We start from the raw sequence: 144,179 nt of genomic DNA, 5'->3' as shown, positions 1-144,179 counted from the left end.
CCACTAAGACTAGCCAGCTACCAGCCAGCTCCAGACTCAGAGAGAGACCCTTTCTAAAGATGTGTTGGAGAGAGCGATGGAGCAGAATACCCAGCATCCTCCTCTGGCCTCTGAGTGTGTGAGCAAGCACAGGCAGGTGGATCTGAGCACACACAAGCACATACATACTCTCATACACACCATCAACCCATCAGTCAAAATTGGAATTAAAGCTGACTGAATTTTAGCAACTAAAAGGAACCATACAGCTCTGAAATCTAACCTAGATGTTGTGGAATATTAGTTAAAGATGTGTAACATTCTTTTATGTTGCATTTGTTTAACTCTGTGACGCTTTGCCTGTCTAAAACTCCTGATTGGTCTAATAAAGAGCTGAATGGCCAACAGCAAGGCTGTCAAGGGAAAGGCAGGGCTACCAAGCAGAGAGAATAGAGACAAGAAGGGAGGAACAAAAAAAGGAGGAGAGGAAGTGCTGGGGCAGCCACACAGTCAGGCACAGAATAGGAAGGGAAGAGGGATATATAGAATAGGGAAAAGTACAAGCCCAGAGGCAAAAGGTAGATGGGATAATTTAAGTTAACAAAAGCTGGCTAGAAACAAGTCAAGCTAAGGCCAACATTCATAAGTAAAAAATAAGTCTCTGTATGTTTATCTGGGAGCTGGGTGACCAGCCCCCAAAGAGAAAAAAAAATAATTAATTACACCAAGGTATTGATGGTGGACAGAAACTCACGATTCAAGACCACCATCTTCATTCTCCACCACCAACACAAGATGATTCAGAAAAAATAAAAGTATAAAATAAAAACATGGTAGCACATCCCTGTAATCCCAGACCTTGGGAGGTAGGGGCAGTTCCAGGTCATCTATGACTACATAAAATGTTTCAGGGATTGCCGGGTAATGGTGGTGCTCGCCTTTAATACCAGTACTTGGGAGGCAGAGACAGGTGGATCTCTGTGAGTTCGAGGCCAGCCTGGTTTACTGAGCAAGTTCCAGGACAGGTTCCAAAGCTACAGAGAAACCCTGTCTCATAAAACAAAACAAAACAAACAAAAAATTTGGGGGGAGTCGGGAAAACAGAAAGTTTATGAATCCAGTCAAAGGGGCACCGTTGGGCAAGCACTCAAGAGCTCTGCGGCTTCTCCAGGATGTCCAAGGCTCATTCCAGGCTGGGTCGCTCAGAACACCATTAGCTCAGCTCTAAGGAATCTGTCACCCTCTTCTGGCCTCTGTGGGTACCCACATATGACTTATATTCACACAAACACATAAAAAAAAAAAGTTAGTTGGGCAGTGGTGGTGCACACCTTTAATCCCAGCAATTGGGAAGTAGAGGCAGATAGATCTCTGAGTTCAAGGCCAACCTGGTCTACAGAGTGAGTTCCAGGACAGCCAGGGCTACACAGAGAAACCCTGTCTTGGAAAAAAAAAAAAAAACCAAGCTGGGCGGTGGTGGCGCACGCCTTTAATCCCAATACTCGGGAGGTAGAGGCAGGCAGATCTTTGTGAGTTCGAGGCCAGCCTGGTCTACAAGAGCTAGTTCCAGGACAGGTTCCAAAGCTACAGAGAAACCCTGACTCAAAACCAAAAAGAAAAAGAAAAGGAAAAGAAAAAGAAAAAAATTACAAAAAAAAAGAAGAAAAGAAAAAGAAAAAAACTTGGTAGTCAGCTTCCCTGCTGTGTCTCTACCACCTTCTCTTCAAGGCCCGAAGCACCTTCCTTCTCACTGTTAGCCTGGCCCCCACCTTCTCCTTAGACCCTCTCCTTGGGGTGTCGCTTTCTGCTTTCTGTTAAAAGCAAACTGAAGAGAAAGTATCCTTCCGGACGTGGGCTGTCTGCTTGCTGGGCACGGAGGTCTCACCCCATTATCTCCTTATCTCCCTCAGACACATTTAGAAATGAAGCTGCCGAAAGGGAGGTTGCTCTGCCCCTCTCACAGGAGGCATTAGATCTGGCACCCCTTGAGAGCCAGCCCAAGCCCATGGTCGTGACTGGAGGGAGGGGCCGGGGCGTAATTCAGTGATGGAGCGTGGACTCGGCCTGTGTGAGGTTCCCTGTTCAATGATTGCACCAAGCAAACGAACAAAATAATAAAAGTGTGTAACAAACACAAGTCCAGTTTGCAAACCTTCCCCGATACCATGCTAATTTACTGAAATCCTCACAATGTACCAAGTTATTTATTGTAACCAAAATAGAATGAACTCAATTTTAAATCCATAGTACTAATTAATATTTCTTCACAATTCAGTAATTACTACCTAATTACCCACCCCATACAACCATGTGCCCCCCATTCTTTCACTGAATTTATATTACAACATAAACATAATTAATGTGATTTTGACACATTTCTTCTTTTGTTTGTATGAACAGCTAGCCAGAAACGTAGAAGAAAATGGTAGTTAATTGATATAAAACCCTTTCCAGGCTGCGTTTTCCAAGTATAACTCCCCCTCCCCTGAGAAGTTAGCACCTGGGGCTTTATTAGCAAGTGCTCTTGGGACTGACACCTGAGGGAGACAGAGCTGAGAAACAGGAGACTAGGAGCTGCCATACAGACCCAGCCAGGGCCTCAGCTGACACCAAGAGCTGTCCTTCAGGTACATGGGCTTCAGAGTTGTCCACAGCTGAGGACAAGGATCCTGGACTTTATCTTTCAACATTTGTCGGTCACTGGCTGCAGGACAGCCCCCAAAGGACAGGGACTTAGGAGAGGCAGTTTTTTCCAGTACCAAGAGGTCACAGAGATCTGGCCTCAGAGTTCCGGGCAGTCGGGGCGGGGGGGATTGAAGAGGCTCCTAAGATCTTCATTCCTGACCCAGGATCTAAGCAGAACATGACTGTCCCCCATAGTAGTCCCAGGCAGAATGTGACTGTCCCTGATAGTGACTACTTAAATGTAACTCATTTTGTTTTCAGAGTCTAAGAAAGGTCCCATCACTGCTTCTCCTAAGCTACACCACATTTCACTCTTCAAGTCAAGAGACACCCCTCAAAATTCCTATTAAATTATCCTGAGGCTCTGGCCGAGAGAAATGCTAAGGCACAGCCCATCCCGGAAGCAGAAGAAAATGTATTTGACTCCTAGGTTTAGCACAAGGCCGCTGCAAGAAGAGCCATGGAAGAGTGGACAAAGCAGAGAGGGGCAGAGGTCCGACGGGGCTGGACACACACCGCCTTAGTTAGCGCAGGCTACCACAGCACAGGTGAGCTGGAATTCTGGGAAGAAGCTCCATCCACGCTGCAGACCCTGCAGACAGGTTGGGACCTGGGAACCTGAGCAGAATACCAGGGCTGTAGAGTACGTTTCTCAAGCTTCCCAATGCTGCGACCCTTAGTACAGTTCCTCAGACTGTGTTGACCCCAACCATGAAAGGATCCCGTTGCTGCTTCATAACTGTAATCTTGCCACTGTTAGGAATCATCATGTAAATAATTGATAACACAGGATGGAGAACCAGAAATGGAGCATCATAGGTTGAGAACCAGTTATCTCAGGATATCATAGACCCTTTAAAGTAACCATTTCCCGTAACTTCTGTATACACTCTAATGGTCTCCTGACCGTTACATAGACTTCTCAGGTTTCCCTTAGGTTAGCATCTGAAGTCCCCACCCACCTAAAAGTCAACATGCTATAAAGGGGGGCAATGGGGGGGGCTTCAGCCCTTTAGAGCACTGGCCGCTCTTGCAGATGAGCCAGGTGTGGTGGCCAGCAGCTCCATGACCGTTCACAACCATCTGGAACTCCAGTTCTAGGGCATCTGACCCCTTCATCTGACTTCCTGAAGGACTGCATGCACAGTACACAGATATACATGTGGGCTAGCACTCATATACCTCAAATTTAAAACTCTAAAAGAACCCTTCAGAAGTAGACACACAAAGTCCATGAAAAAGATGTCATTGTGTAACTATAGCCCACCTGCTCAAGTATACCCTAGGTTGACCTGGTAAGGATATTGATTTATGTCTTTTCTGTCATATGACAAAACATCTTCCCAGTGACGCTTGTCAATCAGGGTAACTGGGATCTATGCACTTGGGTCGTATTCACTTGTACTTGGCTCAGAATGAACCATTTTCTTCCTTTCCCCCCCTTTCTTTCTTTTCTCTTTTTCTTCTTTTTTCCTTTTTTTTTCTCTTTTTTCTTTTCTTTTTTTTTTTTTTTTGAGAAAGAGAGACAGACAAAGTCTCACTATGTAGCTTTGACTATTCGGGAACTCACTGTGTAGACCAGGCTGACCTTGAACTCACAGAGATCCACCTGCCCCTGCACCCTAAATGCTGCAATTAAAGGCATGCAATACTAGGCCCAGCCATTTTCTTCTGTTAAGGCACAATTACTTTACACATTGCTGTAAAATCCTACAGAACTGGGTCACTTTGGCACAGATGAGGGGAGAAGTCTCCTGTGTTCCCTCTGATTCCAACCTGGGCAGCAGCCTAGGTTCTCATACTCCAGGAGGAGAGGAATTCACATCAAGGCACAGGCAGAGTAAGCAAATGACAAAGGTTTATTCTTTGTGTAATGTGTGTGTGTGTGTGTGTGTGTGCGCGCGCGCGCGCGCGCGCGCAGATTGTAACGCACCATGTCTGGGTATGTTAACCCTTGGCCTCCTAAGAAAGACAAGCACCTTGCTCTCTCACCCCTCACCCTAGCCTCTTGAGACAGGTTCTTTCATTCAACCTGAAACTTCCTTTTCCGATAAGTTGACTGGCCACATAACCTGAGGACCTGCCTTTCTCCCTCCGCCCCATGCCTAGCACCAGGGTTCCGGCACTAGAGGCCATGCCTGGCTTTTTTGACAGGAGTGCTGGAGATTTCAACTCAGGTCCTCACGTTTGCCTAGCCAGTGCCATTTATCTACAGAGCCACTTCCCCAACCCTTCCAGGTTACTCCTCAGTAGGCCAGAGAAAGCAAAGAGAACAAGCAGCCTGGAGAAAGGTTAGACTGAACAGGGCCTACCCTGAGGCAGTCTGTGATCTTCCTCCACCAATAGCTGGGGGCTTTCTTAGCATCCGCTCTTAACCTTACTTCAGTCTGCTGTAATGAGCAACACCGGATGCAAGAATGCGTACAAAGTTGTGAGCACTCCCCTGAATGTTTAGACGCTGACTCGAAGCAAGGGCAAAGGTGCCTTCCGTGCTCTTCGGTGAGGGTCCATCTGTGAAAAACGATGTTGTTTTTCCAGGAGCCTCTTATCTGGGAGGCTCAGCTATCCATACCCAGCTCTAAGCCCTCTTGTTTATCTTCCCCCGTGTTCCTAGCCCTTTTAACTCAACCTTTAACACTAGCAATCTGGACAACAGAGCATGACTTTCCACAGTTCTGGACGCCAGAAGCCTGAGCTCAGCAAGGTGAGAGCTTCTCCTTCAGAGGTGCCTGTCCTTGGCTTGTGGACGGCCTCCTCTCTGTCTTCTCGTTACCTCTACATCTGTGTCCAAAGGTCCTCGACTAACAAGGACATCAACCATGTAGGATTAGAACCTGTCCTGATGACTTCATTTCCTCTTAATCACTGCTTTAAAGTTCCAGTCTCTGCAATCATGTGAGCGAGATATTAGCAGCTAGCGCTTCAACTTACAAGCTGTTTGTTTGTGTGTTTTATTTTGTTTTGTTGAGACAGGGTCTCAAACTGACTAGAAATGTCAATACATAGCTGAGGGCGGCCCATAATTTTTAATTATTATTATTCTTTTTGAGTGTGTGTTTTGGTTTTTCAAGACAGGGTTTCTTTGTCAGTTTTGGCTGTCCTGGAATTCGCTCTGTAGATCAGACTAGCCTTGAACTTGCAGAGATCCACCTGCCTCTGCCTCCTGAGCGCTGCAATTAAACCACATATGGTTTATCGGGTGCTAGAATGGAACCCAGGGCCTTGTGCATGTTTGGCAAACATTCTACCAACTGATCGACATTCCCAGCACCTTGTTTTGGGGTTTTGTTTTTGTTTTTTGAGACAAAGTTTTCAGTAGCCCAGGCTAACCTCAAACTTGGTATGTAGTTAGATTAGCCTTGAAGTCCTAATCCTAATCCTCCAGCCTCTACCTAAATTCTGGGATTACAGGCTAGTGCCACCATACCCAGAGAGGTAAGTTTTGTGGAAGTGAAATTCATTCTGTAACAATGGCTTTAACCTAGGCTTCTTCAAAATGTGAGTCTTTGGTGTGGTGAGGAAGAGAAGTTAGTTTTAGAACAAAGATCCAGTCAACCTCTTCTCTGCCCCATCTGCTTCCAATTGTTTTTTTTCCTATTTCACATATATGCAGAGAATATACACGCCAATAAGTGTATATGTTCAAATATAAAAGATACATCCTCACCTTCCTTTCTTTTTCTGTCTTCTTCTTCTTCTTCTTCTTCTTCTTCTTCTTCTTCTTCTTCTTCTTCTTCTTCTTCTTCTTCTTCTTCTTCTTCTTCTTAGACAGGGATTCTATGTGTGGCTTTGGCTGTACTGAAACTCTCTCTGTAGACCACGCTGACCTTGAACTCACAGAGATCCCCATGCCTCTTTCTCCCAAGTGCTGGGATTAAAGCCTCTGCCACCACCACCCGGCTCTGCCTTTCTTCAAAAGACAAGATCCTACACTGTAGCCAAGGCTAGCCTTGAGCTCATGGTGTTTCTCCTGCCTTGGCATTCTGGAGTGTTGGTGTTATAGGTGTGAGCCATCAGACTGACTTATTTTTTTTTTCTCTTTTACAACTAAAGACTGGATCTGCCAGAGAAAAGACAGTCTAAGATCTATCTCAGAAGACAGAAATGTCACCATGCCTGAGTGACCCTCCTGAGTCTCCAGTTCATCATAACATTTATAACATTATAAATGTACAATGGTAGTAATTATAACTACTGTCTGTCCTCTTGTGGTCCTTACCTTTATAACCACTGAAATCCCTTAAAACGACTGCCTACATGTGGGCTGTGATAACGATGGTTAACATCAAGTACTGCCCTTCAGAGGACCTGAGTTTGGCTACCAGCATTCACATTAATGGGCTCATAACTGCTTGGAACTCCTGGTCCAGGGGACCTGACACCCTCTTCTGGACTCCTCCAGCACCTGCATCTACACATGCACACATAGACAAACACACGCTTTAAAAATAAAAATAAAAATAAATCTTATTCTTAAAAGCCTGCCTGCATTCTGTCAACTCTGCCTCATAACGAACAGCACACGGTGAACACAAACTCATGAAGATACAGAGTGTGATTTTTCCTTACTAATTTGGTCTGTTGTCAGTTCATCACAGCGACTTTTCAGAAGGGAAAAGGGAAGTTGTCCCTTTGCCTTACAGGAGAATAAGTTCACCTAATATCAGGTGAGTGTTAGAACTCATACTAAAGGTAAGGCAAATTGACATTTAAAGGCTGGAAAAAGTCCAGGAGGATTTGGGTTCTCAACCTACAACATCTGTTTCTCCAGAATCCTGATGCTCTGGACAACCAAGGACAATAATCTGCAGGCTTCTTAACACAAACGTAGCTTCTCCAGAGAACCTTAGATCATAACAGAATCCCAAAACCTATTTTATTTTTTTAGATTTAATTTCATTATTTTTAATTATATGTCTGTATTTAAGTATGTGCACTTGAGTACAGGTGTCTGTGAAGTCAGATCTCCTGACGCTGGAGTTACGGACAGTTGTGTGTCATCTGGTGTGGGTACTGGGTCAGGTTCCTCTGGAAGAGCAGCGTGTGCTCGTGACTGCTCTCCAGCCTCTAAGTGCCTGTCTTCAGTGACAAATACAACTTCCAAATGGAGAAGGCATTAATACCATCTTGTCAGAGTATGCTGGGTCTTGAAAAAAAATACATTTGTATGAGTAAAGTCAGAAATTAACCACAGAGTGAATGTGGAATTAGAACAAGAAACATTAGTTGGCTTTAAAAGATACACCCATCAAAAAAAAAAAAAAGACATATATCTAGCAAAGGCACATGCATCTATCTGAATTTTACAAATTCCCTCAGTGGGGTGTGTCCTTTATGCTGTTTAGATATGATAGCACAGTGCCCATCTTAGTTCTGAAGAAGACAAAGATGTCTGCATCCCAGCCCAGAGCCTCGTGTGTTCCATGTCTGAGCAGGTTTTTCCACTAAGGCAACCAGCAGTTACTTGTCAAACATCTAAATCCATTCTAACATTAGCTACCTGGCTTTTTACTTGGGTTCTGGTGATCCGGACTCAGGTCCTCTGCCTGTGTCAGGCACTTTGCCCATGGAGCCATCTCCCCCACCTTTATTTATTTATTTTTACATGTATTTATTTTATGTGTATGAGCGTTCTGTCTGTGTGTGTGTATATGTACCACATGCATGTCTGGTGATTGCAGTGGTCAGGAGACATCAGTTCCCCTGGAACTAGAGTTATACATGATTTTGAGCCATCTTGTGGGTGCTGGGAACCAAACCTGGGTTCTCTGCAGGGGAAACAAGTGCTCTAAGCCCTAAGCCACCTCTCTAGGCCCTCTTTTTATTATAACAATCCCACTATTCAGAAAGGAGAAGGAATGTATGAAAAATCGGGTACAATCATCTAGCTTCTGTAGTTAGCAACATTTTGCTCATCTTTGTTTTATGTACTTACTTTTTAAAAAATCTGATTTTTAAAATTGATTGTGTGTCCCTGTCTTGGCTGTGTCTGTGTATGTCTGTGTGTGCGTATACATTCACACTGTGGCACTGGTTTGGAGGTCAGAGGGCAACTTCACGGACTCAGTTCTCTCCTTCCACCTTTGTGGGCCCAGGCTTGCACAGCAGCCCCCTTTTGGCTCTGAGTCATCTTACCAGTCCTGCACGTTTTCTTTTTAATATTTGAATTAATTACTCATGATTAAATGTCAGGAAATCTTAAAGAAATTTCATATGTCAGTAAACATACATAACTGGTCAAAGCGGTGAGAATAAGCGGCTGTTGAACACTCAGCCGTAAATGGGGCCTCTGGATCCTCACCTCCAGGGCTCAGGGAGCATCGCAGCAGGGGCAGAAGGAAAGGAAGAGGAAGAGTGTTGGGAAACCCTTTCGTCCGGTAATAACACAGAGCCATGGCACCCACACGTCTGTGATTACCCACACAAGACCTGCACAAGATGGCAGCCCATCGACATTTCATCGTGGAACGAAGGGGCTCAAGAGACCCAATCCATGCCCGCTGTAGTCAGTTAAGGGTTGGTGGTGGCGGGAGGGACATTTTCTTCAGTGGTGTAGCAACTGAAAGATACCCAGATGGCTGTAGATAACCCATCACCCAGGCTCAGGTGGACAACCCTAAGGAAGCCAACAAGTGATTTAAAAAAAAAAAAAAAAAAAGACAAGAAACTAGAAAGATGATTCTCAGGGGAAAATGGGTGAAGGGGACATAAGAGTAATGGGAAGAAAGTGCAATAAAAGTGCATGCCAGGCGGTGATGGCTCACGCCTTTTTGATCCCAGCACTTGGGGAACAGAGGCAGATGGATCTCTGAGTTCGAGGCCAGCCTAGTCTACAGAATGAGTTACAGGACAGCCAGGGCTGCACAGAGAAACCCTGTCTCAAGGAAAAACAAAACTTAACAACAGAAAAAATGTATACATGTGTGAAAATAATGAAACCCATTATGTAGAATTAATATACATAATGATAAAAAAAGAAACCACAGAACACTGAACAGCACTGACTCCATGTTCCCACTAGGAAACTTCTAGCAGCTCAGTTAATGCACAGCTGGCTACTCTCTCAGCTCCCCCTTTGCTCTCTTCCATGGGAGTCGAGGCGTGGGTCCTGTTATCGGGGATCCGGTCCACGTGTTCACAGAAGACTTAAAAGGAAGGGCTCACAGAGATTTTCCAAAGAGCAAGAAAGCCTGATTCAGAGCATAGTCACAGCGCAGATTATGGAAGGGTGTGCTGTCAGGAACGGCAGTAGACCGTCTTATTTACGGTTTCTATGCTGGGATAAAACACATGACCAAAAGGCAAGTTGGAGCGGAGAGGATTTGTGTGGCTCACACTTCCACATTGCTGTTCATCACTGAAGGAAGTCGGGACAGGAACTCAAACAGGGCAGGATCCCAGAGGCAGGGGCTGATGCGGAGGCCATGGAGGGGAGCTGCTGACTGGCTTGCTTCACATGACTTGTTCAGCCTTCTTTCTTATAGAACCCAGGACCATTAGACCAAGGATGGCACCACCCACGATGGCGTGGGCCCTCCTCCATCAAGCACTAATTAAGAAAAATCTCTACAGACTTATTTACAATATGATGTTATGGAGGTGTTCTCTCAACTGAGGTCTGTCCTTGAACTTGGGGTGACATTTTTTCAGCTAAACTGGAAGCTAGGAAGTCCCAGGGCTACTCCTGCCTCTGCCCCTCTTTGATATGGCTTTATAGTCACTTGTGGGATGCCCAGTTCTGGTATCTGAATTCAGGTCCTGTGGTTGGATAGCAATTGCAGGAGAAGTTAAATGCACAGTGGGAAACAGGCCATGAGCTAATAGAGCTGTTCTATGCTTTTGATGCTGCCTTTTCTCTTTAGAATAAAGTTGATAGGGTCATCTAGACTGTGAAAGCCACAGATAAGTGCATCCCATACAACACCGAGCCAGAGAACAATTTATTTAAAACACAACAGGGAGCCAAGAATCAGTTAAAATGACAATACAAGAAAGTAACCAAATGGCTCTCCTAAGACACACTGATGCTGTCTCATATTTTAACTGTGACAATAAAGGCATGAACATTTTGGGTCACTAAAAAAAAAAAAGTCAGTCTTAGCCAGATGGTGGTGGCGCACACCTTTAATCCCAGCACTCGGGAGGCAGAGACAGGTGGATCTCTGAGTTCGAGACCAACCTGGTCTACAAGAGCTAGTTCTAGGACAGGCTCCAAAGCTACAGAGAAACCCTGTCTCAAAAACCAACCAAACAAAAAAATGTCAGTTTTAAAAACTAAATTACAGATCTCAAACTTAAAGATCTCTTTTCTCTTGGGGGGGGGGGGGGGAAGCTCCCAGAAGCACCCTGAATACCATCACACTACTTGTATTTAAGGTTGAGTTCAAATGATGGTCGTAGGGACCCTAAGAGCCTCCTCCTTGGGTCTTCAGGAAAGCCGCTCAGCCTAAAGGTCAGGCCAGACTTTGAAATGTTCACTTTAGGCTGATCCTCTCCGTTAAGACACTAAGCTAACTCCTCATCAGCATGCTGTAGGGACCATATTTGGACCCCGGAGATGCTGAAGCTCTCCTTTGCATGTCAGGACCTGTCGACGCTTAAAATAGATAGATAGGTAGAAAATAGTCAGACAGACAGACAGACAGACTGACTGACTGACTGAATGATAAAGCCGAGAGAGGTGGCACACATCTTTTACCCCAGAACTCTGGAGGCAGAAACAAGTGGATTTTCTTGAGTTCCAGGCCAGTCAGGGCTACATACGGAGACACTGTCTCAAAAACAAAACAAACAGAAAGCCTGCATGTGAATTAAATACTCTTACACCTGAGTTAAAATAGTCCCCCACCTCAATGCACCTTCCCTTCCAGACTCTGTTAACCAATATAAAACCCACAGATTTAGTTAGGCTTCTGACATGTTTTCTGGAGACCTGAATCTCATAGAAGCATCATGGAACTCTTTTCTATCAACTAACGCATTCTGGATGGAAAATGGCTATGAGATGCCTTTTCAGGGCCAAATGGCTTCTTAAAGTTGAAGGCTAGTAGTCTAGAGTCAGACACGCCTGGCTTCAAATCCTGCTGAGTTACTGCCAGCCCCTGTGACTCTGGGCAGGTTACTTAGCTAGTGTGAAGCTAGGTGTCTTCTCTGTAAACCTGGAACAGAAAGGATTCCCGCCTCACCCAATCACGAGTGGAATTTTAATCACAGGTGACTATACGACAAATTTCCTGCAACCCTAGTGACTCAAAACAAGTTACGGACTCACAGTTCTGTGTTCGGAGCTGGTCTAGGTTGGGTGGTTCCACTCAATTTGGGGTTCCTAGGCAGCTGCAGTCATGAGCAGACTCAGCTGCTATGGCTGGATGATTCTGGCTTACTGGCAGCTGGACTAGCCAGGGAACACCTGGACACTGGCTGGGTCAGGCTCTCTTTCCAACTGGTTTTTCCAGTGGGGTAGCTAGATTGCTTACACAGCAGAATAGGGTTCCCTTGAGTGGAAGTTGCTGGGAGTTTGAGGTCTGAGCTCTGGAATCCACCTTTGCTAGAATTTGTTGGTTGAAGGGTCATAGCTTTCTTTGACTCCCTGCTTGTCAAAATGACTGAATGTGGCATCGGCCACAGTACTCACCATTGCAACGCGGCATTGCAATCAGCCCTAGTGTCACAGCCAAGGGACAGTTCTGCTTGGCACTGCACTATGACCTTTGGGCTTTCAGACTTCAAATTTTTGAGTTTTAAAAAAATTATACACACATACATATATTCCTTATAAAGTTGGCTTTTTGGTGATGGTATTTTACTTTTATTATCTATTTATCTATCTATCTATCTATCTATCTATTGGTTTTTTTGAGACAGGGTTTCTCTGACTGTCCTAGAACTTACTTTGTAGACCACGCTGTATTCGAACTCCCAAATGCTGGTATTAAAGGCGTGTGCCAGCATGCCTGGCAAGTTTTTGTTTAGTTTTGTTTTTGTTTTTGCTTTTTTTTTTTTGAACATCAGGCCAAGTCCAGAAGATAACCCATGTATTAATATTATGTATTTATTACTATTTTAAGAATTCATATTATTTTAAATTTCTATGTATGTATGTTTTGGTATGGGTATGTGCACATTAGTACCGGTGCCCTCAGAGGGCAGAGGAGTTAGATATTGTGGAATGTTTTTTTAATATTTATTTATTTATTTATTTATTATGTATACAATATTCTGTCTGTATGTCTGCAGGCCAGAAGAGGGCACCAGACATCATTACAGATGGTCGTGAGCCACCATGTGGTTGCCAGGAATTAAACTCAGGACCTTTGGAAAAGCAGGACCTTTGGAAAAGATGGCTCTTAACCACCGAGCCATCTCTCCAGCCCCTGGAATATTATTTTAAGATGTGTTGCATTTGTTTATGCTGTGGAACATTTGTTTTAATGATGCAAAGATGTACTGCATTCTTTCATGTTGCATTTGTTTAACTCTGTGAAGCTGTGTTATTGTGCCCGCCTCAAACACCTGATGGACTAATAAAGCGCTGAACGGCCAATAGCGAGACAGAAGAGAGGATAGGCAGGGCGGCAGGCAGAGAGAAGAAATAGAAGGAGAAAAGGAAGGAGGCACGAGATTGAACAAGGAGAGGAGGACAGCAGGAGCCAGCACCTAGCTACACAGCAAGTCACGGAGAAAGTAGTCAAGAAAGGTATACAGAAATAGAGAAAGAAAAGCTGAGAGGCAAAACAGAGATGGATAATTTAATATAAGAAAAGCTGGCTAAAAACAAGCCGAGCGAAGGCTGGCCATCTATAAGTAAGAATGAGTCTCTGTATCATGATTTGGGAGCTAGGTGGCGGGTGGCCCAAAGAATAAAGAGTTCAAAACAAACAACAACTTGGTGTTCCAGATACGGTTGATGTTACCAGTAGCTGTGAGCTGCCTGACCTCAGTGCTCAGACCTGAGCTCAAGTCCTCTGCAAGTGCTCTTAGCCTTTGAGCCAGCTCCCTGGCTCCTTAGCACGTTTTTTAGGTTGGGTTGTGGACCCAGGGCAGCTTAGCTCTACTGCTGCTATGACAGGCCCAATAGAAGCCAGTCAAAGAACAGGCCTAAATTTCAGTTTACTCTGAGATAATACCTGGTTCTGGAAAGACCACAAACTGAGACCACCCAGGCAGCACCCAGAAATGAACCAATCAGCAACCAAGGGAAAAATATCTACCATTCCAACCATTGTAGACAGGATCACCAGATGTCCCTTAGCCCAGCACATACCTACCCCTTTCACCAGGACACCCCTGGACACATGTCAGCCAATCAAGGATCCTAAACCTTGAAAAGTCCCCTCACCCTCAGCCTCTCCTATGATAAAATCCCCACCCCACCCAGGCTCAGTGCTCTTTGATTGGACTGCTGGTTGCGTTGGACACACAGAAGGTCCAAGCTCAAGCCTAAATAAAGACTTTTTCTTTTGCATTTGAGTTCGGACTTGGTGGTAGTCTTCGGCGAGGGGAGGAACCTGACGATCTGGGCAAAACAGGGTCTCATGTAGTCCAAGATGACCTCCTTCTTACTTTGTCTCTAAGAGTGAGCTTGAATTTCTGATCCTCCTGCCTCCACCTCCCAAGTGTTGGGACTGCCGGCTCGCATGCACCACCATGTCCAACTCCTTAGGTTTTCATTTGTTTTGTTTTGAGCCATTGTTGCCACAATTATCTGTTGCTTTTATTATCTTTTCAAAGTGGCTGATCCTGCAGGACAGCATATGCTTCTGTCGTTTACTCTGTTTTCTCTCCTTTCGCATTCAATCTCGGTTGCTGGAAACGCAGTTAGGGAGATCTCACAATCCATTGCTTACTGTTGGTTAGCTATAGAATCTTTTTTTTTTTTAATTTTAGTTTTTCTCAGACTAGATACCAGGAGAACTGCCGTGTTCAGTATAAAGAATAAAAGAATAGCCCTGTTCTAGTCCTGTTTTCTTCTTCTTACTCTGATGAGTTTGACAAGGGTCATAAATATTCCTACACGGGGCCTCAGCAAGTGAGGCTCTGACACCCAAATTCAACCCCTGGGACCCCTGTGTTGGAAGATGAGAACTGACTCCCTCAGATTATCTCCTGAGCACACATAAACTCAAGTAATATACATACACACAATAAATTAGTACGTGTAACTTCTTTAAAATCGTGGGTATACTGAATTGTAAAGCATACAGGGTTTTGGTTTTGTCGTTTGATAGTTTCATAGCTTATGTAACTCAAGCTGGCCCCAAACTTGCTGGCTGGTTGAGGCTAACCTTGAATTCCTCAGCCTCCTGTTTCCACCTCCTGAGTGCTGAGATTACACACAGTTTAGTACTCTGCTCTTAGATATTTTAAGTTAGACACGATATTTACTCTGTCCGTGATAGATATACAGCTCTCAGAATACATACCAGTGCTTTCTAGTTTCTTCCTTTTCCCTCAGACTTTCATGTTTTTATTCTCTCTGTCTGAGTGTCTGTCTGTCTGTCTGTCTCTCTCTCTCACTATCACTCCTATCACTCCGTGTGTGTATGTTTATTGGTTCTAGCTGCATAGCATGCCACGGTGCACGCATATGCGCACACACACACACACACGTTTTATATAGCCGTCCCTCCAATAAGGAACACCTGGTTCGCCTGTGACTCACCACTACTGTGAACTTGATGACCATCCTTCTGTGATTCTCTTTGGCATGTGTATACAGAGCTATGCACTGGTTCTCACTGACTGATCAGAACATCTCCAAGAACCACAAACCAGTCCCACCTCCTGTGTCCTTTCCAAGTTCATGACACCACTTTTCTAATTTTTGACAGTCTGGTAAGTGTCAAATGACACAACATTCATTTAATGTTTGTCTGCTTCCGAATGAGTCGAAGTGGCCTTTAATTATTTGTGTCGATCATTTTGGACTTTGCTTGTTTCTAATTTCCAATTCTTGCTTTAAATCTCAGCATTCAGAAGGCAGAGGCAGGCAGATCTCTGAGGTCAAGGTAAGGCTGGTCTATAGAGTGAGTTCCAGGACAGACAGGGCTACACAGAGAAACCCTGTCTCAAAAACCAACCAAACAAACAAACAAACAAGCAAAACAAACAAGAAAAATGAATAAAAAATAAATTTTCCAATTCTTATCTTTTTGCTAGCCTTTTTTCTAACAGATTTCCAATTCTATTCTTATTGATTTTCGAGAGTTCTTTGTGTGTTCTACATCTAATGTCCCAAGTTTTAGACATTACAAATATTCTCCAAGTCAATTTTCAGTTTCTTAAGTTTTTTTCTTATTGAACGGAACAAAATCATCATCTTTCATTTCATGTTGGTATTTTTTAGTTTTGTTTTTTTTTTTTTTAAAGAAGTTTGACTCCTGGTTCAGACAAATGACATTCTATACTATCATAGGCAGTGCGTTCATATTGAAACATCTGCCGATTAATAAAAATGACAAGATCCAGTTTACTTTTTCTCAATAAAACTATAAAGGGAGTGGTGGTACACGCCTCAAATCCCAGCACTTGGGAGGCAGAAGCAGGTGGATCTCTAAGTTCAAGGTCAACCTGGCCTACAGAGTGAGTTCTAGGGCTACCCAGTAAGACCCTGTCTCAAAACAGAAACAAAAAAAAAAATCTGCCAGCCAAATTTTTCATGCTAAGAAACCATGTACACCTGCCATGGTTCTGCGGTGCCACCTTTATGAAATGCCAAGTTCCTGTTCCCTTCTGAGTTCTCCTTTCTGTTGCACTGGTCTATCTGCCTCCCACTACAAACTGTAGGGGGAAACTGTTTTCTTTCCCTGACTGCTCAGACCTGAATAATCACATAGAAACTATATTAATTATAACACTGCATGACCTATTAGCTCAGGTTTCTTAGTGTCTAACTCTTATATCTTAAATTAACCCATTTCTATTAATCGGTGTGGCCTACTGGTAAGGTTCTGTCTGGCAGCTGGCGTCTTTCTCCTTCAGCAGCTACATGGCATCTCACTGACTCCACCTACCCTCTCTCTATATATATCTTTTCCAGCCTGGCTATATTCTGTCCTGCTATAAACCAAAGCAGCTTCCTTACTAACCAATGATTATAAAAGATTCATAGCAAACAGAGGAGAAATCCCACATCAACAAACTCATTGTTACCTTTCTTTTATTGATTTTTTTCAAAGTAGAGTTTCTCTGTGTAGCTAACCATCTTGGTACTTGCTCTGTAGACCGGGTAGGCCTGAAACTCTGAGATCCACCTGCTTCTGCCTCTGAGGACTGGAGCTAAGGGTGTACATCACCACGCCCAGCCTCTTTATTATTATTGCTACTGTGACTTTGATTATGATACGATTAGTTTTATATTTGTATTGTCTTTGGTCAATTCTTGAATATTTTCTGTAAAATTTCTTACAATTTATTTTTCATCTTTGCAATATGAACAGTTTACCTTATGCACGGGGCACATAATTATTAGCAAGACTTTCTTAAGGACGGTAGTGGCAGAGTTAACTATTTCTCAATTCTAAGTGGAAGCTGAAGCCACACTTCCCTCAAGTCCCATGAAGCCCCTTGAACCTCTGAAGTTAGAGGATAGAACACCCAGGCTTGAGCCCACAGTAACCCCAACTCTGTGGTTGGTTCACCTGTTGGTTGTAGTCTTCTAGCGGTCAGGGCTGATGGCCCAGCTGCAAGTGCTACAGCCATCACAGCCGTGACTCTGGGCTTTGCACTGGGGCACATACTGGGTCATGCCATGACTGCAGGTTTCAACGGAAGTAGTAAGGTTGAACCTATGAAGTCTGCTCTTGTTTACCAGGAGGCTGAGGAAGCCAGACTGGCGCAATAGTAGCAGTGTGGTGTCCCTTGTTTTAGAAATAAAATAGTGTTGAGTGTGCCAAAACCCAAGGTGACAAAGCTCTATCAGGGTTTTGGTAAGGGACTCAAACATGCAGACTTGCAGGTGGATTTGCCTAAATGAGAAATCCAAATCGAAGAACTGGAAAATTATAGCTGGCCGGATGACTCAGCAGGTAAAGTACCAATGAGTCAAGTTTGATTCCTGAGACCATGGTAAAAGGAGATGTATGTGCTGGTTTAAATGAGGATGGCCCCCCATAGGATCATATGTTTGAATGCTTGGTCCCCAGGTGGTAGAACTGTTGGGGGAAGAATTAGGAGGTGTGTCACTGGGGGTGGGTTTTGAGGTTTTCCAAAGCATTCCAGTTAACTCTCTGCACCTCCCACCTGTGGGCCAGGATCTGAGATTTCAGCTGTTGCAACCACCATGCATTTTCTCTGCCCTCATGGCATTTTCATGCCCTCTGAAACTGTGAACCAAGTAAACCCTTCTTTAAAAAAAAAATCTGGCATTTTTTTTTTTATTGCTGGGTGCACAGTATGCTGGTAGGTTATGCTGCTGACCCTCAAATGTTATTCAACAATTCCTTGGCCCTTACTGATAATTATATTCAGGGCTAGTTTGGGTCTTAGCTTAGCAGTGATCCCAACATCACAAATATTGAAGGACTTTGACTTAGTTTTAGTTGTCTTTCTCTTGATCACTCTGAATTCTTTTTTTTAATTTTTCCCTTTATTTACTTATTTTTTTATTTATTGAGCTCTACAATTTTCTCTGCTTCCCTCCCTGCTTCCCCCTTCCCCCATCAATCCTCCCCCAAAGTCCCCATGTTCCCAATTCACTCAGATCTTGTCTTTTTATACTTTCTATTTCCCATGTAGATTAGATCTATGTAAGTCTCTCTTAGTGTCTGCATTGTTGTCTAAGTTCTCTGGGATTGTGGTTTGTAGGCTGGCTTTCTTTACTTTATGTTTAAAAACCACCTATGAGTGAGTATATGTGATAACTGTCTTTCTGTGTCTGGGTTACCTCACTCAAAATAATGTTTTCTAGTTCCATTCATTTTCTTACAGAATTCAAGCTGTCATTATTTTTTTCTGCTGTGTAGTACTCCATTGTGTAAATGTACCACATTTTTTTTATCCATTCTTCAATCGAGGAGCATTTAGGTTGTTTCCAGGTTCTGGCTATGACAAACAAAGCTGCTATGAACATAGTTGAGCATATGTCCTTGTGGCACGAGTGAGCATCCTTTGGATATATACCTGAAAGTGGTATTACTGGGTCTTGAGGAAGGTTGTTTCCTAATTTTCTGAGAAATCGCCACACTGACATCCAATGTCATCCAATGGAGCTTGCATTCCCACCAGCAATGCAGAAGTTAAACCCCTTCTTTTATAAGTCGACTTGACCATGGTGTTTTGTCACAGCAGTAGAAAAGTAACTAAGACAGGAGAGAACCAACCCCAGAAAGTCATTCTTTGACCTCCACACACATACTGTAGCACATGCACACCCTCACTGACACGTATGTCATGAACACACACAATAGGAACACATTTTTTTCAAAATTATTTTCAAAGTACTTTCTTTAAAGGGTTTTTTTTTGTTTTTTGTTTTTGTTTTTGTTTTTTTAGTTTTTAGTTTTTCGAGACAGGGTTTCTCTGTAGCTTTGGAGCCTGTCCTGGAACTAGCTCTTGTAGACCAGGCTGATCTTGAACTCACAGAGATCCATCTGCCTCGTTTTTTTTGTTTTGTTTTGTTTTGTTTTTGTTTGTTTGTTTTTTTAGATTCTATTTCTAGTTATGTACATATGTGTGTGGGAGTGAGGTGTGTGCAGGTGTCAGTACTGGTGCCAGTGAAGCCCAGACAGCAGACCTCATATTGCCAAGTTACAGGTGGTTGTGAGCCTCCTGACATGGGTGCCAAACTCAGGTCCTCTGCAAGAGCAGTGTGTGGGTTTTTTTTGTTTTTGTTTTTGTTTTTTTTTTTGGTATTTCAAGACAGAGTTTTTCTGTATAACAGTCCTGGCTGTACTGGAACTTGCTCTGTAGACCATCCTGGCCTTGAACTCATTGAGATCTGCCTGCCTCTGCCTCCTAAGTGCTGGGATTAAAGGTGTGCACCATCACCACCTGGCTTAAAAAAAAATACTTTTTACCTATTGTGGTAACTCACTGACCCTGAACTCCCCTTTTGTCATTATTACTTTTTAAATTGTGGTTCTGGGAATCAAATCTAAAGCCTTGTATATGCTGGGCCATTGTTCTACCACTGAGTCAAGTCCTTCAAATGCAAATTCTTATATAAAACATAGTAGTTCTCTTTGGAGCCTATATCCAACCAAAAGTTCAGATTCATGTTTGCATATTCAAATCCCTGCAAGTGTTCAACAAGACGAAAAAGCTTTTATTTCTCAGTCTCTATATACACTCCTTCAAGAGACATTGTGATTGACAGCTTCAGGCTAGTGGGCTAGGGGTGGGGCTGAATAGTAAAGTATTTGTAAAAGCTTGGATTAGATTCCCAACACACACACACACACACACACACACACACACACACACACACACCCCACACACCTCCCTCTTCAATGTACAATATAGGTAAAGTGAGACTTATAGGAAGCTACCATAAAAACCCAAATTGGGCTGGGTGGTGCTGTACGCCTTTAAACCCAGCACTTGGGAGGCAGAGGCAGGCAGAGGCGGGCAGATCTCTGTGAGTTAGAGGCCAGCCTGGTCTACAAGGACAGGCTCCAAAGCTACAGAGAAACCCTGTCTTGAAAAAACAACCAAATTGAAGAGTAGGGCATCCCAGGGCAGGGGTTCACATTTCTAGATCAAGAGTCTAGAGTAATGTGATAGTTTCAGGCTGGGAGCTTCAAACTTAGACAAACCGAATTTGAAAGGGATGAGACCTATCTAAAACGAATGCTCACACGGAGAGTGTGTTGATGTTCCTGTTCCTGTGAGAGGTGTGAAGAGAAAGGGTTCGTTTTGGATCACTGTTTCAGAGGCTTCAGTCCATGGTCGCTTGGCCCCGTCTCTCTGGGCCTGTGGTGACACAGTACATCACAGCCGTGTTACAGTGAAGAATGCAATCTGCCTCTGGGTGGCATGCCATTGCTTCCTCTCTTAAGAATTCATCCAGGTGTCCCGCAGGACCGTTAGGAAGTCGGGACCACCTTAAGCTATGCTACAGAGATGGAAGCAGTAGCCTTTCAATGATATGATGTCCTTTTCTTTCCCAGAATTCCCACTCCCTAGTACAGCCTCTCCTAAGCCACTATGACCGTCTGCTCTGTCTGTCTTTCTAGGTTTCAGCTCAGAAAACAGCACCTTTCCCTGTTTCCTCTCTGTCTTTTTCTTCCAGATGCCGGCCAGAGCTTAAGCGTGCTTTCCCTAATACTGTGGGCATCTTTATTCCTTCTCTAAGGCTCCCTCCCAACCATATGGCTGCTTGTGCTCCCTGCGCCTGACCTCCATTCCTGCTTAACTCAAATAGCATGCCAATTTCTCTTTCTTATTTCCATCTTCCTCCTTCGAGCAGCTGCTGAGACTTACAGCTTATTGCCCCGGGGGTTTTCTTTTTAATTTAAATTTCATTTTATTTTATGTGCATGGGTGTTTTGCCTGCATGTGTGTCTGTGCAGCACTTGCATGCCTGGGTCCCTGGAAGCCCACGGAAGGCACTGGATCCCCTGAAACTGGAGTTCCAGGCATTGTTTTCTTTCTTTTTCCTTTTTAACTTTTTATTTTATTTGCATGAGTGTTTCGCCTGCACATATGTCTGTGGACCAGTTGCTTGCCGGGTGTCTCACAGGCCAGAAGAGCGCATGGGGTCCCCAGGTACTGGAGTTAGAGACGGTTGTGAGCCACTGTCCCACCTTAGTGGGAACTGGGGGTTGAATATGGGTCCTCTGGAACAGCAGCCTCCTGACTGATGAATCACCTTTCCTGTGTGCTGTGTTCTGACTTCTCTCTCTCGCTCTCTCGCCTCTCTCGTCTCTCTCTCTCTCTCTCTCTCTCTCTCTCTCTCACACACACACACACACACACACACACACACAGGCACATGTGCCCCTCCCACATACAATCAATAAATAAATGAAATAGGGGGGGCATTGTAGAGATGGATCTATAGTTAAGAGCTCGCTCTGTAGAAACAGAGGGGGCGGGATTAAGTTTTCTACAGTGGAGTGTCACTGGGTGTATCAGGCACACGTCAGGGCAGCCCCATGCCCAGCCATGGCTGGCCAACACAAAATGAACTCCATGGTTTTTTATTGTTGCTCTGAACTTTTTAATGTGTGTAGACTTTGGGTTTTTGTTTTGTTTTGTTTTGTTTTTTTAGTATTTCAATTTCTCTTATTGGTCTTTTGCTTATTTGTGCCAATTTTCAAGTGTGTGTGTGTGTGTGTGTGTGTGTGTGTGTGGTGTCTCGTTTGATTTTTTTTGTTTATTTTTGAAAGAGGGAGAGAGAATTAAGGTTAGATGGGTGAGAAGATGGGCAAGTTCTGGGAGGAACACACACACGCGCGCACACACACACGCACACTCACGTGCCCCCTCTCCTTGCTCTCACCAATGGTTTAAGAGATTAAGCTTCCCCCTAATCTCACAGGAGGCTGGCTGGGTTGCTCACTGGGTTGCTGCTGCCTCGCTTCCTCTGCCAACTTCATTCCTCCACCAGCCAAGTCTGAACTCTTCCATCCCAAAACCGCCTCTCTGCAGGACTGTCCTGGATGGGCCAGATTCCTTCATCATGATTGTCTGTGGCTTTTCTCAACAGTGCAGGCAGCTCTTGGTTGCCCTCTTCTGGGGTGAGGTTCCCAAGCCAGCCATCACTGTCAGCCAGCCACCCCTGAGTTCCAAGATCCCAGTGAGGAGGCTGCTGTCATGGGAACTGTCCTTCACTTTATTCTGCTGCTACAGGACCCAGGCAGGGCTATTTTACCCATGACTCTATTGTTTTGTATCTCTCTGGGTTTTTGTTTGTCTGTGTTTGGAGACAGGATCTTGGTTTGTACTCAAGACCAGACTTAAACTCTGGCTCATCCTGTCCCAAACTCTGAGGGGCTGGGATTGCAGGCATTCACCCTCGTGCCAGGTTTACTCATTTGTTTATTTTTTAATCTCATAAATGCTGCAGCTATTTTTACCCACAAGGAAGGTTTGAGGAGGGATGCAATGCTAAGGCCTTTCAGATAATAAAACTTGAGTGGATTCAATAAAAACTGCTAACAGCCAGGTGTGTACGTCAGTGGACCCAGGGTATTCAAGGCTGAGGTAGGAGGCTGAGGATTTGAGGCCAGACTTGGCTCAAAGTCAATTCAAAAACTGCCCAGGAAGAGACCTTATCTTATAAAAAGAAAAGAAAAGAAACAAAAAAAACCCGCAGAACAGCAGCAACAACAAAGGAACAGATAGATAGCATTTGGCACTGTTGGCGAAATTGCCTTTTCTAAAAATGTGAAGAAATTAAATGAGCTGGGTACAGTTGGGAGGTGGAGGCTGGAAGATGGGATTCCAAGGCCTTCCTGGGCTCCTTGAGACCTTGTCCCAATCTCCTCCACCACTACCCTCAAAAACTAAAATCGAATGAAAAGTGAAAAGCAAAAATAAATGAAAACGTCACATATGGAGGCAATGGGGGTAAAGAATATTATTATTAGTTTTGTTCTTTTGAGACAGGGTCCCTCTCCAGAGCCCTCGATCCACTGATGCACAGCCCTGGCTTTTTGTAAACGAGGCTGGCCTCAAACTCATGGAGGTCTACCTGCTTCTGCCTCCTTGTGCTGAGATTGAAGACGTGCACCACCATGCCTGACCTTGACATCATTCATAAAAGAACAGAAGACTAAAAAATGGAAGCTGAAGGGCAATATTATTAGCGCTTGAACAGAGAAAGCAAGCTTCGCATCCTAGCAGCTGCCTGGAGGAGGAAGGTGAGGAAGGTAAAGAGAAAAAGTCCTGGTGCTCCAGCTAAGCTGTCGCGAAGGTCAGACACCGGGCAGAGAAGTGGCCACGTGGGTGACAGCGTTAGAGACGTAGTTTAAAGCAAGCAAGCAAACAAAAAAGACACGAGAGAAGGGAAGGGAAAGGTGTCTAGTCAGGATCAGGCCCTAGAAAGGTGAGCAGAACCAACAGAACCTCCTGGCATCAAGCAGGTGTGCCTGATTGGACAGGAATCACAGGTTGAACAGCCTGTCATCTCATTACATGTCCAACTATGACTTCTGTCTTTTTGGCATAGCTGCAGGTGAACGGGCGTTCTAAGAGGTAGTCCCTTAGCCAGTGCGTTGACCTGTCCAACTAGACTATTAAGTCCCTAGCTTGAAGCCAAAGCTTGGTGAAATCACCAGACTGGACCACTCCAGGGGTAAAAGAAAGGTTTATTTTATTGGGGATCCAACTGCCGAGGCTATGGGAGGGAATCAGGGAGAAGATCAAAATGGCGGACAAGTAAATGAATTTTATACGACAGTCAGCAGGATGGAGGCCTTTGAGCTGACTCAGGCTTTTTGGATTGACCCGGAGCTGGATGCTCTTGCCCAAGGTAGCCGACCTTTGAGTCTGGATTAAGGAAGGCCCCTAGTAAACAGAAACCCACCTTAGGCCCCTGTTTATCCAATTACAGTCTTTCTGTTTACCCAGCCAAAGTCCTTCTTTTTGGGACTTTGTCACCAGCACCTCCATTTGGGTGGGGTCTCTTTGGACCTAGCACCAGCCCTGCCAGAGACCGTGTCTGCTTGACCAGAGGAGTTCTTCCTTAGTACGCCTTTACAGCTACCATAAACTTCATCTCAAAAAAGAAAGAGAAATTGAAATAAAAATACCCCATATAGGTTACATTCCCTAACCACTAGTAAATATCTCCAACAGTTTGTCTAGGTGTTGGAGAGCTGGCTCAACAGTTGAGAGCACATGCTGCCCTTGGAGAGGATTGGAGGTCAGTTCCCAGCACCCATTTCAGGTGGCTCTGACGTGCCCTTCTAGCCTCTATAGGTACCTGCATGCATCTGCACTCACACACACACACACACACGCACACACACACACACAATTAGAAACAAGATAGATTATTAAAACCACAAGTTACATATTTTCAAAAACAAATGAGAATTTTACATAGGAAGAAATCACCTTATGTTCACATGGTCGATGGTTTTTTTAGAAGCCCACAAGCAGTTAAATACTTTTTTCTTTGTATTGATTTTTCCACCATAACATCTTCACCCCAAAGCAAGGATTCCTTTTTAACTGATTAACAGTGTTTTAAGAGAGCCAAGCATATTCTAGCCAGTGCCTTTGTGCGGCAGGCAGCTGCTACAGTTTCAGTGTAGCGGATCCCTACAAAACTCTCGCAAGCGGCCTCACTCGCCATCTGTTTTTCTTTACACACAATAGGGTCATTTAATTTCCTTTCACAACTTTGTTTCCTCTGTGTGCATACCAAAATCTGTGATTAATTCTCTAAGCTACATGACCAAGGAACTCAGGCCTAACCTCGGGTGTGGAGACATAATTGCTTTCTTTGATCATCGGCCTGGTTTTCCACAGGCAGAATTCATGGGTCTATAAGGCATGGAACTTCCTTGTTCTTATTTTCCATCCTTGGCGCATCTCACATCTAACCAAGGGAAGGTGACTTCTAGCCATTTTTTGCCTTTTTTTTTGTATCTTTTGTTAGAGCAATCGGCAGAATAACCTAGACCATTTCCCTAATCATCTTTACTGTCTTAAACACCTTTATCTCAAAATAAATAATTGTTAAATGAAATAAGTTATCATTAAGCAGAATTTGGCTTAGGATTAGGACAAAAATTTCAAGTACTTCCAAAATGAGCCTCAATGTACATCTGCCATTTAATGCTCGTTTATGCAAGGTGGCACTCTTTAATATGTAATGGCATATTAAAAACCATAACATCGAGAAAAATTATAAAGTCAAAATATCAAGAGATTTGGAGGGGCTGGAGAGATGACTCAGTGGTTAAGAACATATACTTATTGTTATTGTTGTTGCTATTATTATATTTGAAGAGAGAAAGGGTTTCTCTGTGTATCTCTGACTATCCTAGAACTTACTCTGTAGCCAGGTGACCTTGAACTCAGAGATCTGCCTGCCTCAGCCTCTGGGTGCTGGGAGTAAAAGTGTGCACTACTACCAGTTTAAATTTCTTTCAAAATAAATTTTGGAAAACACTAAAGATTTATGTCCTATGTTATTATTCTACAGAAGAGTGTGGATGTCAGGTGGTGGTGGCACATGCCTTTAACCCCAGTACGCGGGAGGCAGAGGGAGGCAGAAACTCTGTGAGGTCAAAGCCAGTCTGGTCTACAGAGTGAGTTTCCAGGACAGCCAGGGCTACTCAGAGAAACCCTGTCTCAAAAAAAACCAAAAACCAATCAATCAAATCAATCAAGCTATCAATTAGTGTGGGGAGCCGTGAAGACTGCTCAGTGTGTAAAGATACCTATCACACCTACCACCAAACCTGAGTTCAGTCCCTGTGACCTAGATAGAGGAGGAACCTGTCCTGGAACTAGCTCTTGTAGATCAGGCTGGCCTCAAACTCATGGAGATCCGGCTGTCTCTACCTCCCGAGTGCTGGGATTAAAGGCGTGCGCCACCATTGCCTGGCTCAAGAGACCAATTCTTACAAACTGCCTCTGACCTCTGTACAGGTACCATGGTATATGCCCTCCTCATAAACAAATACTCAGACAAGGCAACTCACAACTGTCTGTAAGTCCAGCCTGGTGTTTGTGTTTCTCTGACTTCAGCTTCCAGCATTCCAGGATTACAGGCTTGCCCCACCACTCCTTCACTGTTAGAACAGGGAGCCTGCGAGGGATCTTAGAGCGTCAGAGCTTCTGAAATTCAAGCTTTCATGAGATGATCAGGTCCGGTGGCCTCAATTCACGAGCATTTTCTTTCTTTTTTAAATAATTTCTTTCAACTTTATTTTATGCGCATTGGTGCAAAAGTATTAGATCCTCAGGAACTGGGCTTACAGACAGTTGTGAGTTGCCTTATAGGTGCTGGGAATTGAACCCAGGTCCTCTGGAAGATCAGCCAGTGCTCTTAACTGCTGAGCCATCTCTCTAGCACCCTAGTGGTTTTAAAAGTATACTCCAGAGTTCCCTTCAGTGTGGGATCCCAGAAGTCTGTGAGGGAGAGATGGGTAGGAACGAGAGGTGTGAGGAAGTTAATGGGGCCCATGGGCCACAGCCCCACTCAGGGCTGGGCCTCAAACAATCCGCATGGTGATCTTGGGATTCGTGAGGGTGTTTCTGATTGCGTCTCAGACACCTACTAGTGAGCTGACATTTACCAGTATTACTTGCAGGTTTCCATACTAAGGAAGGACTGTGGATCTGTACTTCCTCTTTTATGAGAAACATTACCAAGACACTGCTAAGAAAAACCAAACAAAACCAGAAACCCCAGCAGTAATGCCAGGCAGTTATATTGTGGGTCAGCACAATACGTTCAGTTTTACATCTGCTTTTCAGTGGTTCCAAGATGTCCGACCTTCCCATGTGCTTTCTATGAAACTGGACAAGCACTTCCATGTTAGCTGAGTCTACCAGTCACCGCTAGTCTTCTACAGCAAAGGAGAAAACACAGACTAGGCATTAAAGGGAGCATTAGATCTGTAGACTTGAGACCCATTCATCTAGAGTAAGAATGTTTTGAGTCAGCCTAGTGAGTGGTATATACTTATAAATCCTCACACTCAGGAAGCTGAGGCAGGAGGATTGTGAGTTTGGAGACAGCCTTACTACACAGTGAGACCCTGTTTAACAAAGGTAACAAAGAAACAAAACAAAATGGTTTTTTTCTGCTTCTATTTGTTGTTTTTTGAGACAATCTCCCCTCGACACTTGCCTTGAACTTGATCCAGGGTTATCTTAAAGTTCTTTTCTTTTGATCTCCACCTGCTGAGTGCCACTTTGACCTATTTAGATCTTATAAGAACGGAACTCAAGGGCTCCACCAATGGTAGACAAGCAATTTACCAACTGATCTATATCCTGAGGTCCCCTCCTTTTACACAGAACCGTAAATATTTTCATAAGCAGCCCATGCTTAATTGGAACATGGACTCACTTAGGAAAACTATGTAGAAGATGAGATCAACTTTACCCTTCCTGGTCGTATTATTTAAACCCTCTGTGTTGAATGGCTCCTGTTTGCCCAGGACAAACCCCTGGGCATGATCCACAATCTTTGCTTCCATTTCAGAGTGTGGGAGGGTAAGATTGGTCAGGTAAGTGATCTGTACTCTGAGTGCTCCCCGTCTCCTGTTCTACCCGCTCTTGAGTCCAGAAATTCTGTGTCAGGCTGTTTTGTTTTTGTTTTTTGAGACAGGGTTTCTTTGTGTAGACCTGGGTATCCCGTAACTCACTCTGTAGACCAGGCTGGTCTTGAACTCAGAGATCTGCCTGCCTCTGCCTCTTGAATGACTGAATCAAAGGTCTACACCACCTATTTCAGGCCTGTAAGGCTTGCTAAGAGAAAGAGATGTTTTAGCTATTTTTCACCCCAAACCCACTCCTAATTTCAAGGTCATATTGCCTCCTAATGCTTCACTGGGGAGGAAGGTGCAGGGAGAGAGAGAGAGAGAGAGAACACGAGAATAATGAGAAGAGACACGAAGGCACACACACACAGTTGTAATCTGATTCTGGTGCCTGTCCAGATTGGACAGATTCCTAACGCTGATTCTCTTCTAGTGAGTGTTGTCTCTATACTTCCCCACGTGGAGACTCCCTAGTCCTCACGTCCCTTTGGAGCTAATTGTGTGGTTTGCTCATCTGGAATCCCAATATTTGGGAGTCAAGGCATATACTGGCTGGTTTTGTGTATCAACTTGACACAAGGTGCAGTCATGAGAGAGGAAGGAGCCTCAACTGAGGAAATGACTCCATGAGATCCAGCTGTAAGGCATTACAATTAGTGATCAACCACCCATGGTGGGTGGTGCCATCCCTGGGCTGGTGGTCCTGGGTTCTATAAGAAAGCAGGCTGAGCAAGTCAGGGGAAGCAAGCCACAAGCAGTACTCCTCCATGGCCTCTGCATCAGCTCCTGCCTCCAGGATCACCCTATTTGTGTTCCTGTCCTGACTTCCTCCAGTGATGAACAGCAATGTGGAAGTGTAAGTCAAATAAACCCTTTCTTCCCCAACTTACTTTTGGTCATGATGCTTCATTGCAGCAATAGAAACCCTAAGACAAAGCAGAAATTGTTCAAGGACAAGCTGACACTCCACACAAGGTTCTTTCTCCAAAATCCAAAACTCAGCAACAGAGACATTCGTGTACTGCAATAGCTTTGAGAACAGCATGCCTTATCTTTCACTGGCCCCTGGTCCTCAGGAGTTTCAATGTCTCACTTTATGCTGGAGTCACTACACCCTACTAGTGGTCATCTTGAAGTTAAAATAGAAACTCATTAAAAAAATATTAATTAAAAGGAAAAAATTCAGCACGTATTCCCTAAACCAACTTTTTGGTGTAGGCCGAGCTCAAACCAAGTCAACAGAACCTTGAGAACTCCAGCACTAGATTAGGTAGGTGTCTTGTATTCTCAAAGATCCAGAAACAAATGTGGAGCTCTCTGAGTTGTTCTGTTCATGCCCTTTGCACTGGTTTGAGGATGACTTAGTGCTAATTCTTCTTAAGAATTAATTGCCAAGGATCCGTGGGTAAAGGGGAGACGATTATTTTATTAGTTACTTTTCTATTGCTGTGATAAAAGTCTCGTAACCAGAAGCAACTGAAGGAAGAAAGTTTATTTTTGCTTATGGTTCTGGAGGGAGAGTCTGTAAGAGCAGAGAAGATATCGCAGCAGCAGGCTGGAACTGGAATCTGAGATCAGATCTCAACCCAGCTTAGGAGGCAGAGAGAAGTGGGACAAAGCCCACTCAAAGACTGATCCCAGCAACATGCTTCCTCCATGAAGGCTCCACACCTGGAAGGTTCCAGGACACCACCCCCTCAAGAGCATCACCAACAGGAGAGCAAGGATTTGAAGATGTGAGCCTTTGGGAGACATTTCTCAGTCAAACCGTCGTCAGAATACTATTGTTGATGTTTAATTGTTATCCCTCTTTCCCCCCCAGAATTAGACTTTTGTTTTCATAAATATTGATGGAGATGTAAATATCTTTAACTCGCTGTTGAATTCTCATCATTTAGGTCAGAGTAGGGCATCAGTCCATCTAATGGGTAGAGGAATGATGACATCATCACTAAATGAGCAGTCTGGATATTAAGTTTAAAAACAACACAGAGAGTCTGAATAAGATTCTAGGAAAACCCCAGCCCTCCCATTTTGTCGTCTCATTCCTGCTTCTCTCTCAGTCTTTAATCCGCCAACTTCTTTTGCCATCAAAGCGATTGTCCTTTTCACGGATTTCCACCTCTAGTTCACTACATTTTCCACCTCTAGTTCAGCTACATTTGTCCTGTGCAGCAGAGAAGAGTGTGGGGTGCAGGGAGATTTCCAGGGGTTTGGCTCGGATCCCCTCCACTCTGCTAAGGTAAAAGACCTTGTGCCCTGGAAGATGGGAAAATTGTGGAGGAGAGATTGTTTCCTTTTCAATTTACTTTCCACAAAAGGCATCGTGCTCTGAGGGGAAACTTCTTCACACACAGAATAAGTGATTGGCTTTCTCCTTTCAGGTAGCCGTGCAGCTGATACCAAATGGGAGAAAAACGCCAGTGGTGTTGCACACAGTTCCGTCGTCTCAGGTGACCAAACCCTTTACCAAAAGCTCAAGGTCTTCCTGGATTCCTCTGGAGGTCACAGATGAAGGAAAACATGGCATGGTGTCAGTCACCTTCACATGGAAGCTCTGTGTTCACAGGCACTCCCTGGAATGAGGGTGGCAGGAACTCAGCACAAACAGCAAAGCCCTGAGCAGATTCTATTTGCTTGGATTACTGTGAAGTCCAGAGGTCACTGCTTCCGGAGGGACTCCATCCAGTTGCTCAAAAGATGTTACGGCTCTGACTATGTCTGAGAATTGCACAATAGCAGAAAGAAAATTCCAGGGTTTTGGGTATTTTTTTTCTACTGGAATTTCCAGATTGTTTTTTCTGCTTTAGTGACCCCAGTAGCAAGAGAATGACTCCTCAATGGTCTATATGGCAAAGCAATAGAGAAGGTTTTGGCTGGTGTAGACTAAGTCATGCACCTCCAAACCAACATGGTGCTGTGGAGATGTCCTCTTTTGGTGAGGTGTTCTAATGTCCCTTTGCACACCTGGATCACGGTGGGTACGGGGGAAATTGTCAGTCAGATGCAGTAAGCCTCACCCACAACTCTCAAACGAGTTCCTCAAGACACTAGCATGCTAGGGCCTGGAGAGATGGCTCAGTCGTTAAACGAACCTTCTTTTGGGCCTTCCAGAGGACCTGGGGGTCTGTTCCGAGCACCCAGCCAGACAGCTCACAGCTGCCTGTATCTCCAGCACATCTATCCATGTGTACACACACACACACACACACACACACACACACACACACATACACTCATGCTCACAGTAGAAAAATTAAAACAAAACTTTAAAAAAGCATTCTAAAACCAAATAGGTGGTACACACATAATCACAAAACTCAAGAAGCAGAGGCTCCCTGCAAATTACCTGAGGGTACAGCCTAGTGGTAAAGAGCTTGCTTAACATATGTGAAAACCTGGGTTTGATACCATTGTGTGGGGGACAGGAGAAGAGAAGGAAAGAAGAGAGAGAAGAGAAGGAGAAGATGAGAATGGGGAGAGAGAGAGAAGAGAAGGAAGGAGAGAGAGAGGAGAAGAGGAGGAAGGGAGAGAGAGAGTTCGTATTTTTATTTCTATCGGAATCTCTTATGTACTTCCTTTAGCCGAAATCGTGATAGGGTTGTAGAGGCACCAGACTTTCTACCTGCTCTGTGACACAGATATTAGACTTTGCTTTAATAATGCTGTGGCTTGGAAAGAAAAAACAAGAGAGAAAATGGAATAAAAACAAGGAAGGAAAATAACCACAAACAATTAGATATGAAATAGTTGTACAAATGAAGTGTGGTTCTGAGACAACCTCAGTTACCCCTGGAGTGAACATTGACTTCCACAGTAACGTGGCATCCTGTTGGAGGCAGTGCCTAACTACTGACTGAAACAAGCAACCAGATCGTGGAATCCACAGATGATGCCAACATTTCAGTCCCCTCATGTTTCCTACTCCTTTCTAGAGTCTTTAATCAACATCGTTGTTAAGTAAAAACATTATTCTGTTTGAATTCAATTCGTGTTCTCTTACCTGTCAGTTCTGAAACGGAATCGCTAATAAAACTCAACATGTCTGAAAGCATTGGCGAACAAAGTCAGTAAAAGCCAAGACGTTTAAGTCTTCATCAAATGGATCATTGTTGAAAGGAAAAAAAAAATCAATAGAGTATAAATCTACAAGAGGAAGGTCAGGTGACTTCATGAGAAGCTTTGACTAAAGTGAAATCTAATCTAATCTATACATCATATATTATGTCTGACACATAGAGCACATATAAGGACATATGGCACAGTATTTAGGTTTTCTCTTTACATTCTACTTTGTGTGTTTGAGAGACAGAGTGGGAGTGTCTGAGGATGTATGTACCAGGTATGTGGATCAGACGACAACTTGTGAGGCTTGGTTCTCTCCTTCCACTGTTTGGGTCCTGAGGTTGAACTCAGGTCTTCGGGCTTGGTGGCAAGCACCTTGACCCACTCTGCCATTTCACTGGCCCCTAATTAGCGTTAATAAAGAGAATCCAGAAGACAATCTTGAAGTTAATGGATAGCATCAAGTATTTAAGTAAAACCAGAGCACAATTGAACGACCGAACAGGTGACTGTTGTATGTAAGGCCTGAAAAGGCAATCATAATTGCTAATTTAAATTAAAAAAAAAATAGGCAGTGGGGCATGGGCAGACGGCCTAAAATACGTGTAAAGATGTGAGTTTGGATCCCCAGAACCCGCACAAAAGCAGGGTGAGAATTGGTAGCATGAGCGACTGCACTCCCAGCTGGGACTCAAGGACAGGGGCAACCTCAGACGCCCAGGACCAGTTAGTCTGGAGTGCACAGAGGGAAATTACCAAGGAGACCCTGTCTCAAGCAGGGTGAAAAGTGAGGACCAACGCCCAAAGTTGTCATCTGACCTCCATACATGCTCATGCCTGCTAGCCACACCCAGGAATGCACACACACACACACACACACACACACACACACACACACACGTGCGCGCTTATTAGACTGTCATCTCAATTTTATAAGGTATTGGCACTTAGCAAAGGATTTTCTTTATCTTTAGCCAGGCCATTTTGCTTCTCAGATGAAGAAAAGTTTATTGTGTCCTGGCAAGACGCCGAAGGCACTTGTCGGCAAACCCACTGACCCGGTACCCACATGGTAGGAGGAGAGAACCAATTCCTAAAGGCTGTCCTTCGCCCTTCACACACGTGCTACATCGTGGGTGCTCATCCCAAGAGTGTGTGTTTTCTGTAGTGTCGTGGTTCCTTGCTTGTGTGGCACACTACATAAGTAGATGCAGGTAGTGATTTCTTGGTAAGATTAATAAAAGCGAGCTTGCTATGTGGCAGAGGGTGATCTGCAGGTTTTGATTTTCCTGCTCCGCCTGCCAAGTTCTGGGTTTTTACAGCTCTGGGACCAACCTCAGCGCTTCTCACAGACTAGGCAAGCGTTCTCTTGACTAAGCTACATCCCCAGACCCTGACAAGTCTCTGATCTCCTTAAAACCATTTCTCAACTTCCAGACTCAACTTTTTTCAGCTTACTCTCCTACCTACGTCCAGAATACTTTAATGAAATGTTTAAGTGTGATCATGGCTCTTTCCTATTTATCTACGGAAATACCTTACCCTCCCTATGTAAATGAACCGAAGGTTCTTTCCCTGAGACGGGAACAGATCAGAGCTGCTTAAGGTCAGAGTCTCGCCCATCTGTTCTTCTTTCCCTTTCAGGATCCCCATCCATGGAGAAGCATTCTCAGTGACTGTTTCCCTTCAGGTTTTTGTTCTTTCTTTGGAGACAGGGTCTATGTAGTCCTGGTGTCCTGGAACTTGCTCTGTAGACCAGGCTGACCTTGAACTCGAAGATCCACCTGCCTCTGCCTCCTGAATGCTGGGATTAAAGGCGTGGGCCACCAATGCCTGGCTTCTCTTAATTTCTTGCTTCATCAACCTCTCCCTGGGCGTTTCTTCTGAAATGGTGGTTTCTGGGACATGAGTCACTTAGGGATGACTCAACGGCATAACTTTCGTGGGCCAGTGATTGACATCAAAACAGAGGAAGACTCCAGCGATTTCCAAAATCAATAGGAGACTCAAACCCAGCCCTTTCCGGAATTGTGACGGCTCCTAAACTGGCAGAGCTTTCCTGGCACTGTGGGATTTCAGTGGAATCTTGGTTCTCGTCCCTTTGAATCTGTATGAAAGTCAAACGTCAAACTCACTGCATACTCAAAACCGGAGTCCTGATTTCCATATTTCATCTAACCTGTTTCAGACTCCTACCTCAGGGAATGCCACCAGCATCCACTCAGTGACTTAAACTAGAAAACAGTTGTTAGAGACTTTTTTTGTTTGTTTGTTTGTTTTTCGATACAATGTTTCTCTGTGACTTTGGAGCCTGTCCTGGAACTAGCTCTTGTAGACCAGGCTGGCCTCAAACTCACAGAGATTCCCCTGCCTCTGCCTCCCAAGTGCTGGGATTAAAGGCGTGCACCACCACCACCTGGCTGGGACATTTTTTTTTAAATGTGTTGTTTTATCTTCATGAACATTTGAAGACAACATTCAGGGAATTCTACACACTATTTTTTGTGTAGGGGGGTGTGGGGCTGGTAATCAAGGGCCTTGCAAATCTCCAGCAAGCATTCTAGCATTGATCCTCCCCCCTTTTTTTGGAGCGTGATAGGTTCTTTCACTATGTAGCCCAGGCTGTCCCTGAACTCACAGAGCTCTGCCTGACTCCCATGTGCCGGGATTGCAAAAGTGAGCGAATCTGCCTGGATTTTTTGCTTTAAATTTTATTTATTGATACTATGTTTGCATGTACATAGTGTGTGTGTGTGTGTGTGTGTGTGTCCTGTGTGTCTCTGTGTGTGCATCCATGTGCAGGTGACATGCACAGGTGTGGAGGACAGAGGACAACTTTGAGGACTCGGTGCTCTCTTTTCACCTTTACATGTGTTCTGGGGCTCAGACTCAGGCGGGCAGGCTGGCATGGCAAGTGCCTGTACCTGATAGTCTCTATAGTCCTCGCTTTTCTTTGATTTGCTTGTTTGCTTTGATACGGGGTCTCTCACTATGTAGTCCTGACAGTCTGGAACTCACTGTATTGACCAGGCTAGCCTTCAGCTCAGAGATCTATCTGCCTCTGACTCCAGAAATGTGGGAGTAATCGCTGGATCACCACACCCAGTCCTCCCCACCCCATTTTTTGTTGCCGATTTATGCTCTCTAGGCTTGTCCCTAATTTGATTTGTAGCTGAGAATGACCTTGAACTCCTGATCCCTTCTGCGTATGCCCCACCCCCGCGCCGTGCGCCCATACCCACCTCCTATATACTCCTTTTAATTAAGTCCATATCGCTCCACTTTCCCTTGTTTTTTATTCTTTCATTAATTCAATTCCTCATGAGACCCAGAGTCCAGTCAATGAGGCAAATATCAAGTAAATACGTTTACACATAGATGCTATTTTTAAGCTATAATCAATGTTATAAGAGAGGACAAGAGGAAGGGGGAGGCTTCAGATCCCCTACTCTCGGGACTGGCATTAGAGCTAAGACTTGGAGTTTATCAGCTGGTGGTAGAAAATGGGAGAGCACTATGTTCCAAGGAGAAGAAACGGTTTGGAACTAATGAGATGGCTCTGGGTGGGACGGTGCTTCAGAAGCCTGGTCACCTGAGTTCCACCTCTAGGACATACATAAAGGAGGAAGACACAACCACACAAAGTTGTCTACTGACATTCACACTTGTGCTGTGGTTCACGCACACCTGTATAACACCCACGTGCACACACACACTTTTAAAAGGCAAAGGCCATATTAATCCAGCCCCACATACACACAGACATCATGCCAAGCACACACACTACAGAATAGACTGATTAATTAGAAAAAAAAAGAAACAGTATGTATGGTGACATTCTTCAAGAAGAATTATGGTCTTTAGGAGGAATGGAGATATGGTCCCAGCTTGGATTGTTTTTCACCTTGTTTATTGAAATCTCTTACATTCTTTCTCTTCCTTATCTCTTTTCAGAGGAACACAAGAAAGCCCTCCCTAAAGTAGGAATCCAAAGCCCAAGGCTAAGCAACTAATCTCTCCAGCTTTGTCAGGATGTGATCTCTGTCCTCCAGTCTTGGTTCCGGGAGGCCAGAAGCCTCAGTGCGGACAATCACGGCTCTTTCCACCTGTGCAAAGCCTTTGCTCTAACTTGTTTTTATCTTTGCTTCCTTCGTTGTGCAACAGCCTCTAATGGGGAGGCCCTTCCTCCCGGAATTCTTTACAAACTGCCAGCCTCAACTTTAAAGGGTTCAGATCTTGAAAAAAAACTTTGACAACCTTTACCATAGCATTTTTGCAAAGCCTTCAAAGTCTTTTGCTTAGAAAATGTGGTATAACTGAATGGCCACTCCATGTGGGTACAGGAAGATACAGTAATGACAAAGTAGATATTATATGAATTCACTTCTTGGGCTCTAGTCATTTGGAGGGTAGACCTACATCTCCATCATTTCTGTGCCCTTGACAGCCAGCCCAACAGCAGCATTTAAATCTGAATGGATGTTAGCTAAAACTCCAGCTCAGCTTTGTCTGCGTTGAAAGCCGTGCTCTTTCTACAACTGTGTGCATCCAAATCAAGCCAAGTCCACTAAAGTAAAAAACGCTAACACACTAGTTGGGTGAAGGGGCACACACTCATAATCCATCATTAGAGAACCTTGGAGCAGGATTCAGGATTCTCGGCCAGCCTCAGCCACATAGTGAAGCCTTGTCCAGAACAACAAAGGGAACCCAATAGCTTGGCATGGTGGCCAACAACAGTATTCCAGAGGTAGAGGGAGGACCAGGAGCGCAATATATTCTGCTATGCAGGGAGTTGGAGCCCAGCCTGAGATATAAGACATAAGGTCTCTCAGCAAACAAACAGGCTAGGTGTGTGGCTCACAGCTGTAATCCCTGCACCAGGGAGGCAGAGAAAGGAGGCCACGAGTTGGAGGCTAATCTTGGCACGTTTTTGTTTTTTTTGTTTTTTTTTTTTTTGAGACAGGGTTTCTCTGTAGCTTTGGAGACTGTCCTGGAACTAGCTCTTGTAGACCATGTTGGCCTCGAACTCACAGAGATCTGTCTGCCTCTGCCGCCTGAGTGCTGGGATTAAAGGCGTGTGCGACCACTGCCCAGCTTGGCTACATATTGATTTCTAGATCTGTCTGGGCTACAGAGTGGGAATCTATCTCGAAAAATCAAATCAAAACAAAACAGGAAGATTGGCAGGGAGGAAAAGACTGTTAAAAAAATAACAGGCCAGGTGTTACAGCACACGCCTGAGGCCAGCCTGATCTACAAAAGCTAGTTCCAGGACAATCAGGACTGTTACACAGGGAAATCCTGTCTCAAAAAAAAAAAAAAAAAAAGACACCTTGGAAACAAGCTTATTCATAATTACTATAAAGCAAAACAAGACTGTATACTAAAGTGAGGTATGGTTTTTATTGTAGAAATGAGCGATAGTCCTTATGCTTATGTTTGGGCGTGGGGCACAGTTTATGGGAGTAAGCTTTCTGCTTTGACCATGTGGGTACAGCGATTGAGCTCAGGGTGTAGGCGAATGACAAGAGCCTCTCTACCTGCTGAGCCATCTCATTTATCTCCCCTTCAAAGCAGCTTCTATCAAATCGGCATTCTTCACACACACGCACACACACACACACTTGCACACACATGCATGCATGAACACACGCACGCGCACACACACCCTCCTAAAATTTATATATAATCACAAGGATTGACTAACAAGAGTAAAAAGAACAAAGCTTACTAAGGCAATGGTACACAGTTCAAGTCCAGCCAAGGCTGTATAGAGAGACTCGGGATCAGACAAAACAAAACAAAAAGTACTGCTCTGAATGTATTAAAATAGCTTACTTCAAAGACAAAACAATAATAATAATAAAATGTAACACTGGACTTCAAAACAAAACTACAAAACAAAACCTCGGCTGGAGCAGTTTAAATTTGTGGTTGAGTGTAGGTCTAACATCTGTGAGGGTCTAGGTTTAATCTCCAGCACTAAACACACACACACACACACACACACACAAAGGTACATACACACATGTACATGCATACATACATTTACACGCATACATACACACATACACAAAGACAACAAAAGGAAAGCTATAAAACTGAAATATTGGGACTAGGGTGATGGCACTAGGCACTCTCCTGAATAGGTGCTTGTCAGTCCAAACTGAGTTTAATGTCGGGGACCAACAAAGTAAAAGGAGAAAACTGACTCCGTAGGTTTTCCTCTGATTTCCATAAGCCATATGCGTGTCCCTCAATAAATAAACATAACAAAAAATTAATACCAGAAATAGCATGGCATTGGCATAAAAAAATGCAGAAACTGAGGGAACAGAATAGAAAATCCCAAAATAAATCCAATTGTTTATAACCAATTAAGATAGCAGCAAAACACTTCGGAGAAGAAAGACCTCTCTAATAAATGGTGTGGGGGTGGGCGGTATGTATGGCAGATGACTCAGCTGGCAAAGGGCTTGCTGCATGGACATGAGGACCTGAGTCCCCAACACCCACACAACAAAACAGAGGCGAGGGTGGTGGCCTTTGTCTGCAGTCAGGTACTGGGAGGCGAGGATGGGAGGGGCTTTGGGGCTCACTGCACAGCTGGCAAGCTCCAGCTTCAGTGGGAGACTCCGACTCAAAAGCCAACATGGAGGATGATGGAGGAAGACATGGGAAGACAGTCTCTGGCTTCCTCATACATGTGCACCTGTAAACATGTGCATATGTGTGCACATGCACACAAGTGTACAGATACATACACAAGATAAATAAAAATGGTAAATCATGCTGAGGAGACTGGGTACGAATATGTAGAAGAAGCCAGATCTGTCTCATCATGGTGGAGGAGGCCACTTGTTTCCCAGCTGCTCAGCCCCGAAATAATCACACAGAAACTATATTATATAAGTCACTGCTTGGCCCATTAGCTCTAGCCTCTTATTGACTAACTCTTACATATTAATTAACCCATCTCCATTAATCTGTGTATTGCCACATGGCTGTGGCTTACCGGCTAAAGTTCCAGCATCTGTCTCCAGTGGGGCTACACGGCTTCTCTCTGACTCTGCCTTCTTCCTCCCAATTCAGTTTAGTTTTCCCCACCTAGTTCTGTTATATCCTATCAGGCCAAGCCAGTTTTCTTTATTCATTAATGGTAATCAGAGTATACAGAGGGGAACCCCACATTATCATCATGTTAAAAAATCAACTCAAAATGTATGAAAGGTATAAACGGAAGACTACAAACCATGAAATTATAAAAAGAAACAAAGGAAATGCTTCTGGACATTGGTCTAGACAAAGGTTTTTCAGAGAAGAGTAGAAAGCACCAGTAATAAAAACAAACTCCGACAAATGGGATTATATCAGTTAAAAAGTACCCGAGCACTGGGGTGCATCAGCTTGTTGTCATGGTAACAAAATTCCTCACAGAACAACTAAAGGGAGGAGAGGTTTGTTGGATTCAGGGTTTCAGAGGTGCCAGTTCATCACTGCGGGGAGAACAGGGTTGAGCAAGGCAGTTCACATCCTGGCAACTAAAAAGCAGTTTTAAAGGGGGGCTGGAGAGATGGCTCAGTGGTTAAGAACATTGATTGCTCTTCCATAGGACCCTGGTTCGATTCCTAGTACCCACAAAACATCTCACAACTGTCTGTGACTCCAGTTCCAGCTGATCTGATGCCCTCTTCTGGATTCTGCAGGCACTGCATGTACATGCTGCACAGACGCACATGCAGGCAAGACATCCATGCACCTAAAATAAAATTAATTAAAATAAAATTAATCAATTAATTTTTTAAAAAGAGGCAGAAAGAAGGGAATATTGGAAAGGCCCAGGCACACTTCTGTGACTTACTTCCTCCAACCTGCCTCCTGGTTCTGCCTCCAGGTCTTGCCTCCTGGCTCTGCCTTTTGGTTCTGCCTCCAGGTCCTGCCTCCTGGTCCTGTCTCCTACCTTGTACCACCTCCCAAGAACGGTATCACATCATGAATTCATCAAGGCGCTAGTCCCTTGGGTAGTTCATAGCCTCCTGATCTAATAATGATCATCTCTGGAGGTGCTTTTATAGTCACCCCAGAATTGTGTAGCACTAATCTCCCAGGTGCTTTTTCATCTAATGAATGATGCTGACAATTAAGGTAAGTAATAAACAGGGCAAAGGCACAAGACTAGAGTGTGAGAAATGTGTCATGCGGAAAAGAATTCATATCTGGAATACACAAGGCATACAACCCCCCCCACACACACACACACAAACTAAAGAAAGAATGAATGAATACATAAAGTTTTTGTCCGCGGGCCTTTTGGGTTTTTTTTTCTTCCCAACAGAGTCTCATCCTGGCTGCCCTGGAACTCACTACGTAGACCAAACTGACCTTTGAACTCACACAGCTCCTCCTGGCTCTGTCTCCCAAATGCTGGGATTAAAGGCATGTACCACCAATACCCATCTTAATAACTATATGAAGAAAAAGAAAGATAGGGCTGGAGAGCAGGCTCACCAGTTAAGAGCACTGGCTGCTCTTCCAAAGGACTCAGTTCAATTCCCCATACCACGTGGTGGTCCACAACCACTTATATCATTCCAATTCCTGGAGAACTGACATCCTGGGATACCACACACACTTGTGGTATGTAGACATACACACGGGCAAAACACTCATGCACATAAAAAATGCGGGGGGCATAGATCAGCAGTTAAGAGCACTGGCTGCTCTTTCAGAGGACCCGGTTTCAATTCCTGCACCCACATGGCAGCTCATAACTGCCTGTAACTTGTTTTAGGGGATCCGGCACCTTCAGCTGGACATATGTGCAAGGCAAAATGCAAAAAACATGAAATAAAGATAATTTTTAAAAGACAGGTGTATATTGGTGGCTCAAGTCTGTAATCCTAATCCTAGCAGTTCGGAAGCTAAAGCAAGAGTTTTATGACTCTAAGGCTAGCCCGGGTTACACAGTGAGATTGTCTTAAAAGAGAAGACGTCCAGAATGCCAGCGGAGTGAAGGGCCACACTCTAGATTCTGTTGCGTCCCTTTCCACAGTCAGTGCCCCTCAGGACTAAAAAACGCAGCACACGAAATTGGACTTGGAGTAACAGTCCGCAGGGATGAAGGAAAGAAAAACCAGAAGCAGGAAAGCCCCAGGTCCTTTGATTAGATCTCAGAGTTGTTGAGAAACCAGGGCTATTCTGCAGGAACTGAACGTGAAGTCACCTCCAAGGGGAAAAGATCCGCAGGGCATCTAGATTTCCGAGAGTCTCTATCCAAGGGGCATAAAGAAGAGGGTGTTTTCACACGCCCCGGAGACTGTAGGATTCCGGTCAATTCCCTGGAATCAGGGGACTCTCAGAGGGAGCCCTTGTTTTGTCCTTATGGAGGCACTGCGTAAGATCCTGGGTGCGCGCCCAAGGACAGAGACTTCCCAGGTCCTCCGTGATGGTCCTGTGTACCAGACCCAGGACTGTGGAAGCCTCATTCTCTTTGGGGAGTGACAATGGGCCTTGTCACTTATGGGCATCATGGAGGACCCTCTCTCTCCACAGGCTTCTGGACACCTGCTTCAAGTTGTCTTCACTGAAGAGCCACCGACTTGTTTAATGTTGGAACTGGTGGCTCCTCCGACCCCCATCTGAGAGCAAAATGTGAAATTAAATGAATGGGCCTGGAGAGCGGTGGGAAAGAAGAATAGAAGGATAGGATTAGGATTGTGGCTCAGCCGTAGAGCATAACTAATTCAAACACGTGAAGCCCTGGGTTCAATCCTCAGCATCAGCACCAAAAAGATGTGAATAAATAAATCCTGCCCAAGGGAACTCTGATACTTTTTTTTTTGTAGATTTACTGATTTTCTCTATGTATTTAGAAATGTTTTGCCTGCATCCATGTATGTGCACTACATGTATCCTTGGAGGTCAGCACGATGTGAGATCACCTGGAGCTGGAGTTATGGATGGCTGCATGGTTGTAAGCCAATGTGCGGGTGCTGGGAACCAAACCCACATCCTCTGCAATAAGACTGAACAATAGGTGCTTCCTCAGCTGTTTAGCCAGCTCCTCAGCCTCTCTCGTACTCTTTTGATAATAACACAAATTAGTATCATTATTTTGGAAAACTGTATGAAAGTTTAAGGAACTGAGAGGGACGAATGTAGTCACCCACCAGTCCCAATGCTTGGGAGGTACAAACAGGAGGATCAGAAGCACAAGGTCCTCCGTCATTCGTCAGTTCAAGGCTAGGGTGACTCCTGGAAACCTTGTCTGAAAAGCAAAGCACACCAAAACACAATAAAGCCCTAGAAACATAGCGGCCCTCCATCTAGTAATTCTACTCCAGGATATAACTTCAGTAACAATGCAATCAGCATGCTGAAGAAACACTAGCGTATGTGTTTACTGAGGTGTGATTCACAATGGCCAAGAAACTGAAGCCGCCTAAGTGTCAATCAACCAATGAATGAATAAAGAAAACATGTCACGCATGCAATGAAATACAACTCAGCCAAGAGGAACGCAATCCTGTTATTTGCTGCAGCATGGTTGGAGACCGTCAGTGAAATCAGTCAGGCATAGAAAGACAAAGGACATCTCTCCCTCATGGGTGCTTTGGAGTTGATTTCACAGAAGTGGAAGGGCGCTTACCAGCACTGATCAGTAGGTCCTAAGCTACAGTTACAGGGGAATGAGAAGTTCTGGTGTGGAAGTTCACAGTGCAGTGGGCATATGGAACTATGTAGTGTATTTTACAAAAGGTAGAGAAGGGTTCGAATGGTTTCAACATAAGGAAGTGACAGCAGCTGCTGGGAGGACTCACACTGGGAAGGCGCTTGGTGTAAAGCCTGGCAGCCTGAGCCCATTCTCTAGAACACACATGAAGGTCCTATCCTCCGACCTTCACATGTGCACTTTGGCTCTCTCTCCTTCATAAAAGTATGAAGTTTAAAAGAAAGAAAAAAGGAAACAATAAAAATCTGAGGAGCTATTGGCTTTCTTTGAGTAGTATAATGTATGCATGTATTGAAATGCCACTGTACAATTGCCACATGTCCCTTAAAAATATAAATTTTATATTTATATATAAAATATTTATATTAATAACACAGGTGCACATGCGCGTGCGCACACACACACACACACATACACACACACACACACACTGTTAGAGAAATGGCTCAGGGGTTAATAGCACTGGCTGCTCTTCCAGAGGGTCCAAGTTCTGTGGCAGCACCCAGGTCAGGCAGTTCACAACTGCCTAGAATTCCAGCTTTAGGGGGATCTTCAGGGAAACTCTCCCAGCAGCTATAGAAACCTGCACACAATGACATACACACAAATGCACGCACTTAAAATAGAAACAAACACTATAACTATAAATGTGTAAAAGACAAATTGCAGAATATTTATTGTGCATACTATATCCCAGTCTTGCTGAAATATACATGTGTATGTGGATGACATGTACCTGCTTGATATAAAAAAAATCTAGAAGGGTCACAGTAAACTTACAAATATTTAATTCTGAAATATATATATATATATATATATGTGTGTGTGTATATAACTTTCCTACACATATTTTTGCTGTTGTTGTTTTGAGCAGAGTCTTATGTAACCTGGGCTGTCCTGGAACTCTCATTGTTCTGCATCCCAAGGGCTGGGATTATAGACATCCCTACAACACTCAACATGTTCTTACGAACCTTTAACACAAGCCAGTTGGTGAGCGTGAGATGGCTGTGTGTAAAGGTGCTTGCCACCACCAAGCCACTGTACCTTAGTCCAGTCTCCAGGACTCACATGGGGGAAAAGAGCAGACATGTTGTGGCACACCACACACACACACACACACACACACACACACACACACACACACACAATGTAATTTTTTTAAATTGGGGAAAAAAAAGGTCAGTTAGTGTGACCTACGCTCACTAATGCAGAGTTGACCCACAACTGTGCTAATTCTGAAACATAGAGATTAAATACTGGGCACCAAATGAGAGGTTTTAGTTTTACCGGTCTAGCTTCCTTTGATCAACTTGATTATGTCTTTTAGCTTGTCAATTTCCCTACATGCTCATTAGGTAATTAGTCTTGATCTTATAAAGAATATTAATTCATTTGAAGGGAATACTTGTGAGGGTTTCCATGTAATTGCACTGGAAGCCATTAATTCAATAAAGTTTTCAGCGCGTTCTTTAGGTGACTTTAGGACCTGTCAAGTTGACAATTAATCATTTTTAGATGGGATCTCATTCAAGACCAACCTTGAATCCTCCTGTCTCCATTTCCCAAGAGCTAGGATTAGAGGCATGTGCCCACTTCTATGTGGTGCTGGGGACTGAATCCACCTTCCCGACTCTAACTATCAGTGGTAACAATCACAGCTGAATTATCCACAGCTGAGAGGAGATAGGTGGTGGTCGCTGAGGAAGGGAGATTCACTCTTCTCTCGGGAAGTGACCACTAGTGCCCACAAAACAGGGGATGACCCCACACTCATGCTCATGTGGGCCCCACTAATCTGAATCAGTGGATGAGTAAAAGAAAAAAAAGAGGACATGGAATTGGGGGGACGTGTTGGGTGGCCTGGTGGGCACTGGAAGGAGGGATTTGGAAGCAGATACATCGTATATATGTGTGAAATTTTCAAGTAATACATTTTAAAAAGGAAAGTATAACAATTATTTAACCAAATTTCATATGTTAGGAGCTTTCAGAAATGAAAATCCAAAGACCTAGGAAAGTGGTGGTTTTTCCTTTATTTTTTTATATGTTTCGCCTGCATGTATCTGTGCACCATGTGGGTACAGTGTTTGTGGAGGCGAGAACAACTCACCGGAGTTACAGAGCTGTAAGCTGCCATGTGGGTGCCTGGAAGTGAGCCTGGGTTCTCTAGTTCAGTCTTAGGCACTGAGCCATCTCTTTAGCCTCCTCACAAGGATAGCAAAAACAACAAAATCCCCAAACCTCAACATCTTTTTCCTGAAATCGTTTGGAATACATATTAGTAGCAAAATATTTGCCTAGCATGCATCAACCCCTAGCACTACTAAAAAATAATGATATTTATTAACCTTTCACTGGTTAGAGAGTATTGCCTACAAGGTCAGCCTTGGGCTAGGTACAGGGGATACTGTAGTGGACAAAGCAAAGGTTCTTCCCCTATGAGGTCCTCTGAGGAGGACTCATTAATCAGCAACTCATATTTGTGAAACTTGCACGGAAGGAAGAGGGTGTGACCACACTAAAGAGAAACTGTTTCTGATTTTTCTCCAAGTAAGGCATTTGAGCTTCCATATGAATTATCCGTGGAGAGGCAGAACCCCGGCAGTGAAAAGATGGGGAGATCTCTTGTGCCTTGGCAGTGACCGCAGAGACTGGTCTGCTAATGCTAGAGAACAGGAGCTGTGTGGGTGCCATTGCTTCTGTCACCTGACTAGTAAGATCACACTAAGGGTGTGCAAGCCTCGATAAATAATAAAACTCAACTTATTACCTAGATTTGGGCAGTGGGCAGGTCATGCTCACAACGCTGGCATTCAGCGGACAGAAGCAGGAAGCGTGAGTTTGGGGCCAGCCTGGGTTGCCTAGTTAGATCTCTATGGAATTCTACTATGCATTGAACTGTGGCAGGGCAAGCGGGTGAACAGGACAATGTCACCGGAAGTTGGACATGATGAAGCATGCTTATGATAATCCCAACACTTGGGAGGCAGAGGCAGGATTGTGGAAGTTCAAAGACAGCAACAGCTGCATAGCAAGATCTTATCTCCACAAACAAAACGGGGGTGTGGGGGGGGGGACAAAAGATGGGAAAAAAAAGTAAAAGAAGGAAAGAACAGTGTCCCAAAGACTCGTCTATCAGGAAAAGTTACAAAACAGGACAGATAAAACAAGCCTAGCTTCAGGACAGTCAAGCTTTATCTTGCAGCTGCTGGTTGCTTCAGCTGGCTCTTTGAAGATAGTAAAAATTTGAGAAGGAGAGCAGGCAAAGAAAGGAAACAATTCTTTCAAGGATAAAAGAAATCCTGAATACATATAGTAGCTGGTTAACACAAAGACTAAAGGTGGGCGTGTTAGTTTCTGCTGTTACCAAGGCTGGGCAGGAAGAGGGAAACTTTGATTCAGGCTTGCAGTTCCATCCCTGAAGGGAGCAGGCAAAACACAGCAGCTCGGTCATAGTGGCCGAGAAACAAAGCAGAGGAGACAGGAAAGGGCTAGGGCAAAATGCAGCACACAGGGACACTATCCTACCTTTTACCACCTCCCAAGAACCTATTAATGGAATCATCAATGGTTAATCCATTCATTAGGTCAGAGCCCTCTTGATCTCGGTAGGTTAATCCATTCATTAGGTCAGAGCCCTCTTGATCTCGGTAATTGCCCTTACAGACACCCTCAGAGGTGTGCTTCATTAATCTTGTAGGCGGTCTTTAGTTCAATCAAGTTGGCAATTAAAGTTAATCTTCACAGTGGGAAGCCATGCATTCAGCAAACATTGCTGGGGAATTTGCAGCGTGACTGAAGCTGTACTGGTTGCTGTGGATAACACTGAGAACTAACACTGTTTTTAGGGTCTTTGAGTCCACGTGATAAAGACAGGCAAAAACTTAGCAATTAGGAGCCCAAGAGATGGCTCTCAGGTTAAGATCACTTACTGCTCTTGGAGGGGACCGAGTTCCCAGGGCCCATTTTTTTTTTTTTCAACCCTTGTCTACATGTGGAGATAGACAGGACTTTAAGATAGAACACAGAAGAGATTTCAAGGATTTTTAAAAGGTTTCCCATATAAATATTTATTTCAAACACACATTTTATTCCTTTTAGTTATACACTTTGGGACATTTTTATTACTTATTTATTGTGATATGTGTGCATGAATTAGAGAATTTCTATTGGTTAGAAGACAACTTGTTGGAGGGATTCTTTTCTTCTACAGCATGGGTTTTAGGGATTGAACTCAGTTTGACTGCCAAAGCCTTTATCTGCTAAGCCATTTCACCAGCATGGCAATTAAGTTGTAAGCATGAATTAGAAAAATAGTATATCCGAATATATACTATTTCAAAAATTCAAATTTATGCACAACAATATATAGAGCAAAAAGTCCGGCTGTGATTACTATTCAAACTATTCTTTACTATTTGTGTGGTGTTGGGCATCATACTGACATGGTGACTACAAAGGCCCACAAGAGAATTCAGTTTTCACGGTCAAGAAGAAAGGTTCTGGGCTGGACATGGTGGCGCACGCCTCTAATTCCAGCACTCAGGAGGCAGATGTCTGTGAGTTTGAGGCCAGCCTGGTCTACAAAGCAAGTTCCAGGACAGCCATGACTACACAGAGAACCCGTCTCAAATAAAAGAAAATAAAACAAACCCCAAGCAACAATACATAAAGGGTCTGGGAAAGACTCTCCGGCCTTGCTGGAGACCTACATTTTAAGCTACTCAGAACATGCTAATCCAGCTAGGCAGTCACTGAGCCAAGGTCTCTCTCTCCTCAGGAAAGTGAGATAGTCACTAGGATGGGCTCAATTTAAGCCATGCTAAAGACATAGGTGGAATAATTATCCCTTTAATAGATAATTCCTTTCTGTTGTTTTTCTGTAGCTATGGCTGTCTTGGATCTCGCTCTGTAGACGAGGCTGGGTCTCAGAGATCCATCTGCCTCTGCTTCTAGAGTGCTGGGATTTAGATATTGCCTTTTTACATCCCAGAATCTTTACCCAGGAAAACTCTTCCAATGAGCCATGATTTTTCTGGTTCTTCGAGTTTTCTTCTCCTCCTCCTCCTCTTCCCCCCCCCCCCCCAGGCAGGGTTTCTCTGTGTAACAGTCCTGAATGTACTGGAACTCAACTCTTATAGACCTGGCTGGCCTCGAACTCACAGAGATCTGCCTGCTTCTGCCTCCCCAAGTGCTGGGATTAAAGGCGTGCGCCACCACCGCCTGGTTGCTTATTCTTTCTCTAGAGTTTCCTCTCCGCTGTGTGTTTGACCTCCACATTGGCTTAATTTAAAAAGCATCCTTTTTCCTTATCAGTTTCATTTTCCTTTGGGCAGCTGCTGAGACTTAAAGCTTACCTGCCTGGAGGTCTTTCTTTTTAAACCCAAATAAAATTGTCCTTTTTCAATAAACTTTGGCTTTGCTTGACTTTTAAATTTCTTCCTTTTAAATCTGTCATTGAAGGGAAAACCAAGTCCATTTTGTGGCCCTAGAGGATATCAGCACCAAGGTCTTGCATGTGCTAGGTAAGTACTAATGCACACTTATTTATTTATTTATTTATTTAATTTTATGGTTTTTTGAGACAGGGTTTTTCTGTAACTTTGGAGCCTGTCCTGGAACTAGATAGTTCTTGTATACCAGACTAGTTTCGAACATCCAGAGATCTGCCTGCCTCTGCCTCCCAAGTGTTGGGATTAAAGGCATGCACCACCACCACCACCTGGCCATTTTACTTTATTTTTTAAAACCAGTTCTTAGTGGGTGGACATTTTAATTCCTCAGTTTTCACTCTTACCTGTAAGTTGGGGGTATACAGCTCAAACAGCACTGTAGATTTGACCTAATACAATCTTGGGCTATATTAGTTGATGTAGGCGGTTAATATCTATAATGTTACTGACAGAACTAACTAAATTTTCATGTAAACAAAAGGAAAAATTTCTTGTAGAGAGCTTGGTTACAGAAGTGCAAGTTCTCTTCCCTCCGATGGTACAATGTTATGCTTATTTATAAATTAATCTATTATGTGATGTGCCTTGCGAAGACTTCATTAAAGGTAGAAGAAAACAATGGGAGGTCTGGTGTAACTGTTAAGAGGTCCTTATGTTTAACTGTTTTTTCTTTTTTCTGTGATTAGACAAGTAACACGTGCTCTTAGCAGGTAGAAAGAACAATTTAAAGAGCCTCTCTCAGTCTGACAAATAGAAAAGTACTTGGTTTTCCCTTAAACATTTGCAATTCTCTCAACATTTTGAAACAAAGTCTTATGGCATTGAACTCCTGATTTTCCAGCTTTCAACACACGGTGTTGGTACCGTTGGTGTACAACACACACACACACACACACGGTGCTGGGACTTCTGGTGTGCACCATGAAACCTGGCACTTGAAAACTTAGCTCCTTTGGTTCTGCCATTGCTGCACGGGCAAGCTGACCAAGACAGCCTGTACTGCAGCAGCCTGAGCGGCTGCTCGCAGTGTTCGCAGGTTCGCAGGGACTCTTCAGGTAATGCTGGAACCTCGGCTTCTCTCCAGGACTTCAGGACACGCCAATAGGCAATAGGTAGCACAGTGAATGCATACTTAGGTTTTTTGTTGTTTTTTTTTTTTTGCATAGATTTCAAAGGTGGTCACAGTTCATGGTCTTTACAGGATCTCTGTGTGTAAGATGTTGGCATGTTCTGAGGTTAAGCTTAAAGACTTGCTAAGGAATTTAAATAAGATCACAGAGTGATTCTTGAGGTGCACCGGGCAGTTAGCAGTTGAAAAGTTAAACCCCGAATCACCAGGGTTGTAAGGAACTTTAGGGTGCTGTCACTGTAAACAAAACAAAGCAAGCTTTGTTTCAGATTTCCAGAAATCAGGGAAAAGAGTAAGATCATGCGGTTACACGCACCGAGTCCTTATGCAGACAGAGTTCATTGCTATTTTAACTTTCTTCTTTCAAATCTGGGGCAGGGTCTCATTTGAAGCCCTGAAAGGCCTGGATTTTCACTGTGTTGACCAGGCTGGTTTGGAACTCACAGCGATCTGCTGGCGGGGCCCACGACTCCACGATATTTTTCTTATTTGTTTTTTTTTGAGACACAATATCTCTGTATAGCCCTGGCTGTCTTGAAACCCTCTGTAAACCAGATCTGCCTGTCTCCTGAGTGCTGGGATTACAGGCGTGTGCCACCACCACCTGGCTGTTAGCCGGGATAGTTTAACTTTCTTGGATTAGCTTTCTATAAAAAGTAAACTTCAAGGCAAGTGTTGTTCGTTGCACTGAATTCTTGACTTAAGAGTTAGTGAGAGTTAGTCCTTTTTCTTCTCATGTACCCATAATTCCCACCTCTTTCTAGTCTGTCCAGTTTGATACTTCTCAGAACCAGGAACATAAAACCGGGAGCTGTGACTTTGAATGGATAATGAGAATTCCAGGCCAGCCTGGGCTTCCTAACTGAGATTCTAGCTCAAAAATCAAGAGCTAGGTGTGATGGGGCTGTCATCCCAGCATTTGGGAAGCAAAGGCAGGAGGACCAGGTGTTATTCTTAGCTACCTAACTCCTCTGAGGTGAGACAGAGCAAGAATCCTTGCCTCTCTGCAACCTTGCCTGCTCCCTATATAAATCCACCTAAAACAAACTGAAGTTTAAACCTGGTAATCAGGTTGAGTCAAAGTCCAGAGAGTAACTTGGAATAGTTTTTAATATAAAACCAGTTTCCTTATGTGAAAAAGCAGAAAAACACACCTTAGAGATTGGCACAGGATTAAAACAGATAGCATTCATTAAGTTTTAAATCCTCTCTCCCACCCATGCCGGGTGGTGACTGTGCACGCCTTTAATCGCAGCACTACGGAGGCAGAGGCAGGCGGATCTTTGTGAGTTCGAGGCCAGTCTGGTCTACAAGAGCTAGTTCCAGGACAGGCACCAAAACCTACAGAGAAACCCTATCTCGAAAATCCAAAACAAACAAAGAAACAAAAAAAACAAAACAAAACACCCCACAAAAAACCAAAAAAAACCTTTCCCTTTGTACACAGGGAGGCATTTATTAATTACCCAAGGTGGCAATCTCCACGATGAATAAAAGTTGAGGTGTAAATTAGGGTAAGTTTACATTGCGGCAGTTGGCGAACTTTTAGGAATACTGCACTAAAACTACAAACCCCACAATGCATATAAAGGCTTAGTTTCTGCCACATGACGCTCCCGTGGCTCTGGGGAATGTAGAGGTAAATATTGATTTTTCTTCGTTATACGCCCGTTATACCCTCGTTTCTTCTAAACACAACCTTCCTTCTCTTGGAATGTCAACTTCACCTTTTTCCAAAGTGATCCTTCAGTTACCACGTTTAGGGAAGCCGAATACTCTAACACTTATTTTTGTTTTTAAACAACAAAGGTTTGCGCTATGCGGATTCCCAGGACAACTCAGGTGCAACAATCTATCCGCTGAACATTTGTTAGAAAACACGAATTACTAGCGCGACGCTATCCTTCAGCCCGTGCACGCCTGGGAAAGCCGGGTTCCCACCAAGCCTCGCAGTCCCTAGCCAGGTTTCCGCGTGTTAACGTCCCGCACGCTCCGCGCGGCACGCGACCGCGCCGCCCAATCACTCGGACACCAGCAGGGCCGGCTCCGCCCACGCGCCTCGGAGAGCCCGCGCCGAGCGAGCGGCCCGCGAGTCACCGCGGCGGCTTCTGGCCGAGCGAGCGAGCGACGCGGCCGGTCCGGGCTCCGCCGTCCGGCAGACGCAGAAGCACCGCGCACCCAGCGAGATCGCGCCCACCCGCCTGTTCGCTAACCCTCGCTCGTGCCCACCCCACCGTCCCGAGCTCGGGGAGGGCCTGCGGCTGGAGAGGGGCGCTCCTCCGGGAACGGCCGGGAATCCCCCCCCTTCCACGGAACGTTCGGGATTGTTCACCGTCCTCACGTCAGCAGCAGGGGGTAATCCCCGGCTCCAGCTGCTCCTGACGTCACCGCGCCGAGCCTCCGCCCCCTCCGCTCCCCCCACCCCCGCGGCGCGGACCAGCCTCCGGGTCTTCCTCAAAGCCCCGCCCCTAACTAACCACGCCCCTCCCCTCCCCCAGGCGCCCTACGTAGAGGGCGGAGCTTCGCGGACTTGGGCGTGAGCGGTTACTTGGGCCCGAAGGCTCTGTCGTGGAGGCCGTCCTCCTGCCGCCCCGCCCCTTGGGTTCGTTTGCACGGCTTCTTCCACACCCTTTCTTCCTCCTCTTCACCCGCCTCGCCCCGCCTTCCTCCGCTCACTCCTCAACCTCTCCAGTTCCTTCCCCGCCTCGCCACCTTCCACGATCTCGCGAGACTTGGCCCAGAACATTGCGGATCGGGTCGGCGCCATTTTGGGACTGAGACTGGTTGTGGGGGAGGGAAAAGCGGCAAAAGGGGATTATTCAAAGTACCGAAAACCTCCTCCCGGGATCGAGCACAGCGGCACCCCAAGGCCAGGGGCACCTCTGGTGGGGCAGAAGGTAACAGTGTCCCCAGGCCCCGGACGGGAGTCCCGGGGACGAGCGGGGCGGAGGGGGGGGTTGCCCGTGTCGGCGTTGGGGCTAGAGGGGGTCGGGAGCGGCGTTGGTGGCGCGAGGCGTGAGGTTGCGGGCGGCCCGGGGGGCGGCGTGGGGCGCGGGGCGGCCGCCCTCGGCGGTGACTCAGCCCGGCGGGGCGCAGGCGGAGGCGGCGGCAGTGGGGAAGAGGTGGGCGGCGGGCCTCGGGGGCCGTGGGGGGGTGCTCGGCGGAGGCCAAGAGCGGCGGCGGCGGCCGTGGCGTCGGGCTGCTTCAGGGCCCGGCACGCGCCTGCCCGGGCACCGGCCCGGAGGGCCGGGGGAAGTCGCGGCCGAGCTGGGGCCTGGCCGCGCTCCGCTCACCGGCGCTTCGCCCTCCCCTCCCCGCCGCGCCCGGCGCCGTGGCAGTTGCCGCGGTTGTCGCTCGCCGAGACGAGCGCTGCCTGCGCTCCGAAGTCGTGTGGGCTCCGGGTCGGACTGCACCTGGGAATTTCTTTTATTTTATTTTGGGGAGAACACCGTCCCTAACGCGGTGTACGAGTGGGGCTCCGTGTCCCTCACACTTTGAGTTTTGACCGAAACCTGTTTGCTTGATTCAAGGAAATGGGGATTGGCACCTTGATCCCACGGCTGCGCCCCGAGGCTGGGAAGTCGCCCCTCAAGGCGAATCTTAGGGACTTCCTTGCCACGCTCCCCTCCCACCTTCCCAGCCTGCCTTAGTGGGGAGATCCAGCTGCTCTGATCTCCGAGACGTTGAATTTTGGAAGGAGCGTCCTCTCTTTTCGCCTCTGGTCCTCGGAGTTAGGTTCACTGACGCTCCTTGGCAGCACCACCTGTCCATTTGTTTTCCTTTGGTACATGGGGTAGAATTAGGGAAGATCCGTTGTGAGATGGTGTGTCCGTTTCATAGTTTTAATATTTGCTCAGAAAGTTTTGAAGTTTTGCACATAACAACCTCTGGTGATCCTCCTGCACACAGTTCCAAGTTCAAATCGGAACTTTGCTCACTGATTCCGTCACCAACTGTTTTCTGCCCCTCGACTTTGAAGTCCTTTTCATTCAGTAGACTTTTACTGAGGGTTAGGCTCTTTTCCCAGCTCTCTTTTTAGGGATGTACCTATAGGAGTTCTCACCATGGGTTGATCCTTCCCACCGCCCCAAAGTGGTGGTTAGTTTTTATCTGAAAAATGAAAACTGTGATTTAAGTTTTTTTTATTACTTTTACAGGTGATTGAATTATGCAGATATGAAGATGATCATCTAGGTTTTGTTTAGGCCTCGGATATTTCAAGTGGCCATTTTGGAATTACAGTTCTGTTTTTGTTTTGGGTCATTTTGCCCCAGAAGTTTATTAAAATTGACAAGAATCATCTCTGAAGTGAATTGATATTGGTAAACAAATTCATCGTGCTACTAAAAGACCCAGTCATTTCTTCAGTATTTTGGTTCAAACGGATTATATAAGTGGTTAAAGTATTTCGTCTGGTGTTATTTTTGTCTCTTCCCCTCTCCTTTGGTGTTCTTCAGCCAAAACTGTAAGATATGTTTGATTTGTGTACTGAATAGTTTCAAATTACTGTTTAAATATTGCTGAAGTTTCGTGGCAGTTCTTTTTACCCTTATTGAAAGTTTTAGTAATTTTTGACTTCAGCTGTTTTCATATAACAATGGGACAGCTTTTCTAAATGAAGCCATTGAAAGAATACAGAGTTTTTTTTCTTTTTTTTATCTTTTATTTCCTTGGGAATGTAAGATGTTCCACTTTGACACCAGCATGGTAGTATTGAGATAGCTATTTGTCTCTGTAGATGCTGATGTTTAGAAGTCATCTTCAGATGTGGAATTTTGTTTTTGTTTCTGCTTTTTGCACATAAATTGGATATTTCATCTGGAGTGGATAAGTACAGCAGTGACAAATACATGGAATAGTAAAGAAGACCTTGCTCTTGAATCCGAGGAACCTGGCTAATTCTGGATATAGCCATATGAAAACTTCAGAACAAATATGGGTAGCTGACTTCAAATAACTCTATGTCAAATAGTCGTAGGTTAAGTATCTTCAAAGAACTTGGATATTTCAGAGGATACAAAATAAAAAAACAAACTGGAAAACATAAAGCTTATAGAGAAAAAACCAACACCTTCCTGTGCAGTCCTCTGGGGATTTGTAAGTACTCTCACGGTGAGCAAATTCACTTGTAATCATAATGTGAGTCATTGATCCTGTGTTACTCTGCAAACCTTTCAGTGTCTAGAAAAAATTTTGCTTTTGGTTCAGTTTCTGGATAGTTTGAAAATAGTTATTAGCTATATAGTACATTGGAATGGAGAATATTTTAAGGCTTACAAATGTTTCAAACTTATTACAGTCTTAAAATTTTTTTTTTCTTTTCTTGAGAGTGTTTCTCTGTGTAACAGTCCTGGCTTTCCTGGAACTAGCTGGCCTCAAACTCACTTAGAGCCCCCTGCCTCCCAAATACTGGGATTAAAGGTGTGCACTACCACAAACCTGGCTAGTTTTTGTATTTTTAAAGTTAAAAACAAACATATCTGGTCAGTATTCACTTTAGATTGAATAGCAGAATAGTAGAAACCTAGAAAAAAAATCCTACACATTTCACATATCTGGTTGGTTTTATGTTTTAAATGCCTTACGTCTTGATTCCTAGTTTACTTTGTAAATGTGAGTTTATGCTGCATTTCTATACATACAGTCTAGTGATCTAGTTTAGAGTAAGGTAGTTGTAAAACAAAATAATGCAAGTTTAGTTTTAAATCTGGTATCTTATGGATAAGCTTGTTTAAGGCTTAGCTATTCCTAATATTTTAACCCATTACAGATATTAAGTTTTTGGAACAATTTATTGAAGCTGTTTTGTGTTTCACACTCTTCAGTTTTCTAAGCATTACTGAGAGAAGCAGAGGAATTGGGGAGTTGACTTAAAAACCTTTAAACTAGCATAGTAATTACATATTCCCCCCTACCCTCAGGAATGTTGTGCTGGCTTAAGTTTACAGATAGTTTTATTTAAGTTGTGATATTTATTAGTCTAGCAGAAATTCTTTTAATAAATATAAGAATTTTTAGTGATAACTGAATTTTTTAGGGTCGAGTGTTTTTTATTTGCTATTACGTATAATTTTTCAGTGTGTTAGGGGATTGCAGAGGGTTTTTTTAAAATGTATTTTTATTTTATGTACATTGACGTTTTGCCATGGGTGTCAGATCCCCTGGAACTGGAGTTACAGATAATTGTGAGCTGCCATGTGGGTGCTGGGAATTGAATCTGGGTCCTTCTTAAACTGCTGAGCCATCTTTCCAGGCCCTGTGGTGTGATCTTTTTAAAAATTCACTTAAGTGTATTTTCACACAATTAGTAAATAGATTAATATGGTTATGCTTAATTTATTTCATCTAATACCTGTTCTGAGGTAGAAGATTATAACTTTTCAATACTCTCCCAAAGATTTACTAACTTTAGTAAATTGTTCATTTTTTTCTAAGCAGTTTTCTCCCCTTGCTAACCTGTTGAGTTCTGTTAGTTCCTTTAAAGCAAAAGAAGCAGTAGTCTAGCTGGGTGTTGGTGGCACACCCTTAATCCCAGTACTGAGGCCAAGGAACTTGGTTCTCTGAGTTTGAGGCTAGCCTGGTCTACAGAGCTAGTTCTAGGACAACCAAAGCTACACAAAGAAACTCTGTCCCGAAAAAAAGGGAAGAAGCAGTAGTCTAAATGTTGGTATTTGGATATTCATGCTTAACATTTATTTTCTGCTTTGAAGTTGGGATTAGAGTTCAATTCCCTGTTTTTTACAGACTGGATTATATGCGCTTTTTGTATGAGAAGGTCTTTAGTCATTATTAAACTTTTAAAAATATTTGAAACAGTTAATTCCTTGTGGGTGGCTGATCCTCCTGACTTGAGAGTGCTGAGATTTATCTGTACACTGCCACACCAGGCCTTTTGTGCAGTATTTTAATAAATTGATGAGAACATTTGTTTATCACTAGGGATCCAAGAGCCTGAATTTCCCGCATTCCTATTAATTGGCTTTTGAAATTTCTTATAAAAGTATGTATCTTTAATATGAAATAGAAATTGAACTTGGTTTGGCGTGGTGGTGTTAGCCTATTTATCCCAACATTCAGGAGTCTGATCTACAGCATGAGTTTCAGACCAGACAAATTGAAAGTATTGGGTGGTGGGGACAAACAAAAAACTCTGAACAGAAATTGAATTGGTATCACCTTACCTTTATTCATAGAAAAATCCATATTTGTTTTCTTGTGATCTTGAAATTTCCAGTATTTCCAAGCAACAATATCAGGGTAAATTAACTTCAGAAACCAGCTTTGTATACTTGACTCCTTGGTAGTCTATTGTGAAACTGGTCTATAGAGTTGGTCAACAATTGATGTGTTGGGGCTGGGCTTGGTGGTGCACTCAGTCCCAGCAGAGGCTGTGATCTCTTTTGAGTTCAAGGCCAGCCTGGTCTACATAGCTGAGTTCTAGGACAGCCAGGATTACAGAGAAATCTCGTCTTGAAATTCATCAAAAACAAAAAAGAAATAAAATAAACCTCTCAAACAGCAAATAAAGAAACCAGATGTACATACTTGAAAAAAAAATACTGTAAATTTCACTGCCTCAACAGCCAGGTGTTAGAGTCTCTTGGAATTGAAGTTACAGGCAGTTGTTAGCCACTCTAAAATGGGTGCCAGAAACCAAATTGAGGTCCTCTAGAAGAGTAGCCAGTGCTCTTAATCCCTGAGCCATTTCTCCAGCATCTGAATTTTTCTTTTCTCTAAGGCGGTCTCATGGAGTTCAGGGTCAAAGTCAAAAGTGACCTTAGGCTTCTGATTGCTTGCCTCTGCCTCTTCAGGGTTGAAATTAAAGGCATGCCCCTCTGCTCACAGGTTTGAACCTATAGCTTTGTGCAAGCTAAAGCAAACATTTTGCCAACTGAGCTACATCTCCACCCCTTCTGATTATTTTGATGGTTTTCCAATATTTTACTTTCTGGAAATTGAACTGTATAGTATTACTAATTAGTAATTAGAGCACTACTAGGACCGATTCTTCCACCCCATGTTCTCTTACTCATGTTCTAAATGAGGTGTTTTAATAATTAGTTACAGATTATGGTGTCATGTGTTTTGCTGCTTTTACATGATAATCCACCCCCCCCCACCCCCCCCCGGGTTTCTCTTTATAGCCTTGGCTGTCCTAGAACACACTCTGTAGTCCAGGTTGGCCTTGGACTCACAGAGAGCCACCTGCCTCTGCTTCCTGAGTGCTGGGAATGATATCCATTCTTAATACTGTGAGGAAAGTAGGATAATTATAGTGGTGTAAATGAGAAAATTTCGGAAAGTTGAGGCTGGAACAGAGTTGCTTGCTTAGAAAGAGAATCCAAGTGATAATGTCTGTGCTCCTCATACTCTTAAAACCTCCCCCACCCCCCATGTATTGCGGGTGGGCCTCTTTCATGTTAGACAAACTCTAGCCCTGAGTAGTATTCTCAGCCAAGCCTGTACTCTTAATCAGTATGCTTTACACTCATCCATGCTGGACAAACTCTACACCCAGCACAGTCTATACTCTGAATTGCTGTGTTTTACTTACACTGTCTTCTTGTGGATACCACTTTTAATTCATTCTGTTTGAACATTTCTCCCACTTTTCTTTGGTTAACCCTCATTGTACTAATAGAGGATGGGGAAGCTAAGAGAAGCTACTATTCAGTTTCTCTATTTGTTAATAGCCATTTGGATAATAACTTTCTTTCCTTGGTAGTCTCTTAACAAATATGGATCTAAATATTTGTTGTGCCTTACTTTCTCACTGATTTTGCCCTGAAATTACTATGTAGGTTTTTGTTTTTAAAGCTGTTGGTGAGTTGGATGCACAGCAAAAGGAAAACAACAAACAAACAAAAACAAAAAACCAAAACATTGAAAGATAGGACAGTTTAGTTTCAAAGTAAATAAATGAGAGATGTGAACCCACGTCAGATGATCTTGTGTTTTAACCATATTGTCTTGATTGTGTGTGTGTGTGTGTGTGTGTGTGTTTGTTTGTGTGAGTGAGTGAGTGAAACAGCATCTCATTACTTCAGTGTTTAACCTTGGCTGTCCTGGAATTTGCTGTGCAGTTCAGACTGGTCTTAAACTTGAGATGATCCTTCTGCTTCTGGCTCCTCAGTTAAACGAATTACGGGTCTGTGCCATTATATTTGGCCTTGTCTGTCTCACTTATAATGAAAACCTTAAAGACTGCGTGTGTACATGTGTTGTGTATTCATGTGGAAGTCAGGACATCTTTCAGAAATTGGGTTTTCTCAACCATCCAGCTAAGACTTCGCAGCAAGTGACTTTATATCTGGGAAGCTATTTCACTGACCCCATGAGACGTTGAGATAATAGTTTATTTAGATGCAGGTATGATGTAAGAAAAGGATAATTTTGAGAATATCAAATACGTAGAAAAAGGAATTGTGATATTGTGTATTTACCCTAATCTTTTTTTTGCCTAAGTTTTTCATTTAAACTGGTAGAAATGATAATTGCCAAGTTGATATGTAAATTATATATATTACTTAAAGAGTTTACTTAATTAAGTTTATATGTAAAACCAATGTTTATAGTGTCTTGAGCTATTCTTTCTATCTCTTGTTTTTGCTAATGGTGTTACCCGAATTCCATGATGCCAACCTGAAATTTTATCTTTGACTTCTTAGGGCTACATAGCTTTGCTTCCCCATTTCAATAATTTTCATTTGGTATCTTACTCTAAGGGTTGTTTTCTTCTTAAGGAAGCAGCTAATTTATTTATTTGCTTTCCGCTTTACTCTTTTAAAAGTCTCAGAAACCTCCCTAAAATATATCAGGAGTAGCTTGGCTGATGTTCTAGTTCGCTTTAGGTCTTTCATGAAATCTCTATCGATGTCAACTAGAGCCACAATCCACTTGGATCTCCTAGAGCAGGTAATCTGAGATGAAGGAAATGTGTAATACCTTTTACCAAGGTTCAGCCACTTTCTGCCTTTTTAGATGCATGTCTAAAAAGGTTTATGAAGTTAAGACAAAATAGAAGGGAATCCCACCCATACTTTTGATCAGAAGATTTATGGACCTTTTTGTAAAGTACATATGGGTGGAAGGCTTTTCACATAAATAATCAAAATCTTTTTTCCGCAAGAGTAGAGTGGGGTGTTAAATAGTTTTGGGGAGAGTATATTCTGTATTTATATACACTCAGTAGACTTACTTTCCAGGTGCTGTATGACTTGTGGAGATAAGGTGCATTGTTTTCTTTTGTTTAGGGGCCATATTAAGGGATTAATCTAGAGATTCACATTCTAGGCAAGTAATTTATTACCGAGCTATACCTCCAGTCCTGTTTATTGCTTATGCTTCCCCCACATACTGGCCTTTCAATTAGCATAGTAAATGAATTAAAAGGAAAGGTTTTATTTTTTTTATATGTATGAGTTTTGCTTGTATATTTTTATGTGTACCGTGTTTGTGCCTGATGAGAAGAGGGTATTGGATCCCCTGAAACTAGAGTTATAGACACTTGTGAACCGTCATGTGGGTGCTGGGTACTTGAGAGCGCAGGTGTTCTAGAAGAGCATCCAGTGCTCTTAATCACATAATCTCTGCCCCCCCTTAAATTTTATACATCTATATCTATATGTATATAGATATAACTAAATTTGTGGCTTGGTGGTTGCTAGAGGCCAGAAGTACCAGATCCCCTGGAGCTGGAGTTAGAGGTTGCAGCTGTGAGCTGCCTCACTCGGATGGTTGATAACCTGTCCTTTGCAGCAACAGCAAGGACGCTTTACCACCAGCTGTCTCTCTAGCCCTTGGTTGTTCTATTTGTAAACATTAGTTTTGTTATACTTTCCCTAGTGACTAATAGAATATATTCTTACGCAAACTGGGCCATTTGTATATCTTCAGAAATATTTAAGTACTTAATGAAAATAGCCACTGTTATTCCCTCCCCCTTCCCCCTTTCTTGCTTTGTAACCTAGTCTGGATTGGAGTTTATAATTGTCCAGCCTCAGCCACCGTAGTGCTGAGATTACAGGAATATTTCACCACACCTGATATGTTTGCCCATTAAAACCTTGTTGTAGATAGTCATATATTTTAGATATTAACTTTAACCATAATGGGCGAATCATTTGAGACAGGATCTTAGCACATATCTCAGGCTGTCTTGAAACTAACCCAAGCTGGGCTTGATTTCTGATTTCTTGTCTCAGATGGGTGAATGCTGAGATTACAGGGTGTTCTAGCATCATTTTCAGCTAATGAATCTTACTAGTCAGTACTGAATTGGTGTTCATAGCATGTCCTAGGCTATTCTAAATCTTTTAAGTTTTAGTTCTATAGACACCTGTGTGGGACACTTACTCTCACTTTACAGTTAGAAAATGTAGGCACAGGGATTTCAGACAGTATGCTAAGGTTATACAACTAATAATATTTCTTCTAAACACATGTATTTCTGTATCAAGATTTACAGTTAATTTTTCAGGTGCTAATGAGAAAAGCAAAATACTATTCTGTTTTAGAATATATTTTTGTTTTGGGCAGCAACTAAATTTTATTTTCCCAGGTGAATATGATAATAGTTTGCAGGTTGATAATAATCAATCAGGAATGTACGTATGAGTTCTGGGAATCAAATTCAAGTTCTCTGTAAGGTAATAAATACTAAGTGCTCTTAACCTCTGAGTCATCTCTGCCATCCAACCATAACTAATTCTTAGGGTCCTTGTGAACATTAACTAAAATGAGCTATCTAATATCAATCATACATTGAAATTCAGTCTAAGATTAAGTCACCTAACCTAAGGGTTAGGTGACAAAACCAGAATTTGAATTTTTTTTTCTCTTTTGAGGTGGTGCTGGGGATTGATTTTTACCGAGTGTAAATTATGATTTAGTAGAAACGATGTCCTAGTAGTGACTGTTAGCCCTTAGGTTTCAGTTCACTAGAACTTGTGATGTGGTAGAAACCTGTTTGGAGAATGGGGGAGGGACTTTCTCTCCCTCCTTCTCTCCTCTTTTTTCCTCTTTGCATTTCTCTCTTTTCTTTCCCTCTCCTTTTTGCCCCCTCCCCTCCCTTCTGTCCCTCTTCCCCACCCACTCCCTCTCTATCTTTTTCCCTCCTTTCTCTGAGACAAGGTACCATTTTATAGCCTAGGCTAGCCCAGAACTTATGCATCAGCTTCCCAAGTTCTAGGTGTACAAGCAAGTGTTACATGCCTGGGTATACATCATGTATTTTTGGAACTGGAGATAGAGCCTAGGGCAAGACAAAAGGAGAAGCACCTAGGGAAACGTATACCACTTGTCTATACTTTAGCTCTTTAAGTCCTTTTAAAATTCATCTGTTAGAAACCAAAATCTCAAAGAAACCATGTCAGATAAGGAAAGATTTATTTTAGGCTTCAGTCCGTCATGGTGCAAGAGCAGAGCAGAATGCAGGAAGCAGAGAATATTTGCATGGTTCACTGGCCTCTTCTGTTCTTTTCCTTTAATTCCATTCTGGCACCACCTGTATTCAGGATAGAGCCTTCTGTTAAAATCTCTGAAAGTGCATACTAGACCTACACAGTCTTTTATTAATCTTCTAGGCTCTTTTTAATCCACCTTAGTTGATAGAATTAACTATCTTTGAAACAAAATACCCTCTTTCATGTTGGAGCAAAATATTATATACTTGTAATGAAGGTAAATGAAAGGAATTTATAATAAAGTAACATTTAAATATGTAATGTCATAGTATGATTAGTCTAGAATATAAAGCACCCTTTATTCATTTCTTTGTGTGTCTATGCATATATGTGTTGCCATGCATCTCTTGCTGGCCTGTAACTTATTATGTAGGACAGGCTGGTCTTCATCTTGGAGGTGGATCCTTTTTTGCTTCTTGGTTCTGTTTTGCCAGTGCTGAGATTGAAAGCATGTGCCCCTAGTCAGCTTATCTTGTCTTTTAAAAACTAATGTTTTTGATTAGTTTGCATGTTTTTCCTTTTAAAAAATATTTTACAAGTTTTTTATTGTTATTTTATGTGCATGAGTGTTTTGCCTGCTTGTCTATGTATGTGTGAGCATGGGCATGTTGGTGTTGGTGGAGGCCAGAAGGAGGGGTATCAGATCCCTTGGAGCTAACTGGAGTTGCATACAGAGAGTTGTGATCTGCCTTGAAGTCCTGAGACTTGAACCTAGGTCCTCTAGAAGAACAGCTGGGTGCTTTTAACTGTTGAGCCATCTCTAGCCCTCCATTTTTTTCCCCCTCTCTTTTTTTCTATGATAGTGTCTCAGTGTAGCTCAGGATGGCCAGGACCTTGACATCTTTATATTTTATCTATGTAGTACTGGGGTTATAGATAAGTGGTCTGGACTACCATACCAGTTTCTAATTGTTAAAACAACTAGTTTCTTACATATTGTACATTAGTACATTATATTGAAGACTTGGTCTTGTGCATGCTAAGCAAGTAAGTCTTCTACCATTGAAGTACATCCTTCCAGAGTAAATTCATACATTTTTTTTAAGTTGAAAATATTTTATTTGTACAATATAGTCTGATCATGGGTTCCCTTCACTCATCTCCTCAGGTCTTTTCCACCTTACCTAACCTTTCAACTACGCCTTCTTTCTTTCAAAAAGAGTGAAATTAAAACAAAGCAGAAGAAATACATACATGTAGAAGGACAGTCCCCCCCCCCAAAAAAAAAAGACTTGTAAAAATGCTAAACTGAAACCGTTATATATAAGCAAAAGACTAGTAAGGTAAAAAATGACCAAGCAAAGCAATTTGATGCAAAAAATAGTCTCAAAAATACCATTGAGTTCCTTTTGTGTTGGTCATCTGCTGGGCATGGGGCCTACCCCTAAATGTGGTTTGATTACCTAGTGAGACTGTCGCGAAACTAATTTCCTTTGTAAGTAGTTGTCAATTGAAGATAAAATTTATACATTTAAGAAAGAACATATGAGGCTGAATAATAGTCTACTGATTAGTTTGCTTTCTTTTTCCCCTAATTTTTTTTGCCAGTTTAATTGTGAATTGTAATTAGTCTGCACTATCCTGTGCTGTAGTGACTTTTTTAAAAAAAGAATTGATTAAAAGTGGATATCAGTTTCCCTGTACCACTAATTGAAGATAAAAATCAGCATGAGGCTTGGGTTAATGGTTCTTGTAGAGGATAAAAAGTAAAATTGATTTTTATCTGTCTGTATATTTTGTTTTTCAAGATAGGGTTTCTCTGTGTACCCTTGGCTGTCTTGGAATTTGCTCTGTATTGAATTCCTAGAGATCCTCCTGCCTCTGCCTCTGGGTGCTGGGTTTAAAGGCATGTGCCACCACTGCCCTGCTAAACTCTAAAACTAATTTAAGGGCAAAATATTACCAAGAAAACTTTCAATCTAACTTTTTTTTAAAATAAAATATTTATTTTATTAACGAGTACTCTATCTGCATATGTGACTTTATGCCAGAAGAGGGCATCAGATCCTACTATAGATGATTGTGAGCCATCATGTGGTTGCTGGGAATTGTACCCAGACTTCTGGAAGAGCAGTCAGTGCTCTTAACTACTGATCCATCTCTCTAGTCCCTCAGTTTAATGCTTTTACACTAAAAAAAATTAATATTTTAAAAATTGGGGCTGGGGAATTGGCTCACTGGTTAAGGGTGCTTGCTGTGCAATGGAGAGGACCTGAGTTCTTGTAGCAGCACACACAAGCTGCACGTGAGACAGCTCACACACCCACACAAACACATGGGCTTTGTGTGTGTACACTTCCGTAGTCTCATACTCACATAAGTTTTAAATAAAAATGAAAAGAATGTAATGATTCCTCTAAAAAAATGATCTTTTATGCCAGGTGTGTTATTTACCTGTAATCTCAGCATTTGAGGCTAAGGTAGGAGGATGAGTTTAGGGATATTCTCTAAGGCTAAATAGTGAGTTTGAGGACAATGTAGATGACATGAGACCCTGTTTATGTACTTAGGTTTCTTCATGGACCCACTTTGAAGGTATGTTTTTGTTGATGTATACACAATAATATACTCTTTTTTGAGAATTTTTTGAGAGAGGTGTCTTAATTCACTATGTAGTCATAGGGCATCCTGACCTATCTTCAGCTCAACAATGCTGAGATTACAGACATGCCTCACCATGTCTAGCTATGCTTATTTTTATTTTTTTACAAAAATGAAATCTTTGAATGTTTGAAAATGTAGGGTGTAAAGCGTCTTCAGCATTTTTTATGTTATTGATACAGTAATCAATGCTAAGAGTGTCTAGTCTAAGTATACTGCAAATGGCAAAAATATGTTTAAAGCCATTTCAGAAATAGTTGAAAAAAATCTGTTACACTTGTCAAAGTTTACTTAACAGTTTAGTTACGTCAGCAGCTTGGCATGGTGGTGCAATATTGTAGTCCTGGCACTTGGGAGGAAGAGGCAGGAGGAACATTCAGCTGTATAGTGAATTGTAGTCTAGTGTGTTATATGTGAAACCTTAAAAATAAAACCCAACCAAAAAGCATTAAGTAAACTTCCCAATTTAAGACAAAAACCGAAAAACTAAAATTAGCAGCTATTTTCTCTCTCTCTATATATATATTTAAATTTACCTATTTACCCACTCACCCATCAGTCCATTTATCCATTTATTATGTGGGTGGGTGTGAGTGCCATAGCATGCCTGTGTAGGTCAGGACAGTTTACCTGAATTGCTCTACCTTCTACCATGTGTCCTGGGGAAATGAAGTCTGGTTTGACACCTTTAACTTTACTGAGCTCTCTGACCCTCAAAGAGCAGTTCTGGAAAATCCAACTTTATAACACAATACAGTCTGTTGATGTGGTACATGCTGAGGAATGGTGAGAGGAAAACACTAAATCTTATATTATGTGGTTAAACCATTATTTTTAAAAGCTGAAGCCTTGTATGCATAGTAAAAGCACTGCTTCTGATAACAGTATAGTTTTGAATCAGGTGTTTGAGGCAGCATTTATTGTTCATTTGTGTGTAGCTTGTTTGATGAGCTATTGTGAATGTGCTATTGTGAATGTGCTTGATGCAGTATGGATCAGTATTGTCTGAACATCAGTTTTATTAATTTTTGATTATGAGTTATTTTTGGTTGCCAAGCATTGAGAGTTCTTTTACTGATGCCAGATTTTATACCATTCACTCATTCAGTTATGTGATACCATTTGGGGTTGTTGAGGTCCACTAAGAATTTGGGATGCTGTGTGTGGAGGCTTCGGCCTGAAATTCAGGCATTTGGAAACGGAGTTCAAGATCAGCCTACTCTACATAGCAAGTTCAGGCCAACCAGGACTACATAATGAAACCTTATCTTAACAATAACCCCTCAGAAAAAAACCCTAAACAAAAACTAAGCCAACCCAAAATGGGAAATTGAGGACTATGGGAATCAGCTAAAAGGGAGAGGGTGAATTGGAGAATGTTAGGTAAATACAAAATGAAGGAACTGAAATGAGCAATATGTGTAATGTGTATAGTGTTTACCTATTTCATATATACATGGAACATTTAAAATTGTTAAGACAATGTATTATACTTTGGATAATGCTTAGATATTTTACTTGAGGTATGATTACTTGGGTAATCTATGGTATGGTATCATAACTTTAAATGGTATATTTATAAAAAAAAGTTAGCTTTTTTTGAGACAGCATCTGGTTGGCCTGGAAACGTGATGTGTTGTTCAGACTACCCTTGAACTTGTGGCAGTCCGGCTCTGAGTTTTGGGCTTATAGGTTTGGATCATCATGCCTGGTCCTATCTAGGTAATCTTAAATGCTCAGTCCAGATTTTCATATCATGTAACCATTTTTCTTGAATTCTCTACATGTTAATACTGTACTCTTATTTACTCTATACTTACAAGGTAACTTTAGGTCAGTGGTTGTCCTGTCCCTGCCACCCACTTTAGTACTTGAGGTTTAACCTGGGGCTCAGTGGTCTCAAACATGCTAGGCAAGCATGTTACCACTGAACTACAGCCTTAACCTTTTGAGTGAAGAGATTGAATTTAGTCTTATGCATGCAAGGCAAGTGATCTGCCCCTACCTGTTATTCTCCCCCCCCATTTCATTTTTATTTTAGTAAAAATCAGCTTCCTGATAAACCTTACCAAAATGAAACACTTGGAAATCATCTTTGGCTTCTATTCCCCCGTGGACTCTATTAAGAGCATTCTTTTTGTTCCACCTCATAATCTCATATGTCCTTCCTTTTCTATCCCGTTGCTTCTACACTTGTCTAGAATGCATCTTGTTTTCATTTGAATGACTGCATTAGCCTCCTTTCTTTACCATTTGTACTGTGTAGCTTATTCACAGAACAAAATGATCCTTTAAAAGTACTAATAATTGGGACTGTAGAGATGGCTTTAGGGGTGAGAAGCGTAAACTTCTTTTGTAGAGGACTGAAGTTTGATTGCAGCTATCCTGGGAACCTCTATCTTCTGGGCACTTGTGCTGAACGTGGTGGTGGGCACACATAATTAAAAAAAAAATTAAATTTTTGTTCTTAAAAGCCTTCCAAGTCGTTTCCTTTGGAATTAAACATACTATTGTATAAGTCTTTACATTGTTTATTTTCTCTGCAACTTTGTGATCTTAGTGCCCATTGGACTCTGGCCACCTTTTTTTCCTTGAAAATACCAGTTTTCTTGTTTAAAGTCTTTATGTTGTTTCTAAAGTTTTTTCACTAGCCCATCCATCCACTTCCTTCTGTTTCCTTTCTCTTCTGCATTTCTTTTTCTTTCAGAGAGAGGGCTTGATTTGGAACTCTTAGGCTCCCGGGATCTTCCTGCTTTAGTCTTTCAGCAAGTTGAACTGTTTTGTGTAGTACTGCCCCTGGCTAGTTCAGTTTTAACTCAGCTGTGATATGATAGACTTTTTCTGACTGTTCTTTGTCTGAACAGCTCTTTCTATACTCTTTATTTCTTTTAGCCCATAATACCCTTCCTAGTTTTTCAAAGCCTGAAATCACCTCTTAATTTCCTATCTCCATCTTTATATCTTTTCTCATTTTTTATTGTTTCTACAGTATTATTATTGAAAGTCAAAATTATTCACATCATAGGTATTCTTTTTTGAGGCTTAAATTTGGTATATGTAGTTAGTATTTTTATTATAATTTGATGCTTAACTGCTTGGTGATTAGTTAAATTTGTTTTTACAAGGTTATTTATAGCCAAATTGATTTGTTATCAGATTATTTAAAAGCTGTTTTATTTGTTTAGGTTTACATACTTTGTTGCATGAACTTCTAAATCTGTTTAACTGATAAACAATTACTATGATGCTTTTAAGATTTTTTTCTCTAATTTTGAATTGAACCACAGGGATCAAATTGAGATATTTTGCCATTTATCTGAAATTTAAAACACCAGAATCCACTATTTCTAAGTCTTTGAAATAGAATGATAAGTACAACTTCTGGCTCAGAATTTTTGAGACTCAGGCTGACATTTATTTCTTTGTGTGTGCAGGATATTTGTGTATAGAGGTCAGAGGACAAGAATGCTCTCTCCTTCTACATTTTTGTGGCTTCTGGAAAATGAGCTTGAGTCTCTAAGTTTGAACAGCAAGCATTTTTTTTTACACCTATTTTGTTGTCTGTCTGACCCAGCTATGACTGTTTACACCAAATAATGTCTATTATGTATTGTATTATTTAAGAGGAGGGAATGGAAGAAGGTAATGCAGATTTGTGACAGCAGGATCACATGCGCCCCCCCCCCCCCCCACATGGTGCCCCTGTAGCCATGGCTGTTCTGGAACTATCGACCAGGCTGTCCTTGAACTCTTGAGATTTCCTTGCTCTACCTCCCGACTGCTGGGATTAAAGGCCTGTGCTACCGTGCTTGACAGTGACTGAAGTTTTAATCATTTGCTATTTTGAAGTTTCTTAGTGTGATCTTTGGTTCTGTGTAAGAAAGAGTATTATAGAACCCTTCCAGGGCTTTACTTACTAGGCAGCTCTGGAAAACTGCTGAGGTGAGGCTCTAATCATATTAAGAGGTGAGTGCTGAAAGATTTTGGAACCTAAATTAGGTTGAAAATTACTTGAATGATAAGATGCTTCAAAGACTTTTCCTGTGTAAACTAGATGTGTCATCCCCCTCAAAGTGTGTGTGTGTGTGTGTGTGTGTGTATAAAAGTGACCACAAATGTTTTGATCTTAGTTCTATGAAGGTTAGAACCTTCCAAATACTTAATTTACTAAGAAGACAGATAGTAGTCTATTTGAAGCCTAAGAGGCCGGAGTTGACAGGGAACAAATTTTGACTTTATTACTGATTTTCCCCATAAAGATTATTAAGACCTGTATTATGGTTTGATATAACTAGACCCCTGAGTCGGAAGATTTTGTGATTCTAGAAAGTTGAATGTACTGTTGTGAGACCTGTTACTTTGTTGTAAATAGTTAGGAGAATTACTTTTAAAACATTTATTTAGGGCTGGTGAGATGGTTCAGTGCAGAAATAGTTCAAACTTGGCAGCTTGAGTTTGATCCCTAGAGCCTGTATAGAGTGTGAAGGAGAGAACCAAAGTCCTCTAATTTCCACACACTTGCTGTTGCAAACTTGTCTCCTGCCTCTCCCATCTTATGTGTGCCTTTCAGACAGGGAGGAATAGTGATAAATTTCATTATCTTTCTGTATTAGACTTTGAAGAAAGTTTTATTTTCTTTTTAGTTAAAAGTATCTTGAGGTATTGTAGTCTTTGTGTCTTCGACAATGAAAGTTTGAAAACATTAAATTAACGGTAGCTACTCTTTTATTTTAAAGGATAGTTTATTAGCAGCTACTTGATAATTATTGATCCTAGTGTATAAACCCTATTTTAAAAAGTTAAATTCTACATGATAAAGTAATTTCAAATTTTCCAAGAATGTTGTTTTTAGTTATACTTTTGCCATAAAGACATTTAATTTTGTTCGTTAAATAGAACTAAATCATCTGTAGGTTATACATAGCCTAGTAGTGTTATGTGTAAGAAACACACATTAAGGATAAACAAAGCACCTAAGAGGCTTCACAGTTACATTTGGGTAAACATTTAAGCTTTTTTTAAACCAGTATCAAAACTATGGCTATGTTGTAGTGTAATTCAGAAATTTTGTACTTCTGTGAACTGAAAGAGGACCCAAGGAAAAGTTACTTGAGGGTAGGCAATAGATTGTTTGCATATTTTAGTAAATTCTTTGGGAAAGTTTGAGAGATTGGTGTTCTTTTTCTTTTTTAAAGGTGTGTGTGTGTGTGTGTGTGTGTTGGGGGAGAGAGAGATTGAGTTGTGTATGTGTGATTGAGACAGGCTCCTGCCAGCTTTAAGCTTTTGATTCTCCTCCCTGGTCAGTGCTAAGATTATACATTTGCATCACTCTCTTACCTTAAGCAGTGTATAAAGACACGGAGTCCTATTTTCCAGATTCTGTCATTTATTGACTGGTTTTGGGATAGACTACTTATTATTATTGGCTTTTCGAAAACTTGGTAGGCTAACCTCGAGCTCAGATCTGCCTGCCTCTGCCTCCTGAGTGCTGGGACTAAATGTGTGTCCACCACCACCCAACTACTTGTTATAATTTTAAATCTGCCCCTTTTGTCCTTCCATTTATCTGATCCTTTACAATTTTGACGATTTGTTTTTTTTTTCTTTTTTTGTTTTTGATACAGGTACAGGATCTTACATAGTTATCTAAGGTTGTCCTGTAGTAATTCTCAATATAACAGTGATTGACTTTGAATTTGTAATTCTTTGTTTCCACTTCCCAAGTGCTTAGATTACAGATAGGTTGACACCATTCCTGACTGCCTTTTGACTTTCTCATTCTTGCTCTGTATCCCAAGAGGGCCATGAACTTGTACTCTTGCCTTAGCATCCCGAGTACTGAAATTACAGAACATGTGGCCACTGTACCCGACTGGCACTTTTTTTTAATAATAAATACTTCTGAGAAAAAAATTATACTTAAAAGTTTATTGAAAGGGACTGGCTCAAGGATTAAGAACACTGACTGCTTGTTCAGAGGGTCTGAGTTCAATTCCCAGCAACCACATGGTGGCTCACAACCATCTGTAATGAAATATATATTGGTATTCTCTTCTGGTGTTTGTATATATAAAATAAATAGAGCTTTTTTTTTAAAAAAAGTTTCTTGGAAAGATCTGTGGCTACAACCTAGTTTTACAATTATTTATTAGTTTTTTGTTGAAGTCAGGGCTGACTGCTGTCCTGTGCCTTATATCTTCTACTGCTTAGCAGAAACTGTTTATGTTGGCCACTCAATAAATGAGTTGATTTGAATTAAATTTTGTTGCAATTAGTCCATACTGTTTGCAGTACAATTCTAGTTTAAAATTTACGTTTACCAACCCTTGAAACACAAAAAGTCCCTGTATACCGATTTGTTGAAGATTTAGTCTGTTTCAGTTTTGTGAGAAAACTCAGTAAGTATAAATTTGCGTACTTAATTTTTTTTGAGATTATAATATGATTAGTCATTGCTCTCTTCTTTTCTCTCTCTAAACCCTCCCATGTACGCACACACCCTTGTCCCTTCAAGTTCCTGGCCTCCTTTTCTTTGTTATGAAAGCACATATGTACTCATGTGTGTTTATGTGTGAATATACTTGGAAGGGAGAAAGCTCACGATGCTTACACTTTAAATTTGTGTGCGTTAAATAGGACTAGGGGACGGAGCTTAGTTTGTAGTTTGCTTGCCCAGCGTACATCAAACCATTTGATTCTGAGATGATCTCCAGCACCAAATAACCTGGCCTTGGTGGTCAGTACAAGAATGTAATTGCAGTACTTGGGAAGAAGAGGGAATTCCTCAAGGTCGTCTCACTTAGTTAGTTTGAGGCCAGCTTGTGGCAAATGAGACCTTGCCTCAGCACCAAAGCAGTAGTAGTGATATTTTTTTGGTACTGAATTAATTGCAAGTGAATAGTCAGTTTTTTTTTAAATCTTGTTTATGTGTATGTGTGTGCATTTTCGACTGCTCCTGGAAGCCAGAAGAGGGCTTTGGATATCTTCCAGCTGTGAATGCAGATAGTTGTCAGCTGCCCAGTGTAGGTGCTAGGTCCTTTGTAAGAGTACTAGGTGCTCTTAACCATCAAGACATCATTTCTTTAGCTTCATATCAGTTCTTGATAAGATTTTTTTTGGGTGTGTGTGTGTGTGTGTGTGTGTGTGTGTGTGTGTTTGTGTAAGAGAGAGAGAGAAAGAGAAAACCAGTCTCATGACATGTATGCATACTGTAAGTATACTATGCTAAGGTTAAATGTTGGCTCACCTTAAGCTGTATTCCCAGCTTAAGCTATGTTTTCAGCCGTGTAAAGTTTTTTTAGGTTTGTGTTTCTATTGTATATCTATTTTGCATATTGCCCATTAGTAATCTTAAAAATTGAGGATTAAAAACATCCAGTTTTCAGAATATAATGTTTTTTGGAGGGGAGAACATTTTATTCAACCATTAAATATCAATTTTATAATTTTCTTTTATGACTTTTTCATGTAAATAAAGCTCAGAAAGATTCTGGTAAGAGGTAAACTGAGGAGGATTGGTCTTTCTATCTCTCCCTCCTCCTTCCAATCATCATCTTTTTTTTTTTTAAAGATTCTTCTTCTTCCCTTTCTTCCCTTCTTTCCTCTTTCCCTCCTTTTTGATGATGTATAACCATGGCTGACCTGGAACTCAGATCCACCTGCCCCTGTCTCTGCCTCCTGAGTGCTGGGATTTAAGGCTTGAATCACCTTACTCTCTTAAAAATCTCTTAATTATAACCACCCGTAGCTTTAACACTCTTAATAGGATCCCAGTTACTTGCCTTGTTATCCCCCCCCCCCCCCGCCCCCGAAATCAGTTCAGTACTTATCCCTATCTTTATCCATTCTACTTACTTCCAAAACCAATCTTAGCAAACTCTTAACAGCTAGCTGTTGAGGTCAAAAGGAGCCACTGTTGTTAATTGGCAAGTATGACATTTGCATAGTGGTAATATCCAGCAACTGTGTGTTGATATTCCACTTTGGGATAATACAGAGTCCTACAAGGCAACCTGGGACTGGGGAATTATTTTCTGAACTATGTACTTCAACTCTACTGCATCCAAGAACCATTTGTAGAGTGCAAATGTGTTGTCTGAAAGAATATAGCTGATGGCCCGGCAGTGGTAGCACATGCCTTTAATCCCAGCATTCGGGAGGCAGAGGCAGGCCAATTTGAGTTCCAGGACATCCTGGTCTACAGAGTGAGTGCCAGGACAGACTCCAAAGCTACACAGAGAAGCCCTGTCACTAAAAACAAACAAACAAACAAAAAACCAAGCAAACAAAGGAATATAGCTGACAAAATCCCAACCAGGGAAACACATAAATCTCAACATTACTATAAGAAATACTAAAAACAATCAAGGCAACCCTATCTTGCCAAATTACTAATCACACAGTAATGACATCTAGCAAGAGTGAGTTAGATGAAATTCCAGGAAGATAATTAAAAAGAATAATTTTTTAAAAAGTTATGTTTAAAGAGATGAAAGAGGTAAAACAGATCCTGATTGGGAACACAAGAAAACAGCAGAAGAATAAAGGGAGGGGGACAGTACAAGATAGGAAAGACAGGTTTGTTTTTAAAGAGATAGGAGTATTGGAGGGAAAAAAAGCCATTGTAAGTCAAAAAAGTTTGTGAAATAGAATAGAAATGATGAGTCAAGGAGAAGATAAAATATCTGAGCTTAAAAACAAGGTGGCTGAACTGGACCAATCAGATACAAAGATAAAGCAATGAGAAGGTACCAGTGGGAATTCCAACATACACATTACATCCTCAAAAGACCATATCTATGAGTAGCTATGGAGGTTCAACTATAATTCTATTGGTAGAGACAGAATTTCCAGAAGCTATTTGGTTTTGGAGACTAGCTGAATTCGTGAGATCCAGGTTCAAACCCTTGCTCAGTAAATACATTGAGAGTGGTTGAGAAAGACTTCTGGTCTCTACATTTGTGTGAATATACCTATACACCTGTGCCCCTGAGCATACATGCACATATGTTAAAAAAATATGTTTTAACAGCTTTATCAGTTCATAAAAAACTTTTTTTTGACTGATAACTTCTTTGAAATTTTAAATGGCATTTTATTCATTTATCTTGCCTATACCACATTTGTACCATGGTGAATATGAGGAGGTCAGAGCTCAACTGGAGACTTCTGTTCTCTGCTTTAATTATTGTGGGTCCTGGGGATTGAACTCATTTCATCAGATCAGGCAGCAGACAGCTTTACCTTCTGAGCTCTCTTCAGCGATTTAACACCATATTCTTGAAAAAAAAAAGTTTTTGGAGCTAACTATTTTGTCTTATTCTTAAAACAAAAAATATACCTTCCTCAAATTGATTGATTTGGTTGATTGATTGCCTTTTCATGGGTTTGGTGGGGGTGGGACTTTCATGCCATGTTGATACTCTGACGATAGTGTTTTTGAGAGTTGACTCTTGCCTTGTATGAGTTCTAGAATTTGAACTTAGGTAGACAGGGTTGGCAGCAAGTGCGCTTAACCATTGAACCATCTCACCTGCCTCAGTTTTTCTTGTGTTTTCACAGAAGCTAGGCATCTTTGTTGTAGATGAAGGAGAGAAATTTGGCTTTGTTTATTGTGTGTTCTGCCTAGTGGCACACATTGTCAAATTGTTCATTACTAGTGATGTTCACTTTGTTCTGTTTATTAAGGTACTCTTTGTGAGGCTCTTTTACTACAGAACTATAATTAATAATTGTTAGGTTGGGGGTACTTAAGAATTGCATAGGTAAACTATTCTCATCATAGGTATATATGTATATCTGTAAATATATGGTTTGTTGAATGCTTATAATGCAGTGTTTCTGTCACTTCATTGAGGTAAAAATCATACTTAACATTTCAGGTGTATGGTCTTTATTGACATTTAATTACACATTCACGATGTACTTACATGAAATTATACAATGTGTTTATCTTTCTAAAAAAAATTTGGCTGTTTAGCAGATGACTCAGTGGTTAAAGAGTTCTGATTGCTCTTCTAGAGGACCTTCATTCAATTCCCAGCACCTACAAGACAGCTCACAACTGTGTGTAACTCCAGTTTCAGAGCATCTGACACCCTCACAAAGACATAACATACATGCAGGAGAAATACAAATACACATAAAAGAGACATAAAACATTTTAAAAAGTTCAGCCAAAAATGTTGTATGCTGTAATTTGCTTATTCTTTTGTCTTTTTATTGGACATTTGGGATGATTCTGTTTTGATGTTGGATAAGTGCTGATGCAAACATTGGTCTACACATTTTTCAGTATGATTTTCAATTCTTTGAGCATACTGAATACAGATATTATGGATAATAGGGTAATTATATGTTTTAACTTTTTGAAAGATTGCCAAATTGTAGTTTGTAGTTGTTGTATAATTTTATCTTCATAACAGTAATGTGCAAGGGTTCTAATTTCTTCCTATCTACAATACTACTTTTTTTTTCTATTAAAAAAGATCATATAGCTGTCCTAGTGGGTGTGAATTAGTATCTGATCATGGTAGCTTTGATTTATATTTCTCTAATGACCATCAGAAAGTGCTGCTGAGGGTATTTTTATTTGTGAAATCTTTTTGTTTTGTTTTGTTTTTCGAGACAGTGGTTTCTCTGTTTATCTCTGACTGTCCTGGAACTCACTCTATAGACTAGGCTGGCCTCAAACCCACAGAGATCCACCTGCCTCTGCCCCTGTGAGTGCTAGGATTAAAGGTGTGCACCACCACCCAGGAACTGAGGGTATTTTATGTGTGTATTGAGTATTTATAGATCTTAGGGGAAATATCTACTTGTATGTGCTAGTCTTTAAAGAGTGTCTCCCTCCTCCCCCACAATCTTCCTTGCTTTTTTGAGGCAAGGTCTCTGTACCCTTTGCTATCCTGGAATTAGCTATGTGGAGGCTGGCCTCTGCCTTCCTGCCTCTGCCTCTCAAGAACTGTGATTAAAGTCATATGCCACTCTGCCGAGCTTTTTGTTGAATTTTAAGAGTTTCTTATATATTTTGGATACTAGACATTATCAGACATGATATGCACTATTTTTGATTAGCAACATACTCAGGGCTCTGATTATTCATGTCAGGTGAGGGTTCTTTATGAGTCCATTCCCTTGAATAATGTTCTATGTTTTTCATTTATAAACTTTTTCTTCCTATTGTTAGTCCTGGTTTTGTTTTCATGTTTTAAGAATGTTGCTAAAGGTAGGGCCAGAAGCTTTATCTCCTTGTTTTCTTTAAAGAGTTTGAAAATCTTAGTATAAAAATTATTTGTGTGTGTGTGTGTGTGTGTGTGTGTGTGTGTGTGTGTGTGTGTAGGTTAGAGGTTATCTTGGATTAGACTCTGTCTTCCACCTTATGGGTTCTATAGAGCTGAGGTCATGAGGCCTTCTGTGTTATCCCTCTTTCCTTATTTATTTATTTAGGTAAAATTTGGCTTGTTGAGTAGTTTATACAGTGTCTGTATATTGTATTTGCATTGCTTGTTATGGTGAATGTTTATAGTCTCAACATTAGGAAAGCCAAGGTAAGAGGATCAGAAGTGGGAGGCCTCTCAGTGCTACAAAGTGAGACTGTTTCTCAAAAATCAAATATAACACAAAACAAGCATTTTAAATAATAAATAATAAAATCATTTGTCGAAACTGTATTTACTTTTTTACTGAACTAAGTCTCCTTTTTTGCTGTGTATTAAAATAATAGTTTTTGTACAGGTGTGTTTATTCACAGGGTAGCCTAACATGACCGATTTAAGTCTCAAATTTACTCTCTGGGATCAAGGAACTCTGGGTGATTTGAGATGTAGAGAAAGGTGATTGGTGATAAAGTAGTGGCTATCTTGAGAAGCAAGTACAGAAAGTAGAGATTGTTCTTTCCCCTGTAAAAAAAAAGGTCAGCAGTCACCAGGCACTTTTGTAGGCCAAAGTGAAAGATTGGTGGCATTAATTTTTTTTTAAGCTACCTTCAAGTTGCTAAAAAACTGGTTTGGCCATAAAAAGCAAGTGACCAAAAGAAAGCGAAGCTAGAGGGATTTATCAGGTTTTTTTTTGTTTTTTTTTTTTTTTTTTTTTAAGTTTCATGACTCATACAACATCCTGTCATCTGTAGTTCTTGTATTACTTCCTACATGCATCCCTTGTCTGTCTGTCTATCTTATCTATCATCCATCTATCCACCCATCTATTTTTGAGACAGGGTTTCTCTCTACCCCTTGCCGTTCTGGAACTTGCTCTATAGACTAGGCTGGATTTAAACCCAGAGATCCGCCTACCTCCCGAGTGCTGGAATCAAAGCTGTGCACCACACTGCTCAGCTAGTCTTATAGTTGTTTTGAGTTTTCTAAAAATTGGCAGTTAATTATATTTAGAATTCTTTGTGGGGTGTGGATAAGAATATATCATGAATCTGGAGAGATGTCTTAGTAACTAAGAGCACTTGCTGCACTTCTAGAGGTCCCAGGTTCTATTCCTAGCACCCACATGGTAGCCTACAACCATCTGCACAGTTGCAGTCCCAAGGTATCCATTTGTCCTTCTTGAGCACCAGGCACATATGTGGTGCAGAGATGTTCATGTAGTACCCTCCCCCTGCCTTATAGATAATACCATGTAATTCACAGCTTAGGTTAGAAATAATTTTGATTGTTATTAAAATTAGGTTTTTATTCAGGTATACTTTAAGAAATTTGCCGTGATTTTTTTTTTAAGTATATGGTTTGAATCACATAGTTTTGTAATTACCATTAATTACCTCGATTGCTCAATAAGTTTTTCTTATAGCCATCTATTCCACACTGCAAACTGGTCTTTTTAATAACTAGAATTTTATTATGTGGAAAGAGAAATTTTTAAATTTAAAGATCTTACTGAGCCTTATTTGCTCTCCTAGAAATTGGGAAACCTTTTCCTGTAAAATAGAGAACATGTTCTAATGGACTGAATGTAAATAGACTTTGTAGATATAAGTGCTGAAGAAGGAAACAAAAAGTTTGATACTTTTAAAATTAATCTTTAAAGAGGAGACAAGGAAACAGTAATAGACAACCAATTGGTTAATATGAAGTTACGTCAGGTTACTTTTGGGACAAGGATGAAAATGGAGGAACATCATTAATACAGTGTTCTAAAATTGGTCTGTTTAGAAAAGTTGGCTATTGCCCCTCTTCCTTGATTTTTTTTTAATTTTTATTTTAGTATGGACAATAAGTAACTTTGAGATTGTTGATAAGTAATTTTAGTATGGGAAACTTCATTTTTATTTTAGTTCGGTATATTGGGGTCTACTTCAGGAATTTAGTTCAAAACATTAGTCTCCTATAATTATTTAGTAATTGCAAATGGAATCTTACAGTTTGATCACTGTAATTGAGGGGTTTTTTTTGTTTGTTTGTTTGATTTTCTTTTGAGACAGTCTTTCTGTGTAGTCACAGCTGTTCTGGAACTTGGTGTGTCCATCAGGCTGAAAGGCTTGTACCACCATACCCACCCAGCCAATTTTAATTTAAAGGAGATTGAGCATAAGGTTATAATTTTGGCCCAAAACTGCAAGTCTAATTTTTATCATTTTTATATGACAGGGACTTGCCATGAGGTGTTGAAGCCTTGTTTCACTGAGTTGGAGAGACTGGACCTAAATGGCGCAGCATGACTTTGCTCCAGCCTGGCTTAATTTTCCTACTCCGCCATCATCAACAAAGGTACTTTCCCCCTGCATCTCTGTGCGTTCTTTCTGCCTTGATTTTTCATGTTGTACACAGATTTAACCAAAAATGTGAAGACTTGGATTGTGGTTGGGTATGGCTCACTGGTAGAGTGCTTCTCTGACCTGCCATGGCCCTGGGTTTAAGCCATAGTATAAGGAAAAAAGTGAAGACATTTTTTGTTGTCTTTGTTCAAGGGGATTTTTGTAGTGTTGATTCAGATCAGTCAAATCCTTGGAACTTATCTTTGCTTTTACAATAATTTTTATTTACTGCTAATTAGTAATGATCCTTAGCATACATGAGGTATTTAAAGTTTGCAAATACTTTGACAAATATTTAATTTGATCATAATTTCATGAATATTGTACTTTAGATTTATTCCTACTTCTTGTTCTATGAATTTCAAATATTGACCTCTTGTTTTCGACAGAGGAAAAGTGAAATGATTGTATTCCAGAGTAAAGGAACTGGACACTGGTTACTCTGTAAAGCTGTCTGCCTCATTTGATATCACAACTCTCTGCTAGGCTCCATTAATTGCTGGTTGGTTGCTGTGCTGTTTTCAACAATGCCCTGTGGCATAAATTGCTTCTTGTTCTGACTCAATTTAATTAGATATCTGACGGTTTTTGAGGCCCGTCTTTGAGGTTTGTTCTGACCTCCAGAAAGAAGTCTCTTAGTTGTTTTCCTGGTTCTCTCTGTGCTAGCTGCCTTATTGGTTTAGCTTATTGCTATTTGTTGAGGGTAGCTACCACCCTACTGTGTTGTGCCCCCTACATCCCACTTAAAATCTCCATTGTTTGAGGATCCTTTAATTCTAAACTTTCTCATGTTGTGTTTTGAAGAGTTCTTTGACCACTGCTTTTTACTATTATAAAAACTTTTTATTAGGTAGCTGAATCAAGTGAAATTTGGGCCTCAATATTCTTGGTCTGAAAACCCTGAAATAGATTGTTCAGTTGTGAATGGGGGTTGGGCAGAGAGAAAGAACCCTGGTTTCTGGACTATTGCTTGGAATATAACCTCTTCAGTTGCAGTTGGACAGAATGCTTGTCTACAGTACAGAGGGACTGGAAAGTGATTGTCATAACACAGCTAGTGGAGAAATTGGTTAAAAACCTTCAGAAAAATAAACACGCAAAGTCTCTAAAATTTGTCCCTAAGTTATATAGCAAACGAAGAGAGAGGCATTGACTCAACCTAATTCATAATAAGAATGCCTGTATCCTTCTGATTAATGGCTTTACTTTTCTGTCTGTGTTTCCAGTCACCTGGAAGACTTTTTTTTAAACTAAGCAAGATTTTGAGTTGAAACTAACATTTCAGAAATATAATTTACATAACTCAGTAACATTCACTTACTTAATAAAATGTGAGTCTTGGTTATTTGCTTGCCTGTTAATCTGAACGTTTATCATGGTTAGGTCTCCATCTAGTACTTTTTTTAAAAAATTTATTTATTATATATATACAGTGTTCTGTCTACATGTAGACAGAAGATGCAGGCCAGAAGAGGGCACCAGATCTCATTGCAGATGGTTGTGAGCCATATGTGGGTGCTGGGAATTGAACTCAGGACCTCTTGAAGAGCAACCAGTGCTCTCAACCTCTGAGCCATCTCTCCAGCCCTCCATCTAGTACTTTTAAGTATACAGGAACTTTTTATAAAAGTTTATTAAAAGTAGCTCTCATGAGAATAATTTTAGTTTAGAAATTTGTTCCCTTAAAATGCATTGAGCTATTTCCCTAGGCAATAGAATTTAATTTGAAGATGAATCTTAGTGACCATATCTTGCACAGGTTTTTGGGACGGTTAACTGCTCTCTTATTTTTACGTAGTAATTAATGTGAACATGGACTAGAATCCAGACTTTATTCTATGTTCTTGGTATACAATTTTGGAACGAGAGAATGATTAAAATTTACATTTTGTAGACTATAAGACTAGTAACAAAAAGACTTGAAATTGTTAGGAAAGGAGGCTCATACTGGAGCTGCCAAGATTTATTAATTTTTGAAAATTTCATTATTTTCTTTTTTTTCCCCCTTTTGAGACAGGTTTCTTTGTGTAGTTTTGGCTTCCCTAGAGATAGCTCTGTAGACTAGGTTGGCTTCAAATTCAAGAGAAATCCATCTGCCTCCTGAGTGCTGGGATGGTCTGGGCCACCACCGACTGGCAAAATTTTCATATCTCTCTCTCTCTCTCTCTCTCTCTCTCTCTCTCTCTCTCTAACACAAATACACAAATTTATTTTATGTTCATTGGTGTTTTGCCTGCGTGTATATCTTGTATGAGGGTATCAGAAACTCTGTAACTGGAGTTAGAGGTGTGAACTGTGAGTGCTGGAAATTAAACCGAGGTCCTTTAGAAGAGCAGGCAGTGCTCTTAACTGTCAGTCTCTAGCCTCCACATTCCTCAAGTCAAGGACTTGTGGTTTTTTTTTTGTTTTGTTTTGTTTTTTTTTTAACCTTTCTTACTTCCCAAGTGCTGAGATTATGGGTGTGTTCTGTCACATCCAACTTAGATTGCTTTTTTTTTTTTAACTCTTTTCCTGCTTATTTCTCTATGCATAGTTATTAAGATTTGTGCCAGCTTTTCTCAAATCCCTAGTTGTGCTAACCTATTTAGTTTATAGGCAGTCTCCCCTAATCCCCCAAGGCCAACTTTGGAATCTATATGCATATGGGTTTCTTGCTTTCCCTTCCATTTCCTTTTGCTATTTTGTGTTTAGTAATGTAAGACTTGTTTTATTACTAAAAGACTAACATAAGCAAAAGCTATTTGGAAAGTGAAATTGCCATAACAAAAGTTTGTAAGCTTATCATTATTTAAACATTAATAGTCCAGGATAAGGACTGAGGACTGTTATAGTACAGTAAACTCTTAGCGCTTTTCTAAAATGGGGAGTATTGTATGTATGCAGTTCGTCATGGTGATAGATTTTGATTCTGTTTGAGTTGAGTATAGGTTGCTCTCCACCTCAGACTTTAGGCCTAGCAAACACTATGCTGTTTTTTGTCTATTTCATTTAAGTGTTTTTTAAGATAGAAAGGGTCTTTCATAGCCCAGAGTGACCTTCAAATCTCTGTGGGGGGAGTATGACCTTTGAACTTTTGAACCTTCTTCCAACTACAAGTTCTGGGATATCAGGTGTGTGACGGTGCACCTTGCTCACCATTTTGGGACAGAACCTCACCAAGTTGCCCAGGCTAGATTTAAATGTTCCCTTGAATTTGTGTGATCCTCCTGTTTCAGCTCTCTAGTAGCTGAGCTCACAGGCTCTTGACACCTAAGTTCAGCTCCAGATTTTCTAACCAAACATGTTACTTCTTGAATGGTCATCAGTCTGAATTCCTAAGACGAGTTTTTTTTTTTGGTCTTACTGTAAAGCAGTGGTTCTCAACCTTCCTAATACAGTTCCTTGTGTTGTGGTGACCCCCCAACCATAATTTTTTTTATTGCTACCTCATAACTGTAATTGTGCTGTTGTTAAGAATTGTAATGTAAATATTTTTTAGAACCAGTGCCCTAAAGAGACAATTTGAAGCTCGAGCTTTTTGTGATGTGAGATATATACACACATACAATACAATATAGTAATTTATTATTATTATTATTATTGTTGTTGTTGTTGGAGACAGGGTCTCTATGTAGCCCTGGCTGTTTTGGAACTCATTATGTAAACCAAGCTGACTTTGGACCTTGAATTTACAGAGATCTGCCTGCCTCTACCTGTGCCACCACTCCTGGCTCTAATGATTTCTTTTTCTTTTCTTACCTTTTTTTTTTTTTTAAATATAACCTTGCAGCTTAGTTTTTCATCCTAAAAATACCAATCTTTTGTTAGTAATTAACTGCTTGTTCTCTACCAAGACTTTGTATCATGCATATCTCTGCCTTGAATCTTGTCTTAAATAAATGGAACAAACATTTTTTTTATACTAAGACATTCTTGTGTTCAGTATGATAGTCAGTTTTTGTTCGGAATGATGTACAGATAGATGAATTAAGGGTGATAGTGTTAAAACTGCAGTTATGTGCCTTTCTGAGACATGTAGAATTTTAGCCCCATCATGTGGTCAAAATATAAATTACATTCATTTTACTACACCTGTACCTTAGGGCAGTTTACATAGTGTTTTTGCATATGTATAGATATAATTAAATAATTTTAGTTTGCCTTTGTGTATTAGTACAGGACTTCTGTAGTTCTTCTGTTCTCTCTTTTTTTTTTTCTTTTGGGTTTTCTAGATGGGGGTTTCTGTGTGAAGCTTTGGAGCCTGTCCTGAAACCTGCCCAGTTTCTCTTTTTTTAACCCATTGCTTTAAATTTTTTTTTGTGAATTAATCCAATAAAATTTTTAAACAATTTTTGTGTATGAGTATTTAGATTTCATTTAAGTTCCTGTACCATGTGCATGCATGGTATCCAGAGGCCAGTAGAGGGGTGTCTATCCCCTAGAACTGGAGTTACTGATGATTGTGAGCTACTATGTGACTCTTCTGAAAGAGGAGCAGGTACTCTTAACTATCAAGTGCTGTCTCCCTCCCACCCCCAACCCCTGTTTGTGTGTGTGTCTGTGCGTGTGAGTGTGTGTGTGTATGTGTGTGTGTGTATGTGTGTGTGTGTGTATGTTATTTTTCTCAGCATTGTGTACCTGGAGGTCAGAGGACAATTTGTGGATTTGTGTTTTCTCTCTTTCTAAAAAGATTTATTTATTTATTTATTTATTTGTTTATTATGTATGCAGTGTTCTGCCTGCATGTATGCCTGCAGGCTAGAAGAGGCCACCAGATCTCATTTTAGATGATTGTGAGCCCCCATGTGGTTGCTGGGAATTGAACTCAGGACCTCTAGAAGAGTAACCATCTTTCCAGCCTAGATTTGTTTTCTCTTACCATGTAGATTCCAAGGACTCACTCAGATTTTCAGTATTAACAAGCAAGCACCTTCACCCATTTGACTGAGCTGGATGTGGTTTGCAGTAGCATTTTGGGTAAGGTGTAGTGGCACATGCTTTTAATTTCAGCACTTAAGAAGTAGAGGCAGGTGTGAATCTCTGAGTTTGAGGCCATTGTGGTCTGCATACCCCAAGTTGTGCTCCAGTTCAGTTTGGGGATACATAGTGATACTTTCTCAAACCATAACAACAAAAACCCGAAGCATTTTGGACTGGACAGAGAAGATGACTCTAGGTAAGACTTGCCATGGAAATATGAGGACCCAAGTTTCATTCCTGAACTAACATTAAAAAAAAAGTTTGGTCTGTGCCTTTAATCTCAGTTCTGGGGCTAGTGAGACATGTGCTTGGATCCCTAGGATACAGTGAGTTAGCCCAGCATAATTGGTAACTGTCTCATTTTTTAATGTTGAAGAGACAAGTAATTCTTTAATGTAGAAGAAACAAATATGGAGGCCCTAGTGTGTTCCCAGCTGCCCATCAGCTCAGACCTGAAATAACCACACAGAAACCATTAATTAAATCACTGATTGGCCCATTAGCTCTATTTTTTTATTGGCTAGTTCTTAGATATTAATTTAAGCCATTTCTAGTAATCTGTGTATTGCCATGTGGCTATGGTTTACTGGGTAAAGTTCCTGGTGGCTGACTTCGGCGGGACTACATGGCTTCTCTTTCTCCTCCTTCGTTCTCCCAGCATTCCAGTTTAGTTTTCCCTGTCTACCTCTATTCCCTGTGCATGCCCAAGACAGTTTCTTTATTTACCAATGGTATTCACAACATTCACAGGGGAAATCCCACATCATAATCCCTGTAAAGGCTACTGTAGTTTTCATTGTGCTAGAAAAAAGATCTCAGTTGGTGGTGGTGCGTGCCTTTAATCCCAGCCCTTTGGAGCAGGCAGGCAGGTTCAGTGCCAGTCTGGTCTACAGAATGAGTTCTACACCAGCCAGAGTTAAACAGGGAAACCTTGTCTTGGAAAAAAAAAAAAAAAGAAACAACAGAAAGAAAGAAAAAAAAAGTTGCTAAGAGTGCAGTGTTAAAAGGATGGATAAGCTAACTAGAGTTGTAATTTGGTGATTGACCTTTTTCCTAGTATGCAAGAAGGAGTGGCAGAAAAGCATGTTGGTTGTAGAAAATTAAAACTAAATAATAAAAATATTATGAAATTCTAGTAGAGATGACTACCACATATTTGTATTTTAGTATTCTTCTGTGGCTATTGAGTATTATTATCACTTTGAAATTTTTTTTGTGTTAATTAAATACAAAATCTCTCTGTATCTCTCAGAATGGCTTCAAATTTCCTTCGTAGCCCAGCTTGGTTTGCATCTGAGGCTGGTTTTAATCTCCCAGTATGGTCTGTTACACTGCGTCAGCCTGGTCATTTGTTCTTTTATGGCAACAATTAAAAAGCAGTGATTATAGTAAGACTATTTTAAAACAATATAAGCTTGCATTGAAAATACATCCTAATTGCACCTTTTGTAAGATAAGCTGATTCCCAAATTCAGTCAGTTTGGCTGATAGAGTTCATTGAACTATCTTTGTGGGACGTATGTACTGTGTAGACACTCCCCCTCCCCATATATTTATATAAACTCTTTTATCGAGGTATTCTAGTTTTCAGAGAAAATAGAAAAAAAAAACTACTTGTTTTGTTTTTGAAGACAGGATGACCTCAAACTGTCTTTATAGCTGAGAAAATGATCTTTATTTTCTCTGGCCTTCTTCCTTCCATCTGCTGTCTATAAACATGCTTTTCTGTGCCCATTTTGGGCATGCTAGGGACCAGATATGTTGATAGGCAAGTACTCTACCACCTGAGTTATACCCCCAGTTCTTAGTTTTAGGAATTAAAAGAATTTCCTCCCACATTTTTTTTTAATGAGCCATTTGTCCTTTAGTAGTAGTGTTTGGTCTCCAAGAATTTGTGTTCTTTTTAAATTTATTTATTATGTATATATAGGTTCTGGGCACCAGATCTCATTATAGATGGGTGTGAGCCATCATGTGGTTGCTGGGAATTGAACTCAGGACCTCTGGAAGAGTAGTCAGTGCTCTTAACCACTGAGCCATCTCTCCAGCCCGAATTTGTGTTTTTAAATTAATTTTATTAATTTTTAATTTTAGTCTATTCTGGTCAGCTAGAATATAGTTAGTTATTTTGATCTTTTTCTTGTATTTAAGACTTTTTTTGTGCCCTACAATATGGTATGTCTTGGACTGCTGAAAAGATTGCACTTAGTATTAGAGCTGCATGAGTTCTTGTAGATACTTCATTTTAAGATTTGTCCTTTTTTTTTTTAATCAATGTGGTGGTACTGTGCTTTTAATCCTAGCACTCAAGAAGCTGATACATGTGGATCTGTGAGTTCCAGGACAGCCAGGACTACACAGAGAAGCTCTGTCTCCAAAATAAAGGATTTGACCTTTTGATGGGGTGGTTCTGGAATCTGAAATCATATGCATGCTAAGAAAGTACTTTTTTCAGTAATTGACACAGTCTTGTTTTAATATTCTGAAAAATATTATACAGAAGATGTAGTAGGAAGGCTGTTAGTTCATTCCTGGTCGCTTAGCTCCGAAATAAGCACACAGAAACAATATTATTTGCAATACTGTTTTGCCAGTGGCTTAAGCATATTTCTGGCTAACTTGTATGTTAAATTAATCCTCCTCTATTAATTTGTGCATCACCAGGAGATTGTGGCTTACTGGATAAAGTTCCGGTGTCTGTCTCCAGTGGGGCTATATGGCTTCTCACTGACTGTCCCAGCATTCAGTTTAGTTTTCCCCGCATAACTTAGTTCTGCCTTGCTGTAGGCCAAAGATGTTTCTTTATTCATTAACCAATAAAAGCAACACAAAGACAGAAGGATCTCCCACACCAAAAAGGTTTTAATAAAATTTGTAAGCTTACAATCACCTATATGGTCATGTCCTAAGCATTTTGCCTCATTTTGGAAATAGAATATTATTTATACAGCCACCATGTCCTTACTATTTACTTCTTTACAGTTCATTTTCCATCTTGTGTTTTAGACATTGGGTTTATATATCTGTGAACTATTTGTTTATATGCTTTTTTTTTCCCCCTGAGTTACTTTTCTTAGTATGGATTGGAAAGAAGTACAGAGACATATATGGTCTTGTGTGTTATCTTTTGTGTTTTTAAAGTTAAATTACTTTTTCATTCTTGTATTTCTCTAGACAAATTATAGTACCTTAGTACAATTTTAAATAGTTTGTTTTTAAATTATGGCTTTAGTAATAATATATCTCATGTTAGTCTTCTAAGTTATGGATTAATTCATACTTTGTTTTGGGTGTTACTTTTCTCATTTACTGTGACTGGTATTGAATCCAGGGCCTATCAGAAGCGAATAAGCAGGTGTTCTATTATTACTAACCTATGCTTTAGTTCATCTTGAATTTTTAGTATGAATAATCATTCTTGAATACCAACTTTGTCTCTCTTTTCAGTCTTATGTTTCTTACTTAGTTATTGCACTGGCAACTTTTCAGAAGGCTTAGAAAGGCTTTTCTATCATTCTTGCAAGTAGATAAACATGCCTTCTTCTTTGGGATGTTCTTGCCAGGCGGTGGTGTGCACACCTTTAGTTCTAGCACTTAGGTTACGGAGGCAGTTAGAACTCTCTGAGTTTGAGGCCAGCCTGCTCTACAAAACGAGTTCCAGGACAGCTAGGACTACACAGAGAAATCCTGTGCTGGAAAACCAAAACCAAAACTAACAAAACCCCTAAAGCAAAACAAAACAAAAAAACAACATTCTTTGTTTCAGAGGAGGTTGCTACTCTTAGTTAATGTTCATTCTCCCAACACTCGTCCATGCATAAAGCAGTAGTGGCATTGCAGTTTTGACACTAAAAATTTTTGTGTAGCGGTGCACAGGGTGGGCACATTTTTCTCAATTTCTTCTCTTCGGCCCTTACATACTCTTGGCTGTACTTGAATTTTAGAATGATGTTCCACTTTTGTCAAATGCTGATTGATTGATAGATGCTGAAATCAAATTCATTTATATGTACAGCATATAATTAAGGCTACTGTCAATATTCCTAGGAGCAACAGCCACCCAACTCTGGAAAAGTGTTGGATTGTAGAGATGTAATAGGTGATATACTCTTCCTTCTTCTGGACGGACAAGATAGGCTTAGAGTCATATATTACCAATTCAAGGATACTTAAAGTAACCAAATATTCTGTGTTGTTTTGCACATTATATATAGGCCTAGTACTTAGATCGAAAAGAACCTTTGGGAAGGAAAGGGAAGTTGGAGGGAGAAGGATTGATTCCATGGAAAGCCGAGTGGTGGCGGAGCATACATTTAATCTCAGCACTCAGGAGGCAGAAGCAGATGTATCTCTGTGAGTTCGAGGCCAACCTTGATCCAGTTCCAGGACAGGCTCCAAAGTAACATAGAGAAACCCTGTCTCAAAAAACCAAACCATACCAAACCAAAAGAAGGAAACAAAAAATCTAAAGATTGATTCCATGATTCCCATATGCAGCTATCTTATTTAATGGACATCTGTCACTTCGGTTTTGAGGACTTCTTTTGGGTGGGGGGTTGTTGATGGTAATGGAGTAGGTGTCCAATAGGTTTTTGTTCCATTCTTTGTGAAACTCTGTTTTTTATTCTTTAAGAAAGTTACACCATAAACACAAGTCAGAAAGGGCTTGGTTATAAAATGATTAAAACTTTGTGCTTTACGTGTGCTTTTCAGAGAATGTGCACTCGTTGGTCCCATGGTAGATTGTCCCTCACAGTAGCTGTGACTTATAAGCACATAGCTAAATGTAACCGTTGATGGTGTATATATTATTTTTTTTAAAGTGATTGTCCTTAATTAGATAGACCAATACCTTTTCACCCTAGCATGCCAGGTACTTTTGTTTGTTTTGATTTGTTTATAATCACAAATAGATAAACTTATCCTTTCCCTGAGATACATCCCCCCTTTCCACCTTATCCCCAATCAGGAATTATTTGACAGTGACAAGGCAGTGAATGCAAGAACCAGCATGGTAGAGCTCAAGTTTGATGTCAACATTGCAGAGGCAGAGGCAGGTAAACTCTTTGAAACCAGCCTTTTTGAGTTCCTGGGCAGCCAGAGCTGCAGACTGTCTCAAAAGAAACAAGCAAACTAAAATGTTGAATGTAGCTGAGTCTGGTGGTGTACACCTATAATCAGAAGGATCAGGCAAGGAGATTTCCAGGAGATTCAGGACAGCTTAGGCTATAGCATGACCCTGGCTTTAGAAGAGCTAAACCTCAAAAAGATGTTGAGTGAAAATCTTACAAAGATATTTATTCCCACTCTGGACCTAAGTGATACATTATATCATCCCTCCAGGCTCAGGAAATATCTTACAGGAGAGAGGACTGAAAGCATATGAGAATTAGAGGAAGAAGGGGAGCTTGTTTGAATGTTGCCTTCCAGGCATGAATGGCATGACTGCTGTACTCTTGAATTTATAACATTTTGTTATAACATTTATAACACAGATTTTGCCTTACCTCAGTGGTGTTAGGATACCTCGAAACTGGAGTTACAGGTGGTTGCTAGCCTCCAGGTGGTTACTGGGAGTTGAACTGTAGTGAGAAGCTGCAGTCAGGCCTGCTTTTTGTCCCGCCCGGCTCCTGCATGGCTAGCTTAGCCCCGGAAATCACAACACACAAATTGTATTCATTTAAACACTGCCGGCCCATTATCTCTAGAGAGTTAGTTACTGGCTAACTCTCACATCTTGATTAACCCATTTCTAATAATCTGTGTAGCACCACGAGGTTGTGGCTTACCAGGAGAGATTCAGCATGTCTGACCTGGAGGCTGGTTCCATGGCATCTGCCTCACTGCCCTCTTCCCAGCATTTTGTTCTGTTTACTCCGCCTACCTAATTTTCTGTCCTATCAGAGGGCCAAGGCAGTCTCTTTATTAACCAATGAAAATAACACATAACAGAAGGCCCATCTACATCATTGAACCATGGTTCTCTATTAAAGCATCTAGTGCTCTACTTGTTACTTGGAAATGCCTTCATTCTTTGGGTGTTAGTAGGGGCTGGGTAAGCGATTTAGCAAAGATAATCCTTAGTTCTTGCCTTTTTACTTTAAATTTTTTTCCCTGTTGGAAGTCTAAAAAAAAATCTGTGTTCTTGTCAGTCTGCCCATATGTGTGTGTGTGCACATGAGTGCAGGTACTGACAGACACTAGAAGCATTGGATCCCTTGGAGCTTACACAAGTAGACACTTAGAGTGAGGAATCAAACTCATTCATGTCTTTTGGAAAAGCAGTTTATGCTCTTAACCACTGAGCCAGCTTTCAGCTTCTTAATTTTTTAAAGTTAGCATACAAAGTGTCATTACTTTTAATGAAATTATCTTTCTGATTGTAGGCTTTGATCACTCAGAAACATGAATACGATGGTACAGATATGGTTTAGACATGTCTAAATTTAAAAGTACTCAGTGGATAGATAAAATCACTTGCTGTGCAAGCTTGAGTTCAATCTCAGGAATCATCATGAAAGTGTAAGGAGAGAATCTTCTCTTAGGAGGTTGTGTATCCGTCCCCCCACCCCCAATAATGAATAAAAATTAAAAAAAAAAGTAAAGAAACATCAGTGTTTTATCAGTAGAGAATGCAGATCAGGAGTGAGAGCAGAAGTGGTAAAATAATCTGAATTATTCATGTTGTTAGATGTGAGGTATAAATGAATGCATATAGAATTACCCAATGAAAGAGGACGGCATTTGAGAGTTGTTTCACTTCTTTTTTTGTATAGCAGAAAACCACATGTCCAGAAACAAGCACAAGGAAGACGTTTTCATTCCTGTTTCAATGATTGAGATAGAGTTTTCTAATCCCTGGTTGACTTTGAACTCTTGGTCATCCTGATTTCACCTCTCAAGTGCTGGTACTCACTTTGAGACAAAGCACTTTCTTCTTGTTTTTTTTTTTTTTTTTTTTTTTTTTTTTTCCAGACAGAGTTCTTTTGTAAAGCCTGGTATCCTGGAACTCACTCTGTAGACCAGGCTGGCCTTGAACTCAGAGTGATCCCACCTGCCTCTGCCTTGAAGGCCTGCACCGCCACCACCCAGCAAGACAAGCACTTTTAAAAGGAGGGGATTTTTGTCAATATTGAATGTCATAGAAAGGACGATAGATTAAGGACTAATAGAGGGTCACAGTTTAGTATACAAGACCAATTTCGCTTTGACAAAGCCATTGTGAATTGATTAATTATGAAGTAAGGACAAATATTAAATTGGCATTTTTAATCTGTTAAGACGTGTAAAAGAGGCAGAGGCAGGCAAATTTCTTTAGTTCAAGGTCAGCCTGATCTACAGAGTGAGTTCTAAGTCAGCTAGGGATTGCTACACAAAGAAACCGTGTCTGAGAGGGGAAGAAGGAGAGAGGAGGTGTAATTGATGAGAATTTTGATGATTATCATTCATGTGTGTGTGTGTGTGTGTGTGTGTGTGTGTGTGTGTGTGTGTATAAATATAAAAGAAGCATAAATAACCTTGTACTGTGCAGTTCTGATTTTTGAACTAGTTACTCTGTAAACTTTCCTTTTTTCTTTTTGCACTTAACTACATTATGAAGGGTCTAGGAAACTTAAATGTTTCACACTTAACAATTCTCCTTAAGTGGAAGAAAACAGAATTAAAATGTTTACATCAAATAGAGTGTGGTATGCAGAATTTTATACCTTGTTAAAGTGAGTCACATTTTAACTTGGTTTTCTTGGGGTATTTTATTGCTCCTTTTGCTATTACTGTTATTGGTGTAGTTCATGAATTCTTTCAGAAGAGTATGCTTTTTCTTTTTTTAAGCAGAAGAAAAGAGACTAACAGTCGTTAATTTTATACATATATCAATAGCTTGGGAATAACTCCATGTATTCTTAACCATTTAAACTCATAGAAATATGTTGGTATGCTGCTGTTTTCAAAGTTAAATTTAGACGCCATAAATATATTTGTATTTATTTCAGTCATCACTGAATTTTGAGAAGCATTCTGAAAATTTTTCATGGACAGAAAATCGTTACGATGTGAGTCGTCGACGACACAACTCTTCAGATGGCTTTGATTCTGGTATTGGACGTCCTAACGGAGGTAACATTTGCTAAGGAACGGGAGAGTTTGTGATAGTTTTTTAAATAGTCTTTTAGGATGTTTTGATTGCTATTCAGTCACTAAGTATAACTATCTTTGAATTTATATTACTTTACTGTTATCAAATAAAGGTAATTTTGGGAGGAAAGAAAAAAATGGATGGCGTTCGCATGGCAGAAATGGTACAGAAAACATAAATCATCGAGGGGGATACCATGGTGGAAATTCCCGTTCTCGTAGCAGTATTTTCCATTCTGGAAAAAGCCAAGGACTACATGAAAACAACATCCCTGACAATGAGACTGGGAGGAAAGAAGACAAAAGAGAACGCAGACAGTTTGAGGCTGAGGATTTTGTAAGTTTCTCATAATTTTAATACAAACGATGTTTGTGCAAGTGCCATTTCCGCATCAGGGCACTTCTAGGTTTTTGTTGTTGTTGTTTTTATATTAGTACAGGTAATTTTCATTTGATCTTTATTTATCTTTTATTTTTGTTTTTGTTTTTTTTTGAGACAAGGTTTCTCTGTGGCTTTGGAGTCTGTCTTGGAACTAGGTCTTGTAGACCAGGCTGGCCTCGAACTCACAGAGATCCACCTGCCTCTGACTCCCAAGTGCTGGGATTAAAGGCGTGTGCCACGCACAGGTAATTTTCTGTAGGATCATCCTAACAGGTGCTTGTCCAGTTGTAGATGTTTTGTATTGAGTCAGGGTTTCATGCTTCAGCCCAGGCTAAGTTGAGCTACTTTATTTTAAAGTTGTCTACTCTATTTTAAAACTCGTATTTTGTAAGGAATCACACCTTAAAATTGCCTTTTAACTTTATTTGTGTGCTTTTATGTGTGTTGGTGTAGGCCACAGTGTGTTGTGGAGGTCAAGATATGTCGGCTTTTTGTTTTATTGAGACTGGGTCTCATTTTGTAGCCCTAAACTTCCTGGAACCTACCATGTTGACCAGGCTGCCAGTTTCAGAGAATTAATAGGGGCAAGACTCATTCTGAATTTGGACATTGTGGGCTTGGGGTTCAAATGGAGTAAAAGGAGTTATCCCCCCCCCTTTTTGTTTCCCTCTCCCATGATGTTAATTTCACTGTTGTACAGTGACTTTCCTACGCTAGTGAGTGAGCTTTCTGAAAACACGCACTAAAATAAACATTTCCTCCACTGTGTTAATTTTCTAGGATATTTAGTCATGGCCACTAATGTAATAAAAAAGGTAAATATAATACCTTGACTGTGGAATTAGTGAAAGAATGTATACAGTGTGCTAAACATTGTTCTTACTAAATTTTTGAGATATGGTTTCAACTGCCCTAGAACTCAAAGAATAGACCAGACTGGCCTTGAACTCACTGCCTGTCTGTACCTACTTTCCACATGTGGACATTAAAAGCATAAGTTACCCCAAGAGAATGGCTTCAGGGAGTTGGTTCTTTTTCTATAATATGTGTCCAGGTAATAGAACTCAGGCGTTTGGGTTTGAACTCAGGCACCTTTACCTCCTGAGCCGTCTCCCTTTGCCACTTTAAAGGGATATTTTTGGTGACCAATTTTGCTCTTAAAACAATTCGCTTCCTCCTCCGTTTCCACCCCTTTCAGAATCTTTTGGCGTATTTGTGTTGTTTTCATCCCTTAAGAAAATTGAATACTTTTCCTTAGAACTAGTAGCCTCATGAGTTCAGTGGCTTATTTACAAGTGTCTCATAATCTCTTATTTTCTCGTGCGTCCCCCCCACACACACACAGAAAGAGAGAGAGAGAGAGAGAGAGAGAGAGAGAGAGAGAGAGAGAGAGATGAAAAGGTATTTTGCTAAGATGGGGTTTTACTACCCAGGCTTGTCTGGAACTTAGGGCTCATGTGATTCTCCTGAGTTAATGAAAACAAGATTTCATTTTTTTCTTCCTTGCTTCTTAATCTCAGTATGTGTCTTCTAAACTCTGTGCTTCTTAAATTAAAGAAAAATGACCCAGTTACAGTCTTACTTTGGGTTTTGTTGTTGTGTTGTTTTGAGTTAAGGTTTGTGTAGCCTAGGCTGGCCCCACACTTACTATGTAGCTGAGGATAATCATAATTCTTGATCTTTTGTCTTCATTTCCCAAGTGTGCTTGGCTCTTGATTCATTTCTGACAATTTACAATTCATATGTTGTGTAAGTAGAGAATCAGCATTTTTCTTTTTATTTATTATTACTACTATTTTTTTTAGTATGTATTTGAGTTGCTGTATTTAGTCTTGTTGCTGTTCATGGCATGCAGAATATATAGTTTAACATGACAGGCAGAATCTGTGTTCTCATTGAGCTCTTCCTAGTGGGAAGACTCAATAGCAAATGAAAAAAATAACTTGTATTTTGCAGAGAATTTGAATAGGAGGTGACTGAGTAGATACTTAGGTTAGGGAAGTCTAGAGAGGTTTCTTTGTAACATTGAATCTGGGACTTAACAAGCGTTGCCAGCACCTAAAAACTGGGAGGGCGTGTAACTCAGGGCTGGGACATGTGGTTTATATGTTTAAGACCCTGGGTGCAATTCCCAGCACCACAAAAACTAAGACAAAACCTGGGAGGAAGAAAGGATGAATTTAGTGTAAAACATTTTAGTTCTTAAATTATTCCAGTGTAAAACTAGTGACAAAGTAATGCTTTGTTTGAGTACTTTGATAACCAAAGACAAGGTATTTGGACATTTTTGGTCGCATATCATGATGGAGGCTCAAGGGAAAGAATTTGATGGATTGCGTTTAGGGCAGGGGAGTGGTTAGGGAAAATGAAGAGGGAATGATTTGATTTAGGTGTTTGTATCAAGTAATATTGATTTTTGCTGCATCTTAACCATTTGAATGGTCTGTTTTTTCCACTTGATGATCACCAGGTAATTTAACTTACATCATCAAGCTGGGATAATAGTGTACTCTCATGGTGCATTAAACAATGTAGTGAGGGCCTGGAGAGACAGCTCAGTAGTTAAGAGCACTGTCTGCTTGCTCTTTTAGAGGACTCGGGTTCAATTCCCAGAACCCACATGGCATCTCACAACTGTCTGTAATACCAAGATTTGGAATATATGCAAGCAAAATACCAGTGCACATAAAAATAAAAATTATTAGAAAATGAAACTCTACTGAATTAAACACATCACATATTATAAGCTCCTTTAAAATTTATTTCTTAATTTAGAATTATAATAAAATTATATAATTTTCTCCTTTTCCTCCTCCCATGTAAACCACCTTCTCTCTTTTTTTTTTAAATTCGTGGTCATTTTGTTATTCATGTATGAGAGAGAGGGAGGGAGAGAGGAGGTTCCCTAGTATCCTGCTCTATCCATATATTGTTACCTGTACTATTAGTTTATCCAGTACTAAATGACTAGCTCTGAACATATATACACATAGATCTTAATAAAACTAATGGCTGACAGGCATGGTGGCAGAGACAGACTGATCTCTGAGCTTGTGGCTAGCCAGGGATGTAGAGTGAGACAGTGTTCCCCCCCCACCCCCCAAAAAAAACCCACTCCACCCTAATTGCTGCTATTTTATTATCTCTCACTTCTAGTCCTAGGATAGTAGTGATGAGTTATTGTAACTTTAGGTCTGCAGTATAGACATAGTTTATAGTTAATATATAAACTATACAGATTACAGTAGTATATTTAATATTATGTAATCAAGAAAAGGATATCTAGCCATTAAATAAGCTTATTTCTCTTTCTTTAGTTGTTTTCTGTGAAGGAATTAGGTGTATAGGTTTGCATATATATTCCTATGGGGTTTTATAGTAATGTTAGTTCCTAATAATTTAATTCATTTCTGTGCTTAATTATAAAGTATTTGTACTTGGATTCATTTTGTTCATTATAAATGTTAAGTGTCTTCCTTAAGGAAATCAGGCTATGTTACCAGATAATATGAAAAATAACCTGGTATACTGTAAAGTTACTCTAAAGAAACTGTAAGTTTTAGGATTCTAGAGTAAACATTTACCAAGATTAGGGCTTTAGAGTACCATTAATGCTCTTAATTCTTTTGAATAATCCTCATCACCCTTTGAAATAAATTTCATACTTTGCTTTGGGAATGTGTGTTTGCTTTGTTTCTTTTTTGACATGTAAGTTACAGAAAAAGTAGCATACAGTAGTATATAGTTCCTTCTGTTGTTTCTTTGAGACAGGCTATCATGTAGCCCAGACTATCCTCAGTCTCATTATATATTTGGGATGACATTCTGAATTCTCTTGCCTCATCCTCCCATTGATAAAAACACCTAATAGAATTGGTGAAGAGTATAATTTTCATCTCTTTTGTCATAATTGTATATGCCAGAAAGCATTATACTTCTGACTGGGGTTTTTCATTTGCTGCTCTCTTGCTCCATTTTGAACTAAAACCATTGTTCCCTATCCTTTCTAAGAAGCAGCTACTCTTCTGCTGCTTTCCCAGTATGCTACATTTCTACCCTGTGCCTTTGTTGTACGCTTTATTCCAGATGCTTTCCTAATAGTTAGGTGAAGGTAAAGATTCTCTTTGTCTCCAACTAGCACTGAGAATAAACAGACATTTTGATGGTTAGCAGAGAAAATTGAAAGAAAGTTTATGGAGAATTAGTTATTATAACTAAGAGCTGATCATAAGTGTTCCTCAGTTATAAGATGTGTAACCATGTGTTTCTTTAAAGGACCACACTTATATGCCTTGGTACATTTTTAAATTTAATTTTCTTTCAGCCATCTTTAAATCCTGAATATGAGAGAGAACCAAATCAGAATAAATCTTTAGCTGCGGGTGTATGGGGTAAGTAATGTTTTACCTATTTTTTTTTTTTGAGGTACAGAATATGTTGTATTTGTAGGTTGCCTTTTTAAAAAATAGGGTACAGTAAAACTATTTAACAATAATTACATTTAATTTGCTAAGTTTCTGAAGTAATACCTTTAAAAGTAAAGAATTTGGGGTATAAATTTGAATTGAAATACTTAATTTACACATGCTAGTGTCATTAAGTATTTGCTTTTTAAGAATGATTCTAGGTTAATGCAGTTTTGAGAGCAACCTTGATAATCTCAAATAACTCAGTATATAGTTCAAATTTTTAGTTTTTTATAATTGAAATTTGACTAACTGGGAAAATAAGTTTCTAGTAACACGAAGTTAATCTTTTTATGTCTGAAAATGGTTTTGTGTAGACTGTTAAACTAATTGTATAGATTTTCTTTTGATTAGTTTATATTAGAAATTATTTTATGTGATTTTTAAAGCTTAATGAGTTTCTGGTAAATAACTCCCTTTAAAACTGCTGAATTTAATTTGATAATATCTTACAGAAGAAATTGCACTCAGTACAAATTAGAAAGTTTTAAAAGATTTAAGTGAAGTTTAAAATAATGGAAATTTTGTAAGACTTCTGAAAAATAAACTTGAATTTGATACCAAATTAAAAGTGCTATCCATTTTAAAACTTGTACACATGTTCAGTTGTAATTTTTTTAATTGAAAACCAACAGCCTACTAAACAAAAGGATTGTGGCTTATGATAGCATGCTAGTCCTAATGATAATGGCATTATTTTAAACTTTGCCACTTCCTGTGCTAGTCTTAATTGTATTTATGGGTTAAAACTGGAAAATTATTTTGCTTTCTTTTGATCTCCCTTTTTATTTAATGGCTTTTGAGGGTGGGGGAGGGGGTGGTCAGACATTTTTGTTTAGAACCATGTGAATGGCATTGTTTTTTCTGTATTGCAAATTAGTATTTCTACCACTCTCCCCAGGCCTACACGCCCAGACACACACATACCCAACCAAAAAAATCTCCCAAGCTCCTCTCTTAGGTATGTTTCCTTATTATTCAGTTTTTCTGGGAACAACTGATTGCATAAGAATATAGAATCTCCTGAAAAGTATTAAATAAAATTTCTAAGAAATTAGGAATAATTTGGATTTTAGTGGAATGAAAGTAAATTTTAAAAGTCAAGAATATCAGCATTTGTCATATAAACTATAAGATACTAATGTGGTACTGTCCTTGGTTGACTTATTCTTAGAAATGATTTAAAGACAAAGATAGTTTTGAAAACTAGGCTAAAATGTATTAGTATAAAGATTTTGGTTCTGCTGTTTCAGAGTTGACTTAAGGATTTTGAATACTAGTGGAAAAGATTTAAAATGGGAGGTAAACTCTTTGATTTGTTTAAGTAAACTAAGATGTGTCTGCATTAAAACAAAACAAAAGGTTAATTGTGGAATGGTTAATTGTTAAATTTCTAGTACTCCCCGTAGGAATACAATGAAACTCTTCATTGTATCACACTGCACTATTCCTTTCTCATTTTACACCCTGGGCTCCCAAGTATGCTTTTACTCATAGCAACATTTAGAATAGCTATGTTCCTGGGGAAGATGAGAAGATTTTAGCAAAGACTTCTATAGAACATTTCTAGTGATACTTTAAGGTAAGCAAAAATTTACTAACAAAACTTCAGTATACCTAAAAAGAAAAAAAGGTTTCCCAAACTATGACTTTGTTAATCATACTTGGGGCCTATTTTTAACATAATACTCCTATTAAAAAAATGACTTGAGGGAAATTAATTAAGCCATTTAAAATAAAGATATTACCTAAGTTTATTTTTACTTGGGATTTAGCTGGCCTTATTGGGAACACCTTCATCCAAGCTTTCTATACCCAGAACTTCCATCCTTTTTTTTGTCTTAACCAGTTTACAGCTATTTGATAGAAAAGATTAATGACTATTAAGTAATCTCTGTGTTCTTAATTACATAATACCAAAATAGCAATTCAGGATACTTGGCAGTGTGTTACCAAGAATTTTAAAATTATTGTGTTACTTTTTTTTTTTTTTTTGGAGGTTGAGGAACAAGAAGAAAGATGAGTGTTTGTTTGTACCAGAAATCGAGGATACTGTCGATACACTTGCTTGCGATGTTTCAGAAGTACTAATAGACTATGCTTTGTGCATATCACCAGGACTATTTTAACTGTCAGTCCTTAAGATATGAAGTCATGCAAGAATAATGTTTTACGTTATGTAGTCGGCTTGTCAGCTTTCATATTTGTGTGTATTTGATATGATGATCTTCTAGGTTTTGCTCATAGCTCATAAAGATAGTACTTTTTAAGTATACTATATTATTATTAAAATAATTTTGTTTAGCATTCTAAACATAAGCTTATTAACCTCCACGTTGTTTTGTTAGCTAGTGAACTGTAACATAGCTAGCTTGAACCATACAGATTGAGAAATGAAATTGCACTAAACAGAGTATGTTTTGACAACCAGTGAAGTCTTTTTTTTTTTTTTTTTTTGAGAAACTGGATTAAGGGAGTATTGGTGATAGATCTTTTTGCTTGAATATTGAAATACATTCCTTTACTATCTTGTGAAAAAAAAACAGACAGTTTTGGTATTGTAGGAAAAGGGGAAGGCAACAGTTTTAATACTGAATGGGAGAAATTAATGGAATATGAGTAGAAAGTTTGAGGAAAATAAATCTTCAGTCAGAAACTTGACTTTGGTGGGTATGATGGTATAGACTTATAAAACTAATACTTAGAAAGCACAAACAAAAAGAAGGGTAAAATTTTAAAATGAAAGACATTTCAGTGGACATAGGAGTTGTTTATATTTGCAAAGCTTTGCCACCCATCCACCTTGAGGCAGGGCCTTAGTGAGCTTGAATTCTGATCTTCGTCCTGTGTTTGCCAAGCTCTGGAATTGCGTGGCTTGTAAGGTATCTTTAAGCCTGTTCTTTATATGACTGAAGCAGGAGATATAAAGGAAAGACACTGTGTCTGTTGATAGTAATGTAAAGTTAACAGTGTTAACTTACTTGATTAAAACAACTGTAGATTAAAACAGATTTCTTAACATTCAAACAACAAAAATCAGTGTCTTATGTTTTTTTCAAATAATGCTTAGGAGATTTTCTCTATAAAAATAAGTGTTACAGTAGGAAATTGAGTAACTAAAACTGTGGTGAAAGACAGAAAAAGAGATTGATCAGTGAATTGAGTTGTTCAGGCTCTCTAGCCAGGTCATCCTCAAATGTCCAGTCTTCCTGTCTCATCTACCTGAGTTCTTTTTTATTATCTTTAGCAATATTCTATTTTTTTTTCTGAAAAATTTAATCCAGTTTTCATTCTACCTGTGACTTTGATTTAAGAAATTTAAAAACTAATTCTTGTGGGATGAATCATCGGTTAAGAGTTCTCACTGCCAGCCTCTTACAAAGGTCCTGAGTTCAATTCCCAGCTGGTGGCTCACAGCCATCTATAATGAGATCTGGTGCCCTCTTCTGGCCTGCAGGCATACATGGAGGCAGAACACTATATATAATTCTTGTATTGGTAGGTAGAAGAAAGGGCATACATGACAAGACAGCAATAAAAAGTTACTTTATTGTAAGATGAGTTATTTAGGATACTAGAACGAAATAATAATATGAAAATTTAAAACACATTACCTTTATAGTTTTAGAATAGAATTCATTAACAGTTATTATTAAAGATCTGAGATAGTATTTGAATCTAAAAACTTACATACTTACAAAGATATGTAGGGATTGAGAAATAGTCTAAAGAGATAAATAATAATAGTATTAAATGAATATAAGTAAAGTGTACAAATTAGTTTTTCACTCCTTCCATTACTTGCAGGTCATTATTGCAGTAAGAGCACCCCTCTCTCTGTGGGACTATTTGACACAGGATCTTACTTTGTAGCCCAGGTTTGGCCCAGATTTAGCCACTGAGGCCAGAAGAGAATGTTGAGTTTTCTGCTTAGTCATTCTCCACATTATTTGAAATAAAACATTATTTGAAATGTGTTATCTCACTGAACCTGGAGCAAAGCTGACAGTCAGTGGTCCTCCTATCTCTTCTCCCTCAATGCTGGGATTACAGGCACACATGGGGCCACATCAGCCTTTACATAGATAGATGTTAGAGGTTTGAACTTTGGTCTTTATGGTTGCACAGTGAGCACTGACCGACCCACTGAGTCACCTCTTCAGTCCCTAAGGAAACTTTCTTTAAAAATTGTATTTGTTTATTATTTTGTGATTGCTTGCTTAGAAATGGCAGTGGCATGTGTGTAGAGGTCAGAGGACAACTTGTGGAGGTCAACTCCTCTCTTTCCAACATGTTGGTCCTTAGGGATCGAACTCAGTTTTTTCAGGTGTGATAACGTGTTATTACCTGCTGAGCCTCAAGAAAATTTTAACTAGGCAATTTTTGTATATTTTATCCAGAATAACTTTATAGAATATAGATAATTTTGCATATTTCTCTTGTAATTTTTTTTCTTCTCTTACATATTAAGTTCTAGGAAAAGCATACCTTTTGAGTTGTTACAGTATTGAAAATCGCTTATGCCCTTTGTATATATTTTGTATACTTTAAATATAAAAAATTTATAATAATTATAAAACAATACTGTATCTTATAAGTGAAAGGCAACTTCTATAAAGTTATATAATAAGGTTAGAGCTACTTGGAGGTTAGTATTAGAGTTTGACAATCATGTTCAAAATCCTATTTTCTTGCATCACGATACTTCAAAATACTTAAAATACAACACGATATAGGCTTCTCTTCACTCTAATTCCCTATCATCTTTCTTCTGGTTCTTTTGTCATCTCTTACTTTTGCTGCTTATTCTTCTGAGAGCAACTTCTTAGGCTTCACCTTTCTTCTTTATAGGGCATTCCATCATTCTTTGCACTGAGGACCTCCTTGAAGAAACACCCAGAATATTTTTTGCTTCAAGGAATCCAATTTTAGGAAAGGTGAATTTTGTAATCAGAATCAACTTGAGGCTCAAAGAAACAATTATATCTATGCTCTGTCTTCTCTGTCTCTTACTATTCTTATCCTACACCCCCCCCCTTCCAGTTAGGGTCTTAGCATGTAGTACATACTGATGTGCACCTTCTCAAATCCTAGGTTTTCATTCATGCACCACAATACATATCTTGTTTCTACTTTTGAAATTCAGTGCTTAATACATAAAAAAATTATATTTCTTTATGTCTTCAACTTATGTCAAAACCATTTTCATGCAATTTACACACATAGAATAGGTTGTGAATTATATAATTTTGCCTGGAAAAAGTCTTTTCTCCTCCCATATCTTGATATTTTCATTTAATTTCATTGCTTCTGAGAGTCCACAGGGCAGATTATTCTCAGCTGTTGTATTTCTCTCTGTACATTCTAAACCGAAATTTTTGCCTTCACATCTCCATCTAGCAATATGTATTGATCATTCCTTTGCTACTACACAGTTTATTTGATTTCCTTTCCCATCGCCCTAACTAATATATAAAAAATCTATGAGGGAAGGAAGATGAACTTAGTTGCTTAGCCATATTGAACCAGAGGTCATCAGTCATATACTGATTGAAATGTTCTTGTTTCAGAGCCTGATATCTGCAGTGATACCTTTTGAAAGTCAGTTATGCCTCAGATTCCTTGGTGTTATTCAAAGGCTAAGATATTGTCTTATATTTAATTTTAGTTCCCCTCCTCCAAAACACTGAATCCTAACCAATGGGCTACCAAGCACCCTATCCCCCACCCACAGTTAAGATGAGATAATACTATGTTCCTAAAGCCATTTTGGTTCTCCTGGGCACAAGCAATCTCCCGTCTTCTTTTTTAAAAGTGCTGGACCTATAAGTCATGATTGGTTTCAAGAACTTTTTGTTAGGAGGAATCAAGCAGGGTCTCAGTTTTAGCACAAGCAGGCCTCATACTCATTATCTTTTTGCCTTAATTGCTTAATTTAACCGAGGGCTTGGTTTTTTTTTAAATTATTACTTTCTATTATATTTTTACTAAAAATCATTGAAACAGTAGAATGTCTAGTGTCCTTCATTGTTCTCTATTTGAGATCTTCATTTCCATTTTTGGTTTCTTTGACTTCATTGTGTAGTAATATCAGTAAAACTATGCTTTGATGTCATAACTTTTCTTGTGTGCTTGATTTTTTTAAAGCTATTCAGTCTTTTTAGGTACCAAAACATGGGATATTTTCCTTAGTAATTGAACATATATTTAATTTTTAGTACAGTAACCCTCTTTTCATTTTGTTCTAAGTCTTCATTCTTTATCAGTCAGTATGGCAGTAGCAGATAAATCAGTTTTTTCTTTTGGAGAGTTTGAAGTCTTAGATTAACTGAGTCTCTTCAGGTTTCCCAGGAGTACTTTCACTTTGGTTAAGAGGATTCAGTAGGAAGTTGATAGTTTGGAGCCAGTGTACCAGCACAAATATCTACCCAGCTCGTTAATTCATAAAGTATGCCATTAATAGTCTGAGCTAATTTTAATTTAGTTTTTTTTCAGAGATTTTGATATGAGTTAAATATTGTAAATATAATTATGAAACTGGTACTTTCAGAATTTATTTTGTAAGAGATGAAGGACATACTTCATTGTGACAATGATGAGACTGTTTAATATCTCTTTAATTATCATACAAATTGATTAAATTCCAGGGAAAATGTTTCATGTTTTTAGCAAGTACATAGTCTTGAAAACATCTTCATTTAGCAGTTATTCTCTGGACTGACTTTAGAAAACTGAACTCACATAGTACCTTAAGTTAATATTGTATGGATTGTAAATATTGGAATGAATTGGCATTATGAAAATTATTTTTAGCTAATAGTTTATCTAATAGACATTTAGATGTGTTGAGAATGTGGGTCCTCGCTCATTGATTAAAAATTTGTTAGTATAATGAAGGAATTGAAGAATAGAAAATTTTGAATTTTTAAGACTGGCTTAAGGGGAAACTAGAAATGTTATATAGAAATGAAAAATTTTTAAACTTTTTTAAAAATAAGTGAAAATTTATAGATTTTTGTTATCTAATTATATCTTTCAGCCTGTCGTCATCTGTATTAGTAGGCATTGCCAAAACTTTTATGTTTATTAAGATTATGTTTTAGCTTTATTTCTTAAGCTGGAATTTGACTTTACTCACTTAGATCATTTCACCCCAGACCAACTGAATTATATTTTAAAATGCAATTAAGTTTTTGTTGGGATAATTTATCCTAAAATTTGAAATTGTATATAACACATGTTTGTGCTTTATTTATGCAGAATATCCCCCGAATCCTAAATCTAGAGCTCCAAGAATGCTGGTCATTAAGAAAGGTAATACAAAAGACTTACAGCTATCTGGATTCCCAGTAGCAGGAAACCTTCAATCACAGCCAGTTAAGAATGGAACTGGTCCGAGTGTTTATAAAGGCTTAGTCCCCAAACCTGCTGTTCCACCTACAAAAGTAAGTCCTTGCATTTAAACCAAATTTGTTGTAGATGTTCCATTTGTGAAGTGGCACCCCACACTCAGTTATTCTCTGCACTCTGACCAGTTGCTGTTTTTTTGTGGCAGTCTCCATCTGCTGTAAAGAGAAGCCACACACGCACACGCGCGTGCGCGCGCGCACACACACACACACACACACACACACACACACACACACACACACACGGGGGGGGTGTTATTTTTTTTAGTTTCTTTGTATTTTGCTTAGGAGTAGAGAATTACATTTTTATAGTTTTTGCTCTATTGGATGGACTACAGTTTATTTGCTTGGTATGTGTATTATACTGGTTTACTTGGTGCTCAGTTTTAAGTTTTTGAAAGGTTCATGAGTTTTATAAGACAATGAAACCCCTCTTATAGAATTTTGAAAATAACTGATTTAGATGAAAAATTTGTTCTGTTACTTTAAAAATCACATGTTTTGTGTGTAGTTATATTTGTACCTGTTAAAGTGCACAGGTAGACTCATGTTTGGAAGCAGGTGCCTTTATTCACTGAGCCATCTTTGTTACCATTATCATTGTTTTGTATTTTTGAGACAGAGTCTATGAAACTCTGGCTCATTTAGAATCACTGTTTAGAGGAGTCTCCAATTTACAGAGATCTACTTGTTTCTGTCTCCAGAGTGCTGGGATTAAAGACATGTGCCAGCATACCTGGGTTCCTTTTATTATTTTTAAATCATGTGTATGGGCATGTCTGTGTATAGGTATGTACGGGTGCCTGAAGAGGCCAGATGTTTTACAAGCAATTGTGAGCTGAACTTAGATTGTCTACAAGAGCTGCTGAGCCATTTCTTCATCCTGAGATCTAGATGTTTTTATTGCATATTAAACCTGTTTTATTTGTAGAAAAAGATACAGAGAACCATACCTATAATACTAACACTGAGAGGCCTGATAAGGAGAATAGTGAGTTCTAGGCCAGTTCTGGGCTGTATAGATAAATGCTGTCTCTACAAAGCAGCAGCAGCAGCAGCAACAACAACAAAAACTAGTAATAAAGCAAAAGTTAAGAAAGTCAAAGAACCATGGAGAGGTGGTGAAAGTAGTGCAAAATTACTTAAGAGCTATATGCTATCATTCTTTACTGTGTTCACCTTTTCTGTTTTCATAAATTTCTTTTGGTAACTATTCTTTTGTTTTTCTTTAGCCTACACAGTGGAAAAGTCAAACTAAAGAAAACAAAGTTGGGACTTCTTTTCCCCATGAATCTACATATGGTGTTGGCAACTTTAATACCTTTAAGTCAACAGCCAAGAGTATTAGTCCATCAGCAAATTCAGTGAAAGAGGTATGCCACTGAACATTGAGAAGTGTAACATCCCCCCCCCCCCCCCCAACGGTTTCACTTTGTATCCCTGGCCATTCTGTAACCCTCGTGGACATCTCCCTTCCTCTCCCTCCCAAATGTTGGGATTAAAGGTGTGTGTTACCACCACCTGGCTGAGGAATGTATTGATTGTATTTAAAAGTAAAAGATATGGGATATTGCTCTGTGGCCCAGGTTAGTCTGGAACTCTTGTTCATAAATGACTATTCTTCCCAACTTCCTGATGTAGGTTGTGCTGTGATGCCCACTTGCTAAATCTTGATAAATTAACAATTTATTAAATGCATAGATTCATTAAGGATGAGATGCTTTAATTTTTTTCAGTGAATTTAATTCAGACACATGTTAAAATAATTGCGGTTTATTTCGTGCTTGTGGGAGTTTCAATGTGCTATTAATAGTAAACCTTGGCTATGAATAAGGATTTGTACAATCTTGTTTTGGGAGTGATCGACATTTAGTTAGTAATAACAATAAATTATAGAAGATGAAAGAAAGGTATGTGTGAGTATGTGGTAGCTCAAATAATTTTATTTTTTGAAACTCATAGAGTAGGGAGTTCCTGTACTAATCTAGGATCAAAGACACCTATTCTACTAAGAATTGCCTTAGGTCCCATATTAGAACATCAAAACCGTATATAATTTTGCCCTCATCTGCAGAATTTTTTGAGTTTAGATATGGCCAAGTTTTCTAAGTGGTTTGTTGTTCTTTAGTTAATTCTAGTATATACTTTATTGTCAACCATTAAACTTGATGATTTATTTCTGTGAACTTAAAATTGCTATCACACATTCAGATTTTGTTTGTGTTTTACTGCTTAAAAGATCAAGAGAAATGAAAAGTCAATATCATTTTCTCCTTCTCTTCCTCTCACACTAATCTCTGGGGAAATCCAATGCAGTTACAAATCCTATTTCCATAAAGTCTTACTGGAGATTTTTCAGATCCCCAGCACTCTGTAGCATGGCCAGGAAAATTGTTTTTTATGTGCTGTGTAAATAAAGCCAAGTTTTACATTTTAAGTTCTGTTAGTTATCTGATCTTCATTACCTCTGGAATAAGAAAGTTCTTGAGGTAAGCCATTTAATGACAAAGAAAAATATATGTTGTTAGAAGTTTATTGTTAGTATACTTTAATATCAGTTTCACCGTATAAATAAGTGTAAGATAAAAAGCTGTGGTAATAGTGAACTTTATTTTGATATTGATTATCTAGTTACATATTGACCAGTATTTCTGAATTTCCCATTAGTGTAATCGTTCAAATTCCTCTTCGCCTGTTGATAAGCTTAATCAGCAGCCTCGTTTAACAAAACTGACACGAATGCGCAGTGATAAGAAGAGTGAATTTTTGAAAGCATTGAAAAGGGACAGAGTAGAAGAGGAACATGAAGATGAAAGTCATGCTGGCTCGGAGAAGGTAATTGAAATTACAGTGATTCTTGATTTTTAAACTACATGAGTAAATACTTAGAACCTTGATAAACTCTAAAACTTTTTCTTTGGTTTCCCTCCGCTAAGCCCATGTCAGTATGTTCTTGTCTTCTTCGGGTGAATATTTGAGAGTTTGTATAACCCAGGCTGATCTTTAACTCTCTGCACTTGAGGTACCTTTGAACTTCTTAACTCTCTTGCTTCCACCTCATGAAAGCTGGTTATGTCACACCTGGTTTGGGCAGAAGTATTTGTGATGGGTGTAACACTGATGTCAGAGTTCAGGTCAGCTCTGTACATTGTCTCTGATGTGCTTGACTTTGTCATTGTTCTGTGTAATCACTGAATATTAGAAAGGAGCTCTGTTTTCTAGTTTGATTCAGTTTTGAGGAGCCCCAGCAGGAAATTTAAAAGGCAATTGTTAGATCAGAGCCTCTAATCCCATGGTTCCTTCCTGTGTGCATCTTCAACAGGCTACCTCCTTGATTCCCTTCCTATTGATGATCTCATGATTTTTCGTTTTCTTCAGATTTCTTGGTGGCAACAGCTTTATAGATACTTAACCAATCTGACCTTCATCCTTTGGGTTCCTCTTAACCCACACAGTTGTAAATAAGTCCTTGATAAACCTATTTTGAAATTGCAGTTTAAAAAAAAAATCATCTCTCTATAAAGAAAACTAGCCAGCTTTTTTTTTCTCCCTCAGGTAATTTCTCATGTCGAGGCCGACATGGAATTTGTAATCCTTTGCCTTAGACTCCCAATCAGATGCTGAAATGACAGATGTGCATGGCTATGCCTGGTCACAAATTTATTCTTTTTTTTTTTTTTTTTTTTAAATCCTATGACTGGGCACCATGGTACATGTCTATAATTCCAGTACTCTGTATACTGGAGCAGGAGGTTTGATGGAAGAATGAGTCCAGCAGGGACTATATATATATAGCAAGTACCAGCTGTATAATTTTATACCTTTTCTTTTCCTTCATTTTTATCTTTTTGGCGTTTCATTTGTGAAAATGCCTTTGAAATTTAGTGATTAATAATTGAAATTAATGTATTTTTCATGAGAATCTAGATAGGTTCTGTTAATTGTCAGTAACTTCTTTAGAACTCACTATTTATTTTTTTAACTCTCCCTAAAAATCAGGATGACGACTCATTTAATTTGCATAACAGCAATAGTACACATCAAGAAAGAGATATAAACAGAAACTTTGATGAAAACGAAATTCCACAAGAGAACGGCAATGCTTCAGTGATTTCTCAGCAAATCATTCGTTCTTCAACTTTCCCACAAACTGATGTTCTTTCCAGTTCACTTGAGGCAGAACACAGGTTAGTAATTATTTCAACTTTTTAACTGGCATTATCCCTGTTCAAGATTTTTTTTTTTTTTATCAAGTTTAAGTGATTGATAGGCTGATGCTGTGTACTGGATCTAGGTTCTTACTTGTTCTATACATGTGCTATAGTCTGAACCCTTAATTTTGTTTTGCTTCCTTTCCCTCCCTCCCTCCCTTCCTCTTTTTTTTTTAAATGCTAGATCTTACCATATAACCTTGGCTAGCTTGGAATTCAGTTTGTAGGCCAGGCTAGGCTTGAATTATGCCTGACACTGCCTCCTGAGTGCTGGGATAAAAGGTGTGTCTCCATACCTAGCCCTAATTTGTTTGCATTTAACATGTTTATTGAAAATAAGTTTGACTTGTTTTTAAATGAACAGGTCCTTTTTTTTTTTTTTACATTTATAGTTGTGTTTCCATTGTGGTTTAGTCATTCCACCTTGATGTACATAATCACTGATCTAATTTCTATATGAATTTGACTTTTCCATTTTCTTTTAGTGTTGTTGATTGAACATAGGGCATCACAAATGTTTTGTCAGTTCTTCTAAGTAGGAAAAATGGTCATAGCAAACACAGTCAGTTCTTTTAGTCTTAGTTTATAACATTTGAATTTGGTGATATTGAATGATTGAAGTAGAAATCCCATTTCTAAGGGCAGCCATCTACGTTATATCAGAAAAGCCAATGAATAGGCATCAAAGAAATAATACTGACTCGACTTTATTGGTTTTGAGGCAACAGTTGAGCGTGTGACATCCTAATTCTGGAGGCAGACTACTAAAATTCTTTTTCTTTGCTGTAGAGTAAGCAAATTTTACTTAAATGACCTTAATTCTTCCTCTGTAAAATAGGAATAGCATGTTAGATACTATTTAAATCTCTTGAAAACTAATATATCCTTTGAAACTTTGAAAAAAATTTACTGAAATCAATGACACAAGTTGAAAGATGTAAAAATAGAAATAACAGAAATATTTAAGGAGTGCAGTTTCAAAAAAGTTTATTACAAGATAAATGGCCTTAAAAAAAACAGAAACTCCCAAATTACTACTTTATGTGCTTGTCCAAAAAAATCGAAATTGTTTTCTCTGTAAATCTTTTCTTAGCTCTGTTTTTCTAAAAATGGAAGTTTTTTTTTAATTGGAAAGAGTAAGCTGTTATTAATCATTTCTCATTATATAATTTTAGGTTGAGAACTTTGAAAAATCATTTTTCTGTTATTGTCGAACTATGCACTATGCCTCTTTTCAGATTGAATTGTGCACTGAGGATAGTAAATGCCATTTATCCAAGACATTAGAAGAATAAATTGTAAAATTCAAGATAGGGTAGCTTCTGCAGCTTTTCCTTTCCAGGTACAACTAATGAGCAGTTGAAACTATGTTGGATTGTGGTATTGAAGAAAAAGCAAAAGTGACATTATTACTACTTTTAGTACAAGGATTTGCCAGTTTTTATTTTTGACTCTCCTATTGCAAGTTTCCAGCATAGAGAACTTTGACACTGAAGATTAAGTAATCAGGCTGTAACATAAATAATAAAATCCCAGAGATAGATAAGGGGTTAAAACTGAAGATCCGAGAAGCAGAGCAGTATACCACTAACGAGAGAGAGCGAGAGAGAGAAAGAGAGAGAGAGAGAGACAGACAGACAGACACCGAGACCTTTTACCTCTATCAAATCTCAGACCAAAGGGGCGATCCTCAGACTCCACACTCCTTCCACTTTATATTCCTCTCTCCTCCCTGCCACCTCCTGTCCCCACCTCCCTAGTTCTGGGATTAAAGGTGTATGACTCCCAAACACTGGGATTAGAGGTGTGTGCTACCACCTCCTGCATCTGTGTCTGATTCCATCTCTTGTAGCCCAGGGTAGCCTTGAACTCACAGAAGTCTGTCTACCTCTGTCTCTTTGAGTCTTGGGATTAAAGTTGTGTGCCTCCACTGCCTGGCCTCTAGTGGCTAAACTTTGCACTCCGACCTTAAGGCAAGCTTCGTTTATTAAGATACAAATAAAATATCACCTCGTCGGGTAGTTTTGTTCTACTTGGTTAATAACTCATTTTTAAGAAAATAAACTCAGAAGTCCCTTTATATTTTAGGGACTATGTAATCAGACTGTGGATTGTGTTGTCTTGTACAAAGTTGAAGTTGCATTACCCAGGTGAAGCTCTAAATTAAACTTATTTTCCTCCCTTTCAGGTTATTAAAAGAGATGGGCTGGCAGGAAGACAGTGAAAATGATGAAACATGTGCTCCCTTAACTGAGGATGAAATGAGAGAATTCCAAGTTATTAGTGAGCAGGTAAGGAAACCTACTTAACTTTGCCTTTGATCCTTTCCAACAAGAATAATTAATACTCTAAACCGTCTTATTTTAGGTCTATATACATTCCTTTCTGAAAAAGTATTACGAAAAATTTGATAGAGAGCATCAAAAAGTTATTTTTCTAAATCTGTTACAGATTTAAAAACATTAGTTCTGGTTAAAATGAATTTAGTATTTTCCTCATTGTATTTCTAAAATTTCCTTTAAAATTATCACATGAAATTTACTAATTTAACCCTCTATCCTACCTCCACATTCAACTCAGTGGCTTAAATGCGTTCATATTGTTTGATAGCCATTACCACTGTCTGTCTCAACGGGTTTTTTTTTTTTAATTCTGTGTGTGTGAGTTCCCAAACATTAACTCAATAACACTAAGTGATAATTTTCTGTTCCTCTAGTCCTGAAACTACTCTTCTGCTTTCTGTTTGTATGAACATGGTGGTTTTCCATGCCTCATGTACGTGTAATCATATACTATTTGTCTTATTTCTTCTGGCATTATAACCTCAAAATTTGTATATGTAGCACTTTTTGGGATAAGGTTGAGTAGTATTCCACTATTTGCATGTATCCACATATTGTTGATCTGTTAATAGACAGATTGCTTTTACCTTCTGGCTACCATGACTAATGATAATAAGTGTGGATGTTCTTGATTTTAGTGTGTGTGTGTGTGTGTGTGTGTGTGTGTGTGTGTGTGTATCTATAGTAGAATTGCTACTGAAGGAAATGTTGGGACCAGGTGACGATAGCTCAGGAGTTCAATGCACTTAACACCAAACTTGACACCCTGACTTTGATCATGGAAATCCACATGATGCAGCACTGGAGATGACTCAGCAGTTAAAAGCACTGACTGATTTTCCAGAGGACCTGGGTTCAATCCCCAGCACCCATATGGCAGCTAGAAACTGTAACCCCAGTTCCAGGGGATCTGGCACCCCTACACAGACAAACATGCAGGCAACACACCACATAAAAACAAACCTTGCACACACTGAATAAGTGTTTAAATGAAAAAGTTTTTTATGTGGTTGAGCAAGTGTCCTTGTGGTTGATAGAACATCTTTTGGGTATATGTCTGAGTGATATTACTTAAATGACCCCAATTCTTCTTCTGTAAAACATGAGTAGCATGTTAGATACTATTCAGGGCTCGTGAGTGTCTTTGAAACTTTGTAACAAAGTATGAAATCTACAGCACCTTGTTATGTAATAGATACAAGTTGAAAGATGTGGAAACAGACAAATTAGAAGTATTTAAGGAGTGCAACTTAAAAAAAACCAAGTTTATCACAAGATAAGTTTTTTTTAAAAAATAAATCAATTTATTATATATACGCCTGCCAGAAGAGGGCACCAGATCATATAGGTGGTTGTGAGCCACCATATGGTTGCTGGGAATTGAACTCAGGATTTCTGGAAGAACAGTCTCTTACCCTCCGAGCCCTCTCTCCAGTCCAAGATAAGTGTTCTTAAAAGAAACAGAAACTTTTAAAGTTATTGCTTCAGGTGCAGTTTACTTGCCCAACAAATGAAAATGGTTATTTCTCTGGCAATCTTTTTTTTTAAGCTGTCTTAAAATGAAAGTATTTTCATTAAAATAAAATTGAAGAGTAAACTGTTATTAATCATCTTTCATATATAGGTAGATGATTCCCATTTTTTCTGAGAAATCGCCATATTGATTTTCAAAGTGGCTGTACAAGTTTGCACTTCTACCAACAGTGGAAGAATGTTCCTCTTGTTTCCTTTGCTCCACTTTCAGGATAGCATGAGCTTTGTTTTTGATTTGTATTTCCCTGATATCTAAGGTTGTTTAACATTACTTTTAAGTGTCTCTTGGCCATTTGAGATTTATCTATTGAGAATTCTCTGTTTAGATCTTTACCCCATTTTAAAAATTGAATCAAATTTCTTGAGTTTTTTTTAAACTTATTTTAGTTTCTGTCAGATGTGGGGTTGGTGAAGATCTTTTCCCATTTTGTAGACTGCTGTTTTGTCCTATTGATGGTGTTCTTTGCCTTGTAGAAGCTTTTCATGAGGTCCCATTTATTAATTGTTGATCTTAGTGCCTGTGCTATTGGTGTTCTGTTCAGGAAGTGGTCTCCTATCCCAATACATTCAAGACTATTTCTCACTTTTTTGTTTATCAGGTTTAGTGCATCTTACTTTATGTTGAGGAAGAATCTACTTGTACTTGAGCTTTGTGCAGGGTAATAGGTATGGGTCTGTTTGCATTCTTCTACATGCAGGTATACAGTTAGACCAACACCTTTTTTTGAAGATGTTTTCTTTTTCCTTTAAGACCCCATTACTTCTGGATTGCTTTGTCTAGCCTTAATACCGCAATTCAAAATGTCATGTTTGGTTGATATCCATGGGAACCCTGCTCTCTTCTGAGTAGAAATAAAGGAGGAGTGGTTGGGTGGTGGGCAGGGAGGTGGTGAGCAGGAGGGACTGGGAGAAGAGGAGGGGAGGGGAAAGGAAGCTGTGATTAGGATATTAATAATAATAATAATAATCATTTTGAGACAATAAAAAAAGCCTGAAAACAGTTTCTTTTTCTTTTTTTTCTTTCTGGTTTGTCAAGACAGAGTTTTAATCTGGTCTGTGGGGGTGCACGCCTTTAATCCCAGCACTTGGGAGACAGAGATAGATAGATCTCTGAATTAGAGGCCAGTCTGGTCTACAGAGTGATCCAGGACAGGCTCCAAAGATATACAGAGAAATCCTGTCTCGAAAAACAAACAACCAGAACCCTCCACAAAGTTTTAGGGGTGGTGAGATGAGTCGGTGGTTAAAGGTTCTTGCCACAAAGTCTGACAACCCCCAGAGTAGAAGAGAACTGAATCTATGTATTGTCCTCTATCTCATGTGTTTCCCCACACACTCTATGATGAATATAGGTGGGGGCTGGAGATACAGTTCAGTGTTAAGAGCTTCTAGCAGAAGACTCATGTTCAGTTCCCAATACTCACATTGGCCATCCAGTAATTGGATCCCATTGCTTCTTTTGGCCTTGGTACTAGGCATGTACACGGTGCATAAACACACATGAAGGTACTCACATGTGCTCATATGAAAATAAGTCTTGTATAAATGTAATATAAAGAAAATTTTAGCAAGACCCTCATGCTGATTTTTCATGGAACATGCCATTTTACATTTTCTTCCAATTGTGTACATACAAGAAGAGCTCCAGTTTCTCTACATCACTGTTGATACTCATTATATTTCTATGTCTTATCTCTTAAAAGTATATAGTATAAGTTGATAATTCAGTGGTTTTGATTTGCATTTCTCTGATTAGTATCTTAGTTACTTTTCTATTGCTGTGATAAGGATATCATGACCAAGAGCATTCATAGAAGGGAGAGTTTCAGGATGTTAGAGTCCATGGGTGGTGGGGAATGTATGCGTCAAAACTGTCGAGATTAAATCCTAAAGTAGGAGGCTGTTAAGAGGGTATGGGGGAGGAGAGGAATGGAGAAAGAACTGGGAATGGTATAGGCTTTTATGAGCATATGGGTATTAGTCCACCACAGTGAAGTTTGATCATCTTCCCATAGGTTTATTAGCTATTTGTGTAACTTCTTTGGGGGTAAATATCTGTTCAAATCCTTTGTACTCACTCTTTTCACTTCATGCTAGAGATCATATCTATGGCCAACCCATGTTAATGCACGTATTATATCACTGAGACATCCCCCACTCCCTTCCATCTTTGTACACACCCCTACACACCCCTTCTCTAATACATTACATACCTACTGCAGTTTCTCCTCCCTCCACTCCTTTCAGTCCCTCTTCCTCAGATCAATTCTTCTTCTGTGTGTGTGGGGGCAGGGGAGGAGAACACGCAGAGGTAGGCCTCCCACTAAACATGGCCTAACAAACAATAAGACTTGGCACCTCATCACAGCTGGACAAGACAACCCAGTTGGAAGAAAAGTGTCCCAAGTGCAGGTAAAAGAGTCAGTATAACAACTATAATGTATATATAATCCTTCCTCTTCTGAAGGTCTCGCCTGGCTCTACCTTATGTTTGTCGTGGATCTCTGCGTCTGACACCCCTTTGTTGACAGTTGGGCTAGTATGAATATTGCAAAGTATCTAGGAATAATTTCAGTGACTTTTTTTTTCTTCTTCTTTTTTTTTGTGCCAGTTGTGTTTGGTTCTATCCTGGTCTCTGGGCTGTTGTGCCTCTGGTTCCTGGCCATCTAGGTAGTGTCAGGCATAGGCTTCCTCTTGTGTAATGGGCCTGAAGTTGGAACAGTCATGAGTTAACCATTCCTACCATTCTCCTAGCATTTCTTGCAGGCAGGACAGATTGTAGGTTTTAGGTCTTGGTGTTTAGACCTTTCTGTCTATAATAGTGTTTAGTAAAGGTGAATATTAAATTACTCTTTTGGGTTAATGTGAACTAGTACACAATAGGAAGATACTTAAGGATAACTTTAATTTGATCCTCAGGACCATTTGGTTGAAAGTGAGGACCAAACCAGCTCCTGCAGCTTGTGTCGGACCTATGCACGCACACACACACACACACTCTTACTTAATTACTTACTTACTTAATTACTTACTTACTTACTTACTTAATTACTTAATTACTTACTTAAATTAATAAAAAATTTAAAATGAACAGATAAATAACAAGATAATAAGTACCCAAACTGAACATGCGCACGCACACACACACACACACACACACCTTTTTAGGCTATTTCTTTTGTCCGTGTCAGTTGAAGAGTCATTTTCTTTTAAGACAGCCTTTATTTAGCATTGGCCACTCTTCCCTCTGTAGCCAGGTTCCTTGGATGTGCTGGACTAAATGGCAGACTTGCTCTACTGTACCTAGTTTATGCGGTGCTGGGGATCTCTAGGCAGTGCTGACTATACATACTCTACATCCCTGCACTGTTTTGATTACTGTATTTTTGTGGTAAATTTTGAGAGTCAGGATGTATGGTCCTCCAAATTTGTTCTACAAGATTGTTTTGTGGTTCCTTTTTATAACCATGTAAATTTTAATAGGGAAGTTTCTTTTGTCTTTGTCTTTTAAAGCCTTTTATATTAATATATATTAGTTGTGCAAAATAATGGATTCATTGTGAGATTTTATACATGTATGTAGTGAATTTGGTAATATTAGCATCTTAGCAGTGTTAAATCTTCCAAAACATGAGCATGAGATGGATGTTTTTTCATTGGTGTGCTTTTGAAATGTTTCAGACCTTAAAACTCCTTGTGAACTTTATTCATTGTATAAATGGAATTATTTTCTTTCTTTGAAGGTGAAGGGTTTCAAGACAGGATTTATCTGTGTAACAGCTATGGCTGTCCTGAAACTCACTCTGTAGACCAGAGTAGCCTCAAACTACCTGCCTGCCTCTGCCTCTCTTGGAATTAAAGGCATGGGCCACCACAGTTCAGCAATGGCATTGTTTTCTAAACAATTCTTTTCGAGTTGTTTATTATCAGTGTTCATTGTCTTAGAAACAGCTGACCTTTCTTGTTGATTTTTATATACTGTATTGTGTATATTAAATTAATGGAACTATGTTTTTTTTGTTTAACATGATTGTAAAGTTGATGACCATATATAATAGTCTTTTGAAAGACTTACATTTTTTGTTGGAAACATGCATAGTTTATATATAGAATTTCACTTTAAATGGTTGAGTCTTTTTTCCCCTCTGTTGTATAAGCTGATTATATTGAGAACAGTTCCATATCCATCCAAAATTTTTCATTCGATTTTTATTCCCAATTCTGACCCCTTGCATTCATTTACCAGTCTGCTTTCTGTCCTTAGGAATTGTCTTTTCTGTAGTACATGCTACTAGGCAAGTCCTCTACCAGTGTGAGCTGTCCCCAGCTTAAATGATTTGAGTGTAAAAAATAATACCATTAAAAATGTACTGAGCATGATTGCTATGAATAGTATTCTAAGGAAAACAATTTTATATTACTAAGACAATTGACTTTAAAACTATATGATGACTAAAACCTTATAATAAAATGCCTAACTGCTATGAAGGAATTATTTGGAAACCAGTGACATACATAAACTTGTAATTTTTGAACTAATGATAAAGGCATGGATATATTTATATTAAGTTGTTATAAAAACATATTTAGGTATAAAACGTTAAAGATGGTATCTGATTTTTCAGGGTAAGGTACCATGAAAACTTTATGATTATGCTTATTATGGTATTGACTCTTGGGGCAAAATTAACTTGCTTATTTTTGACATTTTAGTTACAGAAGAATGGGCTGAGGAAAAATGGTATTTTGAAAAATGGCCTGATCTGTGACTTCAAGTTTGGACCCTGGAAAAACAGCACTTTCAAACCCACAGCTGAGAACGATGACACAGAGACAAGCAGCAGTGACACGTCAGATGATGACGATGTGTGAAGGATTCCTAACAGCTTTAGAAATTTAGTGTGATACATCTCTCATGCAGTTTGGGGTGAATTGTAAAAATGAAGAACTATAATTTATGTAGTGAACTACCCCATTAGAAGATGATTTTTTTGGGGGACTTCAATATGAAGAAAACCAAGAATGTTGTGTTGGGCTGTGTTGAACATTATTTCTTTGTAAATGAATGTTGTAGAAATGAGGACTTTGGTTGATCCAACATTGACTTTCTTCATCACTGCAGCATTTCTCTGACTAGCAATGTGACGATGTAACAAATGAGATTTTCTCATTTAATAATAAAAAATTGTGTAATGTTTTGCAAAGCTTCTGTCTTAAAATGTTCAGGTCTTAAGGTAAAAGGCAGCTTACAGTTTTGCTTGCAGAGTCATACCTTTTTTGAACAGTGGAAATCTTCAATTCTACTTTGTGCACCTCCTCACCCCACTTCCCCCTAAAACAAACGAAACAACAAAAAGGAAAAATGTAGCATGTTGGCTAAAACTGGAGCAAAGTGCACTAAAACATTAACTTCTTGAACTGAAGTCTTGTACTAAGTCACCTTTCAAAACAAATTGCTCTTTAGTCCTTCATAGTGCAGTGGATGTGAGAGGAGACGTGCCAGGTGTTCTTCCAAGTTTTTAGGAAGTGCTTGTCAAGAGCTTTATTCGGTGTATTGTCAGATCAGGATTTTCAGAACTGATTGGAGAAGCTATGGGAAAACTTATTTTGATAAATTATTACACATGCAGAAAACCTGATCACACTGACTGGATCTGTCCACGACATGGAAAATAAACTGGATTTTCAGAATGTTGTTGTTCTCTGTAGTGTTCAAGGTATCGGTCTCCAAGTACAACATGCTATATTAATTTTTAACTTTATTCTTTTCTTCATTAAAAATGCAGTTCCTTTGAGGTTAGAAAATGAAAGCTTAAATTTTTTATCAAATTTGTAGTTATTGGATGAATGTTGACCATTTTCATTTGCAAGGAAAATTAGAATAATTGTTTTGATGGTGTATTAGACTATTTTGGTTCTGTATATTTGTAACCACATTTTCAAGCTTTGTTTTACCCTCAGTTGCTTTTATTGCTCTTATCACATCCCTATTCATATCAGTATATTCTATTTAAAAAAATACTTTATTCATTTTTGTGTATGTGTGTATGTCTGCATATGAGGAGGACAGGAGGTGTCAGATCTGCTGGAGCTGAAGTCCAGACAGTTGTAAGCTACCTGACATTGGGTCCGGATATTGAACTTGTGTCCTCTGTAAGAGCAGTATTTGTGCTCTTAATCACTAAGCCATCCCTCCAGTCCCAGTATATTCTTACTGTAAAGAGAGTAGTAGCCTTAAGCCAGAAGTATTAATGCCAGATTGGTCTTTCTTATAAGGCTGCAATGTTTTATCTATTTCTATACCAGTCCCCAGCTTTTGCTAGAATCTAGGCTTTAAATTCTTGTTCTGTTTTCCCCCAAGATTGGGGTAATGGAAAAATTAAACCAGAAAACTCCCGTATTTTTACCTGCATAAAATTTTGAGACTAAGTATTAACAAATTATTAAATATGCTTCAAATAAAAAGTTTTTTTTTTAAATTTTGAAATTTGCCACAGGTCAGTCTAAATGGGAGAAGTTAAATGTGTCAGCCACCAGAATACCTAAGGGGTAGTTTGACAAAGCTGGCAGTGTAATGTTCAGTGTCTTTAAATTGCACTATTTGCATAATAGGGTAATGAACAATTGTTTTGAGGCATCTTTATATTCAGGCAGTTCTTTTGCCTCGATTCCAGTCTAGATAGTATTTAGCTAATTTTATTATACTGTAATAGAATTATTATTCTATAAATACGGTGAGTTACAGCAATATAGTTCTACCTATTAAGTGATGCCGTAAACACATTTGGTTATTAAGGGATGGAGACATACATGTTTAAAGATAACAGTTTTAACTAAAGAATAGTCTCTTAGTAAAAGTTTGGATCATATTAAAAGAAGAGTCTACAAATGCCAATTGGTTACATTGCGTATCTAGTGTGCAGTTGAACAGTTAAGTTAGCTCATGGTTGTTGGGGGTGGGCACAGTTTGAATACTTGAAACTTAATTCATTTTCTGCATAGCAAGTATTAAACAAGTATTTTATTGAGGTATCCATTGCCACAACCACAACCAGTCACCCCAAACCAAGGGAGTGAGCATCAATACCCTGCCCCAAATTTCTTGGCATGTATTCTTTGTGAACTCTTTGACTCCTCACTCCCACATTTCTTGTTTAAGTTGTAATTAAAGAGCAAAATCCTTATGGTAGTAATTTAAAATAGCTTCTCAGGTGTATGCTGTTTGAATTTAAAATGAGGATTTAGAATGAATATAATTTCCATAAGTATATTGAATTTACCCCCAAACTAATTTTACTTGAAAATAATACAAATCTTGCTTTAAGGAAGTCAATTGTCTTTTAGTTTAGTTTTCTAATTTCTGGCTAAATTAAACTGCTTTTATGAAGTTTTGAAATTTTGGAACATCTGAAGAAATTCTGATGCTGGAAGCCATTTTTTAAGTTATAAACAGTCATTTGACACTAAATTTTAAGTGAATGTTGATATAATAGTCTAACAATAATATTAGTCAAAAGAATTAAAGTTTAAAGACCACCACCTGATGTCATAAACCAATCTGGTTATGTTTGGGTTGGTTGAGTTTGATATATTTATGGACATTAAAAGTATCTGCAGTTGGAAACTGGATGCTTGACTTTTTGGGAAGTTACAAATTCCTGAATTCATAATGGTAACTGGGAAAAGTGATGGACGAAAGACTTCTCAAGCAGCAGTAAAGTCCACAGAATATCCAAGGGTGCAGAGGCTTCATTTCTTTTTCCTAGGTTTCCATAGGTGAGGCTCAATACTGGGATTTAACCATAGCAGTGGTTTCCAGGCATAGCTCTGATTATTCTAACCTAGAATTCTTAGTTTAGTGCTTGAGAATGTATAGTTCAGTACTTAGCCTCGTTTAGCAGTTTTTATAATTATTAATTTTATTTACTGCATATAACAAATATTTTGTGATATTCAGTATCTTTAATTGGACTATATTATACATAAATTGGTTGTTTTATGATGCTTTCATTAACATAAAGGATTTTAGTCATATTCCTTTGCCCTCCCATTATTCCCTCCTAGTCTTGTTAGTCTTCCCAAGTAACACCCCCACATCTATCGATTTGCATCTGGTTTTATTTATTTTTGTGGAATTTGTTGAATTTTGTGGTTTGGATGTGTTTTTTAGTGGCCCAGTGGATTTGTTATTGTTTACTGAAGCATTGTTTACTGTAGCCACCTTAACAGTGAGTACAACACTGAAGAAATATCTCTTGCTCCCCTGTTAACCCTTAATTTAGGGTATGTGTGTACCTCAGGGAACGGTAGGGGCCTTATGAGCCCCCTCCGTCTACCGTTACTGGGTATTGATGGACCAATTCTTTGTAGCCCTTAAGTAGGTAACCACAGTGGCTGTGATCCACTATGGGGTTGTGCTCTGTAGAAACATGGTAGGTGGTTGATATGCTGAAGCATTAGGTCCACTAGGACACTGCTGTACTGTGTTTTGTACATCAGGTCCCTGACTACTATGATGTGTAAGAGTAGTTTAGTAGTGGCTCTCACAATTGTCTGCATGTTGGTGGTGCACTGACTAGCTTAAAGTAACAGTTAATGGTTGTGTTACCCCTCTAAGAATATTAGATGGTTGTGGCCTAGGCTGTTGATTTTAGGACTCCTAAATTATGGACACAAAAAGTGGCAGAAGTTTGCTTAGTTCAAAGCTTTGCCCTTTAAGAGTTGTGACTTTAATCACATACCTAACTCTAGACATGATGGATCTGTTTCCCATGGGGTTATTATAAGAATAAGAATCATTTCATGCACTTGATTTGACTCCTAAGCCTAGTAAGCACTCATAAGTTCTAGCTGTCTGTTTGGAGACAAGGTTTCTCTTCTATCTCTGGCTGTCCTGGAACTCAGTCTGTAGACTAGACTGGCCTTGAACTCAGAAATCCACCTGCCTCTGTCTCCATGGTGCTGGGATTAAAGCCATGCACCACTAAAGCTATTCTTTTATGAACAGCCTAGTTGTTCTGCATTTCAAGTTACCTTTTGAACAGCAACTGTTGTAATGCTATGAAAGCATCTGAGTTCTCAGTTAAAATCGCTGTTATTTTTACTTTGTTTGGCATGTTCAGTTATAAGTTGGCAGTTTGATTTTATTCAGCTTTTAAAAAGATTGACCCTTTGACAAATTGTGATCATTGCTAAAACCCATTGTGTGCACACATGTGTTTGTGTGAGTGTGTGTGTGTGTGTGTGTGTGTGTGAGAGAGAGAGAGAGAGAGAGAGAGAGAGAGAGAATGAGAATTGGAAGGGTAGGCTTCCATACTTGCAGATACTTGAAAATGAAGCTCTTTCTGCTAGTCATACCACTTCAAACTTTGTCAAAATAAGTTCGGTTTGACCTGTCATTTCTTTGAAGGTTTATTGCTTTCTGGAATGCTAAAGGTTTAAGGACAATGGGCTGGAGAATACGCTTGTAATGTATCTTATGCTTACCAGGTCTAGGCAACATATATGTTTTGAGACAAGTAGGTTGTAGGTGTTAGCTCTTGAGGATTACTCTATAATTTTTTAAAAAATAAACATAGATTCTAGTGTGCTGCTTCTTGGGCCGCATGTGCTGCTTGTTTTCTAAGTGTGTGTGTGTATGAATGTATGTATGCTCCTAAGTGGGTGTCTGCAGGAGACTTTCGGATCCCCTGGAGCTTGAGCTACTGGTGGTTGTGAGCTGCCTGTGGTGGTTGCTGGGAGCCCAGCTCAAGTTCTCTGCAGGAACAGCAGGAACTCTTAACCGTAGTCACTCCTTCAGTCCCCAGGAGTTTTAGATTTTTAAATTTGTACTTAATTATTTTTAGCACAGTAACTCAAAACTGGCTTTGAACTCATTCTGTAGGTTCCAGTGGCTACCTTCCTGCTTTGGTATCTAAAGTATTGAGATTACAGGCTGTATGTCACTATGACCAGCCCCTTAAACTCCATGTTAATAGTTTCTCCAGTGTCTAAAAAGAGTTCCTTTAATGAGTTAACATGGTGAGGTAAAAGGTATTTCTTTGGATTTAGTAGCTTTCCTTAGGTCTGTGGCTGTCTGTTGCAATGCATTCTACTGTGCCATTGTGTCACCAAAGCAGCTGGAACTATTTGTTGCTGCTGGCCTCTCCCTGTTGTAAATCTTACAATTTAGGCCTCTAGAAATTTGAAAATGAAAGCTTGTGTGTGTTATATACCATTAGTTGTGCTTTTTTAGTCTTCCTTAAGCATTTAAGGAAGCTTTTTTGTTGCTTTTAAAGCATCTGTAATGCTGTATCTACCAAAGATAAAACATTCCATTCTAAATTAGTGAAATTTAGCATAACATAAATGAAGATATACTGAGAAAATGGGAAAACTGGTGGGATGTGGGAGACAGTTTTAAAGGACAGACATTCGCATTCCCCAAAGGGAGACATTCATTTATACAGGAATTCTCTGTAGCTTTGAAGCTTGTCCTAGAACTTGCTCTGTAGATCAGGCTGGCCTCGAACTCACAGAGATCTGCCTTTCTCTGCTAGGATTAAAGGAGTGTGCCGCCACTACCCAGCCTATTATTTATTTTGCTTTAAGACAAGCTTCTAACCATGCACCTCTGGTTAGCCCGAACTCTATGTGCCCTTGAACTCAAAGAAATCTGCCTCTCTGTATCTAGAGTACTGGGATTTAAGGGCATATGGCCCCAGACCCTGCTTTGAGATAATTTCTTGGCTTCTCTGCAGTAGATGTTTTATAGAAAATAAGATAATAGAGAGTATTTATGACCTGGGGATACAAACGCATAAGTTACATGTTCTACCCTGCAACTTGTTTGAATTTTTGTAGTCAAGGAAAGTCATAAATATTCTCAGTCATAGCATCATTTAGATAATGCAAAGCAGTGGGAAATAGTTTGCTATGTTAGGGCATCCTGGGGCTTAATGAATAATATTAAGGGCATGCAAGAGTAGAAGAAACTGGTAAGCAAAAGAAGTGTTTGCAAAGGCACATTACATAGAGCTTTTGGGTATAGGAGAATTTCTGGTATTCAGAAAAGGTATAAGGGAATGAGGCTGGTGAAACTAGACAGGTGTAGTGTACTCTAACCCTAGCATTGGGAGGTAGAGGCCAGCCTTGGTTACGTGAGAATCCATAGGAAAAGGGAAGAACAAGGCCAGTGAGCCACATTACAGCAAGGAGTCATCAGATGTTAAAGCTGGAACACCAGACTTAATATACCTTTCCATTTATCTTCGAGCACCTTTATTGCAAAGTCTGCATTCTTGCTTAGTGAATAAGGCAGGAAAACTTGAAATTGCTTCCTTTGCATGTGACTAAAGTCATCTGGAGGAATTAACCATGAGAAGCTTCCTGAGCACTGGGATGGAGGAAAGTGCTCAAGGAGTTGATTAACTGTTGTGTAAAGCCCTGGGATCGGCCATAGAACAGTGCAGCTTTTGAGGTAAAGCAGGAGACTCAAATTCCATGGTCACCCTTGGCTATATAGTAAGTTGATGCTAGCCTGAGATTCATTAAAAAAAAAGTTGGCCAAGTCCATCGGTAATACCCTTACACAATGATGCTGATGGTAATGCCTTTAGTGGTGCACACCTTTAATCTCAGCACTTAAGAACAGAGACACATTGGTTCTTAAAAGTTTGAGGCCAGTCTGGGCTGTACAATGAGTTCCAGGATAGGTACATTGTGGGACCCTGTCTTGAAAAACCAGCAAAAAATTTCTTTTTGTCCGTAGTACTCACTGAAAGGGTATGAACTCTCACGAACGAACTCTGTTCTGTTTTTGTTTTGGGGTGTGTGTATGTATCGACTGTCTCTCTGTCTGTCTCTCTGTCTCTCTCTCTCTCTCACACACACACGCACACACACACACACACACACATTTGAACTCTCTTGGCTTCCATCTGCCAAGTGTCAGGATTACACCATCATGCCTGGCAGAATTTGAAAAAACAGATTTCAGTTGGCAGAAAGCATGGATCTCTGGTGCCCTCAAGTGGCATAATGTTGCAAAATATCCCAGAAAGACTACTGTATGGGTTATTAAAGTTTGGGCACACTTTAGACTTAGGTTGCTATTTCTGTGTATTAATAAGACTTTTCTACACTATATGATAGCCTATATGAATTCCATCCCTGCTTCTTTCACTTGGATACAAGTAAGAATGGCTCTATTCATTATGAGATAGTTTCACAATAAACTTCTTGGCAAGTGTACCATATTTGCTCATTTCTTTTTTCTCAGGAAAAGTTAGTGACTTGCACTGTAACAGTGTCCTGGCTAAGAGGAGTGAGTTCTATACTTGACAGGGTTCTTGAGCCACCTCGGGCTTCTCATCCTACCCATTTGCTAGTTTGCTCCTCTATGACTGCCTTTCCTTTGAGAGGAGATACTTACCTCATTTAGAATGGTAAGGACATGTTTGCAGTTTTTATTTAGTTTACTTTTTGTTATGCCTTTTACAAAATCATAAACTTTCGTGTCGATATGTGGATTTCAACTGAAAGAGAGGAGACTTTACATTCTACTTATAGGATAATGTTCCTGTTACTGTTTGAAATTTGACAATTTTGAGAACTTGCTATAGGTATACTGAGTTTCAGATCTCTTGGTTACCCTGATGGTCAGTATATTCAGCCCTCTCTATCTGCATGTTTTACATGTATAGATTCAACCAACTATGAATTGAAAATTTCTGGAAAAGATGTGACTATCAGAGCACAATCTTATTTCTTACCATTATTTAAATATTATGACAATTTATATGATTCACGCTGTAATAGTATAATAAGTATTTAGAATGTGTGTTATTTATTTGGGAGGATGTGTGTAGGTTATACAATTATATAAGGGACTTGAAGATCTGGATTTTGGCATCTTCAGGATGACTGCTTGTCCTAGGAATGGCCTGTTCAGGGCAGCGTGGCCCTGGGGTTCACCAGAGCCACTGAAAGGAAAGGTTGGAAGAACTACAGTTCTGACACTTTTTCATCAGGTACGTCTGTGAGATGGCCACTTTTCTGTTGTACGTTTTGCTTCTTGAGACAGGTTTTTATGCAGCCCATATTGACCTTAGACTTGCTATGTAGCTGAACCAGCCTTGTTCCGGCACCCCTCAAACACTGAAATTGCAGGCACGTGCCTCCACATCCAGTCTTTAGTTCTCACTAAGTGGAAAGATTGCTTAAACCCAGGAGTTGAAGACCAGCCTTTGCAATATTGTGACATATTGTCTCAGACAATTTTTTTTAAAAAAAAGCCCAATAGAACATTCACATTAAAAATTTTTGTTTGGTAGAAAGACATTATTGCGGTACATGTGTACAGTATATGCATTGTGTGTGTGTGTGTGTGTGTGTGTGTGTGTGTGTGTGTGTGTGTGTGTGTGTGGTGGGGGTTGCACAGACCACACTAGGTGTGTGAAGGCCTGAGGACAGATTGTGGGATCAGTTCTCTTCCTTCCCTATACATGGATCCTGGTGGGCAGACTAGGCTTTCAACTTCTGTTAAATCATTTCACTTACCCCGTTAAATAGTTTCTCTCTCTTGTCCCCCTTTCCCTCTTCCCAGGGACTCTCTAGGTAGCCTTGACTTGCCTGGAACTTGCCATACAGATTAGGTTGGCATTGAACTTGAGATCCTTTGCCTCTTCTGTGCTGGGAAGTAAAAGTGTGCTGCCACGCCTGGCTTCTATCGTTTTAAAAAGAATACTTTTTATTTATTTTTTGGTAATTTTACACATGTATGCAATCTTGATCATACCCACCCTATCTCCTCTCTCACTCTTCCCCTGATTCCCTCAACACATCTCCTTCCCACCTTCACTATTTCTGCTCCACCTCTGCCCCTTCTCCCTTTCCTCCTCCTGCTGACCTGTTGACCTGGTGAGCTCGATCTTGTGCAGGTAACCCTGGCTGCTGTGAGTTCATGAGTGCGGCTGGCACGCCATGTCCAGAAGACAACATTTCACAGCATCTTCATTTTCCCCCTTTTATTTATGTGTATGAGTGTTTTGCTTGCATGCATGTGTGTGTAACCCATTCATGCCTGCTGGATACAGAAGCCAGAAGAGTGTTAGATCCCTTTGAACTACAGATGAGTTGTGAACTGCCATGTGTGTGCTGGGCACCAAACCCAGATCTTCTGTAAGAGCATCAAAGTGTTCTTAAGCCCTGAGCCATTTCTTTAGCCCTCTTATTTTTATTTATTTTTAATTAGTACATTTTTTTTTGAGTGGGCTTGTTGCCTCAGGCCTGTAATCCCAGCTCTTAGGGAGACTGGATGAACTATATGTCAAGACAGTGTCTTCCCACTTTCCCAAGCCCCCCAAAAGACAGCTCATTTACCTCATTTATAATTTGTCTTTTTTATTATCATTAGTTTATAAGAGTATATTCCAGGTTTAATTTTTTTTTGCCACTTAAAGATCTTTTATTGATATACATCACAGGGGCTATCTCCTGGTAACCTTTTTTAAATCCCCAGGTTGAATTACGACAACCCCTTTGGGTCCCTGTGAATGTTTTCCAGACTAGGTGGCCCAGGTAATCTGTCCTTGGCCTTCAGCACACACACAAAAAAGTGCTTGGGGGAAGTGAGCTGTTTATTTAGATACAGCTGTGCTTGAACGGAGAGTGGGAGGCCTCCTTGATGCTTGTTGGCTGCTTCAACACCCTCAAGACTCAGATTGGCCATCTGCTGCTGCAGGTTCCTAGTGTAGCTGCCAGGGCTCTTCAAAGTCATCGTTGTGACAGATGTCAAGGTACACGTCAAAGGCCTCTCTGTTGCAGTTTCCACCAGGAGTGAAGATGCATTTGTGGAAGGTCCCATCTATGCAGAAAGCAGTCACCGAGTTGACATTCTTGGAAGTGTTTGGACCAAAGGTGCAGACGCATTTTCACTCAACAGGCACAGTAAAGCTGGCCAGGCCCCACTGAGAATCCACGTACAGCCCAACCAGAGACGCAACCTTGCCCACATGAGCCAACACAAAGCGGTGAAGATATGGGCAGGGCCCTTGTCACGGGAAGCAGAGAAGAAGGAGTCGTGGCTGAAGTTAAAGCAGTCCCTGGCAGGGTCAGTGCCGCTTCGAAGCTCCACCAGTTTCTCTTTGGAATGGGTGTCAAAAAGACGAATAAGGATACCCTCCTGGGAGGACGAGACCACCACAGTGCCTGGCTGGTTCGGGGACACACAGGCTACATCACTCTGATGTGCACTAATGGCGAATGGAACGGATGAAGTGCTTCCACACTTGTGCCCAGGAAACACAAGCGGTTGTTCTCCAGGCTTGGGCAGAGGTCACACAGCCCCTTGGGGTTGTCCCGAGTGTCAAACTCAAACAGCTTTTCGAGGATTGTCCGGGAAGGAGTACACATTGATGCGATTCCTCAGCATGACACAATCTTGTCATGGCGCATGCGCACAGCCAGCACTGACTTGGGAAAGATGAACTCCAGCACCAGTTTGTCCTTGGAGTCCTTGCCTTCTCGGGAATCGGGAATCGTCCCAGATCAGCACTGAGATCTCTGAGAAGTTGGGACTGCTGCCACTGCCCACGGGGGCCAGCAGGTTGGATCGGTGCACAGCATCTCTACCAGGCCCACGCTGCCTATCTACTCGTGGTCCAGATGCCCTTTTCCATCAGTGGCTCCACATTATAGATACGGATGCCTGTCTCCATGGCACAGCAAAAGCAGCTTTGGTCTTGGTTGAAATGTAGGCTGGTCACACCTCGAAGTGGCTGCTGAGTCATGGTCCAGAACTGCCGCCCCATGGATCGTGTTCCAACTGCACATCACTTTTGCTGACTGGATCTTCACCCCTCCCCGACCCTTGCCCTAGCTGTGGGCATGAAGTTCTGACCTCCCTAATATTGTTTATATGTGTTTTTAGGTATAGATGCTCTGTCCACATGTATGCCTGCATGCCAGAAGAGGGTATCAAATTCTATTATAGAAGGTTGTGAGCCACTATGTGGTTGCTGGGCATTGAATACAGGACCTCTAAAGAGCAGCCAGTGCTCTTGACCACTGAGCCATCTTTTCAGGACAGAGTATCTTCTAGCTTTATAGCTTATAAATTTCTAAAATCCTTAAATTTCAGCAAAATCTTCCACCAAATGTGTTCTACATACAAATGAGCTTCTGATTTTAGGTGTTTCCATTTTTGTTTTTCTAGTGCAGTGGCTGTTAGGCAACCTTTGAAGTAATGATGTTTGTGGTTTGAGGAAGAATGGCTCCCAAAAGCTCTTGCATTTGAATGTTTTGTGTTCAAGGAGTAGCACTATTTGAGAAGGATTGAAAGGATTAGGAGGTGTAACTTTGATGTTGCAGTAAGTGTGTCCTTATTTGAGGATGTGTGTCACTCAGAATGGGTTTAAAGGTTTCCAAAAGCTCATACCAGGCCATGTTTCTCTCTCTGCCTGCGGATCAGAATGTAGCTCTCATCTACTGTTTCCACCCTTGCCTGCTTGCTGCTATGTTCCCTGCCACGATGGTAATGCACTAAATCTCTGAAACTGTAAGCAAGACCCAGTTAAATGCTTCTCTTATAAGAGTTGTCTTGGTCATGTGTCTCTTCACAGTAATGGAACAGTGAATGGGACAACACCCACTCACTAGTCTGTTTCTGTTCTTGCTGAAGTGACATATTATAAATTATGTTTTGTTTAAACTGTTATCACAATTACGATAAGCAAGATATGAACAGCAGAAAGTCTAGATGGATGAAGTCTGGGGAAGAGCCTGCCCAAGGTGTTAGGTAGAAGAGTCAAAGACTACAGTGGTCTAAAGGGGAGGTAGAAAGCGGTGAACATCATGGGGAACGTTAATGTCATTTGAGACACTACAACTGGAAAAATTAGTTTAGATTCCAGCTCTACAACTTAAATAACCTAGGGAAGCAGGAAGAACTTGCTGGAGGCAATTGACCCATATATGAAAAAGCCAGTGAATTTCATAAAGAAGTAAACCCACATTGCTCGCAACTATATCCCCCCTCACACTTAAACCCAGGTTAAATGTATCTCTAGTTCAACCTCCTCTTTATCAGATCTCAACTATGTCTGTAGCTGTCCAATTGTTACTTATGGGATAGCACCCCAGAAGATGTGGAAGACGGCCACAGAAACCAGATTCTTGAAGCGTACGTGTTCCTAATGTTTGCTAAATTGCCTTTGAATGCAGGAAGCCTAGCAGCCCTGCGAGTTTCTGCTTTTGCCTTTCGTGACTCAACTATAGTGGACAAGCGTAGAGGAAAGATGAGACACAGATAGGCTAGACCTAGGTCTGTGCCTGAGGTTGGGGAGGAGTGGGCACCTTGGTCAGGGTTTTGAATCTAGGCAATGGGTGGAGGCCAGATGCAGCTTCTAAAGGGAGGTAGGGGTTGTGGTAAGCAGAATATGCTGATCTACAGTAACAAAGAAACAATAAGGACTTCTTCACCCTACAGACCAGCACTCATAGTAATAGACTTGATCACAATTTAGCCAAGATATTCCCTGCTCCAATTCTTTATTTAGACCTATTCAGGTCAGTCCCTTGAAAACGGACTAAAACACTTCATTTTCTCAAAATGACCATTTTAACTAAAAGCCTTTTTCATCATACTTTTGTTTGCTTTGTTTATGGGGATTGTTATATGACAGAACTTTTCTTGGGGAAACATAACATACATGTCTACTCACCCCAGACAGGGATCCTATAACAGGACCACCTAAGCCAAACTTGGTGAACCAGTGAGTTTTAGTGGGGTTACCCCAGCATGAGTGGGTGACAGCTAGAGCACGCTGTACAGCCTGCAGGCATCTCAACTGTCTGGAGAGTGTCCTTCCGAGTGAATCTTGTGTGAGCCACTTCCTCAGCAAGGCTCCATCCTCCCCTCCCCTCCCCTCCCCTCCCCTCCCCTCCCCTCCCCTCCCCTCCCCTCCCCTCCCCTCCTCCCCTCCCCTCCCCTCCCCTCCTCCCCTCCCCTCCCCTCTTCTCCTCTCCTCCCCTCCCCTCTTCTCCTCTCCTCTCCTCCCCTCCTCTCTTCTCCTCTCCTCTCCCCTCCCCTCCCCTCCTCTCTTCTCCCCTCCTCTCCTCTCTTCTCCTCCCCTCCCCTTCTCTCCTCTCCCCTTCTCTCCTCTCCCTCCCTCTTCCTCTCCCCTTCCTTCCTTCCTTCCTTCCTTCCTTCCTTCCTTCCTTCCTTCCTTCCTTCCTTCTGTTCTTTTTTTCAAGACAGAATTTTTCTGTGTAGCCCTAGCTGTCCTAGAACTCGCACTGTAGACCAGGCTGGCCTTGAACTCAGAGATCTGCCTGCCTCTGCCTCCTGAGTTCTAGTTATTAAAGTCATACATCACCACTGTCTGGCAAGTCTCCATTTTATAAAGGTCCTACAACTTTCCCAAATGATAACAGTAGAATGTTCAAATACGTGAGCCTTTAGGGGACATTTGATATTAAAACCAGAATTGTATCTGTTATCATATACATATATGAGAGTAGCAAAAATATCACTGGAAACAACATGAATGTTCATAAAGGAATTTTGTACAAATTATTGAAGGGACTCTAGCCAGCCTGAGAATGACAATACATGGCTCTGTCAGGTCTTGCCCTTCTCCCCCATTCCTCTGCCTTGCTGAACCATTAAATTCCATTCCTAAAGCCAGCTACCAAGGTCTGTTCCCTTATTTGGACACTTCCTCCTCCTGAGGCTGACCACCAAGGTCCAGCTATCAAAGTATTGAAGTCCAGTAACCAAAAACCCACTTTGGCTGCCTAATTAACATGCCTTATTAAAATTAAACCCCTTATCCTGACACGGATTTCCCCCTTTTACCTTTATAAACTGCCATTTCCCTATGGGCCATGCCTGTCTCCTCTATCCAGAGGCAATCCTTTGTTCCCACTTCTGGGACAAACATCCCTGCCTCCTCTCCCTTGTTTTCTTACCCTTCTTCATCCTCTACCTTCTGTCTTTGTCTCTTATTCCTGTCTTTTCTCCCTTTGGGGCAAATAAATCTCCTTTGTGTTGAGAACTTGGTCTTGAGGGTTCTCAGCCAACATCGATCCCAAACTATTGTAAAAATATAAGAAAGACTGAATATCTCTACATATTGCCTGGGGAATACCTTTGAAATATTAAGTGAAAAAGGAAAGCTGCCGAATATTAGGTGTGGTATGGCTCTAGTTTAAAAGGAAATTACAAACAAAATCAAGAGGTGTATGTGCATGCTTGTGCATCTGAGCATAGGAAAAGTTAAAATACCTCATTAGGAGTACTTGTTTCTGGGGAAGGGAGTTGGATGGGAAAGGAGAAAAAATTGTGTATTAAGCTTTAACTACTCAAGTAATTAATACATCCATTATGTTTGTAAATAAAGTTTAGAGACTGTGGTGGTTTGAATGAGAATGGCCACCATAGGCTCATATTTGAAGGTGTTAGGAGGTGTAGCCTTGATGAAGGGAAGCCCCCTGTGGGTGGGCTTTGAGGTTTCCCGTGTCTCTGTTTTCCCGCTGCCTGCAGATCCAGGTGAAGGATTCTCAGCTTCTTTGCTAGCACCATGCCATGCTCCCCACCATGATAATGGACTAAAGTTCTGAAAGTGTAAGGAAGTCCCAATTAAATGCTTTCTCTCAGCTTTCTTCACAGCAATAGAACACCGATTAAGACAGAGGCAAAGCTGATCTCTTTGAGTAAAATTCCTAGTCTTAGTCCTATGTCTGTCTTGTTCTATGTAACATGTAGCCTTCATGTTTTCTATTCATTTATATGGATATGTATGTTCATAGAGAGAATTTCTCAATGTATGAAGCTACATTGTAAGGATCCTTCTATGACATACTTTTCTACTCCAAAGCTTTACATGTTAAAAACAGTATTTGTTTACTTATTTATGTGTTTGTGTCTAGGTGTGGGTCTGTGTGATGTGTGGACATTGTGAGCTTGGGGAGGTCAGCAGACACCTGGCAGGAGTTGGTGCTCCCTTTTCACCACGAAGGTCCCGAGGATTGAGCTCAGGCCACCAAACTTGGGTAGACCATCTTAACAATCTGTTCTTTATAAAAGAGTCACAGTCATAAAACGTATTAATTCTGGGTAATAGTGAATACAAACTTAAAAGTGATTTTTAAAAGTAGATTCCATAGACATGACTTTATTTAATTTTGTGGAATCACCTTTAGAAGAGGCTGCACCAGCTTACATCTCATAATCCAAAGGATGTTGATAAGCTTTGGTTTCACTTGTGTGTGCAGACGTGCAGCTGCAGGCTCCCTACGTGTACCTGTGGGGTAGAGGTCAATGCCAGCCGTCTTCCTCTAACACGTCCCACATTGTTTTTCTGTTTTTGAGGCAAGGTATCTTAGTTACTGTTCTGTTGCTGTGAAGAGACACCGTGGCCAAGGCAACTTACTGAGTATTTAATGGGAGCACTGCTTACAGTTTTGGAGAGTAAGTCCATGACCATTGTGTTGGCTTGAAAGAAAATGGTTCCCAAAGGGAATGGCACTATTAGGAGGTGTGGCCTCGTTGGAGGAAGTGTGTCACTGTGAAGGTGAACTTGGAGGTCTCACATATGCTCAAGCTACCTCCCAGTGTCCCAGACCACTTCCTATTGCCTGCAAGATGTAGGACTCGCAGCCCCATGCACACCACCGTGCTCCCTGCTGCAATGATACATGGACTGAACCTCTGAACTGTAAGTAAGCTCCACCAATTAAATATCTCCCTTTATAAGAGTTGCTGTGGTCCTGGTGTCTCTTCACAGTAAAAGAAACCCTAAGACAGAAGTTGGTAGCAGGGACTGGGGTATTGTTGTGATAGGCCTGACCATGTTTTTTGTTTGAAGACATATGGACCTTGGTATTGTGAGTTAGAAAAGCGGATGAACACTCACAGTGCTGCTTAGTGGACCAGGCTAGTAGGAGCTTGGAAGACAATGGTGCTGGGTGTGATTTGATGAATGGGGGGGGGGTAGCTCAAGAGGTGTCAAAGGAGAAAAATATTAATATGTGACCTAGAACTCATTCTTCTAATATTTTTGTGAAGAATGTGGCTACCTTTTACTCTTGCCTGAAGAGCTTCCTGAGGCTAAAAATGAAGAATTTTGGACTAATTCCATTAGCAGAGGAAATCTCAAAACAGCCTAATATGGACTCTGTCGTGTGGTTATTAGTGGTAACTCTAACGAAGATTTATAATGAAAAGGAGCAAATTGCAAAATGTTAAATTTTACAAAAGGGTAAATGGCAAAATGTTAAATTTAAGGGGAAAAGGAGTACCAAGAGTGAAATGGAACTAAGTCTTGTGTTCAAGGAAATAAACAGACTATGAAATAGAATAAAGGGAGTGGTGACAAGAGGGAAAGATCCCACCCAGCTAAGTTTCCAGCATGTGAGAACAACTTAAATAAAAGCTTAGAGCTGGTTGGGTGGTGCATGGCTTTAATCCCAGCACTCGGAAGGCCGAGGCTGCTGGATCTCTGAATTTGAGGTCAGCCTGGTCTACATATCCAGTTTCAGGACATCCAAGATTAGGCATTGAAGGAAATTTTATCAAAAATAGAAAGCTGTTGAATATGTAATTGGACAAGGGGCCATGTTCCAGTCTCAGCAAGCAGCAGAACTTGGCAGCTTTGGCCGTGTTCTGCCTTTAGAGTCAAGGATTGACAAACGGGGTTATGGAGTTTGCCTCCATGCCTAAGGAAAATCTCTGAGGCCAGGTGTGTGTCAGGGTGTCCCTGAATGGGGGCACATGGAGGACATTTTGTGAAACTATAAAGTTGAAGCCTGGATTGCCTTGGAGACCCCGAGATATTGGAGATGCCAGAGTTATGGGATACCTGCAGAGGAGAACTGCTAATGGAATTGGAACCAGCCCTACAGAAAGAAGTGTGTTGTAGTCAACAAAACTGAAGGGAGTTGGAGATCTGAAGAACATTGTGACATCAGTCATAGAGATGCAAAATGCAGAGTTCGGAGTTTGCCCAGCTGGTTTTCAGTCCTGCTTTGGCCCAGGGTTTCCTTGCTGTGCTCCTTTCCCTATGTTTTGGTAACACATATCTTATGCCATTATATGTTGGAAGTATGTGTTCTGTTTTTTAATTTTGATTTTATAGGGGATTACAGTTAAAAGATTGTGTGTATCTCAGAAGAGACTTTGAACTTTGGATTTTTAAAGATTGTCGAGAATGTTATAGACTATGGAGACTTCTGAAGTTGGACTAAATGCACTTTTGCATTAGGATATGGCTATAAGCCTTTGAGGACCAGAGTGGAATGTGGTGGTTTGAAAGAAAATGTCCCCCAAAGGGAGTGGCATTGATAGGAGGTGTGGCTTTGCTGGAGGAAGTGTGTCATTGTGGAGGTGGGTTTTGAGGTCATATACACGTTCAAGATTCAGCCCCGTATCTGAGGTCACTTCCTGTTGCCTGCAAGATGTTAGAGTCTCAGTTATTCCTCCAGTACCATGTCTACCTACATGCAGTCATGTTCCACCCTGATGACAATGAGCTGACCCTCCAAACTCTAAGTGAGCCAACCCAATTAAATACTCAATTAAATACTTTCCTTTATAAGAGTTATATGGTTATGGTGTCTCTTCACAGCTATAGAAACCTTATGATTTCTATAGCTATGGTGGGAAGCATGGCAGTAGGCAGGCAGGCATGGTGTTAGCGTAGTAGTATTTGCAAGTTGGAAAGAGAGGGGGTGAGGAGGGAGGAAGAGAGAGGGGGGAGACGGAGGGAGGAGGGAGAGAGAATAAGCCTCGTAATCCTTCCCCAAACAGCTCCACCAATTAGGGATCAAACATTCAACTATATGAGCCTATGTTGTTGTTGGTGGGTGCTTCTCATTCAAACTACCATTTGCAGTCTCCTGCTGAACCTGAAACTCAGTGATTGGCTAGAGTAGCTGGCCAGCAACCCCTGGATCCTCTAGCCTCCATCCCCTGGTACCGGGCTTACAAATTTGTGCTGCCGTGCCTGGGTTTTTATGTGGATGGTGGGATTAGAACTGGCTTCTTGCACAGTCAGAATATTTTGAGGGGAGAAGGGGGGTTTTCAGAAAAGGTTTATCTGTGTAACAGCCCTGGCTGTCTTGGAACTCACTCTGTAGACCAGGCTGGACTCGAACTCACAGAGATCTGCTTACCTCTGCCTCCCCAGTACTGGGATTAAAGGGCACAGCCAGAATGTTACCCACTGAGTCTCATTGTATTCAGGCTGTCTCTAAACTTACGACTGTCTTGCTTTAGTCTCACAGATCCTAAGATTCATGCATGATTATGCCTGGATGGAGGGGATTTAAAAAAACACAAAAATAAAATATTGTCTAGATTTAAAGGCCAGCATATAGGATGTGTAATCCCAAATAGTTAGAATCTATAGGGTACCTTGGAGCCACCTGTGCCCTCCAGATACCCGAGAGACATCAGATCAGGTCGGTTTACACCAGTCCTTGTCCTCTTCCAGGAGTGTCCCCTGCTGAGTAGGACTCGGAGAGGGTAGCTTTAGTCTGTCATTTTTTGGGGGTGGGGAGTGTGTGGGGGGGTGTTTCAAGACAAGCTTTGTCTGTGTAGCTCTGGCTGTGCTGGAACTCGCTCTGTAGACAAGGCTGGCCTTGAACTCAGAGATCCATTTGCCTCTGCCTCCCAAGTGCTGGGATTAAAGGTGTGTGCTACCACTGCCTGGCCCTCAATACCTTTAGACTGTAAATACTCACGAATCCTTAAAGGTTTCTGTCTGTATAGCCCCTTGAATGTTCCTGAAAAGCAAGTAAATGTCATGAGCAAATTTCTATTTGGTATTCTGTCTACAGATGAAGCATCTAGGGAAACAAATCTTGGAGCTTTGTGAAATTATTGACTGGGAACAAAGAGACCTTTTGGATTCACAGAAATGGAAAGAAATAATTTCTTTTCCGACATGGCAACAAATGCCAAGTATCTGAAGAGTTAATGGGATCTATCTATCTATCTATCTATCTATCTATCTATCTATCTATCTAATCTAATCTATCATCCATCTATCGTCTATCATCTATCTATCTATCTATCTATCTATCTATCTATCTATCTATCTATCTATCTATCTATCTAATCTAATCTATCATCCATCTATCGTCTATCATCTATCTATCTATCTATCTATCTATCTATCTATCTATCTATCTATCTATCTATCTATCTATCTATCTCTATTTTCCCTCAGAAATTTCGACCAATGAATTTGCTAGCTTCAAATTAGTTTCTTAGAATTTGAAAACAAAACAAAACAAAACAAAAAATCCCAAACAGAACATATATGCCAGTGACCAGCAGAGGGTGCCAAAGAGCTACTGGCACAGCACACAAAGCAATGATTAAACTTTGTATCCAAAAAGTATCACAGATTTCATTTTCTGAAGGAAACGAGGTTAATTGATGTGTATAATTATTGCAAGGTGTCTTTTGGAAGGAATCCCAAGAGTTAAGAAGGAAAAGTCTTTTGCATATAAAACTGCAGAACGCTTCAGAAGACAGCATCCTTCCCCCGCATTCTCTCCAATTTCACACCCCAGAAACAGCCATTTTGGGAAAACACCGTGTATGGACCAGTCATTTTGACCACTGATGGGAAAAATATTATGTGTTTTTTTAAGTAATTTGACAACAGAGCACACATTTGAAAAGGTACTGGAGGGAGTGAAAGTTTTCTCTCCCTCTGGATCTTCAGCTTTTAGCTAATGCCCACCTCTGTAGAGATTTTTTTTTAAGTCCTGCCACAGAAATTTCACATAACAAATAATAAGGTTAAAAAAATGGTACCTCTATATGGCTGAAAACCCAAAACCCTTCATTTTTGCTTTGTTTTGAGCTGTAAAGTATGCTCTTGCTAACTCTGCTCGTACAGACGTGTATGTTGCATTTTCATAAAAACATGCACATGTACAAGCATGGTGTATGCTTGTTTCAGCATTTAAGGAGGCTGAGAGAAGACTGTGAGTTCAAGGCCAGGCTGAGCTACGCAGTAAGTTCCTGCCCAATCAACAATGACAAAACTTGTCTCTAACTGAACATAGTTTGTGATTTATTCTAGTGATTGCAATGGCAGGAAATTATTAACTTCTGGGAGATTGGAAGGGACAGAAAAGCCAAACTAGTTGAGATTTGTTAAACTTCTTTTCTAAAAATAAAAACTAAACACCAGAGGGCAGCAAAACACTGTCGGCAAAAACTTCATCCCAACTCCAAGACTGTTTTCCTGAAAAGAATGGTGTTTGTTAACTAGCTCCTGAGAAGGGCTGCTGTAATATCAGAAATGCATCTCTCTCCACAGTCTCACTCAACTCTCCCTGCTTGCTTTGTGTGTTCCTCCACATCACCTCCCCGGCGCCATGATTTTCCCGTGAAGTACACTCACTTGCTCTAGTCAGTGTTTCTGAACACTCATCCCTGCATTCCCTCTAAAGACTAACTTTGGTCCTCTGGGGAAAGGCAGCCTCTCCACTTTCTGTGTCTCTCTGCTAATGCAGATTCTACCAAGACCCTTCCTTCCCTCAGGCGATAGAGCCTGGGAGGTCAAGTGAGCATGCTCATAGGGATGACCCTGTAATGTCCTGAAGAATGCTCTGTACAGTCAAAGAGCTGGGCTGTGCTTGGCTGTATTTTTTCCATGTTTTATTCTAACCCTCTTTCCTCTGCACAAGATGGGACGGATAACCCAGGATGTCTTCTTGCTTGGATGTCACCTTCAATCCCCCATCCAGGTTGTGTCTGTGTAAATGACCAAATGTAGTCATTGCTGACAGAGAGTGAAGCTTTCTCTCTGAGACTCCCATGGCTTTGGTGTTGGGTGATGTTCTCTGGTGAGAACTTCTAATGGAGGAGCCAACAGGGCCTAGAGTTGTACAACTGGGAGTGAGTCCCATCACCTCTTTTGGCTCATTTATAAAATGAGGTCACCCTAGATATTAGCTCTTAAGCAAGATTGTGCCCCCGAAACTGATTTGAAGTAGATCTTAAACTTCGCCTTCTCCTACAGAATCACACATTTGGTAGTGTAGGTCTGTGGTGTTTATTTGTGGCAGAGGAGAAGTGTAATTTGGTTTGCTCCATAGAACGTGCATATCTGTGCTAGATCAGTGCCAGCAGTCTCTTTCACTGTGCATCTGTCCATTCACCCATTCGCCAATCAAAAATGCTGAAAGTCTTTGAATTCTGCAACAGTAGTAAATGCTCAAGATTATTTGAACTAGGCTGGACATACAGACACAGACACAGACACACAGACACACACACACACACAGACACACACATGCACACACGCACAGACACACTCATGCATGCACACACACATACAGAGACATGCACGCACACACACATACACACACATACGTACACACACACACACACACACACACACACAATCACAGCTAGTATTGCAACCAGAACTTGATTAGGTTATACGGACATCATTACTTATATTCTAAACATCAGGGACTTGTCTCTTATCTGACAAAATGGACCCCACCTGCAGGGTCTGAGAGCTGAGAAATGGGTGAAATTTATCTAAGTGACTGGGTGGTAGGTGTCCTGGAAAGAATAGATGTCCCAGCGCCAGCAGCTGTCACCTACTGGCAGGTAAGGAGAGTTGGCAAGGTGTTTCATTTCCTGTCTCCAGTAATTGCTACTCTTCAAAGGGACTTATAAAAACCCACGGCTTGTTCCCTGGGCTGAAGGTTAAGATTCAATGAGGCGGTAGCTGTATAAAGCACTGGGTATGTTAGGAAGAGCAATGTTGCTTGCCACAGCCTCGTGGCCCACCAGACTACCCGCATCAAGTGGGCGGCTCTCTGAGTTAATGAGAGTTTGTGCCCCTTGAACGAGTCCTCTGGATTTTCTCTTTCCCTTTCTGAGGACCGCAGCAGCCCGGCGCTTTTGCTCTCCACCTCACCCAAAGCTGTGGAAGCTCCTCTCATGGAGTGTTCATTTTAGTCACTAAACATTGTACCTTGTGGTCCAAAGAACCTCACCAAAGCCTGCCCCCATTTTGGTTGTTTACTTTCCCCGTGAATGTAAGGTTTCATGCTAAACTGGGCTTCAGAGATAAAGAACTTCTACTGTGGTTTGCTTGGGACTGGCCTTCTGAGGAAATGCGGAAGAGGAAGGGGGGGAGGAGGGAGGGAAGGAGGTGGAGAGAGAGAGAGAGATTCAGAAAAGCCGACTTCACCCCGTCCTTGTCTCCACATCTCTTCCTCCATGCCAGGAGACTTCATAGCTGTGTCTTGGGCCTCAGATTAAACTTCTAAAAAAATTCTTTGTATGTCTAGATTCTTTCCCCATATTATTTTCTTTCTTTCTTCAGCAAAAACAGGGGTGGATGTTTTATAAGGGACAACACTAATAGTTTACTTACTGATGAGGCATTTTGGGATCAGAGTGACCTAGGAAATGAGTCTCACTCTCCACACACACACACACACACACACACACACACACACACACACTGGATGGCCCCTGAGGAGTCTGGCATCTTGACTCAAAGGAAACAGGCGGGCACCGACAAGCTCGTCAGGGTCACTTGTAGTGCTGACATTTTAAGGAAAGTAAAAATCCACAGCACACTCAGGCTAAGAATGATGTTCTCGCTCTATTCTATCCACGTGGCCTTATGCTAACATTGGGCCTTTCCTGAAAGACAAGAGCAGCATGGTGAGAAGCGTCTGTTGGCAAGGTGCGTCCTGTCCCTCCGCTGTTTCTGAGGGTGCCTTGATCTGAGTGTGACATAGGCTGTGTGCAGGGTTGTGTTTCATTCACTTTTTGTCCTTCAGGCTCAGCTACTCCTTGTCTCTCTGTGCGCCTAAGGAATAAACAAACCACTGTAAGGAAAGAAGAGTTTACAATAGCGTTGAGGTCTTCTGGGTGGGAATCAATGAGTATCTTACTTGAATGTTGCTGGGTTCCATCTGCGATTGGCTTAGGTGTAGTAAGGAGACCACTAGTTTGTCCAGGCAGCCAGAACTGAAATAATCACACAGAAACTATATTATTTAAACCACTGCTTGGCCCATTAGCTCTAGCTTCTCATTTGCTAACTCTTACATCTTAATTTAACCCATCTCCATTAATCTGTGCATTACCATGAGGTCATGGCCTACTAGCAAAGTTTTAGCACATCTGTCTCCGGTGGCAGCTCCATAGAGTCTCCCTAACTCTGCCTCCTTTCTCCCAGCAATCAGCTTAGCTTTCCTTGCTTACCTAAGTTCTGCCTTGCTATAGGTCCAAAGCAGTTTCTTTATTAATCAGTGGTACAGAGGGACATCCCACATCACCTAGGAAGCTACACAAGGAATAGGAAGTCAGCCATCAGAGTTGGGTGTCTGCCGCAAATGTTGAGAAATGCTTGTTTCACCATGGCCCCTGCCTCAGCCAAGACTCTCCCTTCCTAAGTCTCTGGTTGACTCCTCCATTCCTTGGCGTCCTGACTGAACAATTGAAAGGTACGATCCTGCCACATGGCCAACTCTGAGAAGTTTTGGGTCTCATGTATATCAGAACACTCTACAGTTTCTTTCCCTTCTGTCAAAATGTTAGCACAGGGCTCAGACCTGAGCCTTATTGTGAGGACAGCGGGTGAAAGGTACTGCTATCGCCTGTTCTGTCCCTCTCTAAGATGCCTTAACTGTGTTGTGTAATTGATGGGACCTAGTCCTACAAAACCCAGTTATTTAGAGTTTCTTAGAGTTACTATATGGAACTAGATGGTGTTTAGTTTTTCCTTTTTTTTTTTTTGCCTTGAGACAGGGTTCCTCTGTCTAACAGGCCTGGCCATCTGAGAACTCACGTTGTAGACCAGGCTGGCTTCTAACTCACAGAGATCCACCTGCTTCTGACTGCTGACTCCTGGGGTTAGCGCCTAGCAAGTTTTTCTGTTTGAACAATGCAGTAACTAAGCACTGGTGTTGAATTTGTGTTTAGACATAGGCAAAAGGGAAGGTTTAAATATTGGATCCCTTCAGCTGGACTGGTTGAAAAGTCCTTATTTGAAGTGGGTCAATGTTCCTTTTTAATGTCCTTCAGGCATGCTGTGTGTCACAAGGTCTGATGTGCTGTGTAGGGTCACTTGAAGACCGTCATGGAACTGATCCCATTGCCTGACGGGGAAGGGAAGTCGCCCGAGGGTGGGCCTGAGTCTGGGTTCCTCTTTTCCTGTTTTCTGGGTGTCCAGCCAAATACATTTAGTGTTTTCACTGTGTCCTTGGTAGATTTATATATTCCTTCTCTACTGCACCATTTCATTCCTTTGTTTCATTCTTCTGATAGATCGTTCAGCCCACAGTGTCTTTCTTCATTTTGACGGCAACCCAGTAGCTTGTGATTTGATTATTCTCCAGTTCCAAATTTCACCGTTTCCTTTCCAAAGCTGTATTGTTACTAGTCTGCCTTGTCTAACTCCTGGGTGAGTTGTTCACTTTTGTTTTGGCCTCTTTGAATATGGTAATTATAATCACTTCAAAGTTTTGCCTGTAAAGTCATCATCTGGACTATGCAAGTGGGTATGTTATCATTTTATATGCTGTTCCCATTCCCCTGTCTCCTTGACGCCTGCTTGTATCCTATTATTTTGTATAATTTTCTAAAAAGCTCTTACTTAACCCAGGCTAGTCTAGAATGTGTTGTGTAGACTAGGTGGACCTTGAACTCCTTATTCTCCTGCTTCTGCTTCCCAAGGGCTGGAATATAAGCAGGTGCTCCTGCACTTCCTGAGGTCTGATTTTACCGCATGCCCATGTGCTGGGCACTGGATTTGAAAAATTTGCAAACATAATTCGAGACTTAATCTGCTGTCTTTCTTTGCAGAGGATTTTATTTGGCTTTCACTAGGTGCCCGGAGGTGTTTGGGCATAGAATCCAGTATCATGTTAATTGAATTGAGAAATGGAGACTTGCGGCCAAGCTGCACGTGAGAGCAGATTGAGACGTGGTCTGTGCTCATTTCCAGGAAGTGGCCCTCAGGAAGCCAACCCTGAGCACTGCTCCCTCCCCGGAGCCTCTGGACTTGAGACTACCTTTTCTTTCTGTTATTCTCATAAAATGTCAAAAGTGCAGCTCTGCCTTGTATCTGCCTCTTAGGGGCAACAGTTCCAGATGTGGGTCCCGCGTCTCTGAATTTCCAATTTTCACTCCATCCCTGCCAAGTAATTCCTCACTCTCTTGCTGGCTATTTGATCCTTTTATGAAAATATTTTTGTTCGTTTCATCTGACTTTGAAGGTTGTCTTCAGAATTCTCTAGTCTGCCGTAAATGGAAATAGAGCTTGGGAGAAGATCTGTGGAGGTTGGCTTGCGTTTGCTTCCACAGGGAAAATTCTCTGGTTGCTTTCTCTGCTCCTAAGCCCGTCAGAAGCCAGCTCTGAGGTCACCAGAAGCCCCTTAATTGCACCGAGCCTTACAGTAACACAGGAAGCCTGTCACCGAGGACCTGTGACCCTGCGGTCCTGTATCACACAGGCAAAATAAAACCCAGCTGAGAACAGTGCACCTTAGCAGTTCACTATGACAGTCTCACCACGGTGTCCAAACTGTCACCCTGAGAGAGGGATGGGAGGAAAGGATCTACTGGCTAAGAGAAGGCAGTGAAACCTCTCTCTTCAGACCTGAGCTGGGGCTCACACACAACAAGTACACACTCTCACACTCTGCCCTCTCCAGACCTGAGCTGGGCCTACACAGCAAGCACATACTCACACTGCCTCATGCTATAGACCATGGGTGGTTAGTTTTGGATGCCTGCGAGGGTTTCTTCCACTGGCTTCCACTTTCAAGTTTCCGCATGTCATTGGGTCAGAACAGAGTACATTGCAGGGTGGACTGTTGATCCCACCTGGGCTGAATGCATCTGGGCTGGAGCCTGGAATTTGCATTTCATGCAAGTTCCCAGTGGGGCTGCTGAGTTGAGGACCACACCTAGACAATCTTCAGTCTACTATAGTCTCTTGAGGGCAGGAAACTGTCATACACTCACCTTGGTTTTTCGAATTAACCAGATGCTAAGTACAGTGAACCACACTTATGTAATATTCATGGTTTTAATAATATAGGTTTTCTTGTCCCCCCCTCATTCCTCTAGTGTTGGGGATTGAACCCACGGCTTTGCACACACCAGGCAAGAGCTCTGCCACTGAGCTGCATTCCTAGCCCTTTGTTGCTTTTGATATAGTATTTACTTGTTTTTGACAGTTTCATCTATGTATATAGTGTGTTTTGATCCTGCTCACCCCACCACTGCTCTCTCTTACCCCTCCCACTCTTGCTACACTGTTGGCTTGGATATTGGAAGTCCCCAGAGTGTACCGGGTGCCTCACAGTGGCTCTGCTGCTCACAGAATCACCGAACCCTTGGGTCTGTAGTTTCTTCTTGTCCCAGATATAAAAGAGGAGACTTCTGGGTCCTGGAACTGCTTTTTAGACATTCCCTCTTGAGGATGATTCTTCACTTTGGCCTTGAGAAATGAGCGCACTCTCTCTGAGCAACAAGCAGAGTGGTAGTGTCCAGCCCTTAACTGAAGAAAGACTACAAGAACTTAGAGTGGTGTATTCAGTCTAATCACAGAGGTGAAACATGGTGTCTCAGTTAGGGTTACTGTTGTCGTGATGAAAACATCATGGCTAAAGGCAACTTGGGGGAAGAGTTTTACTTCCCTCACAGTTCCATATTGCAGTTCATTATCAAAATCAGTAAAGGCGAGAACATAAGCAGGGCAGGAACCTGGAGGCAGGAGCTGATGCAGAGCCCATGGAGGGGTGCTGCTTACTGGCTTACTCCCCATGCCTTGCTCAGTCTGCTTTCTTATAGAACCCAGGACCTCCAGGCTAGGGGTGGTTCCACCTACGAAGGATTGGCCATCCCTCGTTGATCACTAATTAAGAAAATTAAGGTTTCCCCACAGCCTGATTTCTCAGTAGAGGCTCTCTCCTCTCTAGTAGCTCTGTCTTGTGTCAAGTTGACATAAAACTAAATCAGCACACATGGAGCCAAGATGCTATACAAAACGATCAGGAAGAGAAATAAAAACAAAATCAAAAACTAAGAGGAGAAAGAGTCTTCAGAGTTTGAAGCAAGTGGTCACATATGACCTACCCCAGACTCTGGTTGAGTGTGTCTGAATAAATGACCACAGGAGGTCTGCTGCCCATTGCCTGCAGCTGACAGAGGGAAAGGACTTCCACATGGGTAGGATAGGGGATTAGGGAAAGCCTTGCTGGCTGGTCTTCTGGGTGGGACACGCATTCATGACCGTGTATTCTCCTGGTGCAGAGAGGGGCCTTTCTGTTTGGTGAGATGCTAGATTAGAAATTAGAGTGTTTGATGTCTGCCACATGCCTGGCATCTCTACTGAAAGTGAAGAAAAAAAATGAAACACAGTTCGTGTGCTTCTTTCTGCTGGGAGACGCAAGACTGTGGCAGGCGTGGGCAGAGGGCAAGGATGAATAAGGAAATGGGATGCGAACTTTTTTTTTTAAAAAAATCTATCTATCTATCTATCTATCTATCTATCTATCTATCTATCTATCTATTTAAAATTTCCACCTCCTCCCTACCTCTCTTTTCCCTCCCACTCCCCCCTTCCTCTCCAATCCTAAGAGCAGTCAGGGTTCCCTGCCCTGTGGGAAGTCCAACGTTCTCCCCCAGGATGCGAACTTTTAAATATACA

General features: G+C 40.6%; 1 protein-coding gene and 1 pseudogene across 7 annotated transcripts; one reads left to right on the top strand and one right to left on the bottom strand.

Annotated features, from left to right (window-relative positions):
• Positions 1 to 51,878: 51,878 nt before the first annotated feature.
• Positions 51,879 to 117,174, top strand: Gpbp1 (GC-rich promoter binding protein 1). Of its 7 annotated transcripts, none has more exons than XM_085676713.2 (13): positions 51,879 to 52,115; positions 53,376 to 54,315; positions 77,882 to 78,001; positions 90,999 to 91,122; positions 91,254 to 91,477; positions 95,847 to 95,913; positions 96,890 to 96,949; positions 103,249 to 103,433; positions 104,630 to 104,770; positions 106,065 to 106,232; positions 107,397 to 107,584; positions 109,797 to 109,899; positions 116,197 to 117,174. In XM_085676713.2, the coding sequence occupies exons 3-13, from the start codon at positions 77,939 to 77,941 to the stop codon at positions 116,353 to 116,355; spliced, it is 1,482 nt and encodes a 493-aa protein (XP_085532839.2). In that variant the 5' UTR covers positions 51,879 to 52,115; positions 53,376 to 54,315; positions 77,882 to 77,938; the 3' UTR covers positions 116,356 to 117,174. The 7 variants fall into 7 exon arrangements, with proteins under 7 accessions (XP_085532839.2, XP_085532841.2, XP_087753010.1 ...); XM_085676715.2 differs by having other exon boundaries at positions 53,376 to 54,330; XM_087896884.1 differs by lacking the exon at positions 96,890 to 96,949 and having other exon boundaries at positions 53,376 to 54,330.
• An 8,999-nt stretch (positions 117,175 to 126,173) lies between these two features.
• On the bottom strand, positions 126,174 to 127,253 carry LOC125406079 (WD repeat domain phosphoinositide-interacting protein 4-like; annotated as a pseudogene).
• Positions 127,254 to 144,179: the final 16,926 nt, after the last annotated feature.

This window comes from Myodes glareolus, chromosome 15 (genome assembly GCF_982192425.1).
Source record: "Myodes glareolus chromosome 15, mMyoGla1.1, whole genome shotgun sequence".
Taxonomy (NCBI): domain Eukaryota; kingdom Metazoa; phylum Chordata; class Mammalia; order Rodentia; family Cricetidae; genus Myodes; species Myodes glareolus.
The sequence above is the reverse complement of the archived record's forward strand: the minus strand, read 5'-3'. Positions and strand labels throughout refer to the sequence as shown.

Bases quoted from the DNA above. Each gene is read 5' to 3' on its own strand.
- Gpbp1 (XM_085676713.2), top strand. From the start codon at position 77,939: ATGGCGCAGCATGACTTTGCTCCAGCCTGGCTTAATTTTCCTACTCCG. The intron at 107,585-109,796 runs GTTAGTAATTAT...CCTCCCTTTCAG, and splicing joins TCACTTGAGGCAGAACACAG to GTTATTAAAAGAGATGGGCT. The intron at 109,900-116,196 runs GTAAGGAAACCT...TTGACATTTTAG, and splicing joins TCCAAGTTATTAGTGAGCAG to TTACAGAAGAATGGGCTGAG.